Here is a 144,179-nt window from a genome sequence, read left to right on the forward strand (position 1 = left end):
CTGCTCGGGTAATCCAAGTTTCCGAGTTGGGAAGTCGTTCTCCCGACTTCAGTGTGTTCACGTGATTTCAGTTCGGAAATTCTGAATGTTCTGAAAACAGCACAAAAAAGTGTTGATGCTACGAAGAAGACGATCTGTGAAATGTAACTGTTAAAAGTTAAATTTGAGCAAAAAGTTGATGTGCAATACTTTAATTCATAAAAAGTATGTTAACATTGACAAAATATATTTTGCCCCCCATTTGATGACGATTCTGACGTCAAGACGGGCACCTAATTCTTTTCCGTCTTTCCGAGTTGCTGTTCCGACTTGAGCAGGTGTTCATGTGCATTGTACAACTCAGAAACTCGTTTTTCCGATGTGTCCGACACCACATGAATGCAGCAAAACACACAGAAGAAAGACACAAAAACACAGAGAGAGAAGCTCTCACTATCTCTGAAGGTGAGACAATGAGCCAGCTCAGAGGGCTGCAACTCAAGGATATATATCTAACCTTAACACAGCTGGACCAATTCAGTCACTCACACTGTGACTGACCAGTGTGATCTCCCTCACAATAATAAGTGTGTCTGTGTGTGTGATCATAGGGTGGAAAGTACAGAGGTGTACTCGTACAGTATTTAAGAATGTAAAGAATCTCCGCCTGCAGCCTAAATTCTCAAACAGGATGTCAGGGTGTCACTAAAGTGTAGCCGTAAAGTCTATAAAAAGAAACCACGTAACAAAAAGTCATCAGCTTTTAAAGTGAAACATTGTGTGAATAACTGTCTGGTTTTTTGTTTTTCACTTTTTTTTCTCAGGTGACCTAGCTTATAGTGGAGACATGTTGCCAGCACTCCTGTCAGCTTGAGTTCTTTCTCACCCTCTGTTGCTGCTGTGACAGAACCGCCTCTCACACTGAACCACATTTCAACAGTGAGACAGAACACTGAGATGGTCAAAACTAAAGCGTTTTATCACATGACAGAAGGACTGTTTCAGGTGATGAATATATAGTTTGTTATAAAAGGACACGTTCTACATTGACAGCACATAGATTATGTTTAGACCAACGTTTTTTTGCTTGAATTCTTTTGCTTTTTACAGAAACAGGTTTGCTTTGTGAGTGTTACAACGATCATTAGGAACTTGTTAATAATACATGAAGGTACAACATCTGTAAAACGCTTATTCTAGTTCTAGTATTGTTGCATTAAGGGGGTCCAGCATGCAAAAAAAAAAAGAGCTGAACTGTGCAATGCTTATCATCATTTTGGATCTAAGATTTTTACATCAAGTAAAAGTAAAACAATCCCATTTAGTTTGAGGTTAATGTACTACATGTATTCACTTGAATGGGTTTTTTCCAAAGGTAATTATGCATCTCTGAAACGTTAAGATACTCCTGTAAATGACTTTTCTTGATGGATTTATTATTTCTACGGCAAATCATCCTTGAGTATGACTATTGTATGGTCTGTCTCCACCCAAGTGGTACGCCAAGTTGGTTAAAACAAACACTAAGACTCAAATCAACACTTTTTTATTGCAGAGCTGCTCAGACCATGAATCCTAGCTTTCTGTGTAATTATTAGCACGGGCAACCACACAGAGACCTACAGGGAAGTGCAAAGTGGAGCTGCTAGCATGCACACACACAAATCACAGACTCACACACAAACACTCACACACACACACACATTATAGGCACAAGCACTCCAACCATTTGTATCTTGAAATAAGGATCAAATAATGCCTCGTAAACACTGTAATGAGCGCAGTGATGATCAACAGCTACTCTGTCTCTCTTTCTGCATCTCTCTCTCGTGGTTGAGGGCCCACACTGTTCACAAACAGCCTCACGCTAATTTGGGATAAAAAGAAAAATACTGACTTGCAATATTTTGCTGGTACACCACAGATTTTCAAGGGACCACACATACAGCAGTGAAGTACCACCCACTCTCATTTGATGAAATTAGGTTAGGAAGGAGCCTGTTCTGTGCTTTCCTCCTTTGTGAGAGAAGAGCTCATGGTGTGGAAATTAAGAGCCTGTATGTGCCTCTGTGTGTGTGTGTGTGTGTGTGTGTGTGTGTGTGTGTGTGTGTGTGTGTGTGTGTGTGTGTGTGTGTGTGTGTGCCAATGTGTGCGTCTGTGTTTGTGTGAGAGGCTGACTAATCCCTCCACAGAGCTGAAACGAGTTAAAAACACATCAAAGGGAAGCTTAACCTCTGTGAAACCTCACCGGGTTTTCAAGAACAACAAATGATCATTCTCCTCATTGTTTCCAGGGGGACTCTTTTCACCGCTGCGCCGCTGACTTTTCCCTCAGTCCTGGGAGTTTTCAAAAAGCCTGTGGTTTCATTTTTAATGACTGTGCCGTTTGTGTAAGAGTGTGTGTGTGTGTGTGTGTGTGTGTTTGCCAAAGAATATAAATGCCTGTAGATGTGTGAGTGGGTGCATGCATGTGTGTTTGCAGATAAAAGAAGGGTATTTTTGAGTGTGACACGGCAAATGAGGAAAACCAAGCTAACAAGGACATGCAGCTCGGTTCTAAATCATTAAAATGTACGACATCCTGACCAGCTATACAACGGCTATGTATATGTACAGAGGCAATGAAGAATACAATAAAAGGGGGTTTTGGAAGACAGGTGGGGGGAGGACAGCTGAGGAAGAAATTGTGGTCTGAGACCTGCTTTCCCAAGAATTCTCATTATCACAGTATAAGGCTTCTTCTGTTCTACTTCAGATATTTGCATGCTTCCTTTTGTCTGCTTGTGTAACCGCAGTAAGAGCCATAAGTCACCTGTAGATACGGATGAAAAGACTTCAGGTCAATAAGGCGAGAGTATGCTGTTGTCCCTCGATCAAACCCCTTTTTAAAAAGCTTTCGCTGCACAGGAATGTTGATGCAGCTCCTATTAGAAGATATAGCACATTGAAAGATCAGATAAAAAAGTGGATAAATGTACTGAGTGCTTAGAAATCTATTTTGTTCTTATTTTGCAGAGGGCTCAAACGCGGCAACCAAGGGGAAAAAAAAAAAATCAATAAATATATTTCTGTAAGTATAAAACAAAACACAAACAGCATGTACGTCTAATGTAGTCAGTCACACAGAGAGACAGAAGCACACAGACAAATAATGTGCTCACATATAAAGACACACGGCCACATTCACCGCAGCAGAGACAGGACACATGGCGCACAGCTGCAGCGTAATCGGAGACGGTGTTACTGCCAATCACATCCACATCTGAGGCATGTCTGTGGATACTGATGTTGTGCTGGCCCTCGTTTTTATAAAGAAAGACTATTTCCAGTGTTAGACAAATTCATCACGATGAAGAGTTGATCACAGCTCATCAGAACTGTTTGGGTTTTTTAAATAAAGGCAGAGTCAGGTAAATGCTATCGTGCTAAGTGCTAAAAAAAAACAAGATCATTATTTGAAGAATGTTTTTACGCTACACCTTCTCAGAGCATTTCAACATTATAGGGATGAAATCATCTGTTTTTTTTATGCTTCAATGTAAGATTGAATGTATAATATGTTTTTTTTTCCCTGGGGTTAATGTCCTTCTGCTACAGCAGATGTGATATTTTTGATGATTTGATGAAATTCCATCATCCGCTGGTTCTAAAGGCCCCCTCAGGCAAAGAGCACCCTGGGACTTGACTTTGACCTGCAGGACATTAACCTCATACTGCGTACGCTCCCTGGTGAGGAGCTGGAGGTCACAAAGTCATGACAGGTCAAAGTCTTCAGGGGGCTTCATTTGATCAGGTCTCTGCTTGTTCTCCCAGACCCGAGTGTTTTTTTTTTTTTTTCCAGGAGGCCAGTCGGCCTTTTTCCAGAACCCTTTACCCAGAGCCTGAGACTCACCTGGTCTCTCAGGGCCAGCGCCGCTCAGCTCGGCTTGAGTTAGAACGTCCCCTGTCACTGTGTTCGAGCTCAGGGGAGGAGGACGTCGGAGGGATGAGGGTAAGGAGGCGGAGGGAGGAGGTGGGTGGGCACTGAGGGAAAGAGGGAGGCAGATGGAGGAGCTCTGCTTGTCTGCTTGTCTACGCATGGACCTCTCCTCCTCCAGCTGCCTATGCAAGCGCTTGTTCTCCTTGCTGAGGGCGTTTAACTGCAGAGAGAGACATATGCACAGAGAGAAGAGAGTAACATATACATCGTGTGAACACAGTGTGACACAGAAGACACAGGAACAAGGATGTATGGGGAATTTGAAGTTTTCAAAGGTTGTATTAATTAAGTTTGATCAACATAATAATAATAATAATAATTTGAAGTTACCAGCAAATATCAACCATCAAAAGTCAACAGCTATCAAGCTGATGAAGTATCTGACATCCCATTACAAGCTTAATTCATCTTTCACAGTTACTTTCATGCCTGTGGGAAAAAAAAAAAAAAAAGAGAAATGCAAATGGAAAAATTGCGAGCGGGATTCAGGAGAGTATTGTGTTCACAGTTTGAAATGGTTGCAAGTGGGAGTCATGCGAGGGTGTAAATTTCGACATGAAAACAGCCAATTTGAGCCATCATTAGAGGTCGATTTGACACAAAATCACCCGTGACTCAAAACAAATCGTACGTCGTCGGAACATGATTGGGCTCCCTGAAACACAATTACAGACGAGCTATATTGAGGGTGTTTCATTTTTTTTTTTTTTGACAAGGACATTTTGGGTAAAGGCAGAGGAGGGTGAGTTAAAAAGTGGCTTTTAAAGGCAACCAGAATTATTAGCATTTACATTTTGTTGTACAGCGTGGTATAATTATATGCAAAAATGTGCCAGGCTAAAGATTGTAATAAGACAGATAAAAGAGAAAAAAAGGATTTGAAATGATGTATTTTTAGCTGAGAGGAAGAGTAGAAGAAGAAATTAAAGGATGGAGGGACAAAGAGACACGTCGGGTAATGACAGTTGCACTCATCCACATCTGTTTTTTATTGCGCGAGTATGTCTGTGTGAAAGCTGTGGTTAAAGAATGATCTCACATCGACATGTCTGGCCATGTGTGTGTGTGTGTGTGTGTGTGTGTACAAAAGTGTCTGTGTGTGTTTGAGACAGACACATTTCCGGACTCTTCTGGTAATGTTACCCTTCCAGACATCAAGCACACACACACACACACACACACACACACACACACACACACACACACACACACACACACACACACACACACACACACACACACACACACACACACACACACACACACACACACACACACACACACACACACACACACACACACACCTGCTCAATAAATCTGAGCATGTGTATTAAATAGCAACATCTTAGGCTTAACCCTGGAAGAGCCTATGACATGTCGATGTGTCACAACTCTCCTAAGATGCTTAAGCAGTATTTGCTATCTTCAACAGGCAAACATCATAAAAAACGTGTTCATTTTGCGTTACCGCCAAAAGCAATAGAAGTTCTTGATGAAAAACACTGAGGTTGACATTTGTAATTAACCGCATATTCAAAGAGACCCGTTTAATTTTCCTCCTCTTTGGATGCTCTGGATGCTTTTCCCTAATTGCAAGAGAGGGGGGTGAAATTAAAAAATCACAGCTTGTCTCCTCATCCCCTCACACACTGCGAGTGAACTGGTGTGCATATGTTCAGATGAAAAGGATGTGTATGAATGGGGGGGGGGGGGAGAACAGAAAGAGAAAAGAGACGGACAGAAAGACACAGAAGGGGGGGGGGGTTATTCTACTTCATGAGAGTTTGCACTTTTTTTCAGTCTAATATTTATGGAAATTAGGGAAACTAAAGAGCTAGGAGAGGCTTAATAGTGACAGCAAATTCATTATTGTCAGCAAAAAAAAGTTTCACATTTTGTAATGAAGCTTTGGCTCTGTTGGTGTTGTATTATTTCCCTGTTAAAAGCAAAAATAAAGGAGGGCCTCATAGCCTAGCGGTCATGCAGCGCGCCCCATGTACGGAGGCTATAGTCCTCATCGCAGCAGCCGAGGGTTTGAATCTGACCTCGGCCCATTGCTGCATGTCATCCCCCAATCTCTCCTCCCGATGTTTCTCGTCTCTCTTCAGCCATCCTGATCAATTAAAGGCAAAAATGCCCTCCCAAAATATATCGTACAAAAAACAAAGATGAAGAATTCCCTTTGCAACGTTGTGCAAAACTTGTCAATCCATTAGTTGCCTCAGCTTCTTCTAAAGGAGGATGAGCCGGTGTGTTGCCTGTTTGCATCCCTCTTCACATTAGCGAGCATGAAACAACCTGGACATTTGCTGACTCTGAATCACAATAACAGCTTGCCTAATCAACATCTTGAGAGAATCTCAGTATTTTTTTTTTTCCCCCCGAAGTTTATAATCATACCAGTTGATGGAAAATCACTTAATTTGCATCTGATTTTGTGTGACATTTCAAAAAGTTTGCGTGAAATCTGCTTGACAGTGGGATGGAAATCATGCGTGCGTGTGCCGTAAAGCCCATGTTAATATGCGCCTGTGGGTGAGTGAGAGAGCCGCGGCACTGAATCAGTTTGTGACTATGAGTAAATGAGACAGATGTGAAGCAGAGACACAGACCTGATTTATAACCAGACGCCTTTCACATAGAGAAAGTGACATGTTACATTCAGCCTATGCACTGTGTGTGTGTGTGTGTGTGTTTCCAGTGGACAGTGAGGGAAACAGCTTTGTGTAAATGAACTGTCCATATCCCATCCTCTCCACCTGTTCCTGTATGTTTGTGTGTGTAGAGCGTCCATGTTGGATCGATATGTGTAATGATTCACACTAGAGATTAAGAGGTGCTATTACACACCTGACCTGCTAAACAACACTTCTCTCTTTCTCCCCCACCTCTCTCTTCCACCGCTCTTACCTTCCCTTGCCTCGTTGCATGCAGCTAATGCCATCTGCTTTTTTCACAGAAGCAACACTACATAAAAACTTCAACAAGTTCCAGCTTTCGTCGTAGCGCCGTCAATCAGCGGGCCGTTCCGCAGACTCGCAAAAGTGGGGTGAGCCGTTCTCCAGGCCCTGGAGTTTTTTGGAGAACTGAGGGGGCTGAGGAGTACTTTTGATTTGTCTCTCCTTTGGTGATTTGTTGACTCTTGTGAAGTTCAACACAAGTTAAAAAAATGTCAGCTTTTCCTCAGAATATTCCTCTGTGTTTTTTCCCCCCACATTGTTTTATCACAGCGGGCCATTTCCCTACGCTGTCAGGGAGAGATCAGCACGCCTGTATTGATATACATCCCTCCCTCAGTCTCATGAAAGGGAAATCATTTACCAGTGGAAAGAAACGTCACTGCCTTTTCCCGATACGATTTGTCCCCCCCTTCCCCCCCGTTGCACCCCCCCACCCTCTCTGCCGACTTTCACTTTTATCGTAGGAAGAGGAAATGGATGTCTGTGTGCGCCTGTGTGTAAGTGCGCGTGTGTGTTTGAAGTTGGACGCATGAAAGCTTCCTCTTCTGTGTGAGCTCAACAGCAGGTGGGCCGTTGTGTGGGTGTTTGTATCTGTCGGGTAAAAGGACTGCGAGGACCGGGTGTATGTGTGTGCATATGTGTGTGTGTGTGTGTGTGTGTGTGTGTGTGTGTGTGTGTGTGTGTGTGTGTGTGTGTGCGCTCTTACTTGTTGATTTAGCATTCCGATGGCCTCTAGGTTGCCTCTCAGTCTGGTCTGCATGTCCTCGATTTTGTAGAGATTTCGAGCCACACAACCCTGCTTCTCCAGTCTGTAATGAAAGCACATAGATGAGAAATTACCTCCTTTTTCACTAAATCTGTGCACCTTAAGAAAACAGAAAATGTACTCTGACTTGCAGCTTCTGATTGAAGCTGGCTATTGTGCATATTAACAAAACCTTCTACATTTGAAACTCCTGGTTTCTCTGTATAAAAGTCTGCATTTGAAAGACGAGCCTGTTTCAATCAAATGTCCTCAGAATCTGGGGCATAAAGAAGTTGGAGTGCATCATCTTCATTATAACCGTCTTCATTATAACTTATTACTAAACTCAAAGATGGGTGAGCAAATGGGTTCCAGAAATCATTAAATGATATATGAAAGCGCATATAAACCAGGGGAGGAAAATACGAAAACAAAACGAACACAACCGCAGCCAGGGAACATTAAGAGTACAAGACGCCATTTAAGATTTTAACTGTTTATTAAAAACGTTCGGGGAAATGACAAACAAATGTTCGGGTCTGCTATCTTCAGACTCAGGGCTGACTAAGGAATGTCTATTAAATTAACGACGGTGGATAATGGTGCTCTGTGCGGGCTGAAGAGCTCGCTGCCCCCGCTTTACGCTCTTTCTTTCATGCCCCAGTGAACCTGTCCAGTTAGCATTCGGGGGGAAAAAAAGCTTCTAAATACTTTATTGAAGACTTCTTAGCCCATTAAAGTACCACTGTACCTCCCCAATGCTAATTTTCTTGTAAAAGAGCAAGCTGGGATTTTCTATCAGAGCAGCGGATGGAGAGACGGTCCCGTTTTGCTTCAGTTGAGAAGACGCGCACGCTCATCCAAAAGCTAATAAATGGCATCATTGTTCCTGTAGATGGGGATGAGCTGGGACACACACACACACACAGAAACTTTTGGCCCTATTAGCCATGACTTAAAACATTTAAGATGTGAGAAGACACTTGAGGCTGATGCTAATATGTGATCTGACATTTCTGTCTGAAAAGTTTATGAGAGTCATTAGTGAAAGAATTCAGCTTCCATGTATTTGTTAGCCTCCATGCTAAACCTGGACAGAGATGTTGACAAAAAAAAACATAAACAAAAGAGTCAGTGACCACACAGCATCAAAACTCCAACAAACCCATAGCCTAGTGTTTGAGTACTTTAAAAAATAATGATGAAACCTTGAGGACTTGAACAATGTTCTAAACAATAAATACAAACATACAGTGAAGCGCTGATATGCATTAATTGTGTATTTTCATTTTTAGGCCTTCCGGTGTAGGATCCAGTACTAATACTGTTTCAATAAGGACAGGCCGTTTAATCAGAATTTCATCATCTCAATACGAGCATTACCAATAAAAACACAACTGAGAAGTCTGAATTCACCCCATAAATAAGAACTCTTATTTATCATGCACGAGCAAGGAGCGAGTCCTGTGCACATGAAGGAAAGCAGATAGTTATTAAAACTGTGTCATTGCTTTTATCTACTCTTAAATGCATATCTCACTTCATATCATTATTGAATTATAATTTTTTTTTATTGCACACAGCATATTTTTTTCAAATGATGCATTCCAAGTTGTAATCATATACTGTATGAATTCCATCCATCCGTCCATTATCTATAACGCTTCTCCCATTCGAGGTCGCGAGTAGCTGTCATTGGACGAGACGTGGGGTACACCCTGGACAGGTCGCAGAACACTCTCTCTTCTGCAAGCTATTTAGAGTCACCAATTAACCTAACGAGCATGTCTTTGGACTGTTGGATGAAGCCGACTCGGACCAGCTACCTTCTTGCTGTGAGGCGACAGAGCTAACCACTGCACCACCATGCAGCCACACATAATAATCACAAAGACAAAATTAAAAAAATGCATGCGTAAAAGAAACCCATCTATATATATACTTGCAGGTAGAAACAGAAAAAGAACCATGAGGATTTCTTGTGAGAAAAACATACATACACCAGTTCACAGCACATAATCTGCCTCACTGTCTATCAACCAACAAAATAATTAAGTTCAGCCGATGTAAGCTTTTTTTTATTTTTTTTTAAAGAAACTTCATTTCCTGAAAAATGACATTCATAAAGTGAACATAATTGCAACTGACCTTTCTGAATCTTTTAATTTCACACCATAATGATGATACAAAGAGCATTAATAGAAAGAAATGCTGAAACTCCCTTTGATCTTTAAAATTATAAATGCCTTATACGAGATACATTCCATGCATTCCCATTGCTACAGTGATGGAAAAAAAACATTCCCTGAAAGCACAAGCTAACTCTATAAAATCCAAAGTGTCACATCCCCACAGATTCCTGCCATGATTTAAACTCTTTTCTAGATGTTAATGCGGTCCTCAGCAGATCATGAAACATCATCGCGGCTGAGACAACTGTGTGAGATTTATGCACCCGATGTGAGAAGGCAGCGATGCGCTGAGCACTTGGCACGACGCCTGTGTAAACATGTGTTCCTGTGTTTACACGCAAACACGGATGTGTGTAATTAGCGGCCTAACCCAATCAGTGTGTGTCTAATTACACTCATTAGTGTCAAAGCCAAGCTGCCATGCTCTCTAAACCAGGCAATAAACTACATGGATTCTCTCCCGCTCCAAGCTCACTCTCATCTTTCTTATTTACTGCTCTCATCTCTGATTTTATGCAAGACTCGTCTGTCTCCTCACACAGACGCCTTCTTCTCTTCTCTTTCTGTTTCTCTCTGTCATTTCACTTCTCTGTGTTTGTACTGATCTTCTGCTGTGATCACTGGCTGCTCTTAATTGGAAGCACATTGTTAGTGGTGCGACTGATGAAGCCTGATGCCTTATGAGCGCTTCCCCCACATGGGTTGTGCCAGACAGGAGCAGCAAACAGCAGCAATCTTTCCTTTTGCCACTTAGTGCTTTTGAATGTGGAATGAAACTTTTATATTAATAGATAACCTCGCTGATATTTTGAGGTAAATATGAGTATTTTGATCATATGCAATATGGACTGGCATATATTCACTGTTGAGAAACACACAAGATACAAGATACATTATCTTTTCCTCAAGTTGAAACTCATTTGGTTTTCAGAACAAAACCTACAAAAGCTTTTTGTTGCACCTCACAAATACTGAACCAATAAAGAAACAACAGCCATATTTGAATCATATGGGCTGTGTCTTCTTCTTGTGCCTTATGTTACATACATGTGGAGGACAAACACAATGGAAGAGGTTAAACCTGTACAAAGCAATGGTAAGTGTTTGAAAACTACCACAAAACACCTGCAGTAGCATCTTGGAGAAGCAATGAACAATGTAAATACGATCATGACCTGAGGGCTTTTGAAGGGCCAGGCCTTCATTGAGTCTTTGAATTTCTTGGCATGTTACATTTGTAGATTTTGCTGATAATAGTTCTAGTTTCCAACCATACTTTTACAGATTCTAAGAAAAAAAAGTCAGACCTCCTTAAACAAAATAAGAAAAATGAAGGCTCAAAACATGGAGACCCAAAACATATAAGCACACAGATGTCACCCTGAGCGTTATTGAACATTTCACCACCTTGCTGCCCTGAGCTCGTTTGCCCAGTCTCTCCTACCTGGGTCCTCTGAATACCCCTCCTCCTCCTCCTCCTCCTCCTCCTCCCTGAGCACAGGTTTCACTCAGGTGTGCAGCAGGTGAAGGAGGAGGGAGAATCAAGGAGAGAGAGAGAGAGAGAGAACAGGTGTGCATCAGGAAGAGGGGGAACCAGAGAGAACAGGGCCGCACGTAACACATGCTACTCCTTATTTAAAATCTTGTTGTGTGTGGGCTCCAGGTTTCAGCTTCCTGATTCTCGTCTCTGCTGTCTGGACTGTTCATGCACCGGTTTGAGCCAAGAATTATTAGAGAAAATGGCTCTCATTCTCATTTTCTGATTACATTTTATGCTCTAAATTGCAGCAACATTGCTATAACAAGTGTATTTTCTCAAAAGCCTTACACTTAGCAGAACACAAAAGCAGTGTTACAACCGATTCATGAAACTTGTTTAGACTTGATGATTCGACTTTTCATTTGGAAGTAATCAATAAAACGGCATTATTTTTTGATTGAACTTAGTGGTGGTGTATTTATTTCTCCTTAAACAACTTTTACAACTAAAATATGACCTTATGAATCTCAATTCTTACCCTTCTCCTTTATCTTTTCCTCACCTTTCTGCAGTGCAAATGTCAACCCCACAGTGTGAGGCCACCAGACTCCTGCTGCTTTGGGGAACAGTGGGCTGTGTAATCATAATACATTTCTTTAATAAAGGCATATCTAATGACAAAACCTTCACAGCGTGTTGATCGCTGTCAGTGATAGTGACAGTGCAGAGACACTGAGCAGATATCCCCTTTGCCACCAGTAATGAGATTTATACACTGAATGTATATGGCTGCCATGCAAATATCATGACATATCTGTTGTCTTATAGATCTGTGATTTTCATACATATGGCGTTTTGGGTAGGTGTGTATGGGAGGCGAGGGGGGGGGGGGGCAATAATGAAATGAAATAAATTAGGAATCCTCATAATAAAGACAGAGGATGGATCGGGAGGCTGCATGGAAGAGGCTTTTTCATTCACTGTTTTTTATCTCGTTCCATGTTATTATATTCGCTCAATCAAAACCCCTCTTATGCATACATCCATATGAACTGCCTCGCTCGGCCCCTCTCTCTCTCTCTCTCTCGCTCATTCGCAATTATGAGCAAAAGACAAAGAGAAGTGATTCATCTTTCTGTCGCGGCCCCTTAATGATATCATTAAAATGACTGACAGCTTTGAATGGCGTTTGGAAACCTACCCCCGTCAAAACAAATCTGATCCGTTTTGGAAAACAGAGTGTGGATGTTCGTTTGGGGAGGGGCGCAACGTGAGTGTGTGTGAACGCGTGTGAGGTGGGAAAGAGGGGAGGGGAGGGGGGGGGGTGTTAATGAGGGAGACCTCAGGGGGTCACACTGGGGGTATATGGGGAGTATACCGCCACAGGCAGGTGCCCCCCTCCCAACAAACACCCTCTACCACACGTACACACCCTCCTTTTCTCTACTCCATCCTACACCCCAATCCCATCTGTGCCACATTCATTTTAATGGCCTTAATGAACATAATAAATATATCTCCTCTCTATTGATGAATGCTATTTGACAGCCATGGGGGGGGGGGCAAGCAGGAGAGGATGGGCTGTTGATTGGAGTGTAATCATTGTTAAAGGCCCAGCATGAATAACGTATTCTGATTAAAGAAGAGACATTACACACACACACACACATGCATGGAAACACACAGGTGGCAAAGCCCACAGGGTGTTTCATTCACAACTTGGCACTCCAGCTGTTATTATCATCATCAGCTTTGTTCAGGCTAGATTGTGTTGTGAAAGAGCCAAACATGCTGGGCAACGTTTTTCATGGGATGTGAATGCTAAACTCTGATCAGCTGGTGGATGCACACAAATGTATGCCCTTATATTTACAGTCACGCTCACTCACACACACACACACTCAGATGACTCACACATTGTCGTCTCGCCGAGCGCCCTGGTCTCTGATCCGGGCCTGCAACAATTATGAAATGAAAAAAAAAAAAAGAATCTGTTTTGTGATCCACTCTTTTTTTTTTTTTTTTTTTAAATCTCCACTCTGCACTTGTTTACCTTGAAGAGTTCCATGTCTCTCTCCTTCTCGTTCGACACTTCTTTCAGTCTCTTTACCTCCGCGTTCAGCGTGTCATTAGCTTCCTGAAGACGTCTGCCAAAGCGAGGGAGAAGCGGGCGACATAGTTAAACGGAGAAATATACATGGAGAGGCAGACAGACACCCATTATCATCAAGAGACTCTTGTTAACATAGCAGGCAAAATGTCTTGCCACACAACGGCAATGGTGTCTGTGTCTCTCTGCTTCTGAAAGAGCCTTTAACTAAGAGTTCAGACAACACACACACACAGACACACACACATCCTGATCCATATAATGATACACTACATTTCCACAGCCACTTATCACTTACCCCTGTTGCTTTTTATTTCAGTATTTCATTATTCTGTTGTGCAACTTACTCTCTGACTTAAGAGCTATGAAAAAAAACATTCTTTTCAATTTGTTTGTTTGTTTGTTTGCTTATTGAAGTTTATAACATAAAAAAACAAAATTGTTGTATTTAAAGTGAGAGGAAGCAGAGATATCGCATTTCTGTTGAAAGTAAAAGAGAGGGAAACTTCTTTGAAAACACAACTTTACGCAGCTCTGAGACTTTGAGTATAGCAACAGGTTAGCATAACAAAAACATAAGATCTAAACACACACACACACACACACACACACACACACACACACACACACACACAAAGTAAGTTAGGAGAGAAAGAAGGAATATAAAGAAAAAGAGACAGTTGTGCTGCTGCTGGGCGGGGCTCAGGGAGGTATGGCGCTGCAGGGGTGGGGGGAAGCATGACAGAAGATGGCGAGACGCCTTTGATCTCTGGAAAAAGGAGTGTGTCACGCCCCGTGTCTGTACTCTTGTGTGTGTGTGTGTGTGTGTGTGTGTGTTTGAGAGAGAGAGCGAGGGAGAGAGAGAGTCATGATGAAGCAGACATGCAGATTGACTGTCAGAGGTGAGTAAGTCAAAGAGCACATCTCCAACACCGTCTGAGCACACACACACACACACACACACACACACACACACACACACACACACACACACACACACACACACACACACACACACACACACACACACACACACACACACACTCTACTGGTGATACGTACACACACATGCACTATGATCAAATTCTTCTGGTGGAAAAGGTGACGGAGTTAGCCGTTAGCTGTATTTTCTGATTTATATCAGTAAACCAATATGCTGCACTTTGAGACACACACAGCAAGAGCCAAAAACAAAATGTTCATTTATAAAGAAGTTACCAAAACTCTGAAGGATGCACTCACTCTTTCTCTTCAGTGATGATGAGCAGCAGCTTATTCTGGGCCTTCATCTCGGCAGTGAGGCTCTTGTTGGAGGCCCTGAGAGAAAAAAGACGGACTTTCAGAATCTAATGAAGAAAAAAACTATAAAAGGAAACACCCAACATTTACTCTTATGGTACCAACATCAGTCAAACTAATGGAAATACACTGCAAATAAAATGATTAAAGAAAACACTAAGAAGTCACTATCGGATGCCGGTAGCCTAGTGGTTAAGCCTCATGCCCCACGTACAGAGTCTATAGTCCTTGTTGCATTGGCCGTGGGTTTGAATCCAGCCTTGGCCCTTTGCTGCATGTCATCCCCACTCTCTCTCCTCCCAACATTTCCTGTCTCTCTTCAGCTGGCCTAGCCAATAAAAGACAAACATTGCCCCAAAAAATCTATTTAAAAAAAATCAAGTTGCCATAAAAAAGAATGGAAACATAATATTCTCATACTTTTGTTCAGTGATCCAATGGTTGACATTCATCATGACCAGCTGGCTCTCATGGCGGAGGTTAGTATTGTCTGCTCGTGTCCTCTCCAGCTCTGATCGAAGTGTGTCCACCTTAAATACACAGACAGAAAATAAATTACAGATTATCACAATCTCATGCAGCGTCATGAATGGTAACAATGTTTGCTTGTCTGGTACAGTTTCTTGTGTTTTATGTACATATTACTTTTTTAATATATTTTATTTTAAAGGCCGATCCAGAGACGGGCATGACAAATTAGCTTAGGCTATAAATCAGTGGTTCCCACCTTCTTTGGCTCGTGACTCCACTTTGACATCACACATCTTTTGTGTCATCCAAAACACAAACAGCTTTTTGCTCAAATTGATTTGTTTTCAATCTTGTAAAAGTTTTTCTTTCTGTGTTGCAAGTAAATATTCATTTTAGACCACATTTAGGCGTTTATTATGACGTGTGCTGCTGCCCTCTTGGCCAGGTCACCCTTGTGAAAGAGATCTTGGTCTACATGGGTTAATTACCTGGTTAAATAAAGGTTAAATAAAATAAAAAAAATCATGTGGACAGAGGAAGAAAGGCTGAGATGACATTTCTGCACAATGGGTGACATACAGACACAAACTCTGCTAGTTTCTTGTTTTGGCATTGGCTATGGCCCACAGTATTATGTGTTTCATATATTTTAGTATACAGTATATTTTTTTATTGACTAATAAATAAAACCTTCAGGCGACCCCATTCAAATTCCATGCGACCCTTCTTGGTGTCGGGACCCCAAGGTTGGGAAAGCCTGCTATAAATGCTGTAATGTGTGACAATGGTTTACTTGCTTCACTATACAAATGAACATTTAATAAAGAAATACATTTCCCGCTTATCTGATGACATATTTTGCATTGCCTGTTGTTTAAATCTTATGTTTGGACAGGAAAGTATTAACATCTGACACTTGCAAATGTGCTGTGGAGGGAGCCAAAGGTGTGAAATAAAGAAGGGTAAAACAGGGATAATTGTGGCTCTAATGGATGAAAAGGACGGGGTGAAAATAAATGTCAAATACAGCGCATATGAGTAACACAAGAGAAAAATTAGGTAAATGGAGAATAACAGGAGATGAAAGAGGTGGCATTTGTGGACGCAGGTATGAATAGCAGGGTGAGGTATTAAGACGGGAGAGAGGAGGAGCAGCTCGGAGACGAGATTGGAGAGAGGAGACGACGGGTGAGGGGTGAAAACAGCGATGGGATGGCACTGGCCAAACTGCTGACTTTTTCATTCTGCTTATCAGCCAGGACCTTTCCAGGCCTAAACTCTGGGGACCCTGACACATTAACCTTATCGCCATGGAAACACCTTGATATACAATCCAATCTTCCTATAAAAACTTGGGCAAAGAGGGGAAAAAAAGTTGTCAGTGTTGACCATGATTTAAAGTTACCAAAAATGTCAAATCATTTTTGTAAGAAAAAAAAAAATCAACTTCTGTGTGAGCTGAATCATGAACTGTGTATGTGTGTGTATGTGTGTTCCAAAAAACATATGAATGCCACACAGAATATTTTCATCATTATCATTAATATAATCATTTTTTGGAGATTGAACCGTGCCAGCTGTATATGTATTAGGGTCAAACTCCTATGGGGCCTACCCAAATGGACAACTTGCTTGTGAACCCAAGGTTTAAATAAAAATGAATATATACTTTTAGTTGCCTGAGGTCAAATATTTTGAGTATTTTTTTTACTGTTTCTTTGGGGAAAAGCACATTTTTAATGCCTGCCTCATATCAGCCCTGGGCTACAGATAGGGATGCCAGTTCAAAAGTTCAACATTATCACATATTCTGAATGTATTCAGAAATGTATGTAACAGTTGAAAAAATAAACATTACAGCTTGTTCCTTGTGTGTTATTGTGCTGAATGAGACAATGATGGGTTCTTATGCACATTTAGGACAAGTTCTGTGGAAATTCACTGCAACATAAAAAGTAGTGAAGAAATGAATCAAAGTCGAGCCGGTTGGTCTATGGAAAAACAAAAAAGGTTTGACTTTCTCTCATATTGACAAAGTCTGTGCCAAAGGTGGACGACTTTCAATTGGTCAAAATAATGTGAGATAATCAAAATGCAGGTCGGTTCAGATGTGTAGGGAAGTTGTGAGGATGACGGTGACACGTAATCAATCATTCAGACTTCATAACAAAATAAAGAACTAGACTTTTAATCATATTTAAATTATGGAAGCGCTGCATTTCAACAAATAAAGCAATGAAGAAACACTGAGGGACCAATGAAACTGAATCAAGTAAGTCATTCGATTTTGAAGAGTTAACTGAATGAGAGCATCAGTTATAATTACTTTTATCAAGAATGGCAAATGTACTGTGCATCCCATGCTGTTTGAGATTGGATTTGTGTTTTTTCTCGGGCATTTGGTGCATCTCTATGTAGAAGAATTCTGTTGCAAACTTATTGGCTAAAATCACATGTAAATAATGCAATTGTGATTATATACACAAAAAAAAAGTCAAATCCTGTGATTTAAGAGCTCAAACAGACCCCTCCTCACGATGAGTGTGCACACACGTCAACACGCGCGCGCATACACGGGCCGGCATGTTCCATGCGTGCTGTAATGACAGTAATTACCTGTGGTCTCACATTAACATCTCCCTCCTGACTGTCTGACTGGCTTGCCTGGTGGAGGGATGTAAATCGCAACGCAAGTCTGATGTTGTGATTAGGACTAAATTACACACCATCACTCTGTTTCCACCAGTGTCAAGGGAGGCAGTGAAGGGGTGTGTGAGAAAGAGGGGGAGAGCGTGTGTGTGTGTGTGAGAGAGAGAGAGAGAGAGAGAGAGCGAGAGAGAGAGAGGGAGAGACATTTAGAGAAAAGGGGACAAAGGAGGTGCGATTGCAAGCGGGGGGAGGAGCAAAGTAGCGTACCTGCTTAACATTTAGATTGGTTTTGTTGCACAAATATTTTAGTTGATGATGGGGGCTAAAAGGGGCAACAAAATGCATTTGGGACACACTTATAACCAAGTTTGGTGACACCATAGCTCCTTTCAAGTCAAGGCTAGAGAATATGAGTTGACTTCTGCAGTGCTGGTGGAGAACGTGGAATCTTTACAGCTGCTAAAATAGTATTTATTATTTCTGATAGTTTATTCCATAAAAAAAAAAAAAAAAAAGGGCCAAGTTGTCCAGTCCAACAGCCCACACTTTTCACCGGCAAAAGATGGACTTAGTGCGCGCACACCATCTTTTCCTCAACTTATGCATCAGAATGAACTTTCACGACAAACCACAAAGCATACCTGCAGACAGAAGAGGAAGAGAAAAAGATTGTGGGGACTCCAGCAGTTAATGGATTTTCCATCTATTCTATTCTCCATGGAGGAGCAGTGGACTGGTATCACACAGCACTTTAGCTTTACAACAGGACAAAAGTGCATTTTCACTAGAACACACCAAGCTGTCCAGGGTTTGCCGGATAAACATAATTCAAAGTGAACTTTTCTTAGTGAAAAAAAAAAAAGAAAAAAAAAAGAGCGGGACAGAAATATGAAGATGAGGGAGAAACTAGAAACAGATAGCCTGGTTGTTGCTTCCACCACCATCAAACCGCCAGAGCTGAATACGAGCCATTACTCTGTTCCACTCAGCTCATCAGAGCACATCCTCTCATCAAATTAATGAACACATTTATTGTTAAACACGTTTTTATAAAACATTCATTCATTCTGTCTAATTAAAAGACCCAACAGGCCTGACATCACTTAAATATGCATACTTATCACTCACAGGGTCTGAATTAAAGATCTGCGAGTGTGTGTGTGTGTGTGTTACTGTATGTGTGCATGTGAGTGTACGTTGGCAGCAGAGAATGAGGTTTTCCTAAGCAGGTCTTCTCACTCTAGGCTTAATGGTGATAATCATGGCGTGACCCAACATTAAGACAGTGTGTGCGTGTGTTTGTGTGTGTCCCACTCTCCCTAATGGTGACGATGATGACATGTTCTCCATTAGACTAGTCAGTGGGCCACGGCAGATCTAGCATATTAATGATGCTGATGATGGCTTCTTTAATTACCTTCATCTGCTGCTGCATGGCCTGACTCCTTTCCCCAAGTCCTTTCATCATCATACACTCTCCTACGCATGCTGCTGGGTTGTTTATCAGCGGCTGCCATTACTGAAGTCCCCTATCTTGCATCTAGCCTGCATGAGCAAAACTACATTTTCAGCCTTGGAAGAAATTTCTCTACCACTTGTTCAGTTAGAATATCTCCACCAACTGGGAGGGTCTTTTCATGCTATGGTTTCCAGGAGAAGAATCTTAAATCTTCTTTCCAGCACTTAAACATGTGGGAGAATGAAATAATATGCAGCAGTGGGAGGAGTTTATATTGTCTAATTCTAGTACAATGTTTGACTTTAAAGATCATTAAAGTTGTATACTCAGTACAGGAAGTTGTAGAGTAATCACAGGGATAAAGTTAGATCACTCTGCTTGTGGAATACATTTGTTAATACAAGTATCTGCTTCTCCATTTTAACAATATAATATATATTCTCCAAAGAATGTCACAGTTTAGAGAAGATATTTTCAATGGATTTCAATTGAATGTCATTAATCAGATCACTCTGAACTAATAACTCTGTATTCTTTCCTCCTGAGACGGAGAGTAGCTTTGAATAGGGTGATAAGAGGATTTGAGTAAAACCTGCTGCTAGGTGAGATGATTCAAGGTTAGCCTTGAATAATCACAATTATAGCATTCTTACTTACTTTATAGGCTTTATATGTGATTTTATGATCCAGCAGGTGTCGCCTTTGAGCACCAGCATGAAACCAAAACAACTTGCGCTGCATTGTTGTGTTAGCATGCTGATGCTAGCGATCTTTATTATGCTCGTATCTTCACACTGCATGTAAATTTACCTGAAATGAGCGTGATCTAGAAACACAGTTAAGCAGTGAGTACAGTATGTTATTCTTCTTTTCTCTAGTCCCTCAATTAAACAACTTTTATACGTGAGGGGAGGAGTCAGCCGGCCGTCCGGGCGATGTAAACAAAGTGAAGATAGGACTCTGAAAACTCTGAAAACATCACAGACAGTGGGACTCGGGTGTTACACCCATTGTAGACAGTCATTACTCACAGAGTTATTTTCAGAGGATATACTTGATTTCTATTATATTTAAGTGTGAAAAATCACATATAAAGCCTTTAAAAAGAAATAGACGCTGTTAAATGAGTGACAGTGAGGATTTGTAAAGACTAATATCCTCCCTTTTTTTTCAAGTGGTGTTAACCTTGGCCAAGGTCAACACCACAGAGTGAAGAGTCGACTCTTTGACTAACTAAAACACATTTTTAGTATCTTTCTAAAACTATCACCTTCCCCCCCCCGACGACATCCACAAAGCTGTACTTGACACGACGAAAGAAAGAGAAGAACAGTGTTTGAATATCAATCTACCTATATTTAATGTGTTACTTCTCTTGTGTTCTTGCTTTAAATTAAAACCATCATACCTTCTGATGCCCTCCCGTGAACTGTATCCCTGCAGAGTGAAAACATGCAACCTTCTTTGGTGAATAAAGACAAGGCACCGCTACGAAGGACAAGAGAAGTGAGGGACAACAAGAGAAAAATGGACCACTTTGTCTGCTCGACTGTCCGTTCCATCTCTCAAACGAATTACAGCAGTGCGGCCTAATGAGCTGTGTTTGAGGGTGACGGAACACAAGGACACACAAGCACACACCCACTGAACAAATACAAAGTCCATTCCATGGTTAAACAGTCAGACAATTGGACCGCTTCTCTTGATTCATCAGCTAAACAAATGAGCTTCAATTGTCTGTCCTCATCTCTCCATCATCAAACCTGCATGTGTGTGTGTGTGTGTGTAAATGGTGATCTAGTGTGGGTCATTTCTAAGCTAATTAGGCCAGGCTTCGGGGCTTCTATCAGGTATAATGAGTGAGATCAATGAACAGATGAAATCGTTCCACAGACCTGTCTCCAGAATCACCACAATAGAAATACTTCACGCTCACGCTTGAAAAGTTCAACCATATTTCAAATAAGATGAAACACAGGCACTTTGCATGTGAAGACATGCGTCCCTTCTGATTGGATAACAGCAACGACAGGCAACTAGGTCACTGTCCACCATTGATGGAGTTGGTCATTAAAATAAAGGAAAATACAGTAAATGACATTTTGCTTTGCCCTCCTCCTGGATTAAGGATCGTGTAGAACCAAACCTGCGTCGAACACAGACTCTCTTTCAGATCTGTTGACACCCAAGGGACCCGTCTTTGCCATCTTGAGACTCACTTGGTTTAAAACAATCCTTGACATTAAGCCTTTGGTATTAGAGACTCAGAAAAAAATGCAGATTATCATGACATAATTTGAAGTGAGCTTATGGAGTAGGATGTGGCCAATTTATGGGCCAGACAACAGAGGAGGAAACTATCAGGAAACCAGTTCAAAAGGACGTGAGCACTTCTGTGTGATGGCTGGATATGCAGCTTGTTTGCATTGTTGTTTTTGTTCATATACGTGATATCTATTTTTGAATTTGCATCAATTCTAATTATCCATTGTTTCTCCAAATGGGCCGTTGAAGCAGGTTTGCCTTTGTCAGCACTCTGAGTTTACTTTGGTTATCTGTGTGAAACGTCATGGGATATCTTGTTTGTCTGAATGAGATGCCAAAGGGCTGTTATATAGCTTGGTCGACGACAATCTGGGATGGGAACATGTTGACTAAAAACAGTGTCTTGGACCTTTTATGTTATTTTTTTTTCGGTGTCTAAAGGATTTACAAGCAAGGATCCCTAGCGATGAGGCAAACATCCCACGAACTCACACTGATTAAAAGCTATTATGTAATTGTATTTCTATAGAATCACAGCAAATAGTTCTAAAGATTTTGGGACGCTTACAAAAAAAGTTTAGGGGGATGAAAACAAGCCAACTTTTGCTGCCGTTTGAAAACTTTTCTGCAAATTCTCATTAAAACTGTTTGAAATCTTTGATTCCGAGCTAAAGGATGTTGAGGTAAACACACTAATGACTGTGATTGTGTGCGTGTGTGTGTGTGAGTGTTTTTGAGTGTGTGTGTGTATGTGTGTGGCAGAGAGAGAGAGGGAAATGGGGAGATGAATTATCTGATCAGTCACAAAAACATGCCTCGTTTTTTTTACCACCGCTGGTATTTGAACTGGGCTCATGCAGAGGGACAGGATCAAGAGATCTGAGTGTGCATGTGTGTGTGTGTGTGTGTGTGTGTGTGTATGTGTGTGTGGGGTGTGTGTGTGTGTGTGTGTGTGTGTGTGTGTGTGCGCGTGTGTGTGTGTGTGTGGGCATGTGTTTGTTTCTCTAGTGGCATGCATGCAAGCTCAAACTGACATGCATATAACATGTAATCTCATATCAGAAAAGAAACCAACAATTTTGACGCTGCATGTAACACATACATCAAACACACACACACACACACACACACACACACACACACACACACACACACACACACACACACACACAGTGCATACAAAGACATATGCACAGAGACAGACAGAGCTATCTGAGGTTCAGCTACTGTTCACCGAGGCAATTTGTAATATAGATTTCCTCTATAGGCCACTGTAGTGTACCATTTACCATTTCAAACCCTTTGATTTTTTTCCGCAGTGGATAATTCATCTTGTGTTGGTCAATAACAGAGATTGGGACCTAATGAATGAAGGAGTCATAGTCAGAACGGTCATCACACTGGTGTTTAAACACTGTTCAGAGTCAAATTCATTGAAAAGCTCATCTGCTGTGGAGATGATAGAAGACAGCAGCAATGAAAAGAGGGAAATGTTAGCGATGGGAGCCAGGCAGATCATATATACACAAATCAGAATTCCTTAAACGCACGCTCCTTGTTTGCGGTTTTGTCTGACTCACACAATGAGAAACACTTTTTTTTTTGTTAACAGCAAATGTGTGACTCACAGAAAGATTTCTAATTGTGTTCGTTAAGTTGATGTCCCTGATGGGAGGTAACAAATACTGTTCCTGAACTGCTGCACCTCTTTATATTACAGTCTGCTGGATTCAGAATTGTAAAAGCATTCTTTAAAAAAATCAGTTTTTTCTAACTATTTGTATTATTACTGTAGCAATCAGTACTATCGTATCCTATTCTATATCAATGATTCTTTCGTGAAGACAATTGAGGATGTGATCCAATGTTAAGATTCATGGAGATGTGTTTGGATTTCCAGCGCTGTTAAGGTGCACAGTTTGAGTCGAGGCTACAGATGAGGAATAGAAAAGTTAAACACAAATCTGTGATCCTAATCGGACTGTGAGATTTGTGATCCGATGCACCTCTCCTGCTTGATTATTTATACACTAGTAGCCGATGCCATGTCCTCTGCATACAAGACTTTGACTTGACAGAGCTGTGAGGAAATGTGAATTGCGCTGGAATCTGTAATATCTGCAGTAGTTCATGAGAGGAAGAGCTCATAGGATTTAAAACAGTCTGAAAAAAACATGAAGAAGAGAACAGGGACTTCTGACTGACCAATCAACAGGCCTAAGTCGGTGTCTTACTGGCCCAGGGCGATCACTATTGTCAAACCCTGATGCACTAATGTCAAGAGAGAAAAAAAGAGACTGGGGCTATGCGAGCTGCATTATTCACAAGGACAGAATGAAAAAAAGAGTAAGGTGAGGGAGAGTGAGTGAATGAGAAGGATAATGAGAGAGGAAGACGTAGAAAACAAGGTGAAAGGCAGAAAAGAGATGGACAGAGAAGAGGAGGGAGAAGAGATCAAAATAAAGAAACAGAAGCAGGATAAGAAAAGAAGTCACTTTATTTAAACAAAATGTAAAATCAAGATCAGAGCTGAGCACCTCTGTGCGCAGAAGCTTTAGACGGAATTCAAAGTTTGTCGAATCTAAATGAACATCACTTTCCCGTCCTGGCTTTACCCTTAATTATCCATTCTGTCTTTGTACAGCGGCGGCTCAGCTCTGACAACCGCTCTCCCCTGAGACCCCCCCACCCCAACCACCCACCCACCAACCACCGGCTCACAGCCAGAACATTAGGGAATATCAGGGAATATTACACCCAGGAATTAACGCTCCAAATCACCTTGCCAGGTTTAGGTCCCACATACACCCCTCCCTGTCTTGGACAAGATAATCCGAGCTCTAGCACCGGATATATGCCACTAATCATCAAAAAAGGCAGGAGGGGGGTGCAGGGAGAGGGAAGAGGAGGGGAAGGAGAGGAGAGGAGAGGAAGACCTTGGAGGGCATGGGAGGAGAGGAGGGAAGAGTAGACCATAACATATGAGAGGTGATATTAGATTTTTCTGTGGTACAGCAGACTGGCTCAAATACTCCTACACAAGCTTTAAAAAGGAAGGGGGAGGGGAATACGACAACTCAATATGCTTGCAGAATGATTGGATACTAGTAAAACAATTTGGAAATAATGCATTCAGAGTACAGAGAGTATTTCTGTTCATTCACTATCTCACTGACGGCTGCTGTGTATTTTCTTTACCTGCTCCTGTGCATCCTGTTTTTCTCGCTCTGCCTCAAGTTTTTGATCGACAGCGTGCTGAAGATTCCTCTTGAGCTCCGCCGCCTCCATCTCCAGCCTCGCAGCCATTGACCTGTAAGCACAAATATGAGTCAAATACATTACAATTAAGTGAATTGTAAAAAATAACAGGTGCTTTTTTTTTGTCACTCTGTGATAAGGACATTTTTTCAATGTTTCTCAATATTTTTCACATTTCAAACAAATTAGGCAGATTTTAATTCAACATGTTGTTTTCCTAATTCCTGAACAGTCAGAGTCTTAATATAAGCCAAGAAAGTAGAGTGTGTGTGTGTGTGTGTGTGTGTGTGTGTGTGTGTGTTTATGTGTGGGTGTGTGTGGCAGCCCAGCTAAGGGAATGTGAAGGGGATCAATATGAAGGGGTCTATTCCTGCCACGCAACTGTGCGTCCGTGTGTATGTGAGTCAGTTAGTGTCTGCAAGTGTGGGTTTGTGTGTGTGTGTTGTGTGTGTGTGTGTGTGTGTGTGTGTGTGTGTGTGTGTGTGTGTGTGTGTGTGTGTGTGTGTGTGTGTGTGTGTGTGTGTGTGTGTACATGAGTGCGAGTGAGTTTGTGCGTGGCGTGCCAGCTGCCCTGGCTACAGCAAGATCAATACGACAAATGATTACCATTTCCACAAACCTCCCTCCACAGCCTCGCTCCGGCCGCACGGTGAGTCTCAACACCCCCCAGTGAATCCCCCCCCCCCCCCACACACACACACACACACACACACACACACACACACTAACACAAACCAAAACAAACAAGCCCTACTCTTTACCCACAACTCTAAAAGAATTTATTAACATGAAAAATTAAAGGTGTTTGAATCGTAGAAATATTTTGGCCTTGCAGGTAAAAGTTAGGGGACAGTGAATGAAGCTAGTATTTTATGGATTTGACTCTTACAAGTGAATTTTAATCGAGGGAAAGACTACACATTTCACTTTTTCTGTTACATTTTAACATTGGATTTCTGTTATATTCTAAGAATCACAGTACAGTCCAGTATGGCTTTATAAGAAGTTATAAAATCCTACTTTTCCTTTGTTTTTTAGTACTTTTTTTGGCTTTATATGCCTCCATTTTTAGAGACAGGACAGTGGATGGAGACATAAATCGTGTGGAGAGAGAGTGGGGAATGACATTCGGGAAAGGAGCCCCAGGTCGAACTCAAACCCGGGTATGCCGCTTACAGGACCACAGCCTCTGAACATGGGGCGCCCGCTCCAACCACCAGTCCACTGACACCCTGAAATCCTACTAGTCATTAAGTTTTTCCATCATTTATGTTCAAACTGGACATCACTTTCATAGTCTGAAGTGAAACAAAAATCACTATCTGAGCATTAGATAGAAGAGGAAAGCCCAAAGATATTACATTATGTGTTGAAAATAAATAAACTCAAAGAGCAGTATTGATCATGAAGTAAAACAAAAAGTCCCTGTTAGCTGTTACAAACAAAGCCAGGTGATTTTAATTACACTTGAAATGATCCTTTCTTATGAATGACAAAAGACTGAATATACAAATTCAAAAACATTTTACACATAGTTAGCTGGACTAAACGTGTGAGCACTAAACTTCAAACTGATAGTAAAGGAGTAACTAAGTGGTGGTAAAAGCTGAAGTAGAGGCCGAAACAAAAGGAAAGAAAGAGCCTGATTGATTGGTCCTTGGAGAGAACACATGATAGGACGAGGCGAGTGTGAGAGAGAAAGGAGAGTAAGAGAGGAGGCATCCTGTGGAGAAAGGAGGGGATTTCCCACAGCACAGATGGAAGCCATTAGTATGGTGTTGTTGCTTAAAAAACCTTTCATGTCTGTGCAGTTATTAGATAATACTGGGTTAACAGTAAACAGCATGATTTTGCAAATGGGAGTAATATGCGGACACAGCGATTGTTTTACCATTCGGTGCTTAAAATTGCTTTAAAATGTAATAAAGTCTAATAATTCAGAATGTTACTTATGAAGTCTCCATGCCCAGTTTGAAATTGTCGGTTGACGATAAAAAAATGTTCCATGGCTCGACTTAACCGAGAAACTCCCTAAGACGGAGACCGTTGTTGCAGTGAGGTCATGTCGAAGCCAAAGCCACAACCACAACTATGAGCACACAAACAGACGCACAAACACACACTCCACTGGGTGATACATGCCTGCTGATGTCACCACCGCAGCTCTGGTGACACAAGAGGGGTCATGCAGGGGTCTCGACTCTGAACTCTGACTCCCTGACCTAACATCTGCTAACCTACTGTGTCCCATCAGTACACATTGTGATTGTTCTGCATACAGAGAAACAGAAATCTCCAGAAAAAAATAAAAAAAAATACATAGAAACTAAACTAACTATAAGTTAGGATTTTTTCTTTGTAGACTCATAAACAACACGTGAATTTGAGGCTGCACTGTTCAACACATGTATGGTTAAACATTGCACTGTACATGTAAAAGGAGCTTAAAGCTTTTGATTACACGGGTGTGGATAGGAGATTTGATAAGGGAAGAAGCTTCTTTCCTTCTCCCCCCTTCCTTACCTGATTTTCTCCTCTGCTAGCTTTCCCTCAGTCAGGCACCCCTCCATCCGCCTCGCCTCCTCTGCACGAGCTGCCAACTCCTCCACTGAGCAGGAGAGAGGGAGGAGGAGAAGTGTGAGATAAAGAGCAACAGTTCACCTCAGACACTGATTCATTAGAGAGCAGGCCTTATTCACATTGTCTTCTGACAAAAAGAAAGAAAGAAAGAAGAAATGTTCCTGTTGAGATATTAATGAAATTGTGTCAAATAGGTTTAGAAGCTGAGTTCATATTTTATTTTAATTCATTTAAGGGAATATGAATAATGAGTTAAGACTAACACAGTACTCCACATCGTCCAGCAGGCCAGGCTTAATAGAAGGATGTAAAATACAGATCTGCATAGAGGTGGTTATTGATTCCCATCAAGTTCAGCACGAGTGGGAAAATACATGAACCATGAACCCTTCTTCAAAGCAAAACCAAGACCTACACCACAGAAGAGGCACTGAGTGCCTTTCAGAGGCAGAGAAGGAAGCAGAGAGAGTATTGCACTGCTTACACGGAGACGCTGCTGCAGCCCTTTTGTTGAGAGACAAAAGAAGCGCTCCCCGACATCGTCAATAGATGGCACTCTTTACCTTGAGCAGGCCACTTGTGCTCGTGCTTGTGACTGCATCCCTTCAATCACATTCCCTTTTCAGCGGCCTGCTCCGTCTACATGCAATAAAACCCCATTGTCCTACACTTAGTAGTGTAGCCCATTGAGCGAATGCATAATAAACCAGTAGACTGCTTCCTTGGTTAGGTTAGCTTTTGCAGGCCGTTTTTTTTTTTTTTTAGTTTGAAATTTTGGATTCTGTGTGCTATTTTGTGAGTCAATGTTTCTTCATAGCTCTTAAAACCTTTTCACTAAATTCAGTATTCACGGAATATAACATAAACTGTCAGCCATCGGTGACCAAGGCTGGTGAATATTGAGAAGATGTGTGCTCTGAATATGTAGAGGTGTGTGTGTGTGTGTGTGTGCATGTTGAATATTTACAGGACGGACCTTGACTTTGCAGGTGTGCTTGTGTATTTGAGTGTGCGAAATAGAAATAGAGAAATGTTGTATGTGTATTGCCGTAAAGCTTTTAGGGCCAAGCACCACGCTGTGATGGAAGTGGTGGGACAGTCTGAATAAAGGAGGGGGGGGGGGCTAAAACCAATACCAGAAAGGATGAAATAAAGAAAAGAAAATCCACATTTAATACAACTATGATAAATTCATGGGTCGGCAGCTTCCAAACTGTTTAACTGAAGCCCGAGGAAAATTGAAGCAGCAAACTGGAATTGCTAAATATTTAACGATGCACAAACACTTTTATTTGTGTGTCTATGTGCCTTACCTTGGCTATTTTCCTGAACCTCAAGGTTAAAGTTTGCCATGCATCTCAATAATCAATAAAGCAGAGATGTGAAAACTTGAAATGGCGATCAAATTCGCATTCAAGTCATTAGTTTTGAGGTGACCTCAGTGACACCTCCCACCAGGGGAGGCCACAGAGAGAGCAATTAGCTTCATAGACTGGCCGTTTACACAAATACATATATTTGCAGCAAAACACACACACACACACACACACACACACACACACACACACACACACACACACACACACACACACACACACACACACGGCTGAAACACACGAAAGAAAATAAATAAGGGAAAAGCTTTCTCAAAACTTACAAATTGTAGAGTTATTAAAACAGAGAGAAAAAGTGAAGTAAACAGCAGCACAGATACAGACAAACAGATAAGATGTGCAGAATATTTAGCTCTGTGGGGACTGATGACCAAAGAGGGCCAACATGTTTCACATCCAAGAAAGATCAAAAGGAGGTTGTGGATTTTGAGAACATCAGTTTTCCTTAATAGCTTAAGTAAGGGTAGTAGCACATACTCTGAGGTCTGGGATGTTATATGACCTGTTTTTAGAGGCTTCACAAGCTAAGTTATGACATTAGCGCTCAATCTAAGATCTTGGGTCGCTGACTCTCTCACTTTCTTGACCGTTTTAGTCAGGCTTCACAACTTAAGGTCTGACATTATTCCATAATCTGACTCTCTCTCAGTCTCTCTCCCTCTCAATGCCTTCATACAAGCTTCAAAGCCCATCATGCAGCATCAGTCTATAATCACAGATCTACAGTCAGATTACCCCGCTCTCACAGCTAACCTTTAACATGAGAAGGAAGAGAACCTGGCTAACCCTGAATCAGTAGTTGGGGCAAGGCTGGGCCCTGCCCGGCCCTCATAAAAGCTTCATAAGGCTTCATAGGGGCTTCCTTTGGCTTTGTTGGGGGATTCGTAGCGGGCTAAGGTGCTCCCGGGAGACGTCCCAAAGCCTCCCAAGACTCCTTCACTCTCTTTCTGAAGTTTCACGGGCTTGCAACACTGCTTTTGGGTATAAGCCAAAAGGTGCCGGCAGACAGCCGCACAACGTCATGCACACAAATACACCGAGAGAAGAAAAAAAAAATTGAATGCACACAACTGTGAACACTAACAAAGACAAAGACTGACACACAGATCTACAAACTCACACACACACACACATACACCCCAACACACTCCCCTCTTGCTCTCTCCTCTCCGCTTTATTTACAATCCTCTGGCAGCGCTACAAGGGCCCGGGGCTATAACACACGGCACCTAATGCTCAAACTGCCAGGTAATCTCATGTCTGACATCCCCCTTTGATAGAAACTGATCAATAGACTCTTGTAAAGGAGTCATTTTCTCTGATGTTTCTACCAACCACTTCTCTCTATCTCTATCTCTCTCCCCTTCTCTCTCTCTTTTTTACCCCCTTCTCTTTTATTAGCCATACATTTATAATTCATATTTCAGCGGGGCAGAGTTTGCTCTGAGACAAAAGGGGGGCTTCTTTGTGTAATAAAGAACAATGGTGGTGAAATGATGGGGAGAAATGCCAGTGTTTGCTGCTGGTTCCGGTGAACAACAGTTTTGGGGATCGATAGAGTGTGAAATGGGATTATAGCTAGTAATAGAGGTGAATTGGAGGAGAGAGGCCTGTGCACGTGTGCGTCCAGGGATCCAGGTTGGATAGCAGCACACACACACACACACACACACACACACACACACACACACACACACACATATGTGCACATGCTCACACACAAACAGGCACACAATAATGATTTCATCATCTTTAGGCAGATGCACATCAGCAGCACAGAAGGGAGGTAATATCACATTTCTGTTTCTGTGGAAGTGTGGAAATATGGATATTGTGTTTTTGTTTACGCCGTTATTTCATTTGTCGTCACACAGCATCGCATTTATTTCACATTACGGCCAGCCTAACAACACATCTTATTTAAGATGTAAGATGACACCATCGGTCGTATTTGAATATTTTACACATCTATCCCTGCTTGAACGTCGCAGGTAGGTGCTGTGAAAACATTTCCTTCCAAAAGACTTACCACCCTCTTCAGAGCAAACACACATGCTTTGTTTACGCTATTACATTTACCATTGTAATAGCGTTACAGTAACAGTTACCATTAAGGTGATCAAAAATGTGGATACTTTTTGTTACTGTGTGTTTTTAAACGACACACTCTCCATAATTTCAATGATTAATTGTGCTAAAAAGTACTGAACTACAGATCTTCAGTCTTTTTTCAATGGTCTATTTTTGGCCTCTTAAGCCTTTAAAATAGAGATAGAACATTGGACAGTCAGAAATCAGAGTGGAGAACACTGTGGGAAAGGAGACACAGGTCGGATCAGAACCTGGTGCCACCCGCCTTGAGGACTACAGCCTCTGCACGTGGGGTTAGAGAACCAACCACCAGGCCTCCGGCGCCCCTTCAATCATATTTTGAACCAAAAGCTGACATGTATGATAAGAGAGAGCGCTGCACTTATACAGTACGCTGGCAAGATTTTGGTATTGAAACGACCATTACAAGTACAAGGAAGCTCCACGTATTCATGTCTTTCTATATGCAGTCTGCATGTCGTGGCAAAGAGTTCAACATGATCCTTCAACAAATCAGCTGTTCAGAAACACATAACTGTAGGTGCTGCAAAGAGACGACTGTACGCACCCTCAAATTCCATGAGCGTCATCAGTAGTGTATCAAGTGTTGTTACTGAGACTCAGACAGAAAATGCACACTGTCAAAGAGTGACAGTCAATTTGAATCATACGACAAGTTTAATTTTTTTTCCTACCATTTTTAATCACCCTCCTCCCCCTTTCTTTCCTGTCTCCTCAGCCTCTCCTGCCACAATCTGATTGAATCCAGCTGCCTTCACACGCTTCAATCTCATCCACATGACACTCTGCTGGTTCCCAACACATCCTCCTGTCCTCGTATTCTTTCCTCCTTTCACATTCCTTCTAAATGGCCTTGGAGACCTTTTTAATGTAATATCCATCACATCCTGGCTACAGATTTGTGTATTTCTAGTCAACATTATGGAATTAAGGGAAGATACTATCAGGCTGACGTAAGAAAAACAGCTTAACATGTAAAAAATGATCCGATAGAGACAACAAAAATGCCAAATACCTTTAAAGAGGACATATTATATCCCTTTTCCAGCTTTTCAAACAGTCCCCCTGTGGTCTAAATGAAACATCTGTGCTGTGCTTTGGTCAAAATATAACATGAATCAAGCACCAGAGGAGGATTGTGACCCCGTATAAACCAGCTCTCTCAGAGTGTGGTGAGTGTGTCTCTTTAAATGCAATGACCCCCCCCCCCCCCCCCCCGAGTTTTAGACATCACTCCTCTGCAGCGAGAATAAAAATGGCAGACCTGCGCAAAAGTTTTGTTCTAGGCTGGGTTTGGAGTCCACGAGTGGAGATACCAGGGGAGGGGAGGGGATTTTTTTTAACCAGAATCCCACTGTGACATCACAAGGAGAGCACATTTGAAACAGAGCATTCGTCTCTGTGTTGTAAGACTTCAAAAAAAGGACTGGATGGGTTTATTTCACATTTTGTGGGTCAGTAGACACTCAGGTTACCCAAATATATGTTCAACAACACTGTCACAGTGGATGTCTCACAATATCCCTTTAAAAAAGAACTCAGACGATATAATAATGCATTCTGTCATCTTACAGACATCTCAGAGAAGGCAAAAAGTAATAAAATAAAAGTTCAAATCTATGGTTTGAATGGAAATTTACTTCGGCCTATTCCTGTTTCTTCTCCTATTATTTGTTGTTTGGTCCACACTGTTCTATCAGTCTGCATTCTAACCTGTTCATTTTTCACAATCCAGTCCGTCTTCAACCAAATCTACTGTTTATCAAGGATCAAAGAGAATCATCACCACTCAAGGCGATGTTTTCATAAGAGAGAAAGCACCTCGACAAGGGCGTCGTGTTAATAAAAAGGCCTTTTGTTCATCAAGCTAACTCCTCACCCAGTCTATTCAGGCCACTGCTATATCCAGGTAAACAATGCCCCCTTTGTTACAATAATGCATCTTTATTCTTCTTAAGTCATTACAACAGGTTTTGCGCCGCTGGATTGTATATTCGCTGAAGGTAAAAGCTGAATAATATGTGGTTTTGTGTGGAGCGTAGAGTTGAGGGAATGCGTTTTGATCACAGACAAAAGGCCAAGCTACACAGCGTTGTCCTTCTGTCTCTATCTTGTTAATGAGCAGTGTTCACCGAGCAAGCCAGCCACTGTCTGCCACAGAGAGAGACCTCAGATTCATCTCTCTGCGGACAATAGGTGAGCGTGTGTGTGTGCGTGTGTGTGTTTGTACCTCGGAGAGTCAATGTGTATGTGCTAATTAAAGCTGTGGGAGTTGGGAGAAATGGCTGTGTGCGCATGTGTGTATGTGAGGTGTTTGCCTGGCGTGACCGTAGATGTGTACGTTAATTCTTAATGAGACATTTCTGTGCCCAGAGAGACCCAGCCATCACCATTCCTGCACTGACACACTACTACAAAGGCCACCAATGGACACACACACACACACACGCACACACACACACATACCAGATCATTACCATACAGCTATAGCTGTGCGCCATTAAATCAAACCTCTATCTTCAGTGTGTATGCGTATATTGTGTGAGTTAAACATTGCCTGCAGACAGCGAGCGACTGAATCACCACATTCCTGGACCGCTGCTGGCTAATTTAAACTAACTGATTGCGCTAACAGCAGTGTGGCTGGATCTTCTACAAAAGGCACAGCACACTGTACAGCACCTCTAGCACGCTATATGCTTCTGATTCACACAACGCTGCCCAAAGTTCAGCATTGTAAAAAAAAGAATTTGCAGTTTTTTAGTTTTGAAAATTTGCCCCAGACTTCAGTCAAAGGCGCGTTAATTATAGAATATTAATGTGGCTGTAGAGGAATGGTTTATTTATACAGCTGATTAAAGTTGACTGATATCTTGAATAAATAAAAAAACTGTTTGCATGGGGCGTTGGTGGTGTCATTCCCTACTCTCTCTCTCCCTGGTTTCAGACTCTATCCACTGTCCTATCTCTCTAATAAAGGCACAAAACGCCCAAAAATAAATCTTAAAAAAAAATAAAGTGTTTGCATACAATGACTATTATTGTTACCTGTCACTTGGTGCGTACGTCGTAGCTCCTCCAGCTCTCGTCTCGACTGCCTGCTCTGAAAGCTCAGCCTCTGTTTCTCTCTGACGGCGCTCCTCATCTCCTCCTCCAACTCTTCCCTCTGCACGTCCAGCTCGCTGCTCCTTCTCGCCGCCTCTCGCTCGGCCTCCTTCAGCTCCTCCTCCGATTGACAGAGAAGTGCTGCATGTACCTGCGGAACAGGTGAAGGCCAAGAGGAAGAGCGAGTAAGTGAACATGATCTCCATCCTTAAGTGTCTCGCTAGTTCGCGTCTGAAATGCACTTCACAGTTTGCATCAAAGGGAGCCTAAAATGTGTATTGTGGACGACCTTTTATTTGATTTTGTTTTCTACCTGCCTACATTTGCTTTTATTCATGGGAGACCTTGACTGAAACATTAAAATATGAAATACATATTTACCTAAGCCATATAGCTGGAGAGGAAAAAAAGGTAGTGGGCATTTCTTACATCGCCTTGGATGCAAACTTCAAAACCATGTCTGAGCTGTTTGGCTGAGGCAAATAAAATGTGTGAGAGGGTCTGGAAGGCAAACAGCAGACATCTCTGCATATCGCAGAATTATTGAAAAGTCCTTCACGGCAGGTTTGTGTGAGTTTCTGTTCACACATCACAAACACTAAACAGACACATGCTGACCATTGGTGAATGAGCGGTTGCACTGTTGCATTCTGGGTGCTTTTACAAACATTTGAAGAACGTATACTTCTAGGTGGTTTACCCAAAATGCTTTAAGAGCTCATTCTGATCAATGCTTTTTATTTTTTTTTAAATACAGTTTGATTTTGAATATGAAACTGAAGAAAAAATAGATCTTTAAGTATATAAATGTTTATTGAATATTTTACAGATTTGGATCACATAGATTCTTACGATTTCTTCTTGATGTTTTCCAGAGCATATGTGTGTGTGTGTGCATGCTTATGATCTTGGGAAGCATGACATGCCATCACTTGTATGTGCCAAAGGACGTACAAATTAACGTGTAAACTCAAGTGTTCCCACTCTCCCCTACACACACACACACACACACACACACACACACACACACACAATGACTCTATGACTGCCAGCGTTGTTGGCACACTGCCAGGCTACAGTCACCACTTTGAGTAATTTGAATATTTAGTGTCCCATTGAGCTCTTAATTGGAGTCAATTTCACCAGCCTTGGCACGTTTGGTGCTTTAATTAATGGCGAGGCAATTTGTTTCTGCCAGGCAATCACGGGACAATCACATGAGTGGTGGGTGTGTGTGTGTGTGTGTGTGTGTGTGTGTGTGTGTGGTGCAGGCGGAGGTGGGTTGAGTACTCCTCTTTGGGAACTTATGTTTGGTCTCCAGCTCTTGTTCTCAGCATGAGAAGCAGGCGTGGGCAACATTGTAGGACAAGAGGAAGAGGCTTGTGAGTTGAAGAAGGAAGAGGAGGGAAAAAAAGGTCAAAATAATACGTCCGTCTCTCAATTAGAGGACGGATCAGGAGATGCATGATACTCTAATACCTTTTGGTTGTCCTCCAGCTCCACCTCTAAGCGCGTTACTTCCTTTTTTAGACAAAGTACTTCTTGTTCCAGCCGGGTGCGATCGCTCATGTGGGTGTGGTTGGATGCAACAAGGCTCTGTTTAAGAGCCGCTTTTTCCCAAGCTCTGTAGAAAGCAGAGAAGAGAGAACCTGTCCAAACTGCTGTTTAAGGAGTAAATAACATCAATGAACAGAGGAAAGGGAAAATATGTACGTGACAAACATTTTTCCCCATGTAGTAATACAGTGTGCCTTATGTGTTGGCTGTGTAAAGAATAGTAGGGGGTGGAGGCAGATGGGAAGGGCACAAGAGAGGAGACAAGGACAGAGACCAGGATGAACAGAGGAGAATGAGAGTTTATATACTGTCTCTCCAGCTCTGACTTCATCTGAAGAATAGCCTTTTCAGACTCTGCATGGCGCTCAACTTGCAAGGCACACCGCTGAAACACACACACACACACACACACACAGAGATGAAGAACAAAGTGAGAGCTTGAATGTTGCACTTTTTTCAGACAATACCTAACTGCAGGTCTAATTCTGCATTCAGTTCTATTTGGTCCGTGCAGTATTTTTCTCTACAGCATGGAAGTACTTGTTCACTTCCTCTGGCTTGGTGTGATGATAGTAAACACAAAGAGTGATTCTTAATGTGTAACCTTACAGTGTGGAATGGAGCAGAGCATCAATTTACCTGCTGCAGCTGCTGTCTGTCTTGCAGCAGGCGGAGATACTCCTCGTCGGAGTGAGAGTGAAGCTGCTGATACAGCCGTCGGTCGCTGTCCAACACTTTTTTCTACACAGTGGAGAGAGCAAGTTAAACAGACAGAGCAGGAAGGAAACACTTCAAAATTAAAAAAAAAACTGTCATGTTAACAAATACATTTGTTTTTTAGTTTAGCTTCTTCTACTGTATCACTGAAAATGTAACCCCCCCAAAAAGCAAACGACAACTGATCTAAACCTGACTGTTTGAATAAATAAATCCTAAAAGGTTACATTGTTAATGAACTCCATGTCAACAGATGATGTGCATTTTTGATTACCTAATGAATGATAATGACTCTGATGTGCCATTAAGGGGACACATCATTATGCCAAACACTGATTTGTGAGTTGATTTGTTGCATCGCAGAGCACAGAGACATACGGCCTCGATGTTCTAAGCACAGCTTACCAAACGCGCAGCGAGCACATTAACAAGTCCTTCTGAAAGGGAAACTTTCAAAGGCAATAGCGCCTGCAGATTCAGCACTGTTCTCTTAATTACAAATGTATATCTTCTCGAAAAAAGAAAAAGAAGACCATGCAGCTCATTCTAAATGTATTGCTAAATGTATCACTGCTCTCCATCTTAGTCTATTACTGCTGTCCTTTATATAGGCAAATGATGTCACTAATTTAAAAGTAGACATCTTTGTAGGAAAGCGAAGGAATTGGACTTGTCTTCTAGTATTCATCTTTACACTATAGTGAAATATTCCCTCATCAGAATACAAATGTACTATAATGGAGATAGCATTAAGATAGCATGAGAAGCTACTGCGTACGTTTTGTTTCCTTTTTTCATTTGTGCTGAAATATGAAATGCCATAACTTTAAAATATAAAAGTAAATCACTTGTTTTTTTCAAAATGGACTTTGCGGTAAACAGGGCATAGAGTCATGAGAGGTTTTAGGGTTAGCTGAGCTCAACAGTGGCATGAGGTGGAGAATTAGCAGGAACGAGGAGCTCCATAAGAGCTCCTAACCCCTTGATAGGCGCCTCACAATCAAAGTCATTAGCCGGCGTAATAAAGGGCCTGAGATACAGCCATTCTTCAACAGCCTAACTCTTTTATAACCAACAGATTAAAGTTGATTGGATTAAAATGACATTCTGCCCGTCTGACCTTGGCGGCAGCAGTTAAGTTCATCCAAATTAAATTTCTGCGTAATAAAGATGATTCATTTGTTGCCTGACGTAGTAAATATAAAACAGAAAGAAAAAAAAAAGAAAAGGAGAAAAGATTAAGTGACACACGCCACTGCACACATGCACAATTTGTTCACACACACACACACACGCGTGCACACATTCGTACAATGAGACATTGCTCACACAGTATTAATGGAGCTGGCAAGCACCTTGGAGCCCATGCAGAAACACACAGCGACAGCAAACAGTGATTCATGCACTGTAAAGTCTCCTGTTGAGAACTTACGTGGAGCTGCATGAAAACTGCATCATTAAAAAGAGAGGAGCAACAATCAAAGGAAGAAAACGTTTCTGAAGTTGAGATCAGACGCAGGTCTGGTCATCGTCTCACAGCCTATGTTACCACTGAGCATCTGAAAAGTGACCTCATTAATGACTTGTTACTTAGAGATATTAAGTTACATACATGGAATTAACATAAACACTAAACACACGTTTTCCATGGTAAATGGACTTGAGCTTATATATTTATTTTCTAGTCTTCTGACTACTCAAAGTGCTTTTACACCGCAGGTCACATCTACACATTCACACACTGATGGTAGAGGCTGCTGAGTAAAGAGTCCATCACAAGTAACTAATCCCATTTATACTCATTCTTTTACACACATTCATACACTTTTTTATTTTTATTTTTTATATTCAGGTTTAATTACAGATTTTTTTCCTCAACTGTTTATAGTTTCTTGTTTAAATTACACATATATTTTTATCCCTGCACGGGTTATGTACATTTCTTGTTTAAGTCTATTTTTAATTGCACAGTTTAAGTTTGATTCATCTAGGGGTATTCTTTAAATCTTTTTTGGGGTTAATATATATGTATGGGAGGGGGGCGTCGGTTTTGTGGTTTAATTTGTAACAAATGTTTCATGTCATGTACGTCTTTGTAACCTGCTACTGGATGCTTTGAATTTCCCTCAGGATCAATAAAGTATCTATCTATCTATCTATCTATCTATCTATCATTCATACACTGCCGACGAAGCAGTGGGAGCAAATTTGGTAGAAGTGTCTTGCCCAAGGACGCATCGGACATGTGGCTGCAGGAGCTGGAGCTGCAGGAGCATTCATGTGTTATAAATGTTGAAATGAAAGAAATCCCTTGTTGAAATCAGGTTAGGGCGTGTCATCATCATTATACTGAATGTGTTTTTGTGTTCTGTGTTATCCTCATGTCTACATACACCACTGTGATATGTACAGTCTTCTCCTAACCTGTTGTTTCAGTGTGTCCACCTGCTCCTGCACGGATCCTATCAGGCCTCTAAGATGGTCCACTTCTTGACGACTCTCTCTCAGTAGATTCTGATTGACCTGGAGCTCATCCGTCAGCTGGTCAAGAGCCTCCTGCGAGTATTCCCATTGGCCAACCTTTTCCTGGTGTCTCTGCATCATCTCTGCTAGCTCTTCCTTCACAGAATGAGTTGCTGATCTGGAGTCTGTTAGCTGTGAGATTTGACATTGTGAGTAAAGACAAATGGCAGAATTGTGGACTGCACCTTCACATTCAGGAATGAAGCCCCCTTGCATAACCACTGTAAACCATGATCTACCTGTTGTTGTGAATACCGTAGCTCCTCTTCCAAGAGTTCCACCCGCCCTTGCACCCTATGCACCTTCTCTATAGCTGCAGTGTACTTCTGTTTAAAAACGGAGACCGTTTCTTTTTGTGAACCGGCATCTTTCAGCGCCTCCTCGGCTCCTTTTAGCTGCTGTTGAAGAAGTTCCATCTCAGCCTCCTGCTTCTTGAGCTTCCCTTCAAATGTCTGCACCTAAAGGCAAACACAGTGAAGTGAAGCGTAAATAGTGACAAGAAAGGAAAAAAAAACTGTGGCTCTTTAGTTTAGTTTTAAATCTGTGAGGATTGGTGGAGTGACCGAAAGACGGTTTCATTTCAAGGGGGGTTTTACTCCCCGTACTTATAGGGGAAATTTTCTGAAAACTTCAACTGACTTATTTAATCTAGAAAATGACAATAAAGCTCTGAAACGTAGGAATACATAAACTTGGTGAAACACTTAAAAGATGCAACTCTCAGTCTCATCGCCATAGCACTAAATAACCAAACAGAAAACTTGACATGATGCCTCTTCTTGATTGAAGGTTGGCTGAAAAAGGTGAAAGACAGACGCGTGCTAGTTTGTCTAATGTAACGTGCTGCTCCACAATATCCTCGCTGATAATGAAAGGGGGGAACCCAGGAAGTGAAACCGAGCTTAATCTGGGTGTTACACAAGGAATCCTACCGTGGCTCACCTTTCAAGCGGAGAGGTTGAGAAAGTTAAACCCGCTCCCAACACTCAGCTTGAGTTCATCCACGTTAATCCGGCTATAATCTGGATCAGAACATGAGGGTTTTACGGCTAATGACAGCCAACTAGTTAGATTTCAGCGGTTCACTGCAGCTTGGTTTAACCAGGGATTAGCTGGGCCCATCTAGGACTATAACAGTGGGTAGGAGGCAGCATGACTGAGTGGAAAAATTGCTCATGCAGAGGGAGAAAGAGACAAACCAGAGAGAGGAGAGGAGAGGAGAGGAGAGGGTGGAGTAGCACCATCAACTTTCATTCTCTCCTCTAGAGTCAAAATCTGAACAACCTGAGTAGGTGTATTAGCGTATGTGTGGAATGCTTAAAACTGAGAGTGTGCAGGTGATTGTTTTTCACTGAGGTTATCCAAGGTAACAGGAGAAAAAAAACACACTATGTAATACACTCATTTAGCCCGTTGCTAGGCGCTAACTTGAACTATTTCAGATGCATATGATATTTGCTCTTTTTTTTTTTTTTTTTTTTTTCAATGGTACTTCTTTCCTTTAAATGTGTAGCAACGTTTGATTTAGTTTTTGCTGTCTGTCACTGGATGAAAGGCCCTCTAATAAGGCTTAATGGGAATACCATGGCTTTCTTGTGACCATAATCAGGAGCTTGTGCTTTGGAGAAACACACAGCCCTCATTAAACATGATGGAAAACACATCGCGTTGACCCTCATTTGGCCGCTTATTTGTGTATTTATGGCTGACACATGACAACCCAAGACGACCCTCGGATGATAATAAGTTAATTCTCCGCGTCTCTCTTTTATCTTTCCGTTCTGCTTTTATAATGTGTCCAATTGGCTGTGAGAGGCTGACAAACAACAGGTCATTCTGTCTTTTGTTTGTTTGTTAATACAGATGATCTAGAAGGCAACATACAGTATGTAAGTTGCGACAAAAAGCTTCGTCTGATGCACATGGGTAGTTTGTCGCTCCTGCAGAAGACTATTTGATTGTCTGCTGTGATTTAACCGCTCACATTCAGATCTTTGGTTCACTCTCTGACGACTCAATACTCAAAAGACTTTGGCTGTTCTGCGGGTTTGTGCTGCTGACTTAAACTATCCTTAAGCTTTGTGACCTCTCAGTAGTTCAGCCTGCTCTGAATTTGTCTCTGCTCAGAGTTGTTCTGCTTTAACCTGCTTCAAATCTCGTAGGTCTGTTTCACAGCTTCCAGGTCAGGAGTTCTTCTGATCTATAGATTTCACAATACATTTCACCTGTAGTGGAGGTGGAGATGAGTAAAGGTGAAGAGGAGCGAGGAGAGAGGTCTTCCTTACCTGTTGCTCACTAGTGCAGAGTTGATCTTGGAGCTGCTGTTGGTCTTTCTCCATCTGGGCCTTAAGGCGCTCGATATCTCTGACCTTTTGGTTTAACTTACAGGCCTCATCCTGGTGTCCTCTGACCTTGCATTTCAAGCGTCTCACCTCACCCTCCAGTGCTGCCACCTGAAGAGGAAGACAGAGAAAGAGAGAGAAAGAGAGAGAGAGATTGCAAAGGATGAAATTGGAAAAACTTGATAAGCATATAAAGTCCCCCTAGACTGACAGAAAAAAAAAAGTGAGGGAATCAGGTTTGAGTCAGAGAGTATCCCAGTTTAGTCTGAGGACCAGCTGGGAAAATGTGGGCACAGCAGACATGAATGAGTAACGATTCCCCTTTTCCTTAGCAGCATCTTTCGAGGAGCCTTTGAGCAAAGAGCTTCAACTCCCACTGCTCTAATGGAGCTGCTCGGTAGCCAAACAGTAGAAGACTGCTGCTGGTTTGGGCACTTCCCTCGAGTGGATGTGTGCAACTCTGTGGGTGTAAAACAGGTCACTGCAGGGGAAAAAAACAACAACAACACAAGGGTGCTCACTCAACCTCGCCTGAACATATGAAAGGCAAAAAAAAAAAAAAAAAAAATAGAAAAAGACAGGTTCAAAATCCGTGTTGTACTACCGAGAAAGGAATTTAAGCCTTGAGACAAATTTAAAAATCCCAGAAAAAGAAGTTAAACAGAAAAAAAAAAGCTATCGTTTTCTCAAAGAAAAAGGTAAATCTGAGATATAAATGTAACTTTTTTTTTTTCACCTGGAAAGAAAATGGGAAAACAAAAAGTCAGAGGGAAATAAAAGAGAAATGAAAAATAAATACACAGAAACAAAAAGCTACCTCACCTGTTCTTGTGTGCTTTGGTATTTTTGTTCTGCTGATTTCATTTCAGCTCTCAACTGCAGGATGAGCTGATCCCTGCTGCGAACCTGAACACACAGAGAACACACTTAAAGCACGTATTTGGTTATCACCATGAGATCTTGCCGCATGGCTCTGACCTAAGCATGCATGTACACACAAACAACGTGCACTCGGAAACAGGGAGAGATGGACCTCCAGGTGCAAGGTGTGGAGTTTCTCATGGCTCAGAGCCAAATCAGCCTCCAGTCTCTCCTGGGCCTGGTTGAGGTGGACACACTCCCTGCTCCGGTCGTCCATCTTGGCTCTAAGCTCATCCCTCTCCTCGCACAGTTTCTCTGACGCCTTCTCTCGTCGGAGCAACTGGGAAATATGCAATAAAATTAAGCCACTCGATCATTGCTCCGCTCCCACAGCACTGCACCGCACACATTAGGACAACGAGAAAATAGCTTTAAATAACAGTCTGATAAGCACAAGTAATAAAACGTGTAATTCTTTGATCACAAAGCGTACTCCTCACCAATTAACATGCCATGCAAGAAAAGTATAATTAAATTCTGATCTTTGTTTCTATTATCAAATGAATATAACAGTAACTTAATTTATCTGACAAGGGAACGAGCAATCAAATATTCAGTTAACATCGTTAACATTAATTGGAATCATGGGGATTAAAACATTTGGGGTATAATGAAGTTGTTTTTACCTCTTTCTGACATTCAGAGTGGAGCCTCTCACTCTCCGTGAGCGCTTTCACCAGCGCACATATCTTATTGTCCTTTTTGTGGTTCTGGAATAAATATAAAAAAAAAACATATATTATCCGGTTTATGCTGTTGTTGTTGGACGGTGCTGTAGCTGCAGCCGTAGCGTCCTTTTTGATGTTATTTTTGAAAAAAAAATGCAGTGAATCATATCTTAACAAGCTGCATCTCTGAAAACAGAGGAACTCGGGTCCTTGTTTACAAAACTTGAGATAAAATATTCAGTCTTGTTTTCATATATTTGTGTTTAGGTAACGCTGGCGGTGGGTGGGTGAGGATACGTACAGAGAGAAACGCTTGTGTGTACGCTTCTCATGAGTATACAGTGTGTCTGACAATCGCTTGTGTTTGTCTGTTCCCTTGGTGACCTCTCCTAATTACCCACTTCAATTCTCTGCCAAATGTGTGTGTGCGTGTGTGTGTGTGTGTGCGTGCATGCGTGTGTGTGTGTGCGCACGTGTGTTCATGTGGGTGTGATTCCTCACAGGTTTTGTGAGGAAATGTTTTTTGACTGTTTTTATCCCCTCTGTGTTTGTTCACAGAGTCTGAATCTCGTCAAGGTTGTTCTCCGTGTCCGGGTCAGTCCAAATGGAAAAGTAACTGCTGTTACGTGCAGACAGTTTTGAGCCGATTAAGTTACTGAAAATATTTATATAAGCACTTGTGTTTCAATATTGTCTCACTCAAACACTCAGGGTTTTTCTTGAAGTTTTATGATGTTAATAGGAAAACCAAAATCTAATAAAGAGGCAGTCTCGTTTCTGAACAATAGAGATCTATCACGTAAAATATATCATGTAAGGACTTCACATTAATGACTATGATATTTCCATAAATAAAGGCAATTTTGGTGTATTCTTTTTTTTTTTCAGTTTTACACATAAACATAACAGCTCCTCGTGTCAAACTGAGTAAAATGTTCCCTCGCTCTCGCCCCCTCCACCCCTCCCTCCCTCCCTCGCTGCCTCCTGCATGATCCAGGGATTGTTTTGGCCAGAGTTGAGGGCTCGTTTGTAACTGTCCATGGGGATTGATGGAGTTAACTTGGCTCTTTGACCTCTCACCTCTGCCTGTCAGCGGCCATGCTCGCTAAACACACTAAACCTGAGCTATGGCAAAAAAAAAAAAAAAAGGAGGGGAAAGAAAGAGAAAAAAGAACAACAACATCACAAATGATCGCCTATAGAAACACTCTCAGAGCGTTCTTATAGGTAGTCGCTCGGACGTCAGTAATGCGGATTGTGTTTTGCATTTATGGACTTTGGATAAAATAGAACAAAAACAATCAAAGTTTCAATCAAACCACAAAATCAAGACAATTCACTTAACCACAGCAAACACAATACTCACTTCCTGCCCGTTTTTTTTTTTTTTTTTTAAGTCTGAGCTTGATTTAACTTTAAAGTGTAAATGTGTGTGTGTGAATTCCCCATGTGAAAGTGTGATAGGCAGAATGGATGTTGATAAACACCCGAGGATGTCGTGTCAAAACAGACAACTTGTCAAAACGACACACTAACTAGGTCAATCACAAAGTTTAAGGAGAAACTTTGGAGTGGAGCTTTGGTTTATGCATATCTCTACGTGGATGTCTATGTGTGTGTGTGTGTGTGATAAGCTTCTGAACGGATCTGCAGGAGGGGACCTCCAATATCGAAGGTATTTTTAAATCAATGAGCTCTTAAGTGTATCTCAGTCTCAATGTGTTCACAGATACGCACGCACACAACACTCTGCGCCGATAGAATCCCTACTGACAGGCAATGACAAGATAAAGAGAGGGAGGAGAGAGAAAAAAAAAAGGGGGGGAGAGGACGACAGAAGGGGGAGAAATAATATTTGAACAGTTGGGGGTGGAGGGTGGTGGAGGGGGAGCGGAGACAGAGGAGGGATGAAAGTGAGAAGTGGCAAGGCAAGAAAAGCAACGAGCAATAAGGGCGATCAAGAGAGAAAGCAAAAAAAAAAAAAAATCAGTAAGCTATTCTGATGGTTGTGTGAAGCATTGTGAGCAGGAGCGATGTTTGTCCAAGTTCAACCTTTAAGGCTTCAACGACGCGACACATTTCTGCTCAGCTACCTTCCCATGTTGACTTTTTCTGACTTCTTTTTCTTTCTCTTGTTTGCTTTCTCACTTCCCCATGTCCATTTTCAGATAATAAGCTATTTGAATAATTGTCTCCAGTGCACTCTGTAACAGAGAGATGAGAGTATACGTTTAAACTCAGCAGGAGAAACACAATGCTGGAGAGTTAACAATAAACTAAATGATCGGGAATCACACTCGCAGGGTCGTTTTTTTTTTTTTTCACGCTGCATCTTTCATGCTTTTAACTCCATAAATGAGACACAAATGGAGCTTTTCTGAAACGACACAATGAGGGGAAAAAACTCTAAACTTCCGGTACTCTTTCTGTCTTTTTAAGCACACATTTAAAACCTTTTTATCTGAATGTTTTTTTATGCAGATTTGATTCCTTGACGAGCTCCGATCTGGATCACAAAGTATCTCTATCCTTCATACCTCTCTTTTGTTGCTTTTTACTTTATACCTCCATCCATCCCTCTCCTTCCTTTTCTCCCTCCTATGTGCATTTATGACCTGCATTTTTTTTTGGTCTTGAGGGTTCTGCATGTGTATTTTGTTTCTGAGAAGATGAAGCAGATGATCTCTGAGACAAAGCCCCTTGTCATGTTAATAGCTTCCTTTCTTTCAAGTTTGTCAATGGGAGGGGGTTTAAAGCCCTTCAACACTTATACCACATGTTTAAAACTGTTGCAACATCTGGTTCCATGATGATGTGTGTGTGTGTCAGTGAGATTGAGGGGACTATTATTGTTTTAATATAGAGAACAAGTAAATAGGGATCAAGATTAATGAAAAGACAAAACAGACGTGAGGAAGATTCTGGGGCGTCAATGGTCGAGTGGTTAGGGTGGGCGCCCCATATAAATGAGTGTAGTCCTCGAAGCGGGCAGCCTGGGTTCAATTCTGACCTGTTGCTCCTTTCCCACTCTCTTTGTCCCTGACTCCATCCACCGTCCTATCTCTCAAGCTACTGAGGCATTCTTTAAAGAAAAAAGGCTGAATGTGATGTCCAACAATCCCATCATTAATAAACAAACTGGACAGCCATGATTGTTTCATATGTTCTACTGTTTTCACATCAGTCTGTGTTTTGTTAAGTTTTTATGTTAGCTTGTAAAGCACTGTGGTCATCTTTTTGTTGTTTTGAAATGTGCTTTATCAATACTTCTGGATTGCCACGTTTAGATACCAGATCACTTAATGCTAAACATTTGTGATGATGTCATCATAATTCGATTTTGGAACTAGCCCACTTGGATAGCATCAAACTGTTACATCACATGTACGATTGCTCTGATTGGTTGTAGCCTCAATAGGCCTTCCACTGTGGACATCAAATAAACACAGAGGTTTCAGAATCATTTTATTTTGAAATTATTTCTGGCAACAGGGAGGAAGTGAAACAGTGACTTGATTTAATAACAATTTGATTTTTATCTATACGGATTAAACTTGATTAAGTGTTTTACAAACTATTTCACTGGCTCCGCTTTGCTAATACAATTTATTTTGACATTGCACTCTTCCTTTTTTCCCTTCCTTTCTTCCAAACATATTTAATTAGACACTTACAGAACTTGTGTGAAATGAATGAATAGACAATGAAACCATGCTTAAAAATACTGTTGTTGAGTGAAATCAGAAGTCTAAGCACAGTTTCCTTAGACTTCTTCCCAGCAGTCTTACAAAAAGGATCTGGAAACATAGTGCATGGACAACGTACTCCGTAAAGAAAAGGTAAACTGCTGTTCTATTCTCATGAGCAAAGATGCCTTACTGAGAGCGGGTTGGAGTAAGAGGGAGAGGGAATACATGGATCAGATTTCAGATGAAGAGGAGAGTTTTGACAGTATTTGTTCAGCTGTGCTAATGTTAGCACATTTAGAGCTGAAAAGAAAAATACTTAACACAAAGTTCCCTCAGTTTCACTTATGTTCAAGTGGGAGCAGGCACGCTCACTCTCTACTACACACACCTACTGCTACCACTGTCCATACGACGATTAAATGAAGTGTGCATGAGTTAATGCAAAGCTGTAATTGTGTGTGAGTCCATGTGTGGGTGTGTGAGAGAGAGAGAGAGAGAGAGAAAGAGAGAGAGCTTGTAATAGATCAGAGACAGAACATATTTGGTGCATAAAGCAGGGCCAGATGTGGGCCAGAAACCAGATCCCTGGACACAGTGTAATGGTCCGACCGTTGACTTAACCAATCGGAACATGAAAGACACTGTGTTGCACATGTGCACACACCGACACATGCACAAAGGCGTACAGTAAAGCTGGCTGCAAATGCAAACCCACAAAAGAAAGCAAAATGAAACGTATGATTGCTTTGAAACAGTTGCACAGCACTTGATGATGATGCAGCGGTTTAACCCCATCCTGCAGAACAATAACCGTGTTGACCCAAAGTTAATGACAAGAGGTAAAAAAAAAAGCCACATTTCATGAGCTTTGGAGTATGTAGTGTATCCAATGAAAGAAAAGGACAAATAAGTAAAGGACAAATAACCCTGACCCTTAAGATATTCTAAGTCTTTTGTGAGTGAAGGAGCTTTCAAGAGAAACATACTCAACCTTATGTGCTGCCCCCCCCCCTTTTTTTTTATTATCATAGCTCTTGACTGGGTGAAAAAGTATCTCTATAACTTGGTTAATTGAAGGTTAAATAATGTGAGATATTAACCATTAACATATGGCCATGGTATATTAGAAAAGGAGTAAAGGACAGTAGGTCCAAACAGGAAAAATAAAAACATTAGAATGTGGTTCCTAGCTAGGGGGGGGGGGGAGGCATTTTAGCAGAATATTGATAATTTTGGAAGGTCCGTCTTCGTCAAAAGTGTGTGTTTTTTAATAAGGCTCTAAATATCAGGACATCCCATTACCCACTATCTCAAACCTTATTATCAGCACCATTGTGGAAATAGACAATGCCTGTCACAGTGAATATTACATTTGAAAATTGAATATTTAAATGAATCCCTCACCTGCGCGACCCCTTCTTATCAGTCCCATTGTGGGAAAAGACAATGCATTACATTAAAGTGAATATTATATTTCATCTCCGTCCTGTAGAAATTGCTCGGGTTTTGTTTAACCGTTCTTTTTTTTTCCTGACATTGTCCACTTTGTGCAGAAAATGTTTCTTGACCTTGTGAGCGAGCGCGCTTGCTAATTATGTTAAAGTGCAAAACAATACATGGCCAACAAGAGGGAGGTCTAATGCAACTTCCTCTGCTTAAGCGTTACAGCCATGATATTATCTTAAAATGGATTTAGGTAGCAGATGAGAGTCAAATTACCTTCTTTTCAGTGGTGAAACGCACATGTTTCAGTTCCTGCTGCAGACACTCCATCTCTCGGTTAGCATGGTGCAACTGGTCCTGGATCTGCTGCTTCTGCTGTCTCTCCGTTTGCAGGCCAGTTTTGGTCTGATCCAGGGTGTCACTGATGTCCCTTAACATGCGTTCACCCGCCTGTGACTGAGGAGTGAGCAGAAATTGAAAGAAGGAGAGCCAGGGATGAAGAATGTGTGCAGTCTGTCGTTTTTTTTTTTTTCCCCAAAAAAGCTGAGAGAGGGACAGAGAGCTGTGGAGAGAGCCCGAGGAGGAGACGCAACACGAGGAGGAGAAGGGGTGAACTGTGACAACAACGTGCAAAGCAGGAAAAGAAGGGAATGAAAGTAGAATTCAGGGACATTTGCCTCCGCTCTGTCTCCATAGCAGTGAAAAGGAGCATCATAAAGGCTTTGTGCCAGGCTGGAGAACCCTACACTTACTGCTTTGAGTCAGGACCCGTAAAACTGCTTGACAACACATCATAAAGTCGTATGACACAAACTGTAGAATAGAGCTCCTTCTTTAAAACCTTGGGACAATACTCACAGAGAGCTGCGGCCCTTTTTCTCTCTCAGTTCCCCTTCAGCCTAGAGTAAAAAATATCCTTTAAATAGCTGGTGTCCATGAAAAAAAAAGCAGATTTCTTTAAGGCAGCAGCACAACTGTTTACATCTGGTCTGCACTACATTCTTTGTGACACGTTTAAGTTAGCCTCACGTTAATAGTTCACTGTGGGACTGAAAGAGTCTAAACTCCATTGAGTAAATCCTTTTGTTGGCAGAGAAAAGGGAAAGAAAAAAAAGAGACAATTTCTGTCGCTAAACCTGTGACTCAAGTATGCAAAGTGAGCCCCTGCACTTGTAGATGAATGGAGTCAATGATGTAACAGGGAAATGAAGTTAGTGTTGGGAAAGTAAGGGCGTAAATTCAGCCTTAAAGAGAGCTTTCAAGTATTCCTTAAGTCAAGAGGCCAAAATGCTTTTATGTCGAATGTACTTGGTTCAGTTTGCTGGCGGGCTGCGACGCCGCTTAAACACCAGCAGCAGATGAATGACTTGGTTTGGTCAAGGACACAGTAAATGGGTTAATTTAAGCCTAAACACATCACTAGCACACACCACTGTGATATAGCTAGAGGGAGGGGGAGAGAGAGAAGGGGAGAGAAATACAGTGGGAGTTAAGACAGAGAGAGAGAGAGAGAGAGATAATTATAAGAAAGAGAGGAAAAGGACAACGAGAGAAACCTAAAGGCCATTCCATTCATCATGCGTATGACTGTTTAATGTTCCCATACATTACCTTTAGTTCTCATTGGGGCAAGGGCAAGACTGGACAGAGAGATGAGGGATGAGAGAGAGAGAGAGAGAGAGATGAGAGAGAGAGAGAGAGAGAGAGAGAGAGAGAAGGACAAGAAAGAGGGAAAGATTTGTTGGAAAATAATGAATGAACAAAAGAAAGAAATAAAAACAAAAAAAAGGAAGCCCCTCCCCCACTCTTGGTTCCATTCTTGGCTAAGTGGTATTCACACGGACATGTTTTTTTTTTTTTTTTTTTTCATTGTACAACAGGCCAACCCTCAGTGGAGCTAAGATGGTGGCGATGAGTTATTAAATATGGAGAGAGCGCAAGAGAGAGAAGGCGGGGGAGCAGGGGAAGAAGGACGGATGATTAACTGTGAAGGAAGTAAAAAATGAGGAGAATTCCCTGATGTACCTGACTGGATTTGATTTAGGGAAGGGTACCCGATTCTGGTCCTTATTTAAGAGGAGCTCCCCTCCTGTCTGTGTGCGTGTGTGTGTGTGTGTGTGTGTGTGTGTGTGTGTGTGTGTCTGTGTGTGTGTGTGTGTGTGTGTGTGTGTGTTACTTACTTTGCTCTGCAGTGAAGCCAGGCCTTCTTTGAGCTCTGCGTTGTCTCCGACCAGCTGGTTTGTGTGTTTCTCCTTCATGGCCAAGGTTCTCTTCAGAGAGTCCTGTGTGGCTCGCAAACAAACCACATCCTGGTCCAGGTTTCTCACATGCGCCGCTCTCTCTTTCATCTGAAACACACACACACACACACAAACAGATAACAGAACAGTCGGTAACACGCCTTCACAACTTGAAAACACATAACATATACCTGATATTATGTCAGAAATCATATTCGTCTTTCCTTCATTTCACATTAATCTGACAAAGTAACTATTATTATCCCTGAACAGAAAACATTTCCCCTCACTTTAAGGTATTTCAGCTGATTTCACACCTACACTTGTTCTCTTGCCATTATATGAAGCCTTCTACAGAACCGCAGACTTCTTATTTTCCCTTTTACTCTCCTTCTTTACATTAGAAATCTTTGGATAAGTACAAGAGAATGACACTTGTTACAGTGTCTCGTGTACATCAGATGTTCTAAAGATGAGAGGCGGGGCAAAATATTATTACAGCAGATCTACCCATGACTTCTCACCATCGGGCTCATAACATAAATGAGGACAATGTGAACAGAAGTGAAGTGACTAAAGAAGTTGACAGCAGGGTAAAAGGATAAGTACGGTGGCTGGGAAGTGCAAAACTAAATAACAAAGTGTGAATCGCTTTAACATAGCTTGAGGCAAATTTACATTTTGAAAAACACTTTTACATTTTATAATAAAAAAATACAAAAACCAAAACACCTTTATTGAGGACAAAACAAATTTACATTTTATAAAACACATTTACAAGATGTGAAACACTTTTACAAGCGCTGAGACAAATTTACAAGTGGGAGAACACTTTTACCAGTCCCCAAACAAATTTACAAACGGCAGAATCTTGACGGAAAGGGAATGTACCAAATGCCAGAAGTGACCTTAATACAAGTGTTTTGGGTTTTGTAATTTTGTTTTATAAAATGTAAAAATGTTTTTCAAAATGTAAAATTGTAACCCACTGATTCCCACCCCTACTAAAGATGATTTTATATAAAAGCATTCCCTCCAGCATGTATGGAGGACACTAGATGCTGAACAAACAAAATCATAAACTGCAGAAAAAAAAGAGACAGGGCTCACACTGTTCTTCTCCTAATTAGCAAATTGTTTTAAAACAGGGCAACATTTCCATGAAAAGGATTCTGAGGAACGTTTCATCAGGCCAGAGGAAAATCCTTTGCATGGAAACAATGTCCCGTTTAAATAAAGCTGCTCATCAAACAGTTTGCAGACCTTTCTCTTTTTTGGTAACCTCTCATCTACCAGAAGGGCCTTACTTTATTTCAAAATAAAGGCAGGGTTGAATGCAAACAGCAAGTAATGTACACTCAGCTTAAGACAGTAACACATTTCAAAATAAAACAATTTTTTTATGCGAAATAATAGAATTTCAAACGTGTGATCAAAAAATGTGATTAATTGTGATTAACTGTTGAAATTTTGCAATAATCACGATTAAAACTTGTAATAGTTTGACAGCTCTGATTAAAATCCTCTTTAACACTTTGGATTCTTATCTTGAACTTTATGCATTTGAACTGTACCTTATCACCCACATCACTTTTTAAAGAAATTCAGATTTAAACAAGTATTATATTGATGTTTTCTAAAAAAAAAAAAAAAAAAAAAAAAAAAAAAAACAGATGTTCCTGTACATGCAGTGGTGCTTGAGTTCTAATTGTAGGAAAGAGACTGCTTATTTCCAAGGAAGCAGACAGTGGCTGAACTCCTCACCCCATGCATGAATGTGAGTGTGTGTGGGCCGCTGGTTCAGAACCCCTTGCCAAATCAAAGCCCCTATTCATTAGCACTGTGTTTATTGAGCTCTGTGTTAGATTAGTGAGGAGGCTCGGCAGACAGTCAACACACACTCACAAACGAATTTACATATACACATGCACACACACACACACACACACACACACACACGTGAGCATAATTACACAGCTTCACAAATGAGACGAGATGGTTAAAGGTTTGAGAGACTGGAACACCACATGCAGAAAAAAATACTCATAATATAGTCTCACACACACACACACACACACACACACACACACACACACACACACACACACACACATCTACTGTACATTACAGTTCAGCAGTCTTCCTAACTCCTTGACTTTGGACTTACGTCTCAGACTGACCCAGCCCACCTCTGCCTGCTTCAGTGAGCTCTCCACACTCCTCAGTACATGTATCATCCAATATAATGTAACCATGAGCTAAAGATAGTCTTTAATACAGTTAACTCATCTGCACCATGGCTAATGGATGGCAACAATTACAAGCAATGGAGCAGCCGGTATTGCGACACTGAATTAAAATGACTCCTTTATCCGACTATTCCAACAGTTTTAGTGTGACTGTTGGGAAATAAAATACGTTTTAAAAAATGAAACTCTAATGGTTAGAACAGCCGAGTTGAACATGCTTTATTAGTGGGCTGAAGTTTGTCTTTTTCTGTGTTAACTCATCTATAGTGCAAGAGGGACTTCAGATGAAAAATGATGATGAAGAAAAAGAGGACATTTCCCATGCATTTTAAATATTATGACTCTAAATATTTGAACATATAACCTCCTAAAAGTCTGCTACTGTAACTGTTTAACTGTATTAACCTATAACTACAACTCATTCTATTACACAAAAAAAGATATTACCGATTGATAGCCTATTGTCTACAATATATACAAATATTTGATTGAATGCCACTTTTGATCAATATGATTTTGACACTTTAAAGAAAACATGTGCTTGACAAACTGGATAAGTGAATAAGTGAATATCTATCAGTGACATTTCTATTTGGTCTTGTTTGCAAAATTAAACAGAAATATATTTTGAGATTTGCACTCTTCAGTTATTTCTGTAAAGAATGAAGGTGAAATAGAAGAATGACGATTACAGTAGTTTGCTCAGTGAAAGTCATGCAGGGTGGGTTAGGTGCATACACAGTCAGACAGTTCTACATTTAACAGTTAACCCCAATCATGTAGTCTTATCAGTTTATTACTTTTTGTTAAAAAAAACACTCAACTTATGTGTGGTCCTTTATGGAAGTCAGGTTAACAACTAAACTGGTAATTTCATTGTAGAACAGTTTAACATTTAAGGAACTCAAGAGACAATTTTCAGTATGTTTAGTGTGCAATGTGAAAAGCATCCTGTGAAGACTGCAGGCTCAGGCACTGTAATACTATAATGTATTTGAAATACTTTTGGGTAGCCATCAAGCAGGTGTGATGCTTCTAGGATTTAAATCTTTCTACCTGTGTGGAGTACAGCTTTAGGTTTTAAAAATAAGAAAGGAAAACCTACTGTTAACCGGTTTCATCATCTCAAGTCCAGAAAAACACTAAATTATTTGTAAAGCGCCAAAACATGGATTTGAACTTGAAGAATGAAACAACACATGTATCTGAAGCATTTTGGTGTACGTTTGTCTCACTCTTCAGCTCTTTAGTCTTCTTTAATCCTTGCATCCTTCGTTTCAATCAAAGTTGTCACAAAGTTTTTGACATTTCAGTTTTTAAAATGGTATTTTTCAGAATCTTAATTAAGGTGTCAACGCAGGGTTTTTTAAATTAACGTGTTTGGTAAGCAGCGAGGGATAGATCTCAACTACACTGAAGATGAGCACATACACGGGTAAATAAGGGGGGAGGATGTTATAAATATTATAGAAAGTAATTATACAGTGTCATTTTAATTAAAGTTGTGTACTCTGGCAGTGTTTGGCTGAGAAAGCTGAGAATGAAATGGCTGAGGCAGCAGTGTGTGATTATTGCTGCAATGCCAGCCTGGGTTTCCTCATGCTGAAGGGTCTGCAGGACAACAAGTAGGGCAACGATAGATGACTGGTAAAATAAGGACTTTTTTCATGAAAATGTAATTAAAGAGGTAGCTAGTGACACATATTATGTTTATTATTCTTAAGGTCAAATGTCTTGATTTGTTATTCGCAGTGCTTTAAGTAGGAGAGTGACCATTTCCATATACTTTAGTTATTCTCATGTTGATTCTTGAAGATCAGGTAGTGATTATCTATACTCTATATTCTCTATAACATGTTTTCTGGATTAATATTGAATGTTTAAGATATTATTAGTCATATAAACCCAAGCAGCAACCTCCAATGCCGAAATGCCAAAAACTGCAGTTCCTTGAGTGTCCACTTGAGGCTTGTTCCAAATCAAAGGAATTCCCATTAGGTCCCATATGTTTACATAATTGGGGTCATGGCCGATTTAGCGGACAGGAAGGCATGTTGTAAGTGTTTGCAAGAAGACCCCGCTTAACTCCACCTCTCTGTGTGCAACTAGATTGATCGAAAGTTAGGTTGAGATAGGATTTCTTCCATGGCGACCGCTATCGTTGGCCTTCGATACGCCTCTTCAGAAACCAAAAGATGACTTTACAGACACTACGTCCATGTCTAAGATATAAATGTCAGAAGACATACATTTTCTGTTTTTAAAGGATTTTAAAAAAGTACCGCTACATCTTTTTATATAGTTCTAATTTCTTAAGAGCCTATAACAGCATATTGAATTTTGCATAATACCACCAACAGAATAGTCCCTGTGCATGAAGCAGCCAGTGAAAGATTACAATGTCTGTCAAAGTCTCTCCTATAGCCCAAGGTCTTTACAGCCCTGACTTTCAGAACTCCATAATATTGTTACATAATTAATACATTAAAGTGATTTTTCCCATCTGAAAATCTGCCACCATCAGAGATGATTAAAGGTTCCCCTGTGGTCGGTGTAAAGTATTTACTCTCCAGTGGGGGAGTACGGGACCTTTGCTGGAAGTCCTGAAGAGAGACTATCAGATTTGAGATTTTATTTCAAATTAGAGTTTAAGCCCTGGACTTTCATATTAGTCGAGTCCCTGTTGAGAGAGACACCTCAATCTGATCAAGTCTCATTACTTTAGCAATTAAAGTTTCACCCCTGGGGCTCTCCCCCCTTAACTCCAGCTTCCTGCCTCCTTCCCCTTCTCGTCCTCCCCTCTCCTTTCCTTTATTCTCTCCTCCAAGCCATCATGTGTTTTTGCCGAGAAAGGGAGAGCGGCTTGTGCAAATCCTTGATTGGCCAAAGTCTATCCTCCATCCAGGATTACGAATAGAAATGGAACATTTGAGGACAAAGGAAGGAGGGGTGAGATGGGAAGAAAGAGAAAGCAAAAAAAAAGAAAAGAGATTGAGTGTGAGAGTGAGATGTGAGTTACAGAGTTATGGGCACAGCGAGAGAGAGAGAGAGAGGGATGGTTGGTTAATATAATTGAATTAAAAAGATGGAGCGAGGACATTTCTAAGCAGGTGGGAGTGTGGAGTGAGAAAGAGCAGGCGAAATATTAACTTCTAATAAAAGAGAGATTAGAAAGTGGCTTGGAGGACTGCTCTGTCTTTACCTGTGGGAGTGACGGCCCCCACATAACCTTTCACTGCAATATGCACACTGATATTGGCCACCATATTCTCAGTATACCACACAGAGACTGATGAATGCACATACATGTGTATGTGCCTGTGTGCACCAAAAAGCACATCCCATGTGGACCGTCTATACACACACACACACACACACACACACACACACACACACACACACACACACACATATATATATATTTAGAAATATGTGACGTATAAGGAGACACACATGCACCCACAGTATGTATGACAGCAATGCATTATCAGCTCCCTTTCAATGATCCAACAGGCGGCAGCCATCAGATAATGAAGACGCAGCTCTTTGGGAAGCCGCTGCTGTACAGACAATTAATTAACTAATTGGTCTAACGAGCTCGTTAAAGGCACGCTTTTTTGGCAGCCAATGTGAATACATTAACGAGGCTAATTCAATTAAACAGGTGCAGATTTCACAGCTGCCTCTCACACAGGCACACACACACACACACACACACACACACACACACACACAAATCCTACAGGTGTTGTGTACATGTGCGCTCCATTTGACTCTGATGTCTTTCTCAGCGAAACCTTGGCATTCTATCAAAAGCATAATGATATGCAGATCAAGTGGTGTGTACTTGTGTGTTTGGTGTGTGTATTTCTAGCGGTGTTCGTGCCTCAATGGGCCGCTGTGCCTTTGAATCAGAAGTACGGCTCAAAAGGCTCCCGCAGCATTTGTAATCTGCACAACTCAAAGGGTACAAATAAGAGGGTGGAAAAACTGATTGAAGCTTTATGATAGTAAAGTGAAATTACAGCCCCAGGGGTCAACCAATAATGTTAGCCGAAGCTTAACAATGTAATACAATATTTAATTTGTTTTAAAGATTTTGGATATTATACATTCATTTGTGAATTTGTGTGCTTGGTAAAAAAAAATCCCTAAATCGACATGGGAAAACTATCAAGCACTTTCCAGCCCACTTACATAAACATATAGTTATTGGGTAAGCAGTACCTATGGTAATGCCCAATGACAGGAAACACTAAAAATGCATTTGAAGCATTTGTGTGTGTGTGTGTGTATGTCTGCAATCTTACCGTTCGTCTTACTCCATTCAGCTCTTCATTGAGCTGGTTTATCCTCCCCTCTTTCTCCTCCATCCGTCTTTCAAATGCAGTGCCGAGCTCGGCCCTCAAAGACGCCATTTTTGCCTCGGCCTGGGACAAATTGAACGGTTCAAATTCAGAAAAAAATGTTCTCTTCACAACGAAATAAAAAAAAAAAAACGATATGAGACTCATTCTGATTGAATGTTCTAGGTATGAACACACAGTAATCAGCACAGCAATCTCCAGTGTGGCCCCTTTTCCCTCCAAGATTCCTGCGACCCCATTAGAGCAGAGGACTACCTGGAGTCGTGAGGCCGACCTCCGCTCTACCTCTTTGCCTGTCTGCTCGAAAGTTAGGTGGAGATAGCATTTGGAACATGGTGACTTCCTGGTTGGGCTTAATGGGGCTACTTCAGGGACCAAAGGGTGACATCACTGACACGAGAGCCAGTATCCTCTGTCGTTGTAACGTCTGATCAGATATGTTAACACATACACACCCATATATAAAACACCCACAAACTGCAGAATGGGACTTCACATGGCTTGACTGATTGGCTTGTAAGCTAAAAAAAAAGTGTGACCTCAGTGAGAGAGTGTGTGTCTCTGTGTGGATATGCACGGTGATATGGTGGGTTTGGTTTGTTATGGCAGCAGCTCCAGTAGAAGGCTGATAAAGCGCTGAGGTCGGTGGTTAGCTAAACTCCCATGGAGATGATACCACTGATTAATTTCCTCCATCTCCATCGCGTCCGCCTCCTCCCCCATCCCAAGGTCCGCCTTCTTTCCCTTCCCCCAGCCCCTCCAGCCACTGCTGAATATTAAATCAGTCCCTTTTTTTAATTTCCAGATAACCACAGTTCATTTTTCTCAAGTGTCATATAGCAATGGCATGGTGAAGCAGCCTATATATTAGAGAAGGCTGATGTGAGTTATTGTTATTGTTAGCTTTTTTCCATTTACTGCCCCTGTGTCCTACTGTGCACTACGCATGGCTAAATCATTACCTGCACAACGTGGGACAAATATCGAATAACAGCATTAGTAATTTGCAGTGAAATTTCCTGACAGTAGCAACATGCTTTTGTTGCTGGTTTAAGAACCAGACGTCACTAAAAGTGTTTCACCACAACATAATATTGCCTGTGGCATTTTGTGTTGTGTTGGCTTCCTCCTGGTTAATGATGACAACTATAGTTGAGTCCATATGTACGTTTGTATGTAGACATTGGCCAGGGAGAAGATATATATATATATATATATATATATATATATATACAGCTGTAGTGTTTTTCTTGTGATTTAGATATTTGGCACAGAGCTCTACTACTTAGAGACGTATTTTAGAGAGCAAACTGACACTGAAGAAGAAGAAAAACACAAGCAATCCTGCAGTTTGTACAAAATGTATAAAAATATACTGCATATATATGGACAAGATAACATTGTGTGTATGTTAGGTGCAAATACACACTCAGCCATTAACGTGCGCGTGCACGTGGACACAATAACACAGAGACAGACACTCAGCACGGGTGTCATCATTCAATGTCCCAGCTGCAAATGAAATCTCATTCTGTCTAACAATATGAGTGGCCCACTCTGAAATATCTCCCTGACTCTTGCCTCCCTATCAACACCCCCACTCCACCTTTTCATGGGTCTCCACTAAATCACACCATTTTTTTTTTCCAACAATCTACACACCCGTGAATTCATCTGTTATCCAAGACACATGCAGACCATAAAACCATCAAACACACAAACTGCATGTGCTCATTTGTGTTTTTGCCAGTGTGATTAAATATTTATTAACCTTTGTATTTGCACCCAAAGTTAACACTTTGCTATCCTCTCCAGGCTTTGTTCTGCATATAGCAACAACAGCTGCTCTTGGATTTTAGCTTTCCCCCCTCTTGTACTGTTGTGCCTTCCAATCATCATATTACTCCACATCACCTGCTTGCATAGCCTGAAACCTCGCCCAGGAAACTGAGGAAGTGGGAAGTGATTTGGAAAAATGAGGGCAATAAAAAAAAAACACAGGGATGAATGGAGAGATGTGATATAAGGTAATATGCTAACCCAATCAGCAGGCTGCTGTTTGCCGACAGTATAATCAACATATCGGCCTAATGTCATTACAGCTATATGAGAAATAATATTGCGTGAAATGATATTGCATGGTGTGCACATGCCTGTGTGGCGCACGCATGAACGATTTCAGGCGTCCAGATGTATATATCATGTACCACTTCCCTGGCACAGACACACCTTCACACACACATGCTAAGACTCTGAATGCATGCACACTGCACAAAATTAAGCAGATTATTTTTCTGTTGTGCTTTCCCCGATAAGGTCAAAAAAAAGATCAACAAACAAAGAAACAGCATTAAGATGAGAAGATTTCACTTGTTCAGGATGATTAATTGATTGATTACTTGATGATTAATATTGATTTAAAAAGAAGTTATTATTTAATTAGAATTTAATAATTTAGGTTTTAAGATAAGATTTTAACAAGTGAAAACAGATTTAGTTGAAAAGGTTATTAATTAGATCAAGTGAAATCGAATCATTCATAGCACGCACAAATAGTGATCTGCATATTCACACACACACACACACACACACACACACACACACACACACACACACATGCAGAGACTGCCCACTGGCTCTGACACAAGAGGATATTAGTTAGTGTGTGGCTTCCATATCCTGAATGCATGAGGCTGCTGATGGCCTCTATTGATGGACACTGGCGTGAAGCCATCACTCAAGTTATGGAGCTTTAATTGGAGACAGCATAAAACGATAAACCAAGAAACATGCATGGCTGAACAGCCCAATGTAAACCATTAATCATAGCGCAGAGAAAGACAAGTGGCCGCCACATACACACGTGCACGGTGCACACACGCAGACAGACATGTGCAGCACACACACACACACACACACACACACACACACACACACACACACAGGAGAGTGCACACACAGCTGCAGAAGCGCGCCCTGCCCTTGCACCACACACCTTGCATTTGTGTGCACATTTTCACACACACAGAGACACACACACACGTGGCAGAGACAAGTGTCCCAGTCACATATTCTCATGATAGATGACCCATTTAACTTTGATTTCTGAGAGAAATGAGCTCGCCAGCGATACAGGGTTACCACACACACTTACTCACTCATTCATAACACACACACAGATACCAAGCATGTGCCACATAGATGAACTCACAATGCACATTTAGCTTAAATGTAAATAACAGCTTGCATTATTTTGTAGACACATGTATTCATGCCCCTCTGATTATTCTTTTTCTCTCTCTCTCTCTCTCTCTCTCTCACACACACGCACACACACAAACACACGCACACACAGTGCCGCTTATTTGCATCAGAAGGGTTATAATGTGGGGATGATTTGTGATGTAAGCAATCAGAAGTGAGGTAATTCATCAGTAGCTGTGTCTAACACACATCTCCGGTGGTCATAAATACAAATCTATACACACACACACGCACGCACCTGCTTGTAAAATCTGCACAATTCCCACAGACGAGTGTAAATCAGCAGAAAGTTGGCATGGCCGCCACACCGTTAATAACACAAACCACATGAATGTGCTTATACACACATCACACCCTCCAGAAATACTTGGAATAAAAAAGAGTCGACAGGCACATGATATGTGTTATAGAAAGTCAGATTCCTCAGCTGAGATAGCATTTCCACTATGGCGCTTTAAGTCAACATTCAACTCAATACGAGTTCAATACTTTTTTTTATTTCTTCTCAAATCAGGGTTTAAAAGAAAGGCTTGCTGTATCCCATAATGCTCTCTTCCCAGGTCGTCAAATATGTACAGAGGTCTAACACAAACACCAAAGGTTGTGTTGAAGGGAAACACATGGAAGTCTCTATTTTCTTTCTCCGCAAAACAAATTGTGATATCACACTTGTTTGGTTAGGTTTTGGCAAAGAAAACAACATGGTTGAGGTTAGGTGAACGTCTTGGGGCAGGTTTAAACTGTTTGTGTTTTAGGTGACTTTCACATGTGCGATTTAGTGGTGAGGTTGTACCATTGTTGCATTTGTCATTTGGTTAGGTCTGATTTCAGACTGCACTTTGTCGAGCGCACTAAAGCCTGTCAAATGTTGAGTACCGCAGCCACCCACCACTAGTTGGGGCTGTATAGCTCCGGTCAGTGGCTACCGCCAAGTACACAACAGGACAATGGAAGACTGGCATCCCTTGGCGCGGTTTGTCAGTATCTTGATCTATAAAATGGAGATAAAGTTACATGTCTGCTGTGTCAGGTTAAACTGGCGTATCGACCGGAGCAATGTGTAACCACATGTAACACTGGTGTTGTTATCAATGCTAACGTTAGTCACACTCATCAAACATATTTGACATCGATAACAGTCAGTCAAATTCAACCCACAATGCACTGCATTTTCGTTCCCTCCCCTTGTTTGGTCCGGAACGCGCTCCTACAGTGAACTGAACTCAGGTGCACTTGGAAGCCAACAGAGACCCTCGTTTTTCAGCTGACCAGAGTTCAGTTCTTTGGTGCAATTCCTTTAAGCATTCACGCCATCACAAACCAAACAAACCATCCGACAATTCACTTTCAAACGTCTTAGATGTGTTGGGACGATGGCCATGACAAAAGCATCAGTATTTGACACCTTGTAAATGAGAGTGGCGGGGGGGGGGAGAGTGCACACAGCAGGGACAAAGATGTATTCAAGAGTTTGTAATAGATTGAGATGTCATTGATTGAGAGAGTAAAAAGCTACAAAGATGCTTTGAAAGATACATTTTTATACTAAAAGGAAGGATAAGAAGTGACTGCTGCTCTGCCCAGATTTTGAAAGTCATTCTTCCAACAGGAGGCAAGAAGAAGGGCAGAGAAAACACAAGGTCTCAGTGTCAATGGGTTAAACAGCTTAGTGAGCTGACATGGAACAAGAACAAGACAAACAGACAGAATTTCTCTTCTTCTCTGTCTGAAGTGCTTTTTCCAAAGTGTTTGTGTGCTGTGTGGCAGCTGCATGATACAAATAATTTGTTTCAGCTTCAGTTCAACTTCTGTGCAAGGTGATGAAGTTGTAGCCGCGTCCTTTTTCTTATTAGGGCCTTGATTGCAAATGTTAACACAACCGACGACGTACTGCAACCCCCGCAAAGCCGCTGGCCGCTGACATATGAGACAGTGTTGATATTTAGACAGATGGACGGTGCCTTGGAAGGATTAAAAAAAAAAACAAAAAAAAAAAAACTTCCAAATACACACAAACATGGACAACACGCGCACACACACACGTTCCATACAGCAGTTGCAGCCCCTCAGCACTCCTCTGTCCTCACATGCTTGGTTTCCCCATCTAATTGCTGCCATTCGTCAGTGTATGTGTGTGTGAGTGTGTGTGTTTGTGTGTGTGTTCGTCTGTATGCCAAGTGCTCCTGTATTCTGTGTTTTTGTGCTTCTTTCGTGATTCTGTCACTGTGCATTTACAAACGACTGTTGTGAAAAGAGAAACGAGAGAAAGTAACAGATAATCAGACAGACAGGTAAGAATGGGAAGAGAGAGAAAGACAGAAAAGACGCAGAGATAGAGAAACTCACACTTATAAACACACACACACACACACACACACACACACACACACACAAACAGAACTGTCACAGTGCCATAGGGCATACTAAACTTGTCAGCATTTAAACCTGCTGGCTTGTACTCTGGCTTGCCAAGTGGAATTAGTCTCACATAATACTCCAGCATCTTGATGGAAAACAACAAACAACTCTTGTCGTTATTCTATATAAATAAAATATTTTAAACAGAGTCATAATCATTTTACTGGATACACCCGCGTGTCTGTTGTTTCTCTCCACAGAGCTGATTCAATGATGTGATCATTTGTGCAGAAAAGCAGTCAAATATCCAGTAAAAAAAACATCATGAAGTTGTGTCTAAAAAGACAAGAAACAGAAACAAAGGGAAGAAAATCCACATCTGTGTGACCTATGTTAGAGATATATCCAAATCTTTTTCAGCATGTAGCACATCAAAACTCTTGTTGCATGAAACAAGTTAATTGCAACTTGACTTCACTTTCATATAACTGATCCCGACGTGTAAACAAATGGGGCTGATTGCACTCTTTTGGGTAATCATGTAAAATGCTGCTGTGCTGATGAATAAATCTGTTTACGTTCTGTGTGGCCAGATTGTGTCTGCAATATTACATTTATACAAGTGTGTGTGTGTGTGTGTGTGTGTGTGTGTGTGTTCAATAAGAAGGTCCATGTTATTACTTTTTGTTTTTTCGCATGTGCCTTGTGTGTGTGTGTGTGTGTGTGTGTGTGTGTGTGTGTGTGTGTGTTCAACATGATAATTTGTCAGTTTATGTTGTGAGGGGGCTAAACAGATAAGCAATCCACAGCTCAATCCTTCATCCTGCTCTGATTATAAATCAGCTGGAGCTCTCAGAAGCAATCAGCAAGAGCAATCTGCAGCCGCCACAGACACCTTATCAATCAGAGGGGACCATCACACTGTCACACATGTGCACATAAACTAAAGAAACACAACAGGCACGTATTTGTACCGTCCTGCACACCAACCCACAAACACAAACACACACACACACACACACACACACACACACACACACACACACACACACACACACACACACACACACACACACACACACACACACACCGGTAGACACAAAGGCAGGTATGCCGCAATTGTCGTTCTACATCCCCGCCCCGCAGCCTCTTTTCTTGAGTTAAAAACTTCTTTCTCTTTTTTGGTGTTTTGTGAAAACAGGATCACAGAGTTGCAACAAGAGTTTCATCCAGCTAGCTGCCTCGCGGCCACGGAGCTGTGCAGTGCGAGACACATCACTCCTAATTACAGTCTGATATTAATAACAGAGAAAATATTAATCTTGGAGGTAAACACTAAGCCGCTTAAAGGAAAATTGCAAATAAATCAGATTATCTTATAGGAATATCCTCCGAATGGGCCGAGGGGGTAATGAGAAACCTGCGCCCAACCTGTCTCCCCCTCTCCCTCTTTCTCCCCCTCTCTCTCTCTCTCCCTCGCCCTCCTCTGTCTCCTTTCCGACTTTTCTTTCTCTCTCTGTCAGTTTCCTCTCCCCATTCTCCTGCGGGATTGAAAAAGGTGTGACAGTGTGTACGTGTCTGGCTGTGTGTTTGCGAGCACATCTGTGTATTTATAAAACTGCAGTACAAGCCCCCCCCCCCCCACTCTCCACCACCTCCACCACCAAAACCATCACCTCCCGCCTTCTCTCCCTCTCCCTGCTGCTGTATTCATTTTTCACCTCCAATTTTATTTTTTCATCAGTCGGGGGGGCCCGCCGAGCAGATTCAATTAGGTTCTATGATTGGGCCGCTGGCATTCAGCAGGGTCATGGAAAGGTTAAAGAATTCAGTGGCACAAACATGATTATGGCTCTGTAGCATTTGATCAGAAGTAAGGTTTGTCACAGCAAAGTGGAGCTTTGCCCCCCCCCCCCCCTTTGTTTCTTGGACCGGGACCACCAGTTTTGGGCCCGGGTGTGATGTTGGCGATGTATCGCATGTTTGGTTCAGTTGATTTTATTCCTTCAATGGTAATAATTACATTCTGAAGACGGTGGATTTAGACATGAGACATGAGAGAAACATACAGAGATATGCACACAAGCATGAGTGTTCACAGGTGAGAAACGCTGCTCCAACAGCAAGTAAGAAAACACACCAATATATATACATGGAAACATCCATTCTCTCCCTCTCTCACACACACACACAGATACACACACTCATACACACGTTTGAGAGTAGCAGAGTAATAAAGCCCACCCTTGCAGTGAAATTAAAGCTAGTCAATGACACCGCGTGCTGAGTACACACTAAATCATTTTTATACCCAGATGAAACAGCCAACATAATACCAGCCCTGCACATGTCTCCAATATCACCTGGAGACTATGAAAAAAAAAAAAACAATAACTAATCAAATATCATATTGGATGTGCCAGATTCATGTCAGAACAAGAGATTAATACTAAATATAGGAAATATGGTACAATAACAGCATGAGATCTTTTTATATTCAAAATGACCAGGCAGAGAGCACATTATGAGATATTGGATTGATAAACAGGCCGGGATGCTGTTGTTCGGTGAGTATAATAGAACAATAACGTTGCTCCTGGGTTAGCAAAGATTGCATTATGATTTTAATGTGTTTTACAGACACAAGCCCTTCACTGAGAGGAAATTATGTCAATAAATAAAGGGCCTTGCATTTTAAAACAAAGAGAATCATAGTCAATGAAAACAAAAAAAAAAAACGTGCAACTAGACAATGTTGTTTGGTTACTATCAGATATCTTCCACAGCCATGCATACACACACAATGCACATCATTCTGAAGCAGTGTGAGCGAGGACACAAAAGCTTCGTAATAAAATACATAACTGGTGTTCTATGCTTCTTTTTATAGGATATTCTCTAAACCTTAAATAAGAAATACAGAATAGAAGAATAGTACAAAAGCTTAAAGAACATTACACTTCAGCGTCTTTATATATTTGTGAAATGATTGAGGGTCAATGTCTTGGAAAAATACTCTGCCAAGGTTACAATTTGCCCATATTCATGCACATTTGCACACATCTATTTCCTCCCACTCACACCTCAATCTGCTCCTGAGTAGATTCATTTTGACACCACATGTCAATCATCTCCTCCCCTCAAATCACCACAAGTCATAACCATCAGGGAGCATTCCCATCTGCCACTATCTGCCACTTCAGGTGTGCAACACCAGCCAGACGCAACCAGTCAATAGAGCTGTTTGGAGCTCCAGTCCCTCGCTGCGGCCTAATTGCCGGTGCAACACTCAAATATGTCCTACACTTCCCAATTCTTGTGAGCCCCCAACCTCCCACTAAGCAATCCCCATTCCATACTCAAGATGGGTATTTACATGCCCCACACCGCAGAGAGCAAACAAGCTCATTTAAAAGTTCACATGCTAATGTGTGACATTTAATCCAAACTTTACACGGGGAAAAGGACACGCAACAATAGATTTTGATTCCTTTCTTGTCCGTGAATCTCATCATCTTTTGCCTTCCATATTTATGAGTTGAAAAGACGGGACACCTTCGAGGGGAGAGCGGGGAACAGACGGGGAGTTTACTGTTTGGAAATTAAGCTGCTTAGTGTAATGCACTCCAGAGTGCCCTCCTTTGTTGATATTTAATAATTACCTAATTTTGTTGTTATTTCTACCCAATTGGAAAAAAATCCACTGAATAGTTGCAGCGCTAAGAACAAATCATCCTTTTATTATTAGTTTTAAATGGCTGCAGGCTCCGACATTTAGCTGGCAAGTGTCAGCAGCTTTAATGACAACTATGTGCAATATCAGCTGTTGATAATTAAAGTTCATTTCACGTGTTGGCCAAGAAAAAAAAAGAAGTTTCTGGATGTTGTCTATAGAGCGTTTCTCTGAGAGAATATATATCCTATAGAAACAACGTTCTGTTTCGTTTTGATATTCCAAAAGTATGGAAAGAATTTGAAATTGAAAAAAATAAAAAATAAAGTGTGCCAAAGGGGCTTCCAGTTGGGAGGGGCAGTTGACTCTGAGTGTGTATTTATCAGGGGAATTTGCGGTTTTTACGGGCTGACACGAAGAGGCAGAGGCACATGCGACGCATATTAAATTCACATGCTAAATGTTGTTTAATCTGGATTTGATTTGTAGGTGTTCACCACTTGGAGTATATTTGTTAAATAGTCATTCCCTGGTATATATGCCGCTGTATCTGTTTATATCTTTTAATTTATTTTCCCTGGGATGTGGGCTGAGCACAGAGATAAGATCAAACTGCTCCGTCCCTCGGGGGGAATCTAATCCTTATGAGGCCACATGATTAATTTCCATTGCATGTCTAACTTTGTGGGCAGTAAGAAATGATTTTCAAACTACAGGGTGAGAGAGGAGCTCGGCTAAGTGAATGCAAGGACAACAGTGACACTGTTTCTTGTGTTTTCTTTACCTCAGAGAGAAGCGTCTCCTCCTTCTGGTGAAGCTGTGACAGCTCCCTGTGCTGCCTCTCCCCCTGCTTCCTGCTGACCTTCAACTACAAGAGAGATGGAGGGTATGTGACAGGAAACGGCTCAATAACACTAATGTAATGCCATAATTCCTGTATAGCCTACTTTGAAGCCTAATTAGATGCATGGTGATTACATTTCCTAACGGTTTCGCCGCATTTCATTCACATGAGGTTTGTGAATAAGACTTAATTAAAGTCAAAGCGACAACAATGAGTCAACAGTACTGAGCAGACTAAAACACAGAGGTGGGTCTTTTTTTGAGTGTTAAAGACAAAGGTTTGTGATGTACAAAAAGTCTGTTTCTCTCACTTCTTTTCTCCCTTTCTTATTGCCTGTCTCTCTTTCTCTCTCTCTTTCTCACACACTAACACACATTCACGCGCACCCGCACAGATCGACCAGGACAGGCCAGGGATGAGCACACCCCATCTGATCTGTGGCCCGTTCATTCATTAGACCCATGCTCTCCCCTATTGATTTCAGCTTAAATAATGAGAAAGCTTATCCAAAAATCTTTAGCATTTGGGCTCCAACTTAAGGGAATCGATGGGGCCATTTCCCATTTTGAACAGCACATACGCAGGGGTTTTATGTACGGCGAACGGGACAAATCCCGATGCTGATAAATCAATAGGCCTTTTTGTCGATGGACAGGCATGCTTGCACACACACACACGCATGCATACATGGACACACATGGCTGATAAATGGTATTTTTGAGGCAATTAAAGTGAGCTGTAAACATATGAAGGCCAATCAATTGGTCAGTGAGGTCTATTATCAAGGCTTTAACACTGATTTAGAAGGGGCTTTAAGGAGGCAGTGGCTTTAAGTGTGGCACAGTCACTTATGCAGATCAGCAGCAGCAGCAGCAGCAGCTAGAGACCTGCACAGATCAGTGCTGCAAGCTGGTAAGCTGCTCACACAACAAGATAGCATACATGTCAGTGGTACAGAGAGTTACACTGCTGCACACGTTGAAGGATGTTTGTAGTTTCTGGTACTGGTGATGTGAGGGAAATAAAAAATGACTTCTAAGGGAGTGGAATAATGCAATGAAAAAAAAGTGCTTTTATTTAATCAAACTTAAAACAGAAAAAAAAATCCAATGTGCAAGCAATATATTTATATATAATATATTTGCTGCCAATCAAAATCTTTGCAAACAAAAACATTGTCAGGAATGCATTAACTCCCCTTTTAGCCATAGGCGTTGCTTAGATTTGTATCATATATTCTCTCCTTCGTTCATTAAAAATTCAGTTTGCATCTAGGTGAAATAAGGAGAGGGGAGGGGCGGAGCTGTACGCTGGACAATTCTATTTTAGCAGGGGTAGACAAGCTTGTTAGGAGGAAAACGAATACATCAGCGCTGTCCACCCTCCAGGCTTTCCCCCCCACTGCTTCCACTTTGCTAAAGGTGAGACACATGCGTTACTAAAGCTAACCTACAGACAACATTTCCCTGAGGTAATTGGTTCCGCATTAATATTCATTTGATTCAGTATTCAGCGGCTATGACAAGGCTTTCTGCTTTGATGCTCTGTGCCTGGGTCTGCACCTCCACCACACACAATGTTAACCTCACTTTTTTGCTGCTATCCGAAACACTACAGCAGGATGCAACTGCGACTCAAAACCCTTCTCACCCTTTTTTTTATATTTGTGGGACTTTTCTATCTTGTTTCTCTCGTTTTTGACTCGGCGGCCAACATGCCCCCGTCCCTTTCATTCTACTGTTTCACATTGCTCGATGTGGTGCGTGTGCATGTGTGTTGCTGAGGCATGACATTTCAATTGTGCGTCCAATCAAATTGGCAGAGAGGCGGTAAGGAAGGTTGGGGAGTGAAGAGGGGTGTGGGGGTGTTCTGAGAGTTGCAGACCAACCGTTACCATGGAGAACCACTTCTGTCAAAACCACCAAGGTCACAACTGCTGACCTGCACTGTTATGGGACTTCTGAATAGCATGCTGTATATGGACATGAGGATTTGTCTCTTTATTTCTTTGCCTCTTTGTTCTTTTCCTTGAGTTGCTTTCACATTTTTTCTTTTCATCTTTCTTTTTCACACTATAGCCCTTTGTTTTTCTTTCTCCTTTCTGTCTTTTTTTTATGTTTCCATGTATATCAGCATCTCCTTTCTTTGGCATTTCTCTCTCACTTCCATATTTAAGATTGACTAATTGTACCATTATGAGACCTGTGGTGTTGCCGAATCCATTATGTATGGCCTGCGCTGGCAGTGCGTCTGAACACAGCCTGTTTTGAGTCATTATAATTCAGTTTGCTAACACACAGCCATTGTGCTAGTGTGGGGTTAGGGGAGATGGTACGATAAAATATTGAGGGCGAGCAAGGCAGCTGCAGATGCTCGCTGTCATGTGTGAGCGAATGAATGTTATGACAAGCGTGTTTAAACATTCATGCGGGGAGGAGAGTTTAGGAGGGGCTTTTCATTAACACCAATATGTCTTCGTCGCCCCGGTGCAGACACTGCTGCTGTAAGCATGACAACAACAGGGAGGGGAGGAATTAACATCTTGAGAGGAAACTGTCACAGTCGCACATAAAACGAGGTAGAAACGCTCAACACTGTGCATGAGTACACACAGATGTACACATTTCATATTGTCTGAGCGCTCTGCACCATCTTACGTCTGACATGAAAAGTACTAAGTGAAATTGACACCGTACTTTCAAACCCTAACAGACAGCAAAACAACTTCCTCTTGTTTACCAGACAAACAATCTGGAAATTGGTAACATGGTGTTCTGAGCTGATCAAATAGCTCACACGGTGCAACTGAGCAACACATTCAAAACAGGAGTACAATGGGTTCTCACATCTTCCTCAACAGTGACACAATAGAAATATTGTTTTTTAAAGGAAGAATAAGGATGTGGGAGGTTACTAGGCCAAACTTACATCACCCACCACACTGTTATATGCTGTCAGGAGATTTGACCTGCTAGCTACAGTGCAATCTCTTGGCAGTTCCTGGAGACTAGAGAGAAGAAAAGCTATTTGTGGCATTTGTTGGGAGCAGAGCAATGGCCAACCTGTTTAAATAACCTTGACAAAGCTACATGAAGTAAAATCACTGCTGTCTGTAAATGGGTGAACACTGTGTGCTCACAGTCGTTGAATCTCTTACCTCTATCTCACAGCAAGAGTGTGTCAATCTGTAGCTTTTGATAAAACAAACAGCATCACATTTACATTACAGTAGTGTAGTAACAGAGCTCAACATCATTATTTTCATACTGTGGCATGTTATTATGGAAGAAGAAAAAAAATCTAATCTGAAACAAATGGAGTGAAAAATCAATATGTTGATGATCTCATGAAGTCGAATCAAGGCAATGGAGAAAAAAAAAAGGAGCATCAACTATTCTCAACATAAGTGGCTTTGACTTGGAAAATGTGTTTGCATAACATGAGCTCTGGTTAATGTCATAAATGGCTTTAAATGCTGCAAGGTGCATTAAAAATATGCACTGTCATCAGTTTTAGCTACACCTTGAAGCAACAATCTGGAATTAATCTAGTTTTCACTGGTCAAGCAATTCCATTTTGATATTCAAATTCGGTGCGGAGGCGTGCCAGCGCATGTTCTTGCAGGACTGATCTAATCAGTCTTAAATCAGTTAATAAGCCAAGGACACAGAGGAGATGACTCAGCTGATGTGAGCATGAGCTAATATTAGCATCTCACCCCTATTTAAGACCTGTACAGCACAGAGTAGCATCCTCTTTTTGGTCTTCCCTTCACAGAAGTGCAGGCTTTGGATGTTAATGTGCAGTTTAGCTCACCACAGCGAATTCCATTAGCACATTAGCAAAGGTGCCATGACCCAATGCTAATGTTGGTAGGAGCTTTAATACCCGTTTCTTTTCTCTTTTTTTAAAAACACTCAATTATTAGATAAAAAAAAAAACTAAAGGTTAACAAAATAGGGATTACAAGATCATGGCAGATTGCTGTCTAGAGTATTGATATGGCAATATATTTGACGTCATGACATTTTACATTCTTCAGGTACTGAAGTGTGATGCATCATTATACAACTCCTAAATGTCTGTATGCTGACATTATCGTTATCGTGGGCCATGTGTCGCAAATTGGATGCTATCATATCGTGTCAGATTGTGTAGTGTACCATATTGATTGGTATTATACCGTATTGTGTTGTATTGTATCCTGAGTTACCCTGCAACTCCTCACCCCTACTGTCCATCTGTCTGGCTCTGCTTCAGGTTTCTGCCTGTTAAAAATATGTTTTTCTTAGAGGCGCAGGTAGCCCAGTGGTTAGTGTGCAAGCCCCATGTACAGAGACTATAGTCCTCCAAGCGGGCGGCCCGGATTCAAATCAAACCTGTGACTCCTTCCCTGCATGTCATCCCCCCCCTCTCTCTGTTGAATCCTCTCTCTCTCTCTCTCTCTCTCTCTCAATTCTGACTCTATCCACTGTCCTATCTCTAAATGAAAAATGAACCTTACAAAGATAAAAGTTATGAATTGCTTAGATTCAGCTTAGTCTCTGTAAATACTATGACATATTTTTGGACTACTCTTGATCCAGATAACCTTTGTTCAGTCTGGTGCTGTATGAATGAAACTTGATGAAGTTGATTGATTGATAGGGGGATAGAATGTACCTGACAAGTGGTTGTTTGTGTGAAAATGAGAAAGAAATATCAATTGCCGCACTTTAAAGAGTCTTGACTGAGCTCCAACACACAATGTAACTCTAAACATATCAAATATTTCTGACACAGTGTGTTTTACTTGAAGCTCGAAACACTGTCAGCCGTGAAGACAAAACCAGAGCAGCAGATGAGTACAACTCTGTCAAAACTAATTCCCATCTACAAACTCCTCGTAATAAACAGCATGTCAGGCGCATGCAGAGGCAGAGGACAACAGATATACACATACATGAGTACTCAATACATCCACACAGAAACTTAAACGGACTATTAATTAAATGCCAGAGCATAGAGTTGACTCGGGTGAGGCGGTCTGCGACACCACAAATCTGGGAGACTTCCTGTAAGACATTAATCTGTTGAATCCTCTCTCTCTCTCTCTCTCTCTCTCTCTCTCTCTCTCTCTCTAGCATAGGCACAACAAAGAAAGTCTTGTCTCTGGGTGTCTCCCTCCCTTCTCTCTCCTCGCCATTCATTAGAAGCACAAGAAGCTGTGGTCAGGTTCAAAGAAAATCTACACTCTCTCTCTTTCAGTCACTCATTTATTCTTTCTGTCTTTTCCTTTCTGGTGTTCGCTCCCATTTTTACTCATTTTCTATCCCTCTCTCTCTCTCTCTCCCTCTCTGTGCCTCTACAAGTCTCTCTCCCTCTCCCTCTCTAAACACTGTCTCCTCCACATGGCCCAGATAATGAGTGGTGCAGCTAAACGAGAGGAAACACGGCTCACTATTAGGATGGGAACGCTGACTGAAGGTTTTAAATAAACGTAGAGAACTTGAGGCCAAATTGTATTTCCAAGGACATAAACTAATGGAACAGGCAGACATTCTCTGAGCAAATACACACTCTGTTTAAACAACCATTATAGTTGTAAAAATATACACGTCCATGTGGATCTAACTGAGACAGACTGGCAGAAAGCGGACAGAAGCACAGAGAAATGCTCCTCTCCCTGCATACGCTTTCAAAGCCGTTTTTTTGGGGGGGTATTCAATACGTCTTACTTCTTTGGTGTGTAAAGCTTATTACCTTACATTCAGAAGCAGAACAATAAGGACAAGAGGAAAAACATAAATGCTTGTCTATGTCATTGAGAACTAATTAGGCAAATGTGTTTTCTTAAGTGTCTGTGATACGCTCTCAGGCATATAAATCCACACCCACATATAAACACAAAGAGGAGCCCTGTCTGCCTCACTCCATGAGGTTAATTGTGCTATCTGGGCTGATTAGCATAACTAATTAGGATGCTTGTTAACAGATAAGTATTATTTATTCAATTAGCGCTCTGTGTGTGTGTAAGACACTGTGCCTGTGTATGGATCCCCTTCATCACTGGCACGAGTTCAAATGAAAATGAAGCACAGCTAAGTAGGCATGAAGTGAGACCTGTGGTAGTGTGTGTGTGTGTGTGTGTGTTCACTTCATCATTTATCTATTCTACACACACACAGATGCTCGCCATCAGGTGCCAGACACCCGCCTGCCACCCCCTATTCCCAACACATACAAAGTGTGCTCACACACACACACACACACGCCAAGCTTCCCTTGCTGTAGCTCTTAAATCCCTAATCATCATCATTAGCCGTCTGTTTAGCATAATTAGCATTGTTAACCAGATGAGCAGAGTCGAGCCAGGCTGTTCCAGTCACAGCTACTGACATATGTCACCCTTCCGGCACCTTTCCGTCCTGTTGAAGAGGCTACTTGTCCTCATCAGGTGGTTTTATGGCAAATTTGCATACTTCCACTGATTGCTGGTAGATAATGTAGCAGCTGATGTTAGCCGCATTCGGATGTGTGCATAAAAGTCCAAAGGGTTGATTTCACTCTTTTCTTTTTTTTTTTGCAAACAGCTTGTAAAGTGACACAGCTCCTGCAGTTGTACCAGTTAATAGAACAATACCACTCTCATTCCTCCAATTTATATATTCATGTTTGCAAATGCAGATGCTGCCTTTTGTTTGTGATGCTTAACATGCGCTTCAAGCCGACAGTAAACACGAAGAAAAAAAAAAAAAAAAAAGCAAATCAACACAACACTCCTCTGGTCTTCAGCTCACAAGTGAAAACTCACAAACACTCCAACACTCACAAATAACCAGAGAAGGAAAATGAAAGAGAGAGAAAGAGAGCGGGCGCGCTACATTTACTGAAATTAAACATTTTCTCATCAGCCTGAGGGTGCAGCAGGCCCACTAATGTATTATTCATCCCCACTTCACAAAGGAACATTAATCAATTATGAAGATATGAGGATCTTAAAGTATAGAGGAGAGACGAAGAGCGGCCCGTTCGTATTAATATGCGGCCGCAATCGTGCGCCCCCCCTCTCCGCCCCCCCCCCCCCCCCTGCCCCTACCCCCTTGCTCCTCAAATCAATATTTTGCAGATTAATTTGGAGCGGTTGTGGCGAGATGGCAGGATGGAAGGAAAGGCGCGGGCGTGGAGGGGGAGGAGAGGAGAGAATGTCTGAGGTCTGAATTAAGGTGAAGTGTTTTGCTGTTGTTTTTTTTTTTACAAGTATATGAGAGTGCACCGCGGGTAATGATGATGTCTTCTTGGCTGTTTTAATTTCACATAGAGAGACCACTCAATTAAGAATACTCCATCATAAAAGTTATCACCAAAACATGACATGTTAAATTAAAGCCTTGAGATGAAAGGAAGTACGAGGAGAAAGTTTTGTGAATTCTATTAATATTGATTTAAGTCTTCTCTTAAACGTAAAGGTTTGAAATATTTGGGATTTTTACTTTGGCTCAGGGTGAGTTTGTTTAGCTTCCTCTTCTTCTAACATTTTCAAAAGCTCATTACTAGAATACAAATGTCTGAACACAATGGACTTCTTATTTGCTGCCAAGATTCCACACTTAGTTTCCCCCATTGTTTCTGGTTACACACACAATGTCTGCTTTTACATGAATTTGCTTACCTCAGCATTCAAGCTAGCTGTCTGCTCAGCCCACGTTCTAACAGCTTGAGCATGGGCCTTTCTCTCCTGCTCAATTGCCCTCTTCCATTCGTCCTCCTTCTTCTCTCTCTTTTGCTGCTCCTGCCTTCGCCTCTCCTCTGCTCTCTGAAGCTTCTTGTCATGTTTCAGTCTCTGCTCGTCTTCTTTTTGGCTCCATTCCTCCTGAAGCTCCCTTGCTCTCACACTCAGTTTGGAAAGCTAAAGTGGGAAAGAAAAAAAGAAGATACATGCAGGCAGACGTATCTCTGCAGTCTGTAAAACAAAGTGAACTAGGGCCGGACCGATATGAGATTTTTTGGGCTGATACCGATATCTGTATTAGGAAGTGAACACTATCTGCCAATAGTGTAATACAATGATGCTCAAATGAAATGCTGTTTGACTGGTGAATAAATCTAGTAATATCTGCGATAAAATTAGCCGATACCGAATACTGAATATGCTTATATCGGCCGATAATATCAGCTGAGCGATTAATCAGTCGGGCTCTAATCTGAAAGTCAAAGTGACAATTTGAGAGCAGATCATTGTGAGTCAGCTGTGGAGAAAGAACGTTTTTTCTTCTTTTTAAAGCGCATGATATGTTTATCTTTGATGTCCAGTATCACATGTAGAGGTACATTTTTTTGTGGTAGATTTATCTGTTTAACTCGTTGTTTGTCATTAATGTATGTTTTCTCGGCATCATTGTAAATGTGGGTCGCCCTCAATGATCTCTCTGAGAACTTAAATAAAGGTTGATGATGAAATGATTAGAAATATGAATCTCTGAATTTTTCATTTATGTCCTGTACTTATGTTTCAAACGTTTTGAATATAGACCACACAAACATGATAAAAGTTATTATCTATTGTCATATTTCAGAGGTCAATGAGTCATTAACAGTTTAATCACAGAGACCCTTCCCCCTCTTAACTCCTCACATGGTTTCATTTGAATAAGTCTTAAAATGATACAATATTTCAGACACAAATATAAGAGTAGAGAAAGGTCCAAACGCTGAATAGAGATTGTGGATCACAAAAACCCTAAGCTCAATCTTGTCACCCTATCCATAGGGTTGAAACCATGTGACTCAACAGCTGTCACCTGTAAAGTAGTTTGAACTACATCCATCTAAAGCATCTTCTGCAATAAAATGCTATTTACACACTGATTCATCAAAATGAAGAATCTTATAATTACAATGAGAATCTGTCGTTTTGAACTTCCAACACTTTGAGTGTAATTCACTGATGATTTTGTAAAAGCAGGACTTTTTTACAATGACGTATTACTGCCTTTACTTGAGGTTGAAGATCTGAGAGTGGTCATATCCGTGTTGCCTACCTGAGCGTGTGAGTCAGACCCCTCTTGTTGCAGCAGCTCGACGTTAGCTCGCAGTTTAGTGATGCAGATGTCTTTCTCGGCGATCTCCTTGGTGCTGTCTTTGTGGATCCGCTGCAGACACGAGAGCTCGCTCTGCAGGTGCACCAGCCTCTCACTCCTTTCAGACACCTGCGATGCAGTCTGCAGATGAAATGTTAAAGAAATAAACCGAGCGAGTCATTCCCAGGAAGAGTTGCTAACATCATTTGTCTGAGCGTCAGAGGTGGTGTTCATTAGTTCTCCATAAAACTCATGCAGTTATGATCTAGCAAGAGATGATTAAGCCGATTCATTTATCTGTTTATATCTCATTTGAAAATAGACCAGTCATACTTTTACTCACTATTACTGACATTATAAGAATATGTAGATTTTACCATTTCTGTTAAACTGCAGTTTATGTCTTTATTTTTGATTTTGTCAGACTGTGCAGAGGAAACACAGGGTCGAGTATGCTAGACATAAAAACTACACCAAATAAATAAATAAAGGTTACGCAGTGAAAACTGAAACAAAGTCAGTGATTGATATGTGATAGATCAGTTCAAAAGAAACATTGTCATTGGTCCTCAAAGGGGTCTTATCCTGGGGACGCATTGAGTTTCTATAAAATCATTTATTGTTATAAGACACAGATGAAGTTCTTTGTCAATCATATTAATCAAGGCTGTGTGTGTGCATGTGCTTTCGTGCAGACAGATCTCCCCCTGCATCTGTCGTGCAGACGTTCCAGTTAAACAGAAACACAGGCAGAATGAAATAAATATATCAACATTTGCTGAAAAGATGATTAGCAGAACAAGCTCCAGTTACTCCGCTTGTTTCTCGCTGGCTCTGTAATCACACAAACCACTAATTAGCAGCAGTGCAAATGAGTCAACTCACAAGCAGAATAAATAAACAGTAACCAGCCAACACACACATAAACAACCAACAAGCCCCGGGTTTACCACAAGCGCAAATGAATGTGTGTTTGCATGTATGTGTGTGCATAACCGTAAGCCACAGAAGACAGTAAAACAGCAGTGGGTATAATTTAGTGACACCCTGTTAGGAGGTGTGGGAAGGCCGTAAAAAACTCTCCCTTTTAATCCCGGCTGGCGACGCCATGTTTGTTACCCAGGGCTCTGAGATATGCTGGTAATTCATCACACACGCCTCGGTTTCCTGTTAAACCTGGCTGCACATGGAGCGCTTCAAGCACAGCTGCCAAACCAATATCGTAAAAAAAAAAAAAAAAAAAAAGACTTCCTCAGCTCGCAGACAGGCTGCTAAACAATAACAAGCATGCTGCAAAAAACAGAAAGAAATCACCTTAATAAGTCATTTAAGTAGTTTATGTAGTCTGTCTTAGAACATCTGCAGAAAAGATGGAGTAAAATGATGAGATTCAATCGCTCTCTTTCTTATTTTTAGAAAATACACTGAAACCTGTGACAACATCATGGAGTACGTACACTGGTGCAAATAAGAGCAGGTGTTACGATATACTGAAATCTAAAAATCAGATCTTCAAAAATGATCTTAATCAATCATGCAAACTTTGAAGAGTGTATTTACAATACATTTCAGAGGGGTGTGTTTCAGTTGTAAAAAAACTGAAATAAGAAATTATGGAATTGATTACCTTTTGCTGGAAACTGTCCCTTTGATTCCTCTCCAGATCAGAGAGCATCACGTCCTTCGTTTCCAACGGGATCTTCAGGTCTTCTAACTCAGAGGCAATCTGGACCAAGGAACCTGATCTGTAGTAGAAAAAAGAGGGAAAAAAAGAGATTAGAAAAAAGTAAACCAATAAAATTAGCATATGTTTCTGGGAAAATGGCTGGAAGGTACTTTTTCAAGTTGGTGCACTCAATATGTTAAAGAAGTTATCTTAATGACAGAGGTGATAGGCGTATTTTCACCATCCGTATGGAAAAATAACATTCATAATCTAAATATCGTGCATAGTATATTATAGTTTATTATTTTCTTCAAGGCCTTTTTTTAACCGGTTCACCCATAAGGATGCTTAAATAAGATTATTTATTTATTCATCTTTTGCTTCCTACAATAAAATAGAAAAATAATAGGTAAGCAATTACTTCATGTACCGACGCATGTAGTGTGTATACAATGTAATATACGATTCATAAAAAAATATAATTCAAAAGCAGCAAAGAGATGCTGAGCCTGGTGAAAATTGTGCTAGGTGACAGAAAGTAGAGCTGATAGGAGGTTGTGTGAGTGTGTATGTGTGTTTCCCAGCGGTGAAAAATACTTTAACTCTGCCCAGACACCTTTCTGAGTCACCAGTGACAGCTGTCACACACCCAAGATGGAAGGGGAGAGAAAAAAAAAACAGATCACACAGTACTGTGGCTTACTCTTCACAAACGCAGGCACGTACAACACACACACACACACACACACACACACACACACACACACACACACACACACACACACACACACAGGGTTTCATATTTACCAGCCTCATGAGATGAGTTATTCTGATGAAACTTTGCGCAGATTAAAAATGTTAAACTCACATTTGATCAAGCGTGTCTACACGTTCGCACCAAGCAGGGAAGGAAAGGCAAGATTTGACAAAAGTGACATGTGAGTGGAGAGAGAGCGCTGAGAGTTAAATCTTTCACTTCAGGAAGGGGAAAAAAACAACTTTCAGTCAAATGGAGTAAAAGCCACAGAGGAGAGAGAGAGAGAGAGAGAGAGAGAGAGAGAGAGAGAGAGAGAAACTGACTTTAGATTATAGTCGGTTTCTGTATAGAAGAGCCAGGAACTGCAATGTGTTGCTCTGCTGCTAATTTGATTCTAACTACAGTCTGTCTTTGTTATGAATTATCACTTTGCTGAGTGTTTCACTGAGGAAATCTTTTTTTGAAAAGCTCGAACAAGAACTTTAAAATTCAAGGCATGCACAGTCAAAAGCCTTTATAAGTACATAAACGTGTAGACAAAGACAATCTTTCCGCAAAGATGTGCAGAAATTTCAGTCTGTGACTTTTTTATTTTAAGGCTCTTCTTTTTAAATAAAGTGAAAAAGGTTGGTCCTTTTTATTAGCATTTTCAAAACTTATTTCCTTGTCACTTTGATGGCAAAATGCTTAAATCACCCCCAAATATAGGAGACATTCTTTGTAGACGAATGACCTGAAATGGGAATAAGTTGAAAAAGAAAAGAGGGTTTTGCATGAATAGTAACTGCAGCCAATTTTATCCCTATTTCCACCTGCACAGTGGGGTGGTAAGTGTAGAATACTATGTGCTTCTATGTGTGTGTGTTTGTGTGCATAAGTATGCTGCAGAAAATACTCTCTAGACAAAATAAGGAACATCATTTTGCCTTGGAAAAGTACTTTCTTTTTTAAAATAAATACATCCAAACCAAACAAATATGTAGTCAAGAAGAAAGAAATAAGAAGAGAAAAATAGTTTGCTTCACTTAATCATACATGTTCTATGTTCAAAAGGTGAATGGATGAAAAATGAATCAAGCATTTTAGGTAAAAAAAATATTTTTAGACTCGACTGCTTTATAGAAAGAATAAAAAAGGGAAACATGCCACACTTTTTTTTCTGCAACAAGTTAATACATCCATGCAGTTCAAGGTTTGTGTGTGTACATGCATGTATTTGTCGGAGTGTGATTGCAAATGAGGTCCTGATTATACCTGTGAAAAATGAGGCTATAGGATTTAATACATTGTTGTATATGTTACAGTAGATGTTCTAAATAAATGACACAATGTCAAACAACTGATGAACAGGGAATTCCTATTTAGAGCGATAAGTGTTGTTATGATTACTGTGTGGACAGAGAGAGCGGGCGAGTGAATGTGACTGAGGACAGTGTGTGTGTGTGTGTGTGTGTGTGTGTGTGTGTGTGTGTGTGTGTGTGTGTGTGTGTGTGTGTGTGTGTGTGTGTGTGTGTGTGTGTGTGTGTATCACAGTGAGTCTGTGTGATATTAAAGCAGGCTCTCAATATCTCAAGCTGTCACTCAGGCCTATTAGGCAGGGCTAACAAAATTAGTCATGAATATGCAGTAATAACATGCAAATTGCCACCCCTTCCCCACCCCACCTTGTGTGTGTGTGTGTTTGTGTGTGTGTGTGTGTGTGTGGGTGTGTGTGTGTGTGTTTATGTGTGTGTGTGTGCGTGTGTGTGAGCATGTCTGTTTGCCCTCAGGGCTATATGCATTGGCTCTGTAAACCCAATTCTTTCTACATCATTACAGCAACAAGACATAATTCAGAAGAATAATATAAACATGCATGTAGCCTGGCATGCAAACACACACACACACACACACACACACACACACACACACACACACACACACACACACACACACACACACACACACACACACACACGAATGCACGCACACTCACAAACAGAGGGCACTGGTCCCCCTTGCTGCCCACTTTGCGTATCAGGGCTTATACACTGCAGGGTCTTAAAACATGTTGAGAGGAGTTTTAGGGTTTCCGGTGCCACTCCAATGGTAAAACACACACAATCACCCACACGATCGTGCGTGTGCGCACACAAACATGTAGATCGTCTGTTGCCTGCAAGTCCCCAGGGTGATGTTTGACACAGCCTGGGTGCTGCCACAGCAATTAACCTCCCTGTTAATGAGAAGAGCTCTGTCAAGCTGCCAGATGGCACCGCCTGGCACACTGCCATGCACACAAGCACACACACACACACACACACACACACACACACACACACACACACACACACACACACACACACACACACACACACACACACACACACACACACGTGCACACTGACCCTCCATTCACTCTCACAAGTGCATACATACACATTTATGCACATGCACATTGAAGCACACGCACACAGCTCATGCTCCCCCTGCTACACACCTAACTGTTGCTGGTTGTCATTGCCTCTCATCCCTTCCTCACCCAGCCCCTCCCTTCTCTCCTCTATTGTCTTCAATGGCTCTCCAATCTCCCCCCCCCCCCCAACCACTCCCTCCCTCTCTCCCTCCCTCCCTCCATCTCTGGCAGCTGCTTATCCCTGTCGCAGCACTGCAGATGTCACAACTCACCAGCTGGGAAACAGTAGGGGAGGAGAATACAGAGGGAGATTTTAGAGCAGAGGAGGAGTTTGTTTCATCTCCATATTTGACATTTGGTTTTGACAAGCAACCAAGGGGAAAAGGATTTATAGATTTATTCTTGATTGTTTGATTGATTTTGTCACTCGGTTGCCTGTTTTTAATAAAGTTTGTACATGTGCTTAAAAAAAATAGTTTCTGCTGGAAGTTGTATAATCATGAAATGTATATGCAACTACTTATGAGTGTACAATCAGCATGTGTTGTGTGTACCTAAAATTCTGGGGTTAGTCCGTGTGTGTGTGTGTGTGTGTGTGTGTGTGTGTGTGTGTGTGTGTGTGTGTGTGTGTGTGTGTGTGTGTGTGTGTGTGCATGTTAATGAGCGTGGCACTTGGCCGGGGCACGGCCCACTGTGTATGCCTGTCTGCGTGTCCACACAGCAGCCCACCAGGCCTGCGTATTGATCAGTTAGCTTGGCCTAATAGGAGAAGAGGAGCCTGACCTGGGAAAGTCAATATGGAGAAAAAGAGACATATCCTCCTCCGGTCCTAAGAGGAAAACGGGAGAGAGAGGGAGGGAGGGAAAGAAAGGAGGAAAGAGGGAAAGAAACAGAGAGGGAGGGGAGGGAGAGAGAGAGAGAGCTATAATACTGTCCTTGCACAGAAGGAGAAGACTCGAGAGACTTAAAAATAAAAAGCTGGACGATAGAAAAACAAGCAAAGCCATGAGGAAAATAATAATGTAACAATAATGAACCTCCAGTCTCCTAAGCTTTAATATCTTATCACTTTTGTTAACAAAGAAAAGTTTTGAATTAGAACAGTTACGCTGAGGGATACTGTCGGAATTTGAAATAAGTTAAGTTCCTACCTCTCCCAAATGAGAATCAGGATGTTCTGTCAGAGCTTCTTTTTTACCTAACTAACTTTCAGCATTTGACTGCTTTTGGCAAAGGAAAACAGCACTCCGGTTAACTCGAGTGAGGGAAAAAAAAAACTCTGCAGGAGACTATACTAAGGGAAATAATTAAAAAAATTGGGAGGAGACGGAAAATAAAATAAAATACTGACACCCACTCACACATCAATACATCGATAGATCAATGTGTGTCTATGTGTGTGTGTGAGTGTGTTCAGTGCTCAGCAGAAATATATAAATAAATCTGTAGATAAACAAAAAACCAGAGGAAATGGAAAAGTAGATAAAAGACTTAGGCTTCACCATGCTCACATTTATATACACACACACACACACACACACACACACACACACCTGGCTGAGTGATGCTACCCTGGAGGGTGGCTTCAATCTGATGTGTTTAATGTTGACGCTGGTGGCAAGAAACACACACACTCACCCGCTGTTTCAACCTGCCTGTCATTTCATTTCATGAAACCTGATTTACTCATTTCATTTATTTCTCTTTTTTTTTTTTTTTTTTTTTTTTTTATTATTATTATATGTGCAGCCATTTAAAACGCTCAAGGTGTGATGCAAATCCCCGGGTCTCTGACAGCGAGCGTGCTGACTGAGGATCCATCACGCCCTTCAGTGCACTTTTTTTGCAGGAATGGCAAAGAAACCCTGTAAAGCCACAAACTCAATTGTGCCACATCGTGCCAGACCACTGATTCCTGCTTGGCTGGGTGCTTTAATTGGCTGCACTGCGGGCTGTCAAAGAACTGACTGCTAACTTCAACTTGGCTGTGGGATTACTTTTGTATGTGACAGATTCTGAAAAACAAATACTGACTGTAATATCATCTAAATGTTTGGAAATCTATCGATTCATTGAATGGTTCTAGACTAAATATTTTCAAGTCAACTTGATGGATGCAGAGTTTGGCAGACTTCTACTGGTAATACAAAGACTTGATACAAAGATGGAGTGAAGAAAAAGTGCATGGTTATTACATCATGCCAATTGGATTTATTTGTAAGATTAAACTTTTTTTTATGTATCACACTGCTCATTGCTGTTCAGCAGCTTTAGGCAATTATTATACAGGTTTAGCAACCCCAGTAACTTTAGATCGATATCTTTGGAGTTATTGCACATCAAGCCTCTTCCCTGTAGAGGAGAATCCAGGTGTCAATCTGGTGACATCAAAATCTGGAATGGGTACACATGTATGAGCATAAAGATTTGGATTTAGAAAATGGAAAATCTTTCATTAGTTTCATCAAAATATGCAAAACTTGAAATGAAAACCTGTATTTCCAGAGAGGTTTAAAGTAGAAACAGAGCGAGTCTTTAGGGGCCTTGGAGCACTGCACGGTGGGAAATCTCATATAGGGATTTGCATATTGCCAAGGGGACAGTGGTGTTGCATTGACTCCCCAAGGAGCTTAACTTCCCCGAGGAGATACAGAGTCCCCGAGGCCAACTGTGTTACCTTTCCCTCTACACTGTGAGGCCTGTGTGTGTGTGTGAGTGTGTTCAGACAATTTATGAAGTTATAAAATAAAGAAGTTGTTCGTTATCTGAGTCAAGAGTAAACTTTTCTATGGGGGGAAAATGTGCCTTGTTGATGAGAAGGGAAGCGAAGTCATGAATGTTTGGCATTAGAATCCCTTCACACAGCATGTACATGGACTTGGACTTGCATAATGATTTTCTATCCTAGACTACTTAAAGCTGCTTTTACACAACATGTGACAGTCATCCACAGCACATTCACTCACTGATGGTAGAGGATGCTACATAAAGTTTCACTGATCAGATCGTTTTTTCCGGTCACCAAAAAAAAAACTATACTAAAACTTTTCTTTTCCTCCACTTCAAATCAAAATGCATCTCCACACATTTGACTAGCATATCCCGACCTTCATTTTCTTCATTATATACCCATTGCTACAATTCCATTAATAGTAATACAAGCAGTTAGATAATCGCTAACTTCTGAGAACAGACTGTAAAAAGCTGCATCATTTCAATGACATATTTGATCCCCGTCGTGAATAACAAGTTTGCTGTAATCTGCAGACGTATTTTTGTAATCTTTGTGTTTTTTTTCTTCATGATGTCGTCATGATGGCTGCTTCTCTGCATCTGATATCGCGAGACCGTTTTCACCAATTAATGCCATTCATACACATTCACACATGCTAGCTATGCCCTTTAGGATTCATTCAGGGAACAGTGTAGTGATCAAGGACACTTCTGCAGGAGCTGAGGATCGTACCCCTGACCTTCTGGTTGATAGATGATGGACTCTACCACTGGGCCCCCTAAATGTCTGCTTATACATAGCCTACCCGTGTGGGATGTGAGCTGCAGGTCCAACCAGCTCATCCAGATGCATAGTCCTCAGATCCTCCTCAAACACCTAGGAGATTAACAAAAAGACATCCAGGTTACACAATCAACATTTGCATCTGTCATTATGAACCTGAAAAAGGTCTGAAATGATTACTCCATTATTCAATCACAATGAATTACCAAAATGTTCTAATATGGATTCATTGTTTCAGTGATGTTGAATACATGCTTAGTGCAGCTTTTAAGATGCAAGAATTGTCATTGTGCATAAATAGTCTGTGTTTTGGAACAAGATAAGATCTGATAAGATAAACCTTTATTGATCCCCCACAGTGGGGACATTTTCTGTTTAAACAAGAAACAACAAAGTAACAGAGCTGCACCCTGCTCAGATAACCAAACTGTTTCAAACTGTTGCACACTGTGCATAAAAAAAGCACAAAAACATTGAAATAAGAGGCACAACTTTGGGCTCTTGGAAATTGTGATCAGTATTTTTCACAGCTTAAAAATCGTCAGATTAAGCAATGCCAATAAAACTAGTAAAGGCAGCCCTAGTTATTGGCCATGTGGAGATGCATTGTGTAAAGAGTTTTGATGAAAAAGAATAAATTACATCATACCAAGTAGATGATTCATGATTATATGATCTTTCAAAGAAAGACAAACATTGCTTTCCTGATATCAAACTAATTGTGGCATGTTCCGAGAGAGTTCAATTTTCACACTAATACTCCTTTGACTTCTTTTTATTAATTAAATCCGATTCAATAAAAGAAAATCACTTAAGTGCAGTTAGCTGTGATCAAGTTTGACATCACAGTAGAATAGAGGTGTGAAGTGTGTCGTCCCTGACTAATTGCTTGCAAATTTCCTCTTTATGACCAAGGTAACATTAGGATATCCTCGTAGGGAAAAACAAGGATATGAATTATTTTTTTAAACAGTGTGCAGCTGTATGAACAACTGATGAAAGCGAACAAAGCTTTCTGCTTTGTTCGCTTTCAAAAACAGGACCAACGGTGCACAAATCACCCAAATCTAATCAGAAAGCTGACAGAATCAAATACAGAAGAAAGAATCGAAGATGAAATTTGAAATGTGATTACTCTAATGACTCAATCATTTGGCTTTCCTCTTCAGGGATTTCAAAAGAATACATTTGAGACAACAGAAGCATGGGAAGACACTCTCCCTCTGTGTCCTTTTCGGACTGAACACTGGTCTGTGAGGGCTGGTGGAAAATATGGGTCAGATGTTACAGTGGGGGGGGGGGGGGGGGGGGGGGGTAACCGTTCAGAAAGAAGACAGAAGGATGAATACAAGTAAACTGCATCTCAAGGGGGGATAAACAGGAGCCATGGCCCTGCTTCTTCATTACACATGACTTTAAAAAGGAGAGTAAACACACAAGGACAAGAGTGTTGGAAAGAGAAAAAGGGAGGCTGTCGTTACAGAGACAGAGTAGGACTCATAGAAAGACGGGGGCGGGGGTCTTGAGAGAAAAGAGAGAGAGACCCAGCAGTGCTGGTGAAATATCGGCCACTCTATCGCTGCGGTGACAGGGGTCACTCTGGGAAAAGGAAATCAATGGTGACAGCAATGACTCACAGGTCAACACATAGCCCTGTAAGTGTGCGTTGTTGTTTGTGTGTGTGTACTTTAAATATGAGCTTGTGCATTTCAATTATGCATATGCCAGCAGTAAGTACTTGTATGTGTCTAAATGTGAGAGTTTCAACGGGAGATACGGGGAAGTGAAAGACCAAAATATGCACACAGGTAGAAACAAAAGTTCTCTGTGTGAGTGTTTAGCTGAGTTTTTATCCACTATTAATCAAGTTCTAGTTTGATTTTTGTTCAGACGGACTGGTTAACCTCTGCAACTTTAAAAAATGGAACAAGAAGAGCTAAAGCCAGACAGACTGGTGAGGCGTTTTAAACTCATTCATACCCTCACATTACAAGCCTTTCAGGGACTTAATGAAGATACTTTTACCGCTTTTTCAACACCTGATTAATTGAAATGAAATCATTCAAAATACATTCCACTTATTGATTTTTAGCAAACAGAAGTAGAAACTATTTTAAGAGCTCCTTCATTATGTCTTCCTCAACAGCGAACACAAGCTTCATCCCCAAACAATCATAAAACATTCATATTCCAATGCAGCTGCAATGTGACAATGAGAGGACCTGGCACACTTGGAGGTCAGTGGCTAATAAAGGTAGGCTGTGTGTGTGTGTGTGTGTGTGTGTGTGTGTGTGTGTGTGTGTGTGTGTGTGTGTGTGTGTGTGTGTGTTTGGGAGTGTCAATAAGTGTGTCTATCTGTGTCTGCATGCCTTATATACCCTTGGGTTAGCAGGAGTTACGACCTGCTTACATTATTAAGGTGAGTAGTAGGCTGCGTTATGTATGCCTAAACAGCCAGTCCATTCATTACAGATGCAATCCCCTAAGTACATGAATAAGCACACGCGGGCCTACTCGCTCTCTCTCTCTCTCTCGCTCTTTCTCTGAACTGTAAAGGAGACAAAATATTGGTGTGATGCAGAGCGCTTTAGATAAATCAGAAACAGGAGCAAATTAATAATAAGGAATAAAACAGCATTAGCTGATTAAGTATGTATGGCAGAGTGGCGGCTGTAATTTACAGGCAGCTGGGGTTGGGTGTCCGGAATAAGGTCTCATTACCGTTCTGTGTGTGTGTGTGTGCGCACATGAACGTGTGTGTCCATCCCGTTAGTAATCCGTCACCAGTGGTCTCAGGTTTATGAAAAGGCCTGCAATCTATGATAATGAGCCCTGTGAAGGTTATGACCACGGTAAACTCATTTGTTAGAGGGAGGGGTTCTGTTTGTGTGTGTGTGTGTGTGTGTGTGTGTGTGTGTGTGTGTGTGTGTGTGTGTGTGTGTTTCTTTGTGTGTGTTTATGAGTAACACTGCTATATAATTATAGAGTGGCGAAGAAATGTACTTTCAAAGTAATGGTCAAAATAAGCGTGAGTGAAAGAAAGAGAAGCACGAGAGGGAGAGAAAAAAGAGAGCACATTACATGGATGTTGCATCACATCACTTAGTTTCCTCACTCGGATGTACGACAAACAGAACAGGCGAACGTAATGCGTTTCTTATATAGAAGGTACTCCGTCTGTAACGAGCAGCAAAGAGACTTCTGAAGGGATCACATCTCAGGCTCCGGGAGAGGAGGCAAGGAGGCAAGGAGGTGGAAAATAGTCAAACAAAACCTGTTCTGGGTGATAAGACTGAAGTGGTGTGAGCTACAGTTAAAGTTGAAGTTCTAGTTCAGATTGTAGGACTTGGAGTATAAAAGGTAGAACCACTGTAAGAGAAAGAAAAGAAGAGAAAAAGATGATGTTTTATGGCAACCTTCCAACATTAACAGATTCTGGTGTCTTCTCTCCTCATCTGACTCTCTCTCTCCTTCCTTTCCCCATCCATCTCTATTGTTGTGTTTCCAGCCACAAACCGCTCCTCTTGTCTCCTCCGGTCTCATCCACTTGCCCCTCACCCACGCCTCCTCTCGCTCTCTCTCTCTCTCTCTCTCTCTTCCCCACCTCAATATTTTTTTCTTGTTTCTTTTCTATCTGAAAATAGCCATCCATTTACGCAATCATTCCATTTTTTCTTCTCCCATCCTTTCCTTTTGTCTGGAGCTAGGTCAACTGGAAGCAACAGAGGAGAAAAAACAAAGGCAGGAACGTGTGTGTGTATTCGTGTGTGTGTGTGTGTGTGTGTGTGTGTGTGTGTGTGTGTGTGTGTGTGTGTGTGTGTGTGTGTGTGTGTGTGAGTGAGTCACCAGATCACAACGGAAAACATGGAATGAAAAATAAAGACAGAAAAAGAATAGTGCGACTCGTGATGATGGTGACTGGAGGGAACATGCCAGCGTCTTGTTCTACTATGGCAAGGCCCTGCATGTTTAGCGTGAGTGTGTACCAAAAATGTGGGCTTTAATTTAGTCCAGAGTGAGCTTGATGCAAGTGTAAAGTGATGCAACTATGATGATAGCCTAGAGGGAAAAAACACACACACATGTATTGTCTTACATTCAGGGTTTTTATCCTGTATTGTAACAAAACTCTATGGCATCCAAATGCACTTGACAAACCTCATATGTAAAACGATGTGCGGTAGTAAGTCACACAGTTTATTCACTCCCTCACTCGTTCCTCTAACAATTTCTTATGACACCCTTTAAAAGATATGTTTCCTGTCTGTGTCGTCTGCAGTGCAGGAGTCGATGCAGGGACCTGATTGTAAAGGGACTCAACTGATCACAAAATCATCATGTTTCAGATTCTACGAGCAGCAGCTTGAAAATATAAAAAGCCCTCAACATGTATTTATTGCTGATTGACTGGGAGAAAGTATATAAACCTTACTTATAAACTAGTGAGGTGAGAACAAACCCGCAAAGGCAGGTATCTGCCCCATGTAGATTATGCATTTGCCAAATAAACTTTGTTATAAAATTGCCCTCGATCCAAAGAAAGAGAAAGACTTTTCACGTAACTTTTATGTTCTGTATCAGTCTGCATGATGCTGCACGATGCTGCACAAACTGGACTGTAGTAGTTCTTCTATAACTTGTATTTTCATTGATCACTAAGTTTTTCTTTCTGCAGTGACACAGGTAATATGTTAGTACATAAATGTAAGAAAAAAAATAAAAATAATTTCACAGAGGTAGAACCTTTACACCGCTTGCTTTAAGCTGACCAACATTTCATAATTACATATTTTTTTATAACAATGATATAACACTGAGAACATCATCAATCCACACATGGACTAATCATTCCAGGGCTAAGTTTTAAAGAGATAACCTTCATACCAAAGACAAGAGGTGCTGATAATATCCCAACAATACAAGTTGTGTCCACTTAAAGCTTGTCATGTTCTTAGGGTAAAACTATAATGAAACAATGACAGTACAGGTAAGGGCACGCACCGTCTCTCCCAGTGTATCAGATGGACGAGTTACAGTTCCATCCTCTGGCTGATATATTAACAAAGGTTTACAAGGGCAGTGCACTACATATGTAAGTTTGGCCTTATGGCTGACCTTACAATGCACTTAGTATCCTGTACAGGGAGTAATGCTCTAGCCACTCCTACAAGCCATTTATTCCAGCTAACGACCGTCAAGCACTCATAAATCAGCATTAGGAACCTCTTTCGCCCTCTCTCTCTCTCGTTTAGTATCCCCTCTCCTTGGCTGCACCCCCCCCCCCATCCCTCTGATGTTTTCTGTCGCTTTCTCTCTGCCTTTCTTGTCTTCGCCCTTGTCCACTTTTTTAAAAATGTAACTCTTAAATGTTCTCCCATCAGCCCACTTACTTCCTCGCAGCCCTTTGCAGTTTACCCAGCCGACCCCGTTTTTTAAACTTCTCTTCTGTCCCTGCCTTGCCTCACTTTTTCTCCCTCTTGCTCCTCACCTCTCTCTCTCTTTCTAATGTTTATGTATTGGTCCGTTTGCCTCCTGCCATCCATCCTCTCTCACCCTCTCATTCTGGAAATTCCTTTCCCTGCAGATAGAGACGGCATCCCTGAAATGTGTAACCCGGTATTGGCACCTCTATTGATTTTAATTAAGCTAATTAGTTCATTATTTGAAAGATCAAACGGGGGCATCCATTACCGCATAGAGAGAGACTAGGAGCTGGGGGGGGGGGGGGGGGGGGGGGGGTCGGTATGGGGAAGGGGGAGGGCAGTGAAGTTAATATGGTAATGAAGACGATCAATTATCACTCACAGCAAAGTCATTAACAACAGCATTAGCATAGTCAACCATCGCAACCCCCTGACCTCCAGTGCTCTCGCTTTCTCACTCTGAGTCCAGCGTCAGCTCCGAGCAGCTGCTAAACGTGTGAGTGTGTGAGTGTTTGTGTGTGAGAGAGAGACAAAAGGGGGAGTTGATAAAGGTCACACAGTTCAGAGACTGTTTTTTATGCAGACATGAAATCAGTTTCCACCTTCATTCACTCAATCGAGCCGAGCGTTTTCTAATACAAGGCCAGGTTTACATCAACTGCCACAGCTTTTTCCTAAAAAATGAATATAGACTTATACAAAAGCAGTTCTGCTCAATCATCACTTACGGGCCTCCAAACATGTGTGGTGGTGACCGTGTGTCCGCAGAGACCCCGTCGTCTGCCTGGATTCTGATGTTTTGGCTGACTCGGACGTTTCTGGGCAGGGAGAGGATTTGATCCCCCCAAAGCCAATGACAGCATACAGGTGACTTCAGAGGAGAGGCTACAATTCAGCAATTGGACGCCATTAAACCAGCGAATATTGCGGACGTGGACTTAGCAGCAAAGAAGGGAAAATGGAATCATAGAGTAGCGAAACGTCATGCACTCTCGCAGTGTGGCTTTAAGCAGTAAACGTGAACGCTAACCCTGCAGTGGGCGAGTGATTCTGCCGGTGATGAGCTACTGACTCTACCTTTAAAGGTCCCATATTATGCTTTTTCTGGTTTTATATGCTCTTTAGTGTGTTTTCCAAGTGTCCTGTGCATGTTTAGACACATCTATGTGCAAAAATTCAAAGTCTGCGAAAACGCGTCTTCTCCTACCTCCTCCTGTTAGCTGTAGCATTAGCCGCATGTAACGCTCGGTTCTAGCCCCCCTCGATAAAAATTTGTCAGTCCGACGTCATTGTCAGTGTGAGATCACTGATCTAAGCCCATTGGCTCGTTGTGGCAAGCCCTGCAGCTCATGTTGAAATTTCAGAGACGCGTGCTGAGCAACTGACCAATAACGACAGAGCAGATCGGCAGACCAATCAGAGCAGACTTGGCCCACGTGGGGTCTAACAGTGTGGGCACAGCAGAGCGTAGCTGACGGACTCAGAGCGTAGAGGGAGCAAGGAGGAGCAGTACAAGAAAACAGACACTTTTTTCGGACTTTATCTATTGTGAACGTACAAAAGTAGGTACATAGATTAAATATACAAACCCCAAAAAGGGCATAATATGGGCTCTTTAAATGCTATATAGACTAACCAGTGTAATTTAGTTCAAACCCACTGAGAGCAACATATATATACAGTATAGATATATATATATATATATATATATATATACATAAAGAATGCTTACAGAATTGAGAAAAAACTGCTGGGAAAATGCACAGAGACTTAAACTTGTGTTGCTGCATGGAAACAAAATAAAGCAATCTTGATGGATCTGAATCTGTGTTTTTTAATGTTTGTTTAGAGAGTGTGCAGGAGGTTGCTTGGGCTTTTTTTTGGTAATTGAAAACAAGAAACTACTCACTATTCGGGGCCTAAGACTTATATGTTTGTTGCCATGGGAGCAAAACAAGTATCGATATAATTTGTTTTTTACTGGTAGCATATCGCAGTTTTGAATCCTGGAACCATGACAACCCTATGTTATGCACTAAAAGTGCAAAGACAAAATCCTTGTATGTGAAAACCTTCTTGACAATAAACCTCCATTCTGATTCTATGTGGTTTAGAGGAGTAACCACCAGAGTGAAGTCAAAAGTTGAAGTCACTCTAAAAACAGGGTCTTAGCTAATTCCATAAAAGTTCCTCCTTCTCCATTAAGAAGTTTTTTGTTTTTCTTATCCAGCACAGCAGCTTCACTATAACTTACAGCCTTATGTACTGTTTTGTTGAACTACAGTCAAGACAGCAGAATGGGTCTTAAGAGTCCAACTATGGAGGGTTCTCCACATGACAGGAAAAATGATGTTCTCATTAGCGGGGATTAAGTCATGAGAGCAATTTTCTCATACGGTTCCTGGGCCTAAAGATTTTAATAGCCCCTGTTCTGCCGTTAATGGGGAGTGTCATAAATAGTCACTTTGTGAATCACACACAAAATTGGAGACTCTCATCACAGCTGGAGATATTCCCAGCATGCAGTTGGCAAATTTGTACTCGACACTTGTTTAACCTATTTGTTTCTTGTCGGATAACAAGACAAAAGAAAATTTGGTCTTTTTTTAGACTATGCCATTTGAAACAACAAAAGCTAACAAGCTAAGCAAATGGAATATTCCAGTTGAAGCTTCAACACGACAAAAATACCAAGTGCAGACAAAGAGTCTCAAAAACATGTTTGCTTACATGTGGGTGTTTTGAGTGTGCCCTATATGGTAATAATTTGAGAATTGTGTGGGAATGATGAGGATGAGTGGATCAAAGGGAAGGCCAGTGATCCCAAATGATCTCTGCTGATCTGTTTTGATCTCTACTGATCCCCCTCAGGCTGCTACAGTCCCCCACACTGCCCTGCAGGCCAGAGGCTAAACTCTGGGAATTAAAAAATCTAGCCAACAGACAAACGGGTACACACACACACACACACACACACACACACACACACACACACACACACACACACACACACACACACACACACACACACACACACACACACACACACACACACACACACACACACACACACACACACACACACACACACACACACACACACACACACACACACACAGAAGGGCCAATAGATTACAGTCGGGAGAGAATAAGACGTCTCATGTGTTTTATGAAATGTGTAGCAGAGTTCATGTTTGACATCAGTTCTCGCTTGATGTTTTCTTTATTGAAGAAATCACTGAGATAAATTAAATTATAAGGGCTAAATGACTTGTGACGACAATACTATAATAATCATTTAAATAATCCATTTAATTGTTTAAGATTTTCTTTTTATCTTTGATCTTTTGATCTTGAAGACACGAGCAGGGTCAGATTTTGACAAACAAAGCAATTTAGACCAGGGACGTTTTTTTTTTTCTTTCTATAATTGTTTTAGTCCTTTTTGAAAACTCTTTCAAAAGAGCCAAGACAAACTTTAAACAGAAGAGTTTGGCAGTGCCGCTGCCGACCAATCGACCCTCTCAACATCTGCAGCAGCCTGTTTGAGACGCATTAATATGATGACATTAACTGACGTGTTAAAGTTGAAACCCTAAGTTGGGAATCAACTCGTCAGACACAGCGTCTTCGAGCAGGATACTGAAACGCAGTCAGCTAAAGAAATTGTTCTGTTGTTGCCCTTGTGCCTGTGACCTTCTTGGAATAACGCGAGTGGAAAGAAACATTCTACAGAGATCATAAGGTGCCAATTCTATTGCATTATATGATTACTAATCCTTAAGCTGCCAAAATGTCAACCTAGGGTATAACCCAGAAAATTGAAGGAAATTACTTTAAAGAACTTTCCCAGAAGAGTCCTCCTAAGACTCATAATAATGGTTTTATTGCAACAGAATGACACAAAGAAAGTTCAGCATTTTCCCTTAAAATGTTTCACTTTCTGGAAAGCAAGCGTACTATAGAAACTGATACTGGCCAGAGCACCGCTAGGACTGGAAGCCTACAGCGACACTATAACAGATCCTCTGAGTGAAACAATGCTCTTTTATTCAGCTGCCAATTGGAAAGCCAACAATAGATTTTACAACCTTCAAAATCCCAAATAACCTGTATCAATGAGTAGTAATGAGCACAGTACGAAAGAGGATGAACTCTATTGCTGTAAGAGCTTGTTGTCATTATTCCCCATACGCTGTTTAACTCAGGGAGTTCATTGTACGAGGGGAACAAGATGATGCTACATCCGTCTGCCTATGGATGATAAAGAGACAATAGGCTAATTGCAGCAGTCTGAAACACAGAAAACAAGCCTTAGATTTCATGATATTATGACATTATATTCATTAAAGTTCAACCCTATTGTGCATCAACAAGACCATACACTACGATTCAATCAGACGTTAGCCGAGCTCCTATTACAGAGCTCACTGCATCGTTTACATGGTGGAACGGTCCATAAGTAGCTCTAAATGCTCTTCATTTGATTGGATTTCACATTATGGACATCAGAGCAGAAACACACTGTTGTCCCCTGGCTGTCCTAATAGACTGTTGAGTGAGGCAGTCCATTTGTTTGTATTTGTTTACCAATCTAGACCCTGAAAACACACAAAGTAGCATAAACAGACAGCGAGAGCATCGTTTAAGACGGGTGAAAATGGAGATTCAAAAGCTCAGGGTCGATAGCACTGCAACACTCTACTATGTTACACTGTGTCCGTTTAAATGGCAGATGTAGTTTTTCATTTGCACACAATCAAAAATAGCCACGAAGACAGTGTCATGAAATCGGATTTATAATCACTTTCTTTAACTATTTCATTTTACATGTATGTTCTTTAATCTGCAATTATAAGCCAACAGAATTTAAAAAGAACAATTTTTCTCCAATTCTGTCGTTATTTTCAGGACTATAGTCTGAAGGTAAGACACAAATTATACAACCTATTGAGTCAAAGCATCAAAACGAAACCCTATAGAAGATAGAGTCCGTGTTGTTTCTATGTTGCTAAAGCGATGACATTGAAGAAATGACATTTTAAATTACTGAAAGTTCAAATTGGCAGCTTTGACTGTTGAGAAATGCAAAGCGTTATGTCACATTGACCTTTGTGACTGGTGGAGGGAGCACACAAAGCTAGCCCTCTAACCTACTCCATAATAGCAGATAAGTATGTAGATGTATAATAGGCCATAATTACTTTTCTGTGTGAAAATCCATCTAGAATAGTGAATATTGACAGAGGCCTGGACATAGCCGAAATGGAACAATACCTTAAGGTCACTACATCAAGTAGTGAAGTCTTTATAGTTCTGCTTTGTGTTAATGCAATCTTGACAGAAATAACTACTTCTGTTAAACATTTTTGCTTGAAAATTTCCACCTTTGCTCCACTCGGAAAGAATGATAATTTGTGGTTTCCTCAGCAAAATGGCTGGGGCCACACATTTCAAAGATAATAACAGAGGACCTTTCTTTGCTTGACTTCTCGTTAGTTTACATGCAGCTTATCCTGTCGAGTTCACAGTATCTTTACCAAAAGGTCTCAACAAAGAATTCTTACCATTATGCCTAGAGACTATTACATGCCTCCATGCTTGTCCTAATTGCTTTTCTCTATTGCTATTATTATATATAGTGATATTACTCTGCCTAAACAATAGGGGATGATGGACTTACACCATAGACGGCGTGATCTCCGCTGATTGGATTCCATAAAGTCAAAGAGGACTTGGCCTTGATGTATTGCATACAAACAAAGAATATTGGAGACAATAGAAAGAAAGAGAAGAATAGAAATCTATGCGCTGTTATTCTGAGCTCATTTTTATATATATATTATTTTTTTACCACAAGTATGGAAATTAATGCATTGACTCTGAGAAGAATGGACAGGGCAACACAACGCCTCCTGTGAAGCCAAAAGACTTAGAGCTCCAGCTACTGACTGACTGTAAAGGTCATAAACCCCCCCCCCCCCCCCCCCCCCCCCCCCCCTCTTATATTTTTTAACATATGGGACATGGCTGAAACAATATTTTTTTTTTTTCAAAAACCCAGTTTCGTCATGATAGTTATTATCAGGCTGCTCGATGTTCAAACCATCTTCTTGCCTCAGAAGGTTCTTTTTTATTGGTTATATTTTCGCAAAGGTAAAATGCCATGATTGACCGCTCTGTTGATGAATGCGCCTCCTATGTTGCTGTGCGTAAGAATAGAGGAGAAATGGGCAGAGGAAACGTAACCAACACTAATAAAAAAGTGACTGAACTTCCACAACTGTGAGTATCTGTTTCAAACAAGAATCTGTTCTGCTGAAGACTGCACCGACCTGAGGGATCTCTGCAGTTTTAAAGGTAATTTATACTGTATGTATGTTTTTGTTAGCGGAAGCGGTGTGACACCAACACCGCAGCTCTTCCAGTCGATCCGTACTGCACAGACTCTGGCACCAATTGCACAATATGTCAGTGCCCGTCGAGGGGGAACTATGGCTTCATCTTTGAACAACAGGAAGTAGGTTGAGGCATGTTGTTCATTTTTATATACAGTCTATGACTTAATGAGTTAAAGTTTTATTCTGAATGCTGCTCCACTTAGTGTACAACTTTACATAAACTATCTGGTTAAACAGAAGCAGGTAATATTAAAGAAGGTAACTGTATTTCAAACATGTTTTAAAAAAAACTTTGCCGGGCTCCAGCTGTACATCTGAGTCTGATATGTGTTTTTCTTCTTTTAGCTTTGGAGGTTTTTAATGCTTTTTTTTTAATGTAAGTGTGGACATACAGGAGCCATGGGTATACTGGTAGCTGATTCCATTCTCGCAAATAAACTGAACATACTGAAATCACAATTCCTAACCTGTTTTCTTAACCCATTATATTTCTTAAGCTGATGATATTTGCTTATATACAATATTTTTGCCTCTGTCAGTACACTATGAAACATTTCTGTTAAATATTCTGAAGCTCTTCATGTATCAGAACCCTCTTCTCTTAGGAATGGACACTACATTTTTTTTCTTGTTAAGAAATATGTATATCGTGTATTTTTAGTGATACAGCACTTTAAAAAAAAGAAAACGGTGATACTCTATAGTAGATGCTGTACAACATTTAGAAAAACTTACGTCCAAAATGCAATCCGAGGTTTGTAGCTCCATTCCCACATCAGAAACCTCGTGGTCAGCTTCCTGCTGCAGATCCTCAATGGTCTGAACCAGCACATTGTTCTGGTCTTCAAGGTCTTTTACATAAGACTGCAGGAAATTCACTTTCTTCTGCCAGAAAAACAACAGAGCAGGATCAGACAGTGGTTTATCTGCTGTGTTTTAACATGGCAACAGTAGAAACTTCATTTATTTCAAATGATGGGATTGTTTTTTTTTCTGAATCAGACAAATAAATGATAATTAAGGACATTTCCAGATTGAAATAAAGCAGTAAACTCATTATTTGTTCATCATAAAATATTTACAACTTGGGTTATTTTTAATATAAATCCAACAGTGTTCCTCGAGAAGTACACTGATATAAAAAAGATCTAAAAAATATAATATAACAAATATCCTTGATCCGATCCAAACTGTTAGATTTGTGAACCGTTTGCACCACTTGTAATTTCCAATCGTTCTATTTAGATTTCTTGTTATTTAGGATAACAAAGCAGATTTCCCATTATAACAGATCAATGTATCTCATGGGATAACAAAGCTTATTTACTCATGATAATTCTATGGCGATCTAGAGATCACAACAATAGGCTGGTCACTGTGATGGGCAAGACCACAACATGCCATGCTGCCAATGCCCACACTGATGAAGTGAGTGAAGCCTGTTTCTATGTTTGTTTTGTGCTGGGGACCACTGAGATGAATAAGTCGAGATCTCAAGAAAACAACCAGAAATGACTCGTTATTATCGGAAAACATGGTAAATAAAACGTATGGATGTCTCTGCAGTTATACTCTCAGTCTATGTTGGTATAGCCTGACCTCAGTGTTGAGTGGTTTCCCACTTTTATGGGTCCTTAACTTTATTAAGTTTCTTAAACTGTGTGCCTAATTTGGGGTAAATAAAACCCAGTTTTGAAGAGCCACATGTGACTCTTTATTCCTTCCAGCCTCTCAAAGTGGATGTATTTTCAGTTCAACACCTGAAAATACAATGTCAACCCCTACTGTCAAATCTGCCACCTTTGTGAAGTCACTCTCCCTGAAGCTATACATCAGTATTATATTATGCGTCTGGGGACGGTATAAACTGCTTGTTGACTTTTCTGGCTGTAGGGGACAGACATTCATGAACACAGGTGCTCCTATAAGGCATTTTAATTCTGAAATTCTGTGGCACTCTCTTTTATCAGAGACAGAACCATTGTATATATGTAGGCTATCTGGCTACTTACAATCCCTTCAGGAACAAGTACACAACCGTGTTCTTTACGAGGATCAAAGACCTAAAAGATCAAGTTGAAGAACGACAAGGACTTGATATATTATGTCAGCTGTTGAACATGTTCAGGTTGTTTTTTAGTAGAATGTACTTTAAACCCCTAAGTGCACTGCACTCTTGGTTTTTTTTGGGTTGGTTCTATATTTTCAGCTGAACATGATCACTATGCTAGAACATATTTTTTAATCAAGGGTTTACTTTATAAGTTTGTTAAATATCATGTCAGGAAACATTTTAAACCTACAATGGGTTACTAGATGAATGGGCCCTATGCTTTCCATGGACATGCTCTATGATTAACTGTCCCCATCAACCGTTAGGACTTGGGAGCTCCTGGGTTCTAAACACATAACCTTGTTAAGCAGGTCCGCGACTGGGGCCAGCTAACTGAAACCCATCTCTGAAACCTTGTTATACTTGCTTTGATGCACAGCCAAGATCACACGAGCTACATTCTGTACCTAAATGATGTCACATGACAATCCTGATGATTAGAAACCTCGCTTTTTTTTAAATATGAGTGTGGATCTTTGTTCCCGATCTGAGCCGCCCAGATGGAAACATAATGCAATTTGCCACCTGTTACAACTTCTGCGGCTTTATGAAACCTCCCCTCTGCTTCCTCATGTCGTTTGTCTGACAGGACAGAGGTCGTCTTCTGATGCACGATGCATGGAGGGCAGGATGCTCTTTGATTTGTATCGGATGGATGATAAACTAATGGCAACAGATGTGGGGAGAAAACTACAAATCTTATAGAGAGTCTGGTTTTTAAGTGTCCTCAATCATGGCTTTTAAAATAAAACATAACTTATGAGGTTAACAGAGGCTACAACAACAATTAGGGCTGGGTGATATGGACCAAAACTCATATCTCAATATTGTTTAGCTGAATGGCGATACTCGATATATATCGATATGTATTTTATTAACAGTGAAAACACATGGAAAATGAACTACCTGTTTGTGAATTTAAAAAGTAATATGATAAAATAAAAATGTTCCTTAAATACAATAAAAGAGAGAGAGAGAGGAGGAGCAGGGTTAAGAGGGACAGACAGTCATCATCATTGAGATGAGAAAAAGGTGACCTGGCACCTCTGTGATGTTACTTTAATGCAACATAAACTATATCCATATCAACAATATTGTCTTACCCTATCTTGTTTGAAAATATATCGATATATCTTAAAAACTCGATATATTGCCCAGCCCTAACAACAATACAATAAAACATTGTGACGTGTGAAAGATTCAGCTGGACAATGGTTGAATTCACAAGTTGATTTTGTCACCTGAGGGATTCAGCAGGAATATTTCATTGCTTTTTTTTTCTGTTTGTATTTGAACTGGCCATAATGGCAGCGGTGGGATTCGAACCCACGCCTCCAGAGAGACTGGAGCCTAAATCCAGCGCCTTAGACCGCTCGGCCACGCTACCTTGCACAAACCGGCCAACCACAACACCTTTGAATATATTTACTCACCTGCAGCAGGTCCTGCCCAGTTCCTCCTGAGTCCAGCTGAACGCACCTGAACCTCTGCTCGTAGAGGTCTTTGAACTCCTCACAGAGTTCTTTAATGTTGTTTGTTTCTGTGTCAGCTTTCCGCTCTCCTCCTCCTGAGGCAGAGAGCGGGGTCAAAGTACAACTTTCTTCAGCACACTGCCTCGACCTTTCTCCAGATGGTGTTGTTGTCTGTTGGCAAATGTTTGTGCTGGTTTTCAGCATTTCTCGAAAACAGTATCTGTTGATTAATCAACCCGCATTTATGAAACAGCAAACAGTCTCGACCTAAAAGTCATAATCACGGTGTTTCACTCTGGTTAAATATTTGCACTGCCTTACAGTCAACAACTATAAGGCAGCTGTAAGGCATGCTTCAATGCATAGTGTTTTGGGTGCATGAAAGGAAAGGCTGTGTTTCTGTGAGTTAATTACCCTGGCTTCACAAACAACTTTGTCGCTAAGTGGCGTTACTACAACGGAGGACCTTGAATAACTTCAATGTTTTCCTCACAGACCGACGCTTCCCCCTGCAGTTTGCCGCTGTCTTGGCGCTTTGTAATCTGATTGGCTTATTTTGACTTTTGCCTTCGTCACAGTGACGTTGTTGCGCACCCATTGGTGGCTTTTGCTTGAGAAGGCGGGATGCCTTTTTCAACCCGGAAATGCAGTGCAGTGTGTTTTCATCGTATCGGGGGTAGACTGAAGTACACTGAATTCATCTTCCTCCTTAAAAGAAATGGGTAAATATATGGTATTTATAATATTAGGCGAACATTTACGTTTACTTGTCTTTCTTTAAGCCCCCCCCTTAATGCATGGAGCTCAAATGCGACACGTCTGCTTCTTTTTTACGGTGTAAACACCTGAGGTCTAATGTTATCATGTTGTTGCAGTTTAGTGTCAGTGTACCTAAAGCGACATTTGTTCCCTTTTTTCTGAATATTTGGGGTTTAAATCAACTCGACTGTTGCTGTGTATCGTCGTGCACAGTGCATGCAGATCAAATTACCATTATTCAGAATTAGTATTCACTGTGAAGTATCTCAAGGTGTATCTAACTGCAACTCTGGTTGGTAACCTTGTGAGGGTGAATTCCTTCAAGAGTATGTTAGACTTCTCCGCATATAATTCCATTATTCCCCTAAATAATCAGTGCCAGAGATCAAAACCTTCCACATTGAGATTCAAGGCAAAGTTGATCTTATTGATTTTCAAGAGACTCTCTTCATTTCTCTCATCTCAATCATCACTCCTCTCTGCTCTTATCTGTCTCTTGGTTATATCTCTCCTTTGCAGTGGCTTTGACTACACTGCTCTCACACACTCTGCCAAAAACCTAATCCCCACTGTGATTATCACATAATGCTCTTGCCTTATTATCAAAATGGAGCAGCTTTGGGTTTTGTTGTTGTTAAAGACTGATGGGCATGAGCAAAAAAAAAAAAAGAAATTAAGAGACAATGTCATTATGAGGAGAATGTGGAGCGGCTGATTGCATGAGATTGAAGTATAGGCGCGTGTCTTTGGAGCTGAACACTTAGTGTAATGAGTGTGTTTTTAAGGGAGTCACTGAAGTTAAATTGGACTGTGATCTCACTCCGGGGTCAAAAGGTTATACAGTTTCCAGATGAAAGGAAGTGATAAAAGGCAGGAAGGTTATCTGTGCGCTTATTTGGAAAGAATTTCAACCTAATGGATTCACTTTATAGTTCTGATCATTTAACAGAAGAAAAAGCATTATACTGCACATACATCATGGAGGATGAGTGCTGCAATTTATAGTTTTTTTCTGGCCAACAGCGCAAAAACAATTTAATAGAGTCAATTCTGAAAGCTCCAATCAAATGTCATCTTAGTGGCTGACGATTAATGAATTATCCGTTCTGCTTTTCTTTCATTTATGTGCATGTAGAATCACCATTTGTGTCGATCAATAAGGAAATGGAAGTCGTGAAAAGATTAAAGACCGGAATGTGAGACTTTCTTTCAGTGACCAGTGTGATAATTGAATTGTGTTTTAAGTCGTTCCACCATATCGAGCTACCTTTTGTGTTTTTTCTTTAGCTGATATACAGTATGCATGCAAGAGCAGTATGTCGCAGGAAATCAAGACATTTTACATCCAAATTGAGACTAAAGTATAAAAACATGACCACGTCGTCAACGTTAATGTTACATTTTGCAGCAGCAGCGATCCAATTTCACAAATTGATTCCCAGATACAGATTCAAGTTGAACTCCTTAATGTAGCATCTCAATTTTAAAGTGGATGTTACTGTTAACTCTTCAATCTGTCAGTCTGTACTCTGCAGTGGCCTTCACTCCGTCGTTGATTTAACTCGACACAAAAAGCAGCTTCCTCTCATTTTAGGATTTCCCTCTGTCCCGCACAAATAAGTCGTTGCAATGATTGAAAGTCAGGCAAAAATGCGTTCCCCTTTTATCATGCCTGTGTTTTCATGCATAGAGAGATGCTAAGAAAGGTTTTTTTTTTTTTTTTTTTTTTCACGAGGTGATGCTCCACTGATCTCTCAGTGACTCCTAAGAAAGACACAACATCCGTTCTCTCGTTTATTAGCTGTTCCATTTCCCCTCCACATTCATTGTGCCTCTCTGCCCTCTAAATGTTTCATTACGTTTTAAGTTGTTTTTTTGCAAACCTCTGTACTTATTACTCATACGGCCTTAGCATACTCAACCTTCATACTCATGAAATCAATTAATTCTCTTAAATAATTTACCTTCCGAGCAAACCAGATTAAGCAGAGCACTTTTTGTGTGTGTCTGTGTCTGTGTGTGTGTGTGTGTGTGTGTGTGTGTGTGTGTGTGTGTGTGTGTGTGTGTGTGTGTGTGTGTGTGTGTGTGTGTGTGTGTGTGTGTGTGTCTGTCAGGCGTGCTGTTCTAACTGATGTGTATTTTTTTGTGTGTTCAGGCATTAACTCGGCCCTCACCCCGTGGCTCGGAGGAGTCTTGGGTGATTAGAGAAAGAGGAGAGCCTTGATAAAGCATTAGTGTGTGACGCACACACGCACAGCCTGAAGACCCCTCTGTGCATTTGCACACATTCATTTTTCATGAAACAGACTCATAACAATTAGTCTGGTTACCGCCTGGGTAATCTTAGCATCCCCGTAATGCCTGTGGTCTGCTGTATGACATCACTCTCTTAAAAGTTCTAAATCTGACATTCTCATCCGTTTTCATAGCGAGGACATTAGCAGGCCATGGCTAATAGGCCCGCGCTCGTTCCTGGCGAAAGAAGGGCAATAAAGTGAGGGAGCGGGGGAAAGAGAGAGAGAGAGAAGTCGAGAGTGCTTAGAGAAATAGGTTTTATTCACCAGAGCTTTTACACAAATTAATTTAAACGAGCGAGAGAAGAAAATGTAAAGTTGTAATCCAGCCTGCTTTGCCAATGCGTAGCCTATTTCTCGCTACAAGCATCATAGAAAGCCAAGTGAACATTTATGCATTATTTCTGCAAATATATTATGCTAACAACCATAGCTAAGTGTTTCGGAATTTGAGCTACAACTCCACGCCAGGAGCTAAATGGAGACTTTTGGACACACACACACGTTTTCCCCTCTGGCGCAGAATGATAGCCTTGAGCGGCTTCGGAGCACTTGTCCACTGAGGAAAAAGCAAAATGCAACCCCCCCCCCTAGGGATATTCCACCTTCCCAGTATCCCTTAGTCTTTAGTCCCCTGCCCTAAACACCATCATCCCGCATCCCTAGACGCCAACGCCAAGGTCAAGAAGAAAATGCAACCTTCCTCTGACTATAGGCTATTCCCTAGACGCTTGCACCTCAGTATGGCTGAGCCGCATATGCTTCAGGAACGTTCCCGCCTCCTTTATTGTGACCATCGGGCTCAAGGTCAGGTCCTAGGGAGAGGTTTGTGCTTATCCCCCCCCCCCCCCCCCCCACCCCTTGATTTTTTTTTTCTCGTTAGCGATCGTTTCCCCCTGTTTTTTTCCCCCTTCACTGTATCAGTAGACAGTTAGCTCAGAGCTCCCAGTTGACGGTTTCATGACGTGTTGTCTGACGTGTCGGCCTTTTTTTTTCTCTGTCTCTTAGTCTATCCGTCTTTCTGTTTGTTAGCTGTCATTACAGCCTGTTGTCTAGTTTTCAGAGGACCCCGGTGCAGCTGCAAGGCTTCAGTCTGACGCTCTGAACACTTTGGTTGCCTCATCTCTCCTTCCTCTCACTGGTCATGGCCCCTTTTGCCTTGAAGCGATGTTGCAGTGTGTAGCCTGTTAGACTGGATATTGTTGTCTGTAAGTCAGCCTCGAGTCAGTGCACTCTCTTTGTTTGAATAAGATGCACATGCTCAGGGAACAATGGTGGGGAGAGAAAAGTCTCATCTGACCTGACTCAAAATAACCTTCAAAATTCTCAGTAAGATATTTCAAAAGTCTTTTAAACAGCTTTGAGACGTTTAAGGTGACTGTTGGTTTTCAGTGAACTCCTGAAACCCTTCTCCTTTAGTAACCAGGTACCGACTGTCCAAGAGAGGGCGTTCTGTCTCTCTGCTGCGGGGCGTCGATAGCCTAGCGGTTATGACACGCGCCCCATGTACAGAGTCTCCGTCGCAGTGCCCGTGGGTTTGAATCCAGGCTCAGCCCTTTGCTGCATGCCATCCCCCCCACTCTCTCTGCTCCCAGTGACTCATCCTGTTTCTCTTCAGCTGGCGAAAAAATCAAAAATCAAACTTTCTCTCTGATGGTTGGTTGGTAGTCCCTTAAGTGAAAGATCAAGTTAATATCTCGTCAGGTGTGTGTGTGTGTGTGTGTAACAGAGAAAACAATCTGTCCTCTTGTTTATGTGTATACATGGTGTGTTCAAACCCTGTCCTGTCTGTCTTGTAACACACACCTCACCGCACCACGTACTCTGTAAACACTGTCATTGACTGTGACTTTTGACTATTACATAAGGAACATGGATTTCCAGCTGTCCACAGCAAAAACCCTGTAAATTCAAATGCTTAATTTTTATAGGCAGCCCGGCATTGACTGAAGTGTCTGCTTGTTATATATTTGGCAAGTGCTGCAAGTCTGAAGGGAAGCTGTCAATAGCAATCCCAGCTATTGATATGGCAGTGGGCAGGAGATGTTACTTGGCCCCCGACTCCGGCATCCCTCTGATCCCTCTACATCATAATTACATTAATATTGACAGACCCTTGACAATAGTCACATTACTATTGATAGGTGGCTGTCAATACCGTGTTTCCCCAAATAAAACATATTCATTCATAACTTGTAAACTGCTCGATAAAATGCTTTGAAAAGAATATTGGACCCGGCCGGGTTTACTCTCCCGAGAGGGCTGCTGCTGTGACGGGGATTTCCACCACCTGGCCTGTGTGTGTATGTGCAAGACCGTGTGTGTGTGATAGATTCATTTAACTCTGTATTTGAGCTCTGCATAGATCAAGGCTAGCATTGACATAAATACTTAGTCACACACACACACACACACACACACACACACACACACACACACACACACACACACACACACACACACACACAGGCACTTAATCTGCACATTTTCTCCCATCATGGAAAAACTTTCAGATTAAGCGAAACAAATGGCGCCTGTTTATTGGTTAACATACACATTCAGCCTGCGTCTTTTTTATTTTTATTTAATCCAAACTCTACTTCCATCACAGGCGAGTTGTAGTCTCTAAACATGGCAGCATTTCAAATGCACCTCAATGAATTTGTCACACCTGCTTACTTCAGCGTGAATTCACTCTTTTTTTTTTTCTCATTCATTTGCTAATTCTAACTTAGTTGGACGGTGTATCCTGGCTCTATTGAAACATCATGAATACACAGATGGTCCTGTGCGCCACAATAAACCCCAGCATTGCCACAGCACATTAAATGTTTTTTTCATACCTCCTCAAGAAACGTCTAAAGTGACCATCATCTCTCTCTCTTTCTGTCAAAACTGCCATATTTACCCGGCTGAAATCTCTTTTAAAGCCTCGTGACAAATCCTGTTCAGCGAGACACAAAAGCCACTGTCAGAAAAAGGCCTCTCTCTCTCTCTCTCTCTCTCTCTCTCTCTCTCTCTCTCTCTCTCTCTCTCTCTCTCTCTCGCTCTCTGTGGGCCCCTTGCTCTGTCTCCCCGTGCGTTAGTTAGTCTCCCACTTCTTAAGCGTTTCATTTGAGGAAAGGGCAGATAAAACTGGGGGGGTGGGGGGGGGGGGGACTGTGAGCACTTTTGGGAAACGTATGCTGCGCTAAATAGCCCAGACGTCACAATGGTGAGATCCCATATGGAGTCGACTCCAGGGGAGGAAAATTGTTCCACATTTGGCAGATGTTTACGGTGTACCAGAGACTGTGCCGTTAGCCTAATCCCTGGTGATGTGATTTGTACACACACCCCTATCTCCAGAGGGAGCAGGCACCCAAGAGCCCCCGGGCTTCGCCTCTTGTGCGTGTGTGTGTGTGTGTGTGTGTGTGTGTGTGTCTCTATGTGTGGGTTAAGATTGTGTGTGTTTATACACTGAAGAGAGCAGTCTAAGACCCCCTGCTCTTTTGCATTGCAGCCGCTCAAAGGTTGCATTAAGGACGGGTTTTACATGTGAAAAGTGATTTCCGTTCCTGTGTGTAAAGAAAAAATAACCCTCCTAACAGGATGGGCTTCACCTTCAGGGCCTCATTTCCTCCCAACTACCCTGTTGTCCCTGACTGCTTTGCTTCTATATAGTATATGTAGTTCATCATATAACAAGTAAGGTGTTGCATAAGGTTTTTGATTATGTATGTCATGTCAATGTATTGACTCAGGTTAAAATGAAGGATTCTTTTTACAACATGGATCTTGTTTTTTGTACCATCATTAGGATCTTTTTTTTTTTTTTTCACATTTTGTTTCATAAAAAAAGTTCTCATCAAATCTATAAAACTCAGAGTAAAGCTGTTTGGACAAAGATTGTATTGTCAGCAGTGACTACAATAAAGATAGTAACGCAGTATATTGATATCCAGGAATGACCTAAACTAAGCAGAAATAATATCAAGGCTGTAAAAAACAATATCCATCCTTCCGCCTGTATGCGCTGTGATTCAATCACAAAGTTTGTAATATACTCATAGAATCCTTAAAAACAAGATTAAAATACATCTCTGTTGTTTTGATTTTTTCAGTGGGTATGGAGAGCCGGAACAACCCGACACGGCCAGCTGAAGGTTCTACTGCACAAACCGAGGTTGACCCTCAGACCGCGGTGCTGCGCATCAGTCAGCTGGATGCTATCGAGCTAGACTCTTCACTCGAGCAGCTTCTATGGAGCCAGTTCTCCCAGTGCTTCCAGAACTGCCGCCCGGGCCTTCTCACCCCACTAGAGCCTGAATTGAGGGCTCTGCTTCAGCTGCTCCTGTGGAGGTTCACTCTGTATTCTAACTGCACAACGGTGGGCCAGTCCTTACTGAGCTTACGCTACCACAACATCCTCTCCACATCTCCGCGCTACAGACCTCTGACCCGCAGGCAGAAGCTGGGTCTGGCCCTGCTTACCGCGGGGCCGCGCTGGCTCCAGGAACGTTCCCACAGCCTGCTGCTGTGTTTGGGTCTGAGTCCAGGTGGACCTGCGTCTGACGGAGACAGGGGTTTACTCCAGAAAGGTCTCCGCAGTTGCCTGATCTTAGCGTCTAGTATCGCTCAGCTTGCAAGTCTCATCAACTTCCTGGTGTTCCTAAGGAGAGGTCGCCATCCTGTCCTGGCTGAAAGGATCGTGGGAGCTAGGGCAGTTTTCAGCAAACCCAACGTGGTCCGAGATGTAACCTACCAGTACATGAACCGAGAGCTGCTGTGGCACGGCTTTGCAGAGTTCCTCATCTTCCTGCTGCCACTCGTCAATACCAGGAAGCTGAAGGCAACGCTGTCTTCGCTTGTTTTGGGGGGAGGAAGCGCCGACGGGAAGGGAGCGACAGAAGGGACAGGGGTGTGGAAAGAGTGCGGACTGTGCGGAGAGTGGCCCACCATGCCTCACTCGGTGGGCTGCCAGCATGTTTTCTGCTACTACTGTATTAAAAGCCACAGCATCGCAGACGCATATCTCACCTGTCCCAAATGTGGGGCAGAAGCGGGACAGCCTGAGTCTGTGAAGATGGAGGTGGAAATGATGGGCTGGTGATCGTCTGAAGAAGAGACTTGTTGAAATTAAAATGGTGATTCATTTCTGTGAAGTTGTGTGTATAAAAAACACTAACACAGTGAACATGTAAATGAATCTTAACATTTACCTAATTTCTATGAAAGCTAATTTAATAAAATCTACTTTTTTAAAGACATTAAAACATCAAGGAAAGGGTTTAAAAAAAAACCCTGTTCTGTGAGCTTCATGATTCACAAGGTAAACAGGGATGAGTTTATGACTTGACTTCAGTCTTTATGATGTCGGTGTCTTTTCTGAACACACATCGACCTGCTGTGTTTAATGTATGTGTGCATATATTGACAATCCTCCGCCCCGTCCGTTTCTCCGGCTGGACTTTGGACAGAACTATTTGTCTTTGGTGCGCTGGACATACTGCAGAGAACCACACAGCATATATTTGATGAGGGAACGTGTTGATTTATGCTCCAAATTGGCTGTGTGTTAGCACGTGTGTGTGTGTGTGTGCGTCTGTTTGTTGAAATGGGAATATTTGTTCTGATGAAAAATGCAGAAAGTCAGCTGAATAAATAATGGGAGGAATTTCTGATGCCTCTCATCATGGCCAAATTAGCATTTGTTGTGTATTTTGTGTCTAAATTGCATTTCAACATCATTAAAATTGATAGAGTCCTACCTCTTGGGTGTTTACTTAGTTAAGTGGAGGAGAGAGAGATGAGGGAAAGTTATAACAATCAGCACACTTCTCTCTAGACAGACCCGGTCGTTCTAACTCCCATTATCCGTTTTCACAGCACCCCAACATGCTGAAGATCAAGGGGGCAGCCGGGGGCTTGGATTGACTCTCGCACATACGCACATTTGACAGCCAGCCTCTCTTTTCCCTTGGCCTTTCTCTCTTTTGCAGCCTTCCCATCTCTCTCCCTCTGTAATCTCCTGGGCCCTCGCCCCTATAAGACTGTAGTAAACTGTACCAAAACCCTGGCAGTCGTCTCCTTCCTCGCAGGCGAATTACTCTCTAATCCCTGTAATGAGTCCAAAGATGCTTATTTATGCTGGAGTTAACCTCCACCAGTGAGCCCAGCCCCGGGCCAAACGCACCCCAGCTGAGTGAAGCCTTTCCTGGGCTGACAAGAGAGGAGCGGGGTGGGGTTGGTGGGCTACCTCCCACCTCTCCTTCCCTCCCTCCTTCTCTCCCCCCTCGACCGCTCTGATCACTAGGGCTTAATTGCTGATTGCAGAGACGATCAATCGGAACTGCAGGCGTGATAGAAAGCCTATTGCAAAGAGCGGGTCTCAGATCTAGCGGCTCAGAGAGACGCACACACACACACACATTTGCACTCAGATGAGGTTAATGTTTCTGTTGAGCCGAGAGGATAAAGCAGAAAATATTTGTCCTCATGAGGTGCATGAATGCCCCGAAGAATTCTGGGTAGGTGTGCTGGCTGGGCCGTTCTTCTATTATTTATGCATCTGACCGATGTGATCTTTATTTCTCCTAGAAATACTGCAAGTCTGCAGAGTATATGTGTTACGGTATTCGTCCTTGGTAGTCGTGCAAGGCCGAAATTAATGAAAGCACATATGAAAGTATTGAAATAGCCCCTTGTTGGATTAAAAGAAAATGTACACCTTAGGTGGGGGTTAGAATCCTAGATGATGATTGGATTGGACACCGTGTTTAAAACATGGAGCTCATCATATGGATACATGGAGGTCTTCTTTTAAATCAAGGACATTTTGACTAATGAATCCTATAGCAATGCATATAAAACCCGGGACAGGGAAGAGCATTTGTCAATATTTTATGCATTACATTACATTAATGCACGGCGGGTCCCAAGAAAGCGAGATTAAGGGGATGTTGGAGATTAGGGATGCATATATGATCAACTTTAATGCCACAGGGACATGTCATTGTCCTCACATTCAGGAAGACTTACAATCCAAACCTTTTTGCAGATATTACTCTACAACTCTAGCCGAAGTCCCGAATCCCCCGGAAAGAGACGAGATAAAGAAGAAACAGAGAGCATTAAAGTGTATTAATTGAGTTATGCCCTGGATTGAATTAGTTGGAAGTTGGAACAAGGCTCTGGACTTAAGGAAGGTAGCTAGGGCTCCGTTAAGCCTATCTGTCTTTGGATCTTTTCTAATTCACAGGCTCCGTGCGGAGAAGAAAAAGAGGCAGAAGCCCGGATTCCCAGCGGCTATGCAAAGCAATCTGCACATTCACACGCAGCCATTTAGGGAGCAAATTGGCCCTGTGCCCCCTCTGACGAAGGTTTTAAGAGAAAGGGAATTAGGGCGTTGAATCCCTAACTAGATCTCCTTCTTTGATGAGCCTCTTTATCCGCCTGTCCCTCATCTCCATTTCTTTGATGTTAGGCGTTGATTTTCCTGATTAAATAGTTTTTAAAGTAAAAAGCTCTTCTCTGGGCTCTGTAATACCGGGTACTTTACTGTACCTATCGTAGGTTAGTTTGTGTGCATGCTTGTTGAGCGGTCCATCTGCGGTTTTCTTTAATTGGAACAGAGCCCTTGGCTTGCAGATAATAAAAAGGATTGTACAATAGCTTTGATTCGTACATGCATACTTTTCTCTAAGAAAGAATGTTATCATTTAAGCTTATGCCTGGCTTTTACCTCTTCATTTGAAACGGCTAGAAGGTCCCAGAAAGCCCCGTGCGTCCCTAATGAAATCAAAGAGTGAAAACACCTGTGCTTTTTCTCTTCAAGAGAATTCCGTCTCTGATCCTTTTCTGCTCATGGTTTACGCTCTTGCCTACTTTTCAACAGGTAAGGGAATTATATCCCTCTTGTGATCGCAAGATGTTTTTAACAACCGACATCACTCCTAAAAAAAAAGAGTGGATGACATTAGCTTCATGCCAAGAAAAAAAGATGAGACAAAAAAAAATGCACCCTTTATTTGTTGACACCACGGAGGATTTCTGACACCTGTTTATTTTTTCTTCTTGTGGCATGTCCAATATGTCAATAGGAGTTACAAGTATCTCTCATAACTCATCTATTCAATAAAAGACATGCCAAACATAAAACCACCAAAATTCCTCCAAGGTAGTGAAATCCTACGTGAGTTTGAGTTCAGGGCTGCAGCCGCTGCAGGTACCTGCGTTATGAGAGTTCTCTCAACACCTGCCGGGCTTTTGATACCACCGGGCCCAATTATCTAAGTCTGCCTCCTCTTCTTAACCACCTCTTCAGTCTAACAGGTCAGGGGGACAATCAATCACACCTAAAATAAGGAAGTAATTTCCTGAGCTTTTATCGTGGTGTTGAGGTGTTGTCTGGTTGCATTTTACACTTGAAAGAAAAGATGGAGCTGGAGCTGGTTGGGGAATATATAGAATTTGGCCTTTCCGTTTTTGTTCTCGAGACCCAGGATAATTTGGGATCTATATAGGATCTATATGTTCACCTCAATATGTGTAGTTTGGAAGAACAAAACCTAGAGATCAAGAAGAAAATAGACAAAAAAAAAGTCATGCATCTGAGAAGTCGATAAAGGTTATCTTCTGTATAACTTAAAAAAAAAAAAAAAGTTGAAATGTAGGCTGTATCCTCCTACTCCACATCAGAGACAAAGATTTTCCTGACATATTCTGTGCAAGGGATATTCATACAAACTCAATATTATATTTTCTGTTATACTGCATATCTATATGAATACACCTCTATAAAACCATGAGGCGTTCAAAAACCAAATGGTAACCAATGTTGTTCACTTAGTAATAATTAGCAATAGTTAGTATTAATCCAAATATAAGATATTTTGCAACTTGGTTTCAATATTGCCATATTCAACTTTCTGATCCAAACATCACAAAATATTTTTCTTCCTAGCACATCATGGAACACAGTTTATCTGAGTGCCTCGAAGTATACTCTGAGTCAGGTTTTTTTTTTTTAATACTGCATTAAAGAAAAACACTAAACAGACTTTATCTCCAACTTATTTAATATTTCACATCCTCTTACTCTAAAACAGGGCTAAAAGGATGGAGGCAAACTTTACCTGACCTGTCCTCTGATTGGATGCGCTAGGACAAGAGTAGCGAGGGGATTGGACAAACGACCAGAGGGCATCATGGGGGATTATACACAGGTGTGCTGTGGTGCGCCTAGGGTAAGATCTGCCAAAGCCAAGCCTGTTTGTGTGTGTGTGTGTGTGTGTGTGTGTGTGTGTGTATCCTCCAGTCTGTGCGTGTGTTTAGCCATCTCAGTCCTCTTCCTACTGATGTCTCGAACAGACTAAATGAGCAATAATCTGCACACATCCCTCCAGATGTCCCAGTGAATTTCCTGTGGCTTAAGGCGCCAGCTGAGCTCTTTGAAAGTTTTGATAACTTCTGCAAATGTGATTGAACCTCTGCTTGTTCAGGAATGTGGTGCAGGACACAATGTGCTTACTCTCATTTCCCCTCAAAGAGATGAAAAAGGAGGCATGCGCTCAGCTCCTGAACAAACACACCTATCGCTCCAATAAGTCATATGCACTTTTTGAGGCCACTGGATAATCACGGCCACAAAAGGCCTTCAAACCACGTCATTTAGGTTCTAATGGGCATATAAGTTAAAGTTTAAGAGTGCATCAAATGAGAATCAATACAGATTTAAGCAGGGCCTAGTTATGCTTGCTTACCTCTTACAAACTTTGCATTAAACTCTGCAAATGAATCGTTTAATAATCATACAGCAGCCTTTTTGGCTTGTGAGCATCATGTGCCCTGATCATTGACGGCTGTAGGTCTTCAGTGTCGACTGTGGTTGGCATATTTTGGGTGCAGGAATGGTAAATGGTAACTGGACTTGAGCTTGTATAGCACTTTTTTTTAGTCTTAGCCTGACTATTCAAAGCGCTTTTACACCACAGGTCACACCTATTCACACACTGATGGCAGAGGCTGCTGTATAAAGTGACCATCAGAACTAATCCTAATCACACACATGAATATGCCATGTAGCACTGTCTTATGCTACAGAGGCATAAGGGAATCTTACTGCTAACTATATGTTTGCAAAGACGGTGAGATGTCAATCAAAAACAAAGGAGATGTCAATCAACACTTATGGTTCAACAATAGTTCAGCAAACAGTCAACAAAAAGACCTTCATTTGAAACACTTGTTTACAGTCGTAATTCTTTTTTTTGGGGGGGGGGGGGGTCTTAAATTGTAGTCGATGCTTAATAAGACTCTCAACCTTGATATATTTGCCTATTGATATATTTAAGTGGAAAATTGATTTATTTCAAAGCATTTCAATAAAAGGTATATTGTATAGGTGGTGTACAAGCAGAAAACAAAACGTCAGGTCAAACATTAACCTAATAGTATTAGGTGAATTTTCTTTTCACAGTGATAACTGAGGTTACTTTATTATCATAAAAGAAATATCCAAATTCCTACATTTTGTATGTCTCTAGTTTCAAAATGCACAGAATATATACAAAATCACATTCTAAAAATAGTGAAGTCTGTCATACCATCTCTTTGTGGTGAGATGGTGAGATGGTGGATGTACCTATAGACTCTTTTCCATAAATGTGTGCTGTATATTGGGAGGTAAAAAAAAAACAACAACCTCTGATCATTGTGCAATCAACCACAAGTTGACAGCAACAACAGAGGGAAACAGTGGAGTAGAACAGAGCTTTATTCCCCATCATCTGTCAATCAATGCTACTACAAGGCCCTCAATCCATCTCAGCAACAAACTACAAGCTGGAGCATATGTAAAGTGTTATAAATATTTGATAAAGTCCTGTCAATCCAACTTACACTAAATCTACTGACAAAATAAAACATTTTGAATCTGAGGGCCAAGTTTTTAACAAAGCTATATGAGAATGTAAAATAGAAACACGGTAATGGCCATGTGTGGAAAGCAGCCTAATGCAGGTACAGAAATAAGCAGTAACCGTGCATGTAAAGATTGTATAGTTTCTGTCTGGGAAAGGTAATGGGTAGAATTTCTAAATGACATGTGTAGGCAACATACTGAACAATGAGAACAGCAGGCAGAGAAAAAAGGCCTAACCCTGTTAAGTATGAAGCTGCTGGGTAATGACAACGTATTTGTGCATCTCAGCATCTCGGAATCTCCGGCTCGCCGATGAAGGAGGAAATATAATTTTTGAGGGTTGCCATGGATACCTGTGTGTGAAGGTTTTTTCGCTGCGAGTGTCTCGACTCCTCCAGGAGATCAGTGAACCGCACGTGTCAACCGGCATTAACCTGCTCAGTCCAACTGATGCACAGAGACACACATGCACCGGAGAGAATAATAAACACGCACAAACATGCACATTAACCTTCTCATCTCGACACAGAGGATCGCACTAACCAAACTGCAGCTGCTAAACACACAAACAAAAGAGCCCAGTGTGCAGCTAGGCATTATGGGAGCTGATGTACCCCTGAGTGAACGAGGAGCTGCAACCTGAAGAGAAAAACTTTGATTATGATGTTGTTCTGTTGTACTACATAAAGTCGTTTTATTCTCCAAACAGACAAAGAAGTCCCTTCTTTAGTTTCTTACTTTCCTTTCTCATTTTCAATACTTACAGTTTCCAGGTCTTAACATAACATAATCTCCTATTTTGTGTTTGTTTTAATAAATATATTAGGATCCAATTTAGGGGATTCTTTTTAACCCATTCTCAGCCATTCTCATATGGCGCTTAACCTTATTATGTAGAGCACCAAGGTTAGTATATTGCTCCAAATGGGACCATGTCAACTGAATTATTCATTTATATTCCTGTAGCACCAAGCAAATTAATATATATGCATACTAAAAAGCCCCTGGTGGAGCAAGGTTAAGTATAATATGATGTAGGAAATACAACCTGCCTTCAAGCCTGTCTTATATTTTTCCATTTTTCTTCACATATTTCTACTGTCCTGTCCTTGAAATGAAATAAAATAAAAACTCCGTGTACCTGAGATGAATCACAAAAAAGATCTGAAACTTAAAGATCCGGTCACATCGGATGCTTTCAAGCCGGTCATTTTAAATGACTTGGAGGCGGGCATGGTAGATGTTCCGTCTGATATATTTATATTCATTACAAATATTTTCTGGTTTTCACTTTCTGGTTATCTTTGATGTTTTATAGTCATGTTTCTTGTATCATGTTTGCATCTAGATGATGACTTTCAACGCTGCTAAGATATGATTCAATTTGAAAGAATGTGTAAAGAAAAAGTGATGGGAAATTATGAATTTGTTGAGTAACTCTAACTATGCGATGATTGTATTTGAATGTTTCAGTGGGTATTGCTGATATGTGAACAAAAAAGTGAACAACAGGTTCTGAACATCTGATTCTGTATCAACAGTAGTTTGTGTTATTGAGAAAGGGGAATGTTTCTCCTTCCTCCTCCTGTTTGTTCATGGACAGCGTATAAGTATTTTTAGGAAAGATTGTACAGTGTGTCTTAGAATCATAAACTGAAATCAGCAAATAAATCAAATATGAATACATGGTTGCTCATTGTTAGTCATAAACTTTGTCAGGGGGGTTACTACCTCTCTTGGTTTGGACATGAAACAGTTTTTAATTCTCAATAAGCTCTTCCTGATAATTCAAAGGTTAGATTAAAAATATGAGGGAATCATGAGTTCTCTCAACTTCAGCTTCTTGTGGTTTGGAGAAAGTAGCATTGGGCTGCTCTGGAAAGTAACGCTACATTGTTGAACAACCAGACGATTCTTTTTTTCTTTCTTAAGGAACCTAAATTGAGATTTTTCTGGGATTCTACCTAAGAATCATCTCTCTGGTATTTTGATATTTTCTGCTTTTATCCTCTCTTCACGAACATACCAGACTTGTCTCCGCAGGGCCCCTAACTGACACTGCGGGCTCGTTGTCAAGTATTATGTTCTTGAGTGTTTGTGCTTGTCTCCCGCGCCAAGCTGCTGGAGTCCTCTCTGCCCCATCCACACAACATTCAGCAGTCATATCTCTGCTTGTCTATCCGGGAGCCCGGCGTGTTTTCGCTCAAAGTCAAATTAAAAAGGTATGCCAGAAAAGGGAGAGCGTATCTGCAATTCAGAACACATTTTTCTATCAGACAGGAGATATATTGCCGACTAAGTATTGTCAGATGTTGGCAAATTCCACATATTTTTCATATCCGGCCCCCTGAAACTTGGGGCTGCTTCAAGACTCACGGCACATCATCGACAAAGACTCTGCTTGACCTCAGGAGCACGGGCAGAATGAACCGAATATCCATTCTGTTTGCTACCAAAATATTTTCTCTGATATAAACGCAATATCACGGGCTATAAATCATTTAGGAATTCATTTGGAAATCATTTGAAAAACACATTTATTTGGGGGTGTTCATCAATAAACGTGGTTCCTGTGGAAAGTTTTATTTATATATTCATACATTCAATAGATTCAGTTATTCATGTATTCACTCATTCACAAGGCCTAGTCAGTGGCTATGCGTCAGGCCCCAAAGTGTGTGTGCGTTTATGTGTGTGTGTGTGTGTGTGTGTGTGTGTGTGACCTGCGGCGTAGTCCTGCTCTGCTGCGGGCTAGTGCCGTTCCCCAGGGGGCTCTCATCTTTTACTGAGCCCTGACAGAAGATGGAGGCTGGGAGAGGGGTCCGCTGCATTAAAAAGCCTTTACCTAGCTCTGATTTATCACCTCTGCCTCACACACACACACACACACACACACACACACACACACACACACACACACACACACACACACACACACACACACACACACACACACCCGCACGCAATTCTGCCTGCCAACCCCACGCCATCTCACCCATTCCTCGCCTCTGCTCGACTCTACACTCTATCAAACACACAGACATATAGATGCACACACGCACACACACACACACACACACACACTTAAATGGACACACATTCACACACCATCAAACACATACTCGTTCCATCATAAGATGGCTGCCTTAGAGAAAGAGTGAAGGAGCGAGGCGCCGCACTGCACCGCAGTGGTGATTTTGCATTTTAATGGTACCCCTCCTCTCTTCCCATCAGCCCTTTCTCCCCCCCCTCAGTTGGTAATTCTGGTCTGTCACAGGCAGGGAGGCAGGCAGGCAGGAAGGCGAGCCACCGGCTACCTCACCACAGGAAGACAGAGCGACACAATTACAGGACAGCATTTCCTGGGTACGTCACCTGCAAACGCCTGCATTTGAATGTGACAGGCACGCAAGGGGCGAGGGAGGGGACCAAGTAAAAGATGGGTATTTTTCTGTGTGTGCGTGTGTGTGTGTGTGTGTGTGTGCGTGTGTGTGTGTGTGCAGAGGTAGACGTAGAAGCTTGTCATTACAACAAAACAAGCTCATGGAGTTTTAAAGGATGGCTTCTGCACAAAAATTCATAATTTGAACCTTTAATTGCACATGAATATACACACACACACACACACACACACACACACACACACACACACACACACACACACAGGGGTAAAAGAATTATGCACAAAAATTCTATTCAAACCCAGTGAAATAAAATGCAATATCAGATGCTATGTATAAAAAACTGTCTCTTGCTTACTACATGCATGAACACTCAACTGACACAGGCAAACAGCAGTTTTAAAAATGCAATGTAGAAAGTCAGTGATACAAACACACAAGTGAGGCAGTCAACAGCAACCAGTGAAAGAACACAGCACTTTGTCCTTGAGAGGGTCCAAGACTTGGTAATCATATTCATTCATTCATTCATTCATACATATGGGTGGAATACATTTGCTCCGGCTCCACTCGAGTTATTGCACGAGTGCTGATAAAAACTGGGAACAAAAAAAGAAAAAGGAATGAATTTAATCTCTGAATAAAAACCTTTATCTCATGCATCCATTAATACAAGTTGACTGCACAAGAAGTTATATTTTTCGCATTTCATTTTTGTTTTTGTTGTCTTCTATTGAACCCGGTGTTAAAGCTCCCGTGAGGAGTTTTTAGGTGGTTATGAAACGGCCTGAAATTAATACTTCTGTGTCTTTATGACCTCCTAAAGCAAACTAGATCATCAGAAACATTTTTTTTGTATTTCTTAATATACTTATGTGTAGGGCTTGAAACCCCTGTTGGGGGGTGGGAGTCAGGTACAGCTTTATCCAGAGGTGTCGACCATATCGACACAAACCGATTGTTCCTCACTGGAGTGAGTTTAAGTCAAAGTACACAAGATGAAATCGAGGCTGTTGACTCACAGGGAAGAAGGTACAGATTTTCAGAATGTTTTCTTCAGGCCATCATGCAATAATTCCATCGCTATGAAAAACTGTGAAACACATCAATATGTTCTCTGATGTTCGAGGGCCTTACTCACATCGGCCTTGTTTTTTAACAGCTGCTCAAACCAAAAGATTTTGTGCAAGGAAAAAGAAAATAAATACCATGTATATTATCTGTGTTGTATGAATTCAATACTTTGATAAACTGGATGTTTGCACATAATAAACATGCACTATGTAACTGTGGAAGGGGACACCCAGAGCGGTACATAAATAATGATGGAAATCACAAAGTTGTGGAAAAGGATTTTATAGCAACTTTTTTAAACACTATTTAAAGAGTTTTTTATTTTTTTTTTACTTCTTTTGACTTTGTGTGCATGTGCAGGATCCAAAATGCATGTGATGAGCTGTGGTGTAAAATGTTGACTTTCTGTGTGCGCCGTTGAGCCAATGCTTATGCTATAAAACAAAAGAAAAGTATACATCGCCTGGTTCATTCACAGAACGTGTGGTGTATAGTACTCATCATGTAGTGATCATCATCATCTACATGTGTTCATGGAGGAAGAGGAGTAGGTTTCACGTTCGACAAAGACGAAGAGGAGAGGAAGAACCGAATGCAGATACCCAAAATATCTTATTAAACAAAAAGCCAATACAATTCTGAATAACTGAAAAAAGACATGAAATGACAGAAACACAAGGAGGCATGAGGGAACAGCACAGAACATGAGTAGGTAGACATGTGAACTGACAACAAGAGTGTGAAGGAACAAAAACTGAGGTAATCAGACACAGATGAAGACAATCAGGGCAATCAAAAAGGAGGGAAACCAGACGAAGGGAGGAAGTGAGACAAGACCAGAAACACTGGGGACAAGAACTTCAAAATAAAACAGGAAACCGTAAAGACCATAAGAGAACTCAAGAACGTAACAGTAACAATAGACACAGAACATAGAGAAACATGAGGAAACAGGAAAGACTGAAGACTAAACTATGAAAAACATTACAATTAAGAGACACAAGGGAAACAAGCTACACCAGGGAAGAATGAGACAAAATAAAACGAGAAAGGAAACTAAACTCTGAAAATACAAAACTAAACAAGACTAAATCATGCCAGTTGGAGGAGGAGAGATTGATGTTTAATGGAATAATTCTCACTTCTTGTAAAGAGGTTGCTGGTGTTAAAGAACAGATGATGATAAGACTGTGGAGGATTAAAAAAAAACGGGAATAACCCATTTCTAATTCTATTCATTTTATGAACAGCACATATTCAAAATAAGTGAATACAGTCAGATTATAGCACTCCAATACTGTATTTTAAAATGTTCCGTTCCACATTTGTTTCATTTTCTTACATGTGGAAAATTCCCGATTGCAAATCAGCTGCATTCACCAGTATACACTTTGATTTTTATTTTTATTTTTATTCTTATTTTTATCTTCAAATGGGTTTGCCTGATTTGTGAGGACATTTGATGTTAAAAGCAGTGACATTTTGCTACTAATCTGTATATATGTGTGCATGTTAAGGACAAAGGAGGGTGAAAGGGAGGCTGCTGCAGCTGTTTTCTCCAAAACCATAAATTCATTGTTGAGAATGCTCCAGTCTAGATTACATGTCCTGCAGCTTAAATGTGTCTTCTCCCATAAACAGCAATCTACAGCTCATAAAAATTAATTCTGCTCCGGCGTAAACAATCCCCTAGTCCACTCACTCCTGCATATATATGTGTGTGTGTGTGTGTGTGTGTGTGTGTGTGTGTGTGTGTGTGTGTGTGTGTGTGTGTGTGTACGTGTATGTGTGTGTACACATGTATTTGTCCGTATAGCATAAACAATCCCCTACTCCTGTCAGGAACACAGAGTGATCCATCAGTTTCTCCACAGAAAACCAATTTCACTGGAGATGTTCAGTTTTTCACAGATACACACCACCTCTCCTCACACACAGAGGGAGAAAAGGGAAATTCACACTCACACACACAGACACGCACGCATACACGGAGTAGAGAAAGATAAAGAAAAAGAATAGCGAGGAAATGGAACAGAGAGGAGAGGGAAACACAAGGCTAAATTGAAAGGGATGGATCGGGGGAATAAGAGAAAATAGGAAAGACCCGTCCTTCTGTGTTTAATATAGGACACATTCTTATTTGCTGTCTCATCAGTTCAATATAGTACATAAAAACTGTTCATCTGTTGCCCTGCACTCATGTTGAAACATAGAGGCTGTCAAACAGGCTTTATGTTACCCCTTCAGAAAAAAAGCCACACCTTCAGTGCATCCACAACGGTGTTTGTCATTTTTTTTAAAAGGAATAAAAATGAGAGATTTTGGGGGAAAATAGGACACTTTCCGGCTTTTGACCGCCGTCAAAGCTTTAAGTATGGAATCATGAGCGAGGTCAGGTTTGCACTGGCGGCCCAGTTTCACAGTGCTGAAGCGGGCAGATGACAACATAATTACAGAGTCATCTCATAACACGTGATTAAACAAACAATGCATGTCATCTCCGCCTAAGGTCCCCCGTTTTGGAGCATCTTTTGTTTTCATGCATGTGTTTGCTGAATGGCAGCTCGCATGCGTTCACACTCATGCAAAGGAAAAAAAAAAAAAATCCACATTTCTATTTTAGCATACAGGAGCACACAGAGACAAAGGCCGGCTAATGTATCTTTGCAGTAATGGGGCTTAAGTTAAAACACGATAAGAAAGGCCTTCTTTTTGGAGGAGCTGTATTGCTACTAATGACTAGAGGGCCTCCAACTGCCATCTCAGCCTATTATAACCCAGAGATGGCTCTTCTGTGTTTTTAAAGATGAATGCAAATTAAAAAGCATTAGGCTACATTCATTTGCGGTCTTTGGCATATAGGCCACTTTTGGTCCGAGGGCCACTTAAGACTGCCTTATTTCTTCAAATGACCTTGAAATCAAAGAAAGAGCGAGTTTTAATGATTTAGAGGGCTCTTAAAGACTCAGAAGGAAAAGGCAACACAGGGCCTCATTAAAATTTTCATTTAAACGTTAAAAAAGCTTTTTGTTACAAATGGCCCTGCCAGCATGCAGAGTTGATACACAAAAAGGACCGTAAGAATGCCCCGAATCTGAGCTAAATTGATGTCAGTGCATCTCCTCATCTCTTCATCGCTGATTCTATAAATTACAAGGCATGCTTATGCTGCTCTATAATTTTCTTTTGCCGGACTCAGGCTTGTGTGTGTGATAAACGACGAGCCGTGGAGCATTGTGATTCGGTGCGGGGTCTGTGAATGACCTATGGGAATGTGGAGTGTCACTTTATATTTACTTTCTATTTCCTCACCGCCTGCTCTTCCGCTGCACATGGTATGATTTCAGTTTGGGAGAGTGCACGTGTGCGTGCGTGGAGAAAGAGTGAGACATATCCCATCACCCCCTAAAATTCCTTCATTCCCTCCTCCATTGCTCCCTTATTTCCCTCAGCGCGTCTTGTAAAAACCTTAGCCCGGCTGCTCCGCGCCCTTTAAAATGTAAAGCAATATTACGAAGCCTGACACTTTGATCTCTGTTAGTATGGGATTGTTTCAGGCTGAATATAAAGAAAGCTGTGGGGGTCCAAACTTGTGCCAGGATATACACTTTTTACTGGCTGGTTTTACACTGAAGCAGAAATGTGCTCATAACTGATGAGAGAACTGTAACCTTGTTTGTTTGTTACAGGTGTTAACGCATTAAAAATTCCCCCCAAAAAACGTGCAAATGTGCCACATATTTCCCCGCATGTAGATCCAGAAGCTGTGTAACTTCACCTCTCGCGTGTTTAGTTATTTACAGCCCTGACAACAAAAAGCCTTGAACTGTTCTGCAAACTACACAGCACCCTTTGTGTCACAGGCAAAACAGGAAATCATGCTTTTGTCCGCTCGAGATGGCATCAAAAAACACCTTGTTTCATCTGTCTTAAGCAATCCCATCTTGACGCCTTCACACGTCCCCATGTGGGGCTGTGCCGCTCCTCAGAACAGATTGGGAAACAGCACAAACGATCTGCCGGGGAAGTCCCAGCGGGCTGCCATAACATGCTCGTTTGCCGACGTACCTCTGTTGCACAGAGCCCATGTTTGATTTCTCTCAGGTCGCCCCTCCTTTTTCTTTCTCTCCTGCTCTCACTCTCACTTCACTTCTATCACTTGCTCATTTTGCTGTCTATATCACCTACTTTCTTTCTTTCTTTTTGTCCCTGACACTCAGTCTCTGTCAGCCTGTTGTCCTGTCTGTCTGCGTCTCTTTTTTCTTTTCCTCTAGGGCCTGCCTCCTTTTCTTTCTCCCTCACACCTCCTCCTCCTTCTCCTTCACTTTAAAATACGTGTTAGTTGGCTGTGTGTCTTGTAGAAATGCCAGCAGTGATTGTATCCTTCATCCACAAGGCAATAATAAGGCAGGTGTACTCCTGCCCCCTCCCTTTTCCTCACCTTCTTGCTTTCCTTTTGTACCTCCGAAATGAGGTATTTCAGCTGTTAACACTGAAAGCAAGAAAGCCCGAAAAAAAAGGTATCGGGAAAAAAATAGATTGGCTTTTTTCATATGTTAGTTTGTGTTTGACCTGTGAGTTAATCCTGAAGAAATGCTCTTAATGTTTATCTCCCATCTTAAAGGATTCATCATGTTGCCTAATGCTGTGCCATCTTCTCCCATGATGCAAGCTGCACGAACAAAATGTATCTCCTCATTTACTAAAAAAGCACACTGAATATCACCCTGTGGGGGAAAAGTATCAAAGCTCTGCAGAATCAGTATTTGGATGTGTTTTAAAGTTGCATACACCTGTTTGCAGAAAGAAACAACAGGTTCTGTTTTGGTACATACCAGTAAAAAACTGCCAGCAATAAATAAAACAATTTAATGTTGAGTATTTTTGCACTGGGGACAACGGTTCCCTGATTTCTCAGGTGTAATGCTTTGGTGGATGAATCGCAGGTGTAGTAGGAGATATTGTTTGGTGGATGGAACCCAGGTGCCGCAGCTATTTCCAGCCTGTGCTGTTAATCACCACCTGACGCTGAAATATGGCATGCATTTTAGCAGTTTTAAAATAGAGATCCCCCGACTGCATATACTTATGTGCAGAAATAATAAAAAAATAAGGGCAAGATAAAGTCGAGAGACTGTGAGAGCATTTTGTTTTTTATCAGCGAATGTGGGCTCAAAGTCTGCGAGATAATAGAAACTAAAAAAGGATCTGATGCCGTCTGCCTGATAACGATAATTTGACAGTTTTGAATCCTGTGCAGCAATCAGGGCTTTGATGTACGGAGCTGATTAATGACTAACTCCACCAGTCCCTGTTAAAGATTTTTATAGACAAAAACAGCCTCTTTCGAGGACAGGCAAAGTCCCTCTTTTTTCCGCAAAACAGGTGAACTTTTTTAAGGACGGGCTAAAACTGCAAATAAAGGGCCTGGAACATATTTGTATTTACACATGCACTATTGATTTGAGACCTTAGATGAACTCATACATTTACATATTGTAAATAGAAACACAAGACTGCGAGCACGTTGTCCAAAATAAATGATCTGTCTTCCTTAGTTCCCCTTCCTGCTTTGATTCATTTCCATTATGGCCTGGAGTCATAATGTGACAAAGGTTTACATCAGAAACAGACTGTCTAAATATCTGATTATAAGCTGTTTATCCTCGTTAAACGATGACAACATAGCAACGCCAATACGCAAGTGGCCTCAGATGTGATGTTGGTCAATATCTATTGACAGACAAATCATTGTTGTTGTTCTTTCGTTTCGTCATTGTCCAGGCCCAATGCATGAGGGGCTAAACTGGGAGTGAATGTGATTGGATTTTCAGTCTCTGTCATTAAATTCCCATGCGGGGAATACTAATTCCAGTATTTAGTGCGGTGATGCTAGGGCTTGCTTTCATCTTAAACTGATTCCAGTCTAATTAGATTGGGCATGTGGGGGGTGCGGGATGTATCCGTCTGGACTAATCCCTGCCTCTCTGTCCCAAACATTGTATTATCCAGAGAAAATCCATTGGCTGCAGGCTATTCAAAGGCAGATCTGCCTGAACTGCAGCCTCTGTACTGTATCATCTGGAAAGCTGTGGCTGGAAGGGTGCGCTGTGCAGAGAGGGTGGAACCTAATGGTCATGAGTGATGTATGGGTTGCAGAAAACGCCATTTAGAATTTACAGTAAACCTTTTATCGTGTATTCAGGGCAAAAGCGCTCACTGCTGCCTCTTTAGCAAAGCTATATCTGAACTACCATGAACTGCTCTTCTCTTAAAAGGGCCTCTTTATTCTGGGACAGTGTTGTTAGGTAGCACAATTGAGTGGCCCCAAAAATGTAATCACATCAAAATGTTTTTTTTTTCTCCTAGTTTTTATACATTTCGATAGACATATAAACTGTAATTTCAGTATATATGCATTAGAGGTTGCAAACAACACGCTTGTGTGTATCCTTGTGTACAGAAACACTCATGCACACTCCTACAGCAGGCGTAGATCAACCCTGTCATCCTGCCTGTGAATTACTGGCAGACCACAGTGAAAACACAGTGGAAAGAGGTCCTTCTTCTCGTCGCTGAGAAGGCCAGAAAAATGAAAGGCCTTCAGCCATTGTTCTCCACAAAGGTCAAACGCAATTCAATCCCATAATATAGCAGGGGGGAGCCCTACCTCGGCAACCGCCTGCGCTTTAAGGGTGAGCAACAGGAAAGGGCCATTCAGCAGAACAGTTGCACCCTGTGAGCCGAGCACATTCGTCAAGGGCGAGGGGTGAAGTCAGAAGAGGGGGGGCAGAAAAAGCTGTTTTAGAGCCTTTTACATGTCGCGGCTGTTGCACTGCACACTGAAGTGTGTTAAGCGAAACAATAAAGGCCACAACTGATTCTGCCGGAGTGAAAAGATCCTCATCTTCCCCTTCATTTTTTTTTGCTGCCCTTGTGAAATTTCATTAGGTGGATTTAATGACTTGTGAATGTCGGCTTTCTCCGTGACCCTGACACTGGTGGCGGACACGTCTCGCTGGCAGGGTGTGATGTATTGTGTTGAAGTGTTCTTGAGGTGCAATTTTTAATGTGACAGCATCTGTTGACCTCAGATCTGAAAAAAAAAAAAAAAAAGAAGTCCCCATCTTGTCTCACGCTGGCCTGCATCTCGCTTTTTAATAGAAATTTAAACGCTGTATATAGGCGAGGCACGAAACACAATTTCTCATCAATTCATCTATCTACAGAATGACAATGAGTAGAAGTCTGTCTTCTGTGCTAAAATCCTAAATGATACCGTCTGCAGCACACCAGTAATGTCCTTATACACCTGTTTAAGAGAAGACCAACTTTAGCAAGTTTAACAGATGTACTTTTGCTCCATGTTAAGAGTGCACATCTATGGTTGCAATGTATTCCTACTTTTCAGTGGGAGGAGTCTAGAGCGGCACCTGATCGCATCCAGATTAGCAGACACTTTCCAACATAATCCCCTGCATCTGCTCAGAGTCAGATTACCACAAACAGCTAAAATGACAGGAAACAACCATTATATTATTTGGAATTTTAGTCTGTCATTTAGGGGGGGGGGGGGGACTATGCAAAAATCTATGTTGAATTTTCTGCCTCAGTCAAAAAGTTCTACACAGCCAATTCCATTGACAGTAATCAAGCTGTCATTTCCATTGTTGTGGTTAAACACTAATATATTCTAACTTATTGTCAAATATTTAGATAATAGCCGTTCAAACCTAATTTAAACTTTGTGAAAATGTATATAGCATCACAACATAACATAAATTTCCCCTCTGGCCCAAATTTCCCCTCTGGGGATCAATAAAGTATTATCCTATCCTAAAGGAAACATTTGTGTATTGCAAATGCTTGATTTATGATTTAGCTTGTGTAAGCATTGAGTTAAGCTTTAAATCAGGGGCCGTTTTCACAAAGCCTCCTCAATACGAAGAGTCGCTCCTGGTGACAAAATACAAAAAAAAAAACCTCTCAGAATCAGGACTTTTTTTTTTTTTTTTTTACAGAATTTCCCCTTAAAGTGAAGACTAGATCCCTGTAAAGATAAAAGTGATTCACAAAGTGTCCCAGCCCTTAAGAGAGCTCCTAAAGTGTGAAACTGTTAGGAGTAGTGAGGAGGACTTTCATTAAGATTAAGAGTTTCTCAAGCTGAGGACAAACCGAGAGATAGATGATCAGACAAACCATTACAGCTGCCACAGCCTCATTTTAATATCAATTAAGGTACCACAGTTACCAGCATGTTATCATATTTATTGAACTAATAAATATGAGTTAGGACTCGCACACAGAGAACAAAAAGAGAACAGATGGGAGTCTTGATAAAGAACATTCTAATTGAATCATAGTGGGGCTGAACAGACAAATGTCATATCTGCAGATGTTTCACTCCATTTTGGACTTTCTTCAGTGCAGAGGGAGGCATTCATGTGGTTACCTGCCCTGGCATGTGTTTCAAGGATTTGCAGGCCATATATTTTTAAAGTACGGCTTACAAATTATCACACAGATACTCTCATTACATAAAGTAGTGTTCATGATTACACAATGTCTGACTAGGTTCTATGATTAGGCTGACTGATTTCACTGTCTTTATTCTCCCTTCATCTGCAAGAGAACCTTTATTTTTTATTTATTTATTTATTTTGGATCAATCAATCACAGCTTTGAAAAACTGTGCTCAGGTGTCAACAACACCTTCTCACTAAGATAAAAGTTTCTGGTCCTTCCTCGCTTATTAGGAGCTCTTGGAGACGATTCTCAGGATGTTTGTGAATACGGGCCCAGGTTTGTGAAAGGAAAGCTGTTGAATCTTTATAAGAAATACTGATCAGATGAGATTATGAAAGAGGAATCATGACAAAAAGAAATATTGGAAGAGACCCGAGTGGTTTGCAGATACAGTTTTTAATGTATCACAACAATGAGCAACAAACATACTTGATGAACTATTTCCAGAAGTTGTTCAAATACCATCTACAATAAACGTCATTTCAACTATGACAACAGGTCTGTGACAAAATAAAAAAAAGGTTTCAAAACCATGTTATTACCGTGATACGGTACAGTTGAGACCTCAAACAGTACAGTAACAAAAACTAATGCGACTACTCTCTATATATAAAACATCAATAACATTTTTGGTTTAGTTTATTTAAAGTTTTAGCCATAGGGGCTTCTTCTTATTAAAACCTCAGGGTGCATTTCCTATGTAACCCAGATGTTGAAGAGTACATATTGTGTAGGATATGATTGCGCCATGAAAATCCCTTTGACATCCAGAAGAACAATTCCAATTTCAACCTTTTGAAGGCTGTCCCCATAAACATGACACAATCCATCCATTTTTTTTTAAAAAGTTCTTTTTTTTTCTTTTTGGCTGCTGTGCAGTTGCAATATCTATGTACAGTTATATTGTTGGACCATCCTTTTTGTTGGTTTGTTAGCTTTTACCAGTCCTTGGTGTGGAAAGCGTCCTGTCTGATGCTAGCATCTTAGCACATGATGCTAGCTGACAGTTCAGTCTTTTTAATGCTGAGCCACAAAGTGGGAAAGGCAAAAAAGCCAGAGTTGTGAAAGCCTTTGGAATCAGGACAGTCGCTAATGTTTGTACAATGGCAGAATTGCACCTTGGGAGCCCAGGATGTCTCTTATGAAACACAATCGAAAAGTGTCTTCAGGATTAAAGAAAATGTTAAAATACTAAAAATCCAAATAATGACATTAAAAAGCTCACACAGAAAATTAAAAACTGACATTTTGCTTTAAAACTTTGGAAAAAGAACACCTTTACAATAACAAAACGTAAGAGGAAATGTTACTTGATTTCATTGTTTGAAACAATAACTAAGCATGATTTGATTTAACCTGTCAAACAGTTGCATTACATGCTACTTGCTCATCTCAGAATAGGAAATACCAAAAGCAATACATTTTTGCATTTCTTCATATTAATAAATTTGTACCATGCACAGCCAACTACGAATATGTACAACAGCTTAGCTTTCTTTGTTCACAAGCCTTTTTCTTTCATACAAATAGCCTTCTGTTACTTTGGAATGAATCACATTGGTTTCAGTTACCAAACTAGAAAGTGATTCGTAAAAAATTGAACACCCTTTGACAGCTTTCACATTCTTAGTTCCACAGCAAAATAACAAAATAATATAAAATAAAAAATAAAAAAACAGCAAAGCAAAGCAATTAATGGATCAGTATTATGTCTGGTAGAAAGTCGAGAGAATTTATGGCAAGCAAAATAACATTACACAGTAGCAGCAAAACTTTGTAAGGTAATACTTTGCGATGTTGAAATTATTAACTGTGGAAAAATGAAAATGTTGACTTTAACTGTAGATCATCAGAAGTGCTCAGAAAACTGATGGGAGGACGTCAACCTATGCACAAAATGGCTGTGTATAGGTGTAACACTGTTTTAAGTCCTACAAGTACATGAACATGTGTTTAATATAGAACAAAATGCTGTTGTCCCCCTTTTTAAAGCAGCATATTTGCAAATGTTGAGCAAATGATCATACCTTTCTTTTCTTTTTTTTTTTTAACATTGTGACCAACTTGTACCTTAACAGTTTCAAGTATACAGTACTGCTTTCGTGGATGCACCAATTGTTAAATAGGTCTCTAGATTGTTAGGCATCAATCCTGTAACAAATATGGACCAATATGCTGCTGCAATAGACACAAATAATAATTAAAACACAAACATACATACATACATACGTACAAACAGAAAAAATCTATTAAATTAACAAATGGCCTAATCAAATAATAAAAAGACAAATAAAAACAAAATAAGTGCACTATAGTCCAGACACAAGCAGGTACCGTAACAGTACAGCAATTCACAAATGAAAAATGTTATATTCACATAATCCGAGAGTCTATCAAAACTAGAGTTATTACCTCTTCAGAAAAGGGTGTGAGCAGAGGTAAAAGTGAAAGGGTAAGAGTTGGCACAGATTAGTATATACTACAAGAAAAAAAGGGGGGGTGGGAAATATAGATACAGCTTGTTGTAATACAAACTGGCAAACACAGGGGCATCATACACATTTACTTCATCATTCTAAATTCCCTCAGTGGCAAAACCATACTGTCTTTGTAGGGCAAAACTAAAAGGATATGCACATCGTCCACTGTAACAGTAATATTGTCTCTTGGTACTCTATACACATCAAGGAAATGCGTCCGATAAAGCTTGACATGTTTTGGTTATAAGCCAAGTGTACCCAGGCTTGTTGCTGCTTTAACAAATGAGAAATGTTATGTTCTGACCTGAGAATTTAAAGCTACTGAATTACACCTATCTAAACTAAGAGAGATTCTCTTTGAGGGTTCTGGATCGTCATCCCATACAGTACATGCTAGCATTTGGAAAACAATCCAGCTGAGGTGCAATTTGCTATCGTGAGAGTTTTTGGCTTGAAACAAGCCCCCCCAAGGGAGCCTGTGGGATTTTTTTCCTACTCCTTGTTTTTGTATACAATATAAGCTCAGTCAAGCATCTGCAACAGTTCTGTCCATAACAAAAATCAATCAATATCTTGCCAGCATATCAATATGGGAAAAACAATCCTGAGTCAATCATTTGGTACTGTAATTTTTTGGGTTAAGAGAAACTTTGGAACTGCAGTTTAAAAAGTCTTATTTTTTTCTTTAAGCAAGGGATCCTTTTGTCACTCCTACACACTGAACATATCCATTCTGATACTACTGAAGCTCGCGTCTAGGCCAGAGGCTGACTTAGCCTTGACTTCCAACGCGTTATCTAAGTCATCCAGCTTCTGGCTTAGCTCATTGTCAGACTCATCTGAACAACTCTCGGTGGGTAGTGAGGTTGGAACCCCTGAGGTGCTGCAGGAAGTTGAGGTAACCGTTGAAGGTGAGGAGAGGGGAGGGGGAGGAGAGGCAGACGGGGAGGAGGAAGCAGCTTTCCGGGCTGTGGTGGCCTGGAACAGGACATTTGGCCAGGACTTCATGGACAAGTGAGAGAGATGAGGAAAGGTGTTATTAGAAGAAGCTGCAGACTGCGAGGTAGATGTGGTGTTAGGAGTAGGGGAGCAGACAGAGTGAGGTAATAATCTAGTATGCTCTTTGGCATTTCTCATTGCTTGTTTGATTGTTTTCTCTTTGTGCAAGCTCGACTGAAGGTGTTGGCCAAGTGCTTCATTCCCGTTAACGACCACATTACAGGCAACACAAGTGTAGTTGCTCACTGCCTTTCGAAGCACTGTCTCTTGCAGGTCAGTAAAAGCATGTCCGAAGTAACAGAAGGACTTCTGATGACGCACCACTGAATCTTCGTCAGCAAAAATCATCTGGCACTTCCTGCATATAAACTCATGCTTGACGGACGGTACAATAAAAGCGTCTGGAAAATCCATGGTACTTTTGGTATCTGTTTTCGGTTCTTCTTTTGTGCTTTCTGTTGAAGAGCCTTTGTTGGTTTCATCCTTAGCATCCATAGCTTCTTTTGGTTTGAAGGTGTTGTTGGTGGTGCTCTTTACACTCTGGGATGTCTTCACAGGGGGTGGTTTCAGTTGCTGCTGAAGTTGTTTCTGCTGCTGCTCAAGTTGTTTCTGCTGCTGCTGTTGTTGCTTCTGCAGTGAATCCTGAAGGGACTGCTGGTACTGCTGGTACTGCTGCAGGAGAGCGGTCGGGGAGAGACCAGCAGCCATGGCAGCTTGTGGGACTGCTGCCGGGCCATATGGAAACAGGCTCTCCATTCCACACAATGGTGGAAAATAGCCCCCTGTTTGGACCCCTCTGGGAAGCTGGGGAGAAAAGCAGTTTGGGAATCCAGGTAGGAAGTAGGGCAAGAACTGCCCCCCCAAAAAAGAGCTGGGATCACCTGTTGCCAGAGCATTCTGAAGTGCCATAAGCTGTGCGGTGTCCAGTTGAGTCTCACTTCCTGGTTTCCCTGAAGCTGGACATGATTTCTCCCTTTTCTTGGCCATGCTGGGGGTCTCAGGGCGTGAGCCGCTCTCATTCTCTCGGTCCTTAGCCTTCGTCTGATGTGGCTTGTCTCCTGTTTTCTTGCTGCTGTCTCTCTCTGTGTCTTTACCTTGCTGCTCTGTATGATTTACTGCTGCCAAAGGTGTGGAGGGAACAGGAGGAGGAGGAGGAGGTGGAGGAGGAGGAGGAGTCTGCAGAAGAGTCTTGGTTGGGGTAGTGCTGAGAGACATGGCAGGAGAGGGGGTGGCTGGTGTAGGGAACCCAAGCATGCCAGCACCGGGAGACGCTAAAGCTGAAACAGTGGTATATAAATATGGAAATATTCAATATTTAAATATTCATCCCCAAATCACTATGGAAATTAGTTTGTACTACAAGGTAAAGATATGTTATCTTTCACTGGCTGAGTCTTAATCTCTCATGTAAAGATTTTGTTATGGATCAAAACTGTCACATGCGCTCTATGATAATTGAAATCTTCCAATATATTACAATATAAATATACCAAACCAACAATAAGGAAAAACAAACAAACAACACAAGCAAAAGCCATTGTAGACACGTTTATCGTAAAAAATCTCTGAATTATCAATTAGCAGTTCAACCCTGGTGATGATGTAATGCATGCACTTACACCATCATTTTAGTTTTGAAATGGTTTTAAAAAATAAGACTTTAAGAAACACCACTGTGATACAGAATAAACAGTAGTATAGTACAATAAAATAGTGCATGATAAACCTCAGTTCATAAAGCTTCTAGTCTATTAAAATTTTCTTTCAGTGTTTGTCATACTAACTCACCAGGTGTGTTGGGCGGGAAAACTGGAAGTGACGATGGCCCATTGACCCCAGGAAGTAACACTGGCGGAAGGCCAGTTAACCCTGGGTAGCCTGTAGGTAGGCTGAGGCCATGAAGTGCATTATTGTTGTCCATTGTAGTCTGCTGCTGCTGGCCAGTCAGATTGAGTCCCTCACCAGCTTTCTTCATGCGGTCCAGCTCCTGCTGGGCCATCAGCTGACGGACAGTGGTTGGTGCTAGGTAGTCCTTTTCACGATCTACCTGGTTTCCCAGGGTTTCTTGCACTTTGGCGATGTGCTGTTTGGAGAAGATGTGGTCTCGGATAGACATCCGGGCGGTGTACTTTACACAACACAATGTACACTGAGGCCTGGGCCCCTCTGGTGAGCCTTGACTTATCATGAATGGCTTTCCAATGTTAATCTTGAATTTCTTTTCTTTAGCACGGGCATTCTGGAACCACACCTGGACAACACGCTTTGGGAGTCCAATCTCATTGCCCAGCATTTCACACTCTTGCATTGTAGGGGTGCGGTAGTCACTAAAACAGGCTTTGAGGACTTTAAGTTGCAGGTTACTCATTTGGGTCCTGAATCGTTTGTGACCTGGCCTATCCCCAGAATTGCTGCCTTTCCCAGACTTGAAGGGGTTTCCAAAGGGACTAGGGGAACTGGGATCAGCCAGGCTTGAAGATTCACTCCTGTCATTCATGTCATCCATATCATCATCTCTGGAACTAAAGTAAGAGTCATAGTCTTTTCCAGAGAAGCTGAGAGCAGGGCTCACCATGCTAAATTGGAACCTTTCACTGCCACAATCGGAATTTGATGCCATGCCACTCTTGTTGTCACTTAGTTTGTCTCCTCCATTTGCTGTGAAGCCCTCAACCTCGTTGTTATTACCCTCATCTCCAGTTGTAGCATCACTAATGGCTGTATTTATTGATGAGGTCTCATCAAAGTCCATCTTAATGAGATCATAAGATGAGGTTTCTGCTGAATTCATATTAGGCCCTTCAATTTCATCACAGTTTTCAGCTTTTAAGGATGAAGGGCTTAAGAAGTTTTTTATCTGTGCCTCAGTTGGTTTGACTGGTGTTGAGGATGCAGCAGGTAGCTCATACTCATTTGGCTCAGTCTTGGTAGGCAGCTGTGGGAAGTCAAAAAAATTGTACTTATTTGGGCTTTCCCCTCTGTCATTGTCTTGATTCATCATTGGGCTTGGTGGCAAGCTAAAACCCGCCTGCTTGGCCTCATGCCAGTGTCTTGATCGTATGTGGCTATCTAGAGCAGATTTAGCCTTGAACAGTGCTCTGCAAAAGGGGCATTTCTTGTGGGACTGTGAGGGCCCGATAGCCCTAAACTGCCCCTTTCTTTCTCTTGCTCGGGTGTTTTGGAACCAAACTTGCACAACTCTCTTTTTCAAGCCAACCTCTCTTGCAATGTGGTCCAACATCTTCCTTGTTGGGTTGGAATCAAGTAGGTATTTGTCATAGAGAACCTCTAGTTGTTCTGGTGTGATGGTGGTTCTCAAACGCTTATCTCTGTGTTGCTCTTCACTACTGTTTCCACCCTCTTTATCATTAGCATTTTCATCCTTGTCATCCAGTTTTCTCTTCATTGACCCTGAGCCTGTAGCAGAGGCTAAACCAGAGCTTCCCTGAGAGGGCATTTGGGAGAGGCCTCCAGATAACAGCTGGCTAGCCATTAGGGGGTTGTTCGGGTCGAATATCATATAGGGCATATCGATGGGTCTTTCAAGGAACTGAGAGTGAAGGAATTGGTTTTGGGCAGCCAAGAAGTGCATGTGCTGGTGCTCCTGCCACAGCTCCACAGTGGGGAATGCAATCTTGCACTGGTCACACTGGTACTGAAGCATCTGGTGGGGGAGGCTGTTGGTGAGGGAGGAAAGGGCCAGGGAGAGAGGACTAGAGGGCACTGCAGCTGCCTGCGGCTGGGAATGTGGCCTTGACATTTGTGGCTGGGGAGCTTTTTGAGGAGGTGGCTGAGGTGTACAGGCCTTAGATGGTCTGGGTTCTGGTAATGACTTTATCACTGGGGAGGGGGCAGTCTCAGTTTGTTTAGCTTCTGCTTCTGTGGCACCCTCTGGCTTAGGAGAAGTTTTCCCAGCGCTTGCACGAGGAGAGGCCATCACAGGGGAACTAGAGCCGGAACTAGTGGCAGTTCCATGGGACTGTTTGGATGGCTCTAATGGAAACTGGGGAGTCTTAGCTGGGCCTTGCTCAATATAATCAATGTATTCCTCATTGTTGTCGTCATTACCTTCCTCATCTTCATCCTTGTAACAAAGCTTTTTCTGGTGCGTAATAAGGTCAAAGATGCGTGGGAACACAATGTTGCACTTTTTACACTGGTACTGCATGTTGCTAGTTCTTATGTAACGCTCATTGGTCAGCTCTTTTTTCTCATTGTCTTTACAGTCAGCCTGGTTTTCATAGCTCTTGCGAGCCTTCTGGCGGGCATTTTGGAACCACACCACAATGACCCGAGTTGGTAGGTTGAGCACAGTTGAGAGCTGCTCAATCTCATCATCTTTTGGATAGGCATTAGTGTCAAAGAAATCTTGAAGCACCCTCAACTGGTAATCAGTGAATCTGGTCCTGGAGGACCTCTTGTTGAGGGTTGCGTCAGTTCTGTAGTATTCATGTGCACTGAGCTGGGACTCCATTCTAATATCTTCCAATGTAGTAATAGGAGGAATATTAAAATTATAGGGGGAGTCTTTACTTCGCTGCCGCTCCTTGAAGAGAGTGTTACGAAACCAGTGCTTTATGACTTTTTGGGGTAAACCAGACTTCTCAGACATCTCCTGGATTTGCTCTTCATTGGGGGAATTGTTGATATCAAAGTTAGCACGAAGGATCTTAAGCTGATCATCTGTAATACGCGTGCGTGGCCGCTTAAACTGGGACTGGCGAAGGAAATTTGGATCAAGACCTAATTGTTGCTGGCAGAGCTGAGTAAGGTCTGTAGAGAGGGAGTCCATAGATGGCATCTGGAGGGCAAGCTGATGAGTCAGGCCTGGGTGCTGGACAGACTGCATCATAAGAGGTGAAAAAAGGGGCAAATCCATGGGTACTGGAAGCTGTACTTGGGGAGGGGCAGGAGGGGCAGTAGGTGGTGGAGGAGGGGGTGGGGGCTGGTTTGTCGTTGCCTGGTGAGAGGGTTGGTGTTGGCTCTGATGGGAGACAGGAACTGGTGAAGGTCCTGGAGTTTGGGGCTTGGTTAATGATGATGAAGGAGGTTGAGGGGTTGTCACTGGGGCTGGAGCAGGAGGTGGAGGTGGAGGAGGGGGAGGTGGAGGTGGCTGTGGGGGTGGAGTCTCAGGTGAAGCAGGGTTTATTGGATAGAGTTTGTCATAGGCCTCTCTGTACTGCTGGGCAAACCTTTCCAGCTCTACATATGGGAAAAACTGACTGTGCACATGTTCCTGGTGGCTTTTGAGAATCAGCATATTGGAGAATAGTTTTCCACACATACCGCACTCAAGTTTGTCAGTGTTGATTTCTGCATGTTCAACTCCCTCTTTGTTTTTCTTTTGGTTCTTTTGTCTGTTTTCATTGTACTGGATGACTAGTTCAAATCCAAAGTTCTCTAGCAGTGCCTTTGCTGCATTGCCCCTTGCTCCTGACACAATACGTGGAGGAGGAATCAATGGCTCTGAGAACTTTGACTTTTTAGAGTCTCGGTTGTCTTTTCCTCCGTCACTTAATGCTTCACCTGCATTATCCATTTTGGCTCTGTTTTCTTGTTTTTCGAAGTGGTCCTCTGCCTCTCTAGACATTTGAATTTCTGAAACTAACACAGTGTTGCACTCCATTTTCTGTTTGTGGTTCTGTAGTTGCTGGTTTTTCTGTTGATGAATTTGTGACTGAGCGGCCTGCTGCTGCTGCTGTTGCTGCTGTGCCTGTTGCTGTGCCTGAGCCTGCTGCAGCTGGTGCTGCTGTTGCATCTGCTGCTTCAGGTCCTCTAGGAATGATCCAGTAAGGCCAGGCATTCCAAAAGCTGCTGCTGAATGCAGGGCAAGTTCTGGGCTAAGGTTGAACTCTGCACCTGGGATATAGAAAGGGAAGAGGAATTGTGGCTGTTGAAATTGCAGCAGTGATTCTGGGGTCATTGGGAAATGGGGGAAAAAAGCTGGATTAAGGAACTGAGGCTGGAAGAAGGCAGCCTGTTGCTGGAGTTCATGTTGAAGCTGTAGTTGCAGTTGGGCTGAGGAATGTGCTGACTGGTGGCTTGCTGCCTGTGATGAAACATGGTCAGAAGATGTCTGTTTTGTGTTGTTGCTGCTGTGAGCTTCTTTGGGTTCCACAGTGTTTTCTTTGTTTGCTGAGGGTGTTCCACTCCTAGCAGTATCTGTGTTGCTGTTGCTCCCTTGTGTGCTTGGGGCTGGGCTTTTTGCAGGCACTGGGCAACTATTGCCAGTGTTACTGCTACTGCTGCTCATTTCAGTTTTGGCCGTTCTGGCTTTTGTCTGGTGAAGAACTGACCTCATGTGAATTTCAAGTGTTGAGCTTTGGCTGTAAGCAACATTGCAAATATTGCATTTAAATGGCTTGTTGTCAATGCTGTTGCTTGTCTCTTGTGGAATTGGGCTTGATGCCTCTTGAAGAACCTTCTTCAACTTATGCAGGTGGGACACCGAGTTATAGTGGACAAGTAAGATGTTCTTTTGGGTGAAGGACTCCTTACATACTGTGCACTTGTAAGGCCTAGAAGGGTCCAAAAATTTCTCCATTGTAAAGTTGGGCCCTTTTCTAAATGGTAGGGTCCTTTTTGGTTCAGCTCCCATGTCATCTAGCAGAGAGCTACTGTCACTTCCTGTAGGACTGGGCTTCTCTTCTTGGTCCATTTCGTCATCTTTGTCTAAGTCATGTTCAAAGGCCTGAGCTTCTTCCAAGGCCCTGGCCTCACTTTCAGTGATATCCCCATTCAGCGGCAAATTTCCTATGAGTTGCTGCACTTCAGCCTCACTAAGTTCAGGGTGTCCATTTTCCAAATGCTTCCTGAGGGCCAGGAATGTTCTAAAGCTGCGCTGGCAAAGGCTGCACATAGTGGCTGCTCTGATGGCATGGTATTGGGAATGTATCTGAAGCTTCTGCATTGTCTTAAAGGCCAGGCTACAGTGATTGCAACGATATTTGTAGACATGACGGTCAGATACTGAAAGCTGCTGTTGTTGCTGCTGGAGCCTTTGGAGCTCACTGAGATGATCCTGAAGGGTATCAGGGGACTTGCTATCATGTCCTAATCCACTGGCTCTCTTCCAGCCTGGGGCCTCTGAGGCCTCCTTTGGGGGCTTGAGTTCCTCACCCTGTAGGTCCAATTCATTCTTGTCTTGACTTATCAATTCATCCTTTGAGATGTGTCCTAGAATTAGAAAAAAACATTTCCAGTCAAATATAGCGCACCACTTACGCATCAATTCTATATTCATGATAAATAAATAAATAGTAGTATTAGTTGGATGACAAATTAATGATATATACAGAATAATGTAATTGCCAAAAACGTCTTACCTTGAGACTTTCCTGACCCATCAGTAAGAGAGGTAGAGGAATCCATCAAAGACAGACCTTTGTCTTGTCCAGTTTGGGGATGCACTGTATTATTTGGTGTTGCTGTGTCAGGTCCGACAACCTATCAAGACAAAAAGAAAATGCTTAATTATTATAACAGTTTCAAATGTTAACATTAGAGTTAATCTGCATTATTTACCAGTTTACATGTTTAAACATTTGTCTCGACTTTTAGCTAATTGTAATTTACCTTTATCTTATAAATGAATTAGAAACATGTAACAGATATCTTGCAATAAACCTTTGTTCTTAATAACACTTTTTAAAATGAGTATCAAATATAAATTCTTCAGTGGGTCAAAACTCACATGAACACTTTTGCAAAGCAAAAGAATATTTAAAATATGCAAAAAATTAAAAAATTCTGACACACAGAACCGATGTATTATTATTACTTATACATACAGTCATCATCAGCTTTTCCACGCAGTCAGGAGCTACACTGTGAAGGTGGGTGAGATGTAGCTGCAGGTGGATCTTGTTGCTCAGGACATCCTGGCACAGTGGGCATCGGATCACGGGCTGCACTGAATGCTGAGACATCACGTGGAGCTGCATACGGTTGGCATCCTTACTGCTGTAGTTGCAATATGGACACTGTTGAACCTAAAAAAAACAAGATAGTACAATAATGATTTGTTAAGAGAGGAGAAATAATGAAAAGGTATCCAAGAAAAAAAATAAAAAATTCAGGCTAGATTTCCTATTTAGCACCAATTAAATGTGCACGACACAACCCTTAGTATAGCAAGCTTTATTTATTTAATATTACAACCCAGATTCAGCTCTACTACTCTCCCTAGTTTTAGATTTTTCCCAGTCTTATGAGTGGTTTTGATGCTTTAAATTCCCCATGAGTCCAAATAAAGCAACTTTTCTACCACCTTTAAGTTGGTAGCAGGTCACTTTGAACTGCAGATGTCAACTTTGAGTGAACAAGTAGGTTTTATATTTGTAAAAACTTCCACTTTGGAAGAAATAAATGTAGACAATTTTGTTGGACTTGACAAGGCACAACATTTGGGTCCTGTGTGCAGGTCGAAATAATAGATTTAAGATGTACACCATCTAGCTTTCTAAAGAAATAGTTATTAGAAACTAAAAAAGGTTTGCCAGTGCTGTAAGGGATGATAAATACCAAATATCTACAAAATCAAATTAATAGTTTCAGGGCTTTTCAAGTCTTCACTGCCATCTCAACTCCTCCCACTACATTCACCTTTCCCAACCAACCCCCCATGCCCACCTTAACACTGAAAATGTAGATCAACCATGTTTCATGTAATTCACTTAAGTCTCGCAACTCATGCAATTTTATTAGCAGAAACCACGATTGGCCAGAATTTCTAATCAGGGTATTACAGATGACAAAGGTGTGTTCTCTCCCAAGCTACGCTTTGCCCTCATTACAGGGAGTACTCTGAACATAGCTGCCTCCCCACCACCTGTCTTAATAGAATCCATTTCTGAAATGACTAAGTCCTCCCTCGTTGCAGGGCCCAGAAGTAGACGAGCTAATACTTCATAATCTAATTTAAAAACACATATAATTTAAAGAGATGCAAAAGGGGGAAGGAAGCAAGGAGGGGGCGTAAGGCTAGTGCAGGTATTCCACTTAAGAACACAAAGACTGGTCTTGTGTGCTTGATGCTAAAAAGCTCTGTCAGGGAGGGAATGGTGGACCGCGTTTAACCCTTTGATCGAAAGCTGGCGCCAGCAATTGCTAAATGCTTAGCTTAGCATTTCTGCTTCCTACCGCTTATAAGTATCTGCCCATTAGCTTATCCCAAAGTTACAGTGAAGGTTAGATTTCATTAGTGTCTTTAAAGGATAACCTTCCCTATTAGCTATAAGATACCTGAAATCCAACATGTAACAGTTTATTGAGAATATATATTACAAAACCAGTCACGTACACAAGGCCTCATAACACACAGTTTCATTTTCTTTGGCTGATTGAAAAGAGTTAGAGGTTATGTTTGCCCTGAGTGCACATGAAACACATTGAGAATCAGCAGTATTACAACCCACTTTAAGTCGCAAAGAAATACACTTTTAATTCTTTGTATATTCTACAAACCTTCACCTGCTCATTAGCAGAAGTCTTCCCCTCAGCAGACTTTGGCCTTTTGGGTGGACTCTCCATTTGTCGATCAGGCAGGAGGGAATGTTTCCCCATAGCATTCGGCCCAGTAACCTCTTTGGATAGGGCGCTCACTCCTAGCAGGTTGTGGTGGGAGAGGAAGAAGGGGAAGACAGAGACAGAGACGGAAATTAGACAATTCATATTAACCATTTAAAAGTACAAGAAAGCTTAAATATTTCAAATTCAATAATGGCTGAACAAAACATCTATTTTTAAAATGGAGCTGCTTTCGGGATGAGCACAAGAGCAGATTGACATATTAGACATAAGAGATGAAAGGCAGCACCAGGGCCCCATGTGACATTGATATATCGTATCCCATAGATCACATACATATTGCATGAGGAATTGAAATAATAATCTAGAAGTTATCAAGTATATCAAATTGAAACAACTGAGTGAAAAATGTCTGACAATTAGTAGCTATGTTAGATTAAAATGTGCTTAATGAGCATTTTTACACATTTTATAAAGCTCATAACCCAAACAAGTCAACCAAATGAATATTCATAAGGAAGTAGGTAAAGATTTGAAGAATGATTTGACACCTAGACAACATAACCATGGATACAAGCATGGACAATTATTCACATTCATACACAGTGATGTGTTTCTGCCCTGAGGACATGTGAAATGGAAGAAAAAAAAACTCAGCAGGCTCATTATCACAGCACGACATACATTAAATGTTATGGTAATATTATACACTTCATTAGTTCATATACATTTCCCCAGCTGCCTCAACAACTTCTCTGTCTGCACAAGATGCTAAATTTTCGGGGCTTGGTCACGGCTGGTGGTACAGTAGCAGCAACGACTTGTGTGTGCGTCTGTTTGTATGTGTGCATGTAAGCGTGTGCGACGTGAACAGCAGGGCTCAATGTGGAGAGATCAGCCTCTGGTTGTATTTAGTAAATGCTGCAGCCGCTGATAAATCTTTCATTAGCCTCATCCTGAGATACAGGCCATGCAGGCCCCTGCTATACTCTGCCACTGCAATTTACTCACTCGGCACAACACAAAGACACAGCAACAGCAACTCTTTCTCCCTCTCCCTGCTCTCTTCCTCCCTCTCTCCCTAAGCCATCACCCCCCCTCGCTCTTGTCTCCCCTCCCTCGTCTGGTCACTCAAGGCAATATGTGAGCCTCACTCTTGCGAATCAACGCTTCACGCTAGATGCACAAATGGAAAAAAAAAGGGAAATCAAAGCACTGATACATGGAGAGGGGGGTTGAAAAAAACATTTTGTATTTCATATTATTCTGTGGCTCGTGTTTGTATTGGGCGCATATCAATTCCTCCGGCCCGTTCATGCATTTTAATTCTGTTGCATTAAGTAGGCGTTCCACTTATTTTATTTGTAATCCCCTATATCTGGAGCCTGAAATATTGGCCTGTCAAGGAAAGTGACAAGAGAGAGAGAGGGAGGGAGGAAGAAAGGGAGAGAAAGAGAGAGAGAGGAGAGGGGAGGAAAAAAAATACAAGGGCACAATGTGAATTTCCAAGAACATCCGAGAATTGCGAGGCAGCTCAGAATAGCGAGGTAATCTCGTCTTCCACTGTTTGCGATGGCCCCTGCAGGGCCTGCGTGTGTGTCTTTGTGCACGCATGTGTGTGTGTTTATTACATGCATCATGACAAGCCTTTGACACTCCATTGGTCAGATGGGTCCAGCCTGGAAGCACCCATCATATCACCTGACCTTTCCAAAGCCCGCGCCCCGCCCCCTGTATTTATTATGACCAATTCTAATTTCAACTTTCAATTTTTGCCTCCGTCTTCCAGTCAATTTGCAACTAAATTACATCCCTGCAAAAGGAGATGAGGCGATTGTCAGACAAGGGGGCTGCAAACACATTTACAATGCGGCAGGGGGAAAGAGCCCACAGATCACCATTGATTACTGTCATATTGAATGTAAATGTATGTTTGTGTAGTATGTGTGTGCGCGTGTGTGAGGGCTTGTGCACGTGCAACATGGAGATATGCCCTTCTGGTTTAGATTCGTCTTCGACCTAGTGCTTTCATCAACACTTATGACACTCGCAAGCAGAAAAAACATTTGGTTAACCTTGAACGCAGAGAGCAGTTCTCTCTATGGCCACTTAGGAGCTTTAAATGGCGAGTCCTGCCAGTGCATAATAAAGTTGTTTTGAAGGATTGAATGGCATTCAAAGCTGTTAAGCGTCCTCCAAGGATATAATTACCTGTACCACAAATAAAAACCTATAAACCATGGCAAGCACAATCCAAATGCTGTCTATTAATTTATGGGGGAAAACAAAATGTTCCTCTTCTTGTAGTTTTTACCTTGATTCATATTCCTACTTTTAAAAAAAATACACAGACGGCTAAAACAATTGGACAAGACAGGAGCAGAAGAGCCTCCTCTTCCTTTTATTTGTCTCTTTGTTGTCTAAATGACTGTCCTTTTCTCCCTGTCTCCCTTCCAACCTTCCCTCCATCCTTAGGTGGGCTCCACCAGCTGCAGCCCAGTGAAGCGAGAGGCAGAATAAACCTGACCCCCTCCCCACCAACGCCAATGACAAATGTCTGCATGCAGCAGGACCTTGCTTGATTAGATAAATCAAAAGGTGATTTATGACATTCAACCCCCTTTTGCATTGCAGGGGGAGAAAGCCGCACACTCACCACCCATCTTTATTTGCAACTGTCAATGGCGTTTAGGGAGCCACGTATATACACACTTATATACACGCAAGTGGGCGCTCGAACGGAGAGAAATACAGAGCAGTGGTGGAGGAGGCTGAGAAACGGAGAAAACAGAGGAAGAACAAAAAAAAAAAATGCTAGAGAGGGACAGAGAGGCGCGTAGCTCTAAATACCTCAGGATATTTTTGTGCCATATTGTTCCCCAAAAAGCAGCTGGACTGACATACAATCCGAGCTAATGCTTTTCCCGTCGATCTATTTTAAAATCTGTCCTTTTCTGTTGGAAATGGTGAGACAATTTTTTGCAAACTGAACGGAGCAAATGAGATCTTCGCACAAACAAGCATATCAGTGAATGCCTCTCAGACTATGACTTTATATGAAATCAACAACATGTAAGAGCAGGCTTTCAAAACAATCACACCGTTCCCATTGCAATCTTTCTTCTTTCTTTTACAAGCTACAGAACAATTAGATTCCATTCCTGACATTTCATATGATGAACTAAAAAAGAAAAACACAAACATAGAGCGGGGGGGGGGGGGGGGGGGGAGTTGTCAATTAAGAGGAAGCAGGCTGGGTGGCGGCAGCTTGGATTTAGTATTCAATTTAGCTGTCCTGAGCCCTGGCAGACTGGCTAACGTTACGGAGCAGTAAATCTGAGAGGGAGAGCTGGCCAAAACGGGCCAGGGAGGGCCAGCCGGCATGATTTACTGGCCTACTGCTCCGAGGTTACGCATTAGGCTGACCCCCGGTCACCTGATAACATTACAGCAACACACTCTGAACCCCAAACTCCCACTGAAGCACTCAGCAGGCCCAGATCTAGCCGGAGGGATGTAGAAAAAGAGAGAGAGAGAGAGAGAGAGAGAGAGAGACAGAGTGGGATGGAAAGAGGCTGAGACAAAGTCAGATGGAGATGGAGAAAGGAAGGCTGTTAAACAACAGCTGTCTTGTAGTTTGTGTTTTTTTAATGACTAGTCCTCCTTTCTGTTCCATCTCCAGCTCGCGCTCTAATGAGAGATAAATATGAGCATGGCCTTGTCACATTTGACAAATCGTCTGAGACGTTCAACAAGCTGTCATTACACAGAAAACACACATGCACAAAGGAGTAGCTGCAGGCTTGTAATTAAACATGCTAATGCCTTTAATATATTTTAATCTCTTCTTTGAGAGACAGAAGACGAGCACAGCTCCCATCCCAAGTTGGGCAAATTTGCAAGATGCATGCAAAAATAAGAATATTCTGAATCTGAGGAGGCTAATATGGAATATTTAGCATCTTGTTTGCTATGATTGCACAGTTCAAAATTGAACTTGAAATGAATACATAAAATTTGAGTTTAGGAACAGTGAGTAATTTCTTTGCTAATTTAAAGCAGGTAGAGATCTGTAATTTCCTTTGGCTGCCTGACAGGCTCATTTCCATGCTGGGACCTTTGTTTGGTTTGGTTATTTATAAGAAATGGGCCCCTGAGCTATGGTTGCGACATGCACCATCTACACACACAGCACAAAGCTATCTGGAAGTAATCCACATCAGGGACATTTGCATGGTAAATGTAACATGGATTATAATTAATCTAAAGTGACATGGGATTATAAAAGACAATGTAAATGAAGCAAGGGAAAAAGCACTTTCTGTCTTTCTTTGCCCCCCCCCTCCCCCCCCCCCCTTATATCTCTCCCTCTACCCCTCTCTATCTATCGTCCCCTCTTTGTTTAAAGGATCTTGGTCTTGGAGATGAAGTGCGCAAACACACTGCTCACTTGGTCACACTGTAATCCCTTCCCTAGAGATCTCCATATGGACACACACAAACACACACACACACACACA

The 144,179-nt window shown here is 41.5% G+C and overlaps 3 protein-coding genes and 1 non-coding gene across 5 annotated transcripts in view; 1 reads left to right on the plus strand and 3 right to left on the minus strand.

Annotated features, from left to right (window-relative positions):
• Nucleotides 1-2,961: 2,961 nt before the first annotated feature.
• On the minus strand, nucleotides 2,962-100,214 carry LOC132994630 (trichohyalin-like). Its single transcript, XM_061065115.1, has 28 exons — nucleotides 99,657-100,214; nucleotides 96,846-96,995; nucleotides 84,309-84,379; nucleotides 77,579-77,696; nucleotides 75,913-76,092; nucleotides 74,544-74,780; nucleotides 66,833-66,916; nucleotides 56,697-56,816; nucleotides 50,078-50,245; nucleotides 48,174-48,353; nucleotides 42,724-42,807; nucleotides 42,210-42,377; nucleotides 41,999-42,082; nucleotides 41,120-41,287; nucleotides 39,074-39,292; nucleotides 38,736-38,966; nucleotides 36,234-36,335; nucleotides 35,903-35,979; nucleotides 35,517-35,661; nucleotides 33,981-34,188; nucleotides 27,370-27,454; nucleotides 24,787-24,898; nucleotides 15,165-15,274; nucleotides 14,688-14,762; nucleotides 13,389-13,482; nucleotides 13,250-13,290; nucleotides 7,625-7,727; nucleotides 2,962-4,118 (listed from the first exon to the last, which is right to left on the minus strand). Exons 1-28 carry the CDS (start codon nucleotides 99,897-99,899, stop codon nucleotides 3,732-3,734), a joined length of 4,044 nt encoding a protein of 1,347 aa, XP_060921098.1. The 5' UTR covers nucleotides 99,900-100,214; the 3' UTR covers nucleotides 2,962-3,731.
• Nucleotides 99,529-99,610, minus strand: trnal-uag (transfer RNA leucine (anticodon UAG)). The gene has a single exon. It is a non-coding gene; the product is annotated as a tRNA-Leu (tRNA).
• Nucleotides 100,215-100,314: 100 nt separating the features above from the next.
• Nucleotides 100,315-108,434, plus strand: pex2 (peroxisomal biogenesis factor 2). Its single transcript, XM_061064546.1, has 2 exons — nucleotides 100,315-100,417; nucleotides 106,852-108,434. The coding sequence occupies exons 1-2, from the start codon at nucleotides 100,414-100,416 to the stop codon at nucleotides 107,838-107,840; spliced, it is 993 nt and encodes a 330-aa protein (XP_060920529.1). The 5' UTR covers nucleotides 100,315-100,413; the 3' UTR covers nucleotides 107,841-108,434.
• Nucleotides 108,435-127,029: 18,595 nt separating this feature from the next.
• zfhx4 (zinc finger homeobox 4) overlaps nucleotides 127,030-144,179 on the minus strand; it is an 81,368-nt gene continuing 64,218 nt past the window's right edge. The window contains exons 8-12 of one of the 2 annotated variants that reach the window (XM_061064579.1): nucleotides 139,603-139,736; nucleotides 137,922-138,122; nucleotides 137,457-137,577; nucleotides 131,920-137,307; nucleotides 127,030-131,408 (exon numbers count right to left, since the gene is read on the minus strand). In XM_061064579.1, coding sequence (XP_060920562.1) covers nucleotides 129,844-131,408; nucleotides 131,920-137,307; nucleotides 137,457-137,577; nucleotides 137,922-138,122; nucleotides 139,603-139,736 — 7,409 coding nt within the window. In that variant the 3' untranslated portion in view covers nucleotides 127,030-129,843. Of the gene's footprint in view, nucleotides 131,409-131,919; nucleotides 137,308-137,456; nucleotides 137,578-137,921; nucleotides 138,123-139,596; nucleotides 139,737-144,179 lie in introns of both variants that reach the window. The other variant, XM_061064578.1, reaches the window with a different exon arrangement.

This window comes from Labrus mixtus, chromosome 19 (assembly GCF_963584025.1).
Source record: "Labrus mixtus chromosome 19, fLabMix1.1, whole genome shotgun sequence".
NCBI lineage: Eukaryota > Metazoa > Chordata > Actinopteri > Labriformes > Labridae > Labrus > Labrus mixtus.

Excerpts from the sequence above, each read along its gene's own strand:
- LOC132994630 (XM_061065115.1), bottom strand. The coding sequence starts at position 99,899 with ATGCTGAAAACCAGCACAAACATTTGCCAACAGACAACAACACCATCT. Across the intron at positions 76,093-77,578 it reads GGGACAGTTTCCAGCAAAAG|ACTGCATCGCAGGTGTCTGA; the intron begins GTAATCAATTCC and ends TTTCATCTGCAG. Across the intron at positions 38,967-39,073 it reads TACGGTATTCACAACAACAG|CTAACAGACTCCAGATCAGC; the intron begins GTAGATCATGGT and ends CAAATCTCACAG.